The sequence below is a fragment of the Oncorhynchus mykiss genome, chromosome 8 (genome assembly GCF_057628025.1).
Source record: "Oncorhynchus mykiss isolate SJ-2025 chromosome 8, ASM5762802v1, whole genome shotgun sequence".
In the NCBI taxonomy this organism is placed as follows: Eukaryota; Metazoa; Chordata; class Actinopteri; order Salmoniformes; family Salmonidae; genus Oncorhynchus; species Oncorhynchus mykiss.
Window position 1 is genome coordinate 26702515 of NC_143029.1, and position 143867 is coordinate 26846381.

The 143867-nt window shown below is 44.2% G+C and overlaps 6 protein-coding genes and 1 pseudogene across 11 annotated transcripts in view; 3 read left to right on the forward strand and 4 right to left on the reverse strand.

The window, feature by feature from the left end:
- LOC110529699 (POU domain, class 3, transcription factor 2-like) overlaps window positions 1-2999 on the forward strand; it is a 4845-nt gene extending 1846 nt beyond the window's left edge. Inside the window, exon 1 of the mRNA XM_021612145.3 lies at window positions 1-2999. This exon is cut by the window's left edge and continues 1846 nt beyond it. Coding sequence (XP_021467820.1) covers window positions 1-889 — 889 coding nt within the window. The 3' untranslated portion in view covers window positions 890-2999.
- A 2814-nt stretch (window positions 3000-5813) lies between these two features.
- LOC110529220 (failed axon connections homolog) lies at window positions 5814-17027 on the reverse strand. Its single transcript, XM_036985177.2, has 6 exons — window positions 15990-17027; window positions 13800-13935; window positions 13401-13597; window positions 12918-13135; window positions 12432-12548; window positions 5814-10054 (listed from the first exon to the last, which is right to left on the reverse strand). The coding sequence occupies exons 1-6, from the start codon at window positions 16247-16249 to the stop codon at window positions 9768-9770; spliced, it is 1215 nt and encodes a 404-aa protein (XP_036841072.1). The 5' UTR covers window positions 16250-17027; the 3' UTR covers window positions 5814-9767.
- Window positions 17028-17048: 21 nt separating this feature from the next.
- LOC110529700 (cyclin-C) lies at window positions 17049-28883 on the reverse strand. The gene is made up of 12 exons (XM_021612146.3): window positions 28698-28883; window positions 28169-28275; window positions 21618-21702; window positions 21107-21176; window positions 20880-20931; window positions 20673-20728; window positions 19682-19717; window positions 19487-19578; window positions 19336-19403; window positions 19156-19235; window positions 18948-19066; window positions 17049-18838 (listed from the first exon to the last, which is right to left on the reverse strand). Exons 1-12 carry the CDS (start codon window positions 28727-28729, stop codon window positions 18784-18786), a joined length of 852 nt encoding a protein of 283 aa, XP_021467821.1. The 5' UTR covers window positions 28730-28883; the 3' UTR covers window positions 17049-18783.
- A 5803-nt stretch (window positions 28884-34686) lies between these two features.
- ngs (notochord granular surface) lies at window positions 34687-41428 on the forward strand. 3 transcript variants are annotated; one of them, XM_090243055.1, is made up of 11 exons: window positions 34687-37752; window positions 38029-38194; window positions 38339-38488; window positions 38610-38729; window positions 38905-39000; window positions 39450-39584; window positions 39677-39787; window positions 39893-40003; window positions 40176-40300; window positions 40570-40836; window positions 41046-41428. In XM_090243055.1, exons 1-11 carry the CDS (start codon window positions 37547-37549, stop codon window positions 41047-41049), a joined length of 1491 nt encoding a protein of 496 aa, XP_090099181.1. In that variant the 5' UTR covers window positions 34687-37546; the 3' UTR covers window positions 41050-41428. The 3 variants fall into 3 exon arrangements, with proteins under 3 accessions (XP_090099181.1, XP_021467823.2, XP_090099182.1); XM_021612148.3 differs by having other exon boundaries at window positions 34688-37752; window positions 41041-41428; XM_090243056.1 differs by lacking the exons at window positions 40570-40836; window positions 41046-41428 and having other exon boundaries at window positions 34688-37752; window positions 40176-40304.
- Window positions 41429-41502: 74 nt separating this feature from the next.
- LOC110531082 (phosphoacetylglucosamine mutase-like) lies at window positions 41503-50573 on the reverse strand (annotated as a pseudogene). The gene is made up of 12 exons (XR_016482754.1): window positions 50522-50573; window positions 50218-50292; window positions 49355-49793; window positions 48991-49104; window positions 47272-47327; window positions 44871-45029; window positions 44656-44739; window positions 44480-44578; window positions 44249-44368; window positions 43999-44121; window positions 43696-43869; window positions 41503-43532 (listed from the first exon to the last, which is right to left on the reverse strand). The product of XR_016482754.1 is annotated as a phosphoacetylglucosamine mutase-like (transcript).
- Window positions 49056-93160, forward strand: LOC110529702 (clathrin coat assembly protein AP180). Of its 2 annotated transcripts, XM_090243058.1 has the most exons (27): window positions 55463-56293; window positions 56390-56664; window positions 62309-62451; window positions 62904-62979; window positions 72867-72969; window positions 73135-73228; window positions 73548-73659; window positions 73883-73989; window positions 74157-74198; window positions 74756-74817; window positions 76437-76449; window positions 76545-76639; window positions 76809-76885; window positions 77023-77037; window positions 77417-77587; window positions 78598-78690; window positions 79435-79608; window positions 79928-80002; window positions 80214-80291; window positions 80856-80921; window positions 87908-88027; window positions 89782-89796; window positions 90018-90064; window positions 90928-90981; window positions 91110-91190; window positions 91274-91387; window positions 91504-93160. In XM_090243058.1, exons 2-26 carry the CDS (start codon window positions 56535-56537, stop codon window positions 91361-91363), a joined length of 2133 nt encoding a protein of 710 aa, XP_090099184.1. In that variant the 5' UTR covers window positions 55463-56293; window positions 56390-56534; the 3' UTR covers window positions 91364-91387; window positions 91504-93160. The 2 variants fall into 2 exon arrangements, with proteins under 2 accessions (XP_090099183.1, XP_090099184.1); XM_090243057.1 differs by lacking the exons at window positions 55463-56293; window positions 76437-76449; window positions 76545-76639; ... (13 more) ...; window positions 91274-91387; window positions 91504-93160 and adding an exon at window positions 49056-49140 and having other exon boundaries at window positions 56512-56664; window positions 74756-74843.
- Window positions 93161-93235: 75 nt separating this feature from the next.
- On the reverse strand, window positions 93236-114557 carry LOC110529703 (inactive serine protease 35). 2 transcript variants are annotated; one of them, XM_090243054.1, is made up of 2 exons: window positions 114406-114557; window positions 93236-95393 (listed from the first exon to the last, which is right to left on the reverse strand). In XM_090243054.1, the coding sequence occupies exons 1-2, from the start codon at window positions 114450-114452 to the stop codon at window positions 93803-93805; spliced, it is 1638 nt and encodes a 545-aa protein (XP_090099180.1). In that variant the 5' UTR covers window positions 114453-114557; the 3' UTR covers window positions 93236-93802. The 2 variants fall into 2 exon arrangements, with proteins under 2 accessions (XP_090099180.1, XP_021467830.2); XM_021612155.3 differs by lacking the exon at window positions 114406-114557 and adding an exon at window positions 96063-96542.
- Between the last annotated feature and the right edge of the window lie 29310 nt (window positions 114558-143867).

A 143867-nucleotide genomic window follows, 5' to 3' on the forward strand; every position in this document is an offset into this window, starting at 1 on the left:
CGTGAAGCCAATTCTACAGAGCGACCGGGAGGAGCAGCAGAATTCCGCTAGTCTACAGCAACAGCAGCAGCAGCGACATCCTCACCTAGCGCACCAGGCGCATCACGACGCCAGGGCATGGCGAACGAGCACGGCCACCACGCACATCCCCGGTATGGCGACGTCTGACGGCCAGAGCCTGGTGTATTCCCAGTCTGGGTTCGGCCTGGGGGGAGCAGAGCAGATGCACCACCACTCCTTGCGGGACGAAGACCACCACAGCCACAGCCCGCACCTGAGCGAGCATGGAGGTGGGGGCCAGTCGTCTCTCTCGCACCACCAGCACGGGGGACACCCCGACCACTCGGACGAGGACACGCCAACTTCAGACGACCTGGAGCAGTTTGCCAAGCAGTTCAAGCAGCGGCGCATCAAACTGGGCTTTACCCAAGCTGACGTGGGGCTAGCGCTCGGGACCCTGTATGGAAATGTATTTTCCCAGACCACTATCTGCAGGTTCGAGGCGCTTCAACTAAGCTTCAAAAACATGTGTAAACTCAAACCACTGCTTAACAAGTGGCTGGAGGAGGCGGATTCCACCTCCGGGAGCCCCACCAGCCTAGATAAAATCGCGGCGCAGGGGAGGAAGAGGAAAAAGAGAACCTCCATCGAGGTGGGCGTCAAGGGGGCTTTGGAGAGCCATTTTCTCAAAAGTCCCAAACCCGGCGGCGCAGAGATCACCTCCATAGCGGACAGCCTGCAGCTGGAGAAAGAAGTTGTGAGGGTTTGGTTTTGTAACAGACGGCAGAAAGAGAAGAGGATGACGCCCATTGGAGGACAGTTACCTGGAACTGAGGACATGTATGGGGACACACCACCTCACCACGGCGCTCAAACCCCTGTACAATGATCTGAAACCCGTTATAGTAAACACACGGATCCCTAAAGGATATGAATGACCTTTATGTTTCTCTGCCGGGCCAGTTAGCATTGGACTGTCGCCAGTGCTAATTTTGGACCTATGGAACACAGTGGGAATACCGAGTGTTGGAACTAAAGCACTACACCCCAGACACAGCGAGAGCTATGTGGAGTTTTCATGCAGTGGAGATGCTACGCGCAATAACGGCTACATGGACCGTGTTTGGTGTGTGTGCTAACCAAAAAAAAGGTTCAATATCATTGACATCAAATCGATGTTATGGCCAAGACGTGTAAAAAAGAAAGACAGTATAGGCTGTGTGCACGAGCCTACCCGCGGGAAACAGGCATACAAGTTGCAACCGACAGCCGGTAAATAAACGCCATCTTTCAGTCATAACAAAAGCAACAGGGGTTTAACACGGTCGAAGCTCAATACACCTGCTGAACCATTTAATACTAGCCAGTGTCATCACCAGCGTAATATTATTTAACCTATTTGTATTGTTATTATCAATGTATTATTATTATTATTATGTTTCTACCACAAAGGCAAAGCATATACCATGGTTATACGGTGTATTTCCAGAGTCATAAGGCATGCATACATGGGAGAAGGGACATGGGATATATTGAGATGTATTTTGAGATGTATTTAATCAATAAATCAATATGATCAATATTTAATCAAGTTAATTTTAATCAAACATTTGTCATAATTAGTTTCAGTTTGACTAACTAGCCTATATTTGAATTGCAGTTGGTTAATGACCATCAAAATAGTAAACACAGTAGATAATACACTGTCAACAACATATTTACCAAGGGACAATATCTCAGTTATATATGTGGTCAGATTGTATCCAAATAATCTAAACCTATTTTCTTCATAAAAATTCAACTGTCATATAATAGGCCTAAATAATAATCATAATAACAATAACAATAATAATACAGTAATAATAATTGTGGCTTGTGTATGCCTTGGCAAGGCACACACCACGGGGTCAAAATAACCATGAAAATGAATTCATTGTATTTTCCCTTGACACTTCGTGACGTGTCCATCATCGTGTACATTTGACCGTTCTGCGCGACTTTTTACAGTAGGCTATGTGTTGTATTAGTACATTTATTTATGTGTTTCCAAAATGCTGTGACCAGAAAGACCGAGACTGTAAAGACCCATACCATATCACTGAAGCCTGCCATTTGCCTTCGTTTCGTAAGAAGAAAATAACGGAATATATATGTACCAGCTCTGTCTTCAGTGGCTCTAATTAATCTATACAATGATTAATTCACTAAGAAGAATTATTCGTGGGATGTAACTTTATTTGTTTTTGTATGGCTTTGTATGTTTGTTTGTTTGTTGAATTTCCTCTTGTAGACCAGTGCCAAAGCACAAACACGTGCACTTGCTCTTGTGCCACTCAACTTGTGATATGTAGGCTATCTGACAGCATGCAGGGTCGGGGTCAACTTTGGCAATTCCTGGACTAAATTCAAAAACCAATGACAATAGTCCAAACGTGTAAGCTATTTCTAGAACTTGGATTTGAATTTGAATGGTGTCAGGAGGAGGCTGACTCGGGATTTGAAATTGAAAGACAGAAAATGGAATTAAATTCATGGGAAATTCTCCACATAGGCTACTGACAAAAAATGATTTACATTGGTATAGCAAATCTATACCCCCCCCCCCCCCCCCCCCCCCCACACCAGTCAAACTAGTCTAATATTTCACTGATAATTACATAATAAAATGTAACATAGGCTTATTTTATGACACAAGTAGGCCTTGAATTAGTGAAAAGGCTCCCTAGGAAAATACAAATTGAGTAGGCCCACACATTCAATACAAAGAATTGGTGGAATTCAATTTAATTAAATTGTATTTCCTGTCATTCACATTCAAATGTAAATATATTTTCTTGACAATTCAAATTCAACTCAAAAGGTTGGATTGGATGTGAGTTCATACGTATTCTGAATTGACTCCGATCCTGTGACTGATCAAAAGAAGGGGAAAATAAAATAAAAATTGCACAATTTCTATATTATGCTTTTTGTCATTAAAATGTATTTGTTTTTTATAATCCTTTTGTATTCTGTTCATATTATTTGAGCCTGACGAATGGATCACGGCTGTCACGCACAACGCTGTCGCAACAGGCTTGAGCGCACGAACCTGCGTTATAATTATGGATTTTATCAATCTGTCTTGGTTGCTTGCACAAAATGTCCTTCAGCGGTTTCCGATAACTGTATATTACCGCTGATTTGCACAGATATTGTCTTGGGAAAAGAAATCGTGTCGTTACAGAAGTAGCCTGTTAATAACATTTATACAAAAAATTATATTGTTCTTACTTCGACGTTATTTCTGTTTCCACTATTGGAGTCACCGTTTTCTACATGTTGCAAAGGTGTAGGCCTACAAAATAAAACAATTGCGACAGTTATAAAAACAATTTGCTTTTAGACGTCTTTATGGAGAATATACGATTACAGTGTTTCTAAAAAGACCCACATTTCTTACCTGAAATGCAATAAAATCGCAGAAAAACGATATGCTATTACAGGTTATTATGTGTAGACAAACGCACCAAACTTTGGGCCCAGGACTCAACACACGGTCAGATAGCGTACTCTAAACTAGCAGTCATGTTTGAACATATAGGCCCAGTACTAATAATTTCTCAAATTCAGTCAATAAAACAAAAAATCTACATTCTCGACTACCAATACATGAATGCGCTATTGAATAAATATTTAAACTGGTAAATTATCATTTTTGGTAACTTTCACTTTCAAAATGCCAATGACATCTTTTTTGGAAAAGGAGAAAGACATAAGTGGCTATAGACAGGCTTACCGGGAACATCGGTGGGATTGTATTATTTGGGCCTATAAATTAAAGCTAATTCCACATTTTGAGAATGTATGAACAGCAAATTATTATGTTGTGATGTAGGATAGTTGTTGGTTGTATAGGAGTGTTTATCGTCGAAAACATTCCTGATTTCTGTATAATAGCTTACCATTTCTGCTTCAGGGTGTCCTGTCCTTTTGCAGTCTATGTGGTCCTGCTGCCTCGGAGGAAAACACGGTGGGGTGCTGCTCCGTCAACCTCTGTAACAGCCTCAGAGTGCCATCTAGTGGACTGTACTGTGTATCGCTTCAGGTTTGGCTTGTGATTCAAACAGCCTATTGGTGCTGTTTTTATCACTGAGCACTTACATCTCTGTAAGAGATGATCTCATCTTCTGGCTCACTCTCCTTTTTATATCCTTGTAATAATCTAATACAAAGTCATCTGCAGTCGAAGAAACCCTGTGTCGAACAGAGAGAGAGAGAGAGAGAGAAAGAGAGACTGCCCTCAGCGAGGATAAACAGATCCTTGATATTGGCAATAGGACATATATGTCAGTTTGCAGGGATCTCTACACTAAAGTTACAGTAAGGGAAATGCAGCCTCATGTCTTCACACACAGCATAGTTCATTATGAAATGTAAGAAATATACAGTATTTCAGTTGTGCAGAATATGGCCATACTGTTTGTATGCATGCGTTCACAAGAAAGAGAGTGAAAAGAGAAGTGTGCGTGTGTGTTTAAAGGAAATAGACAGAAAGGGAAAAAACATTTTAAAAAAGAGAGAAAACACCATTTATGTGTGTGGGAGAGAGAGGGGGAATGAGAGAGCGAGAGTGTGTGTGTAAACCCAGCTCTCTGGAGGACCCTGCTGCCTCGATTCTGTCCTATCAGCAGGCGACCATCTGCCCTGCTCCCGGCCCTCAAGCTCCTACAGGCACTCTCTGCATTATTCATGTCATTACACACACACACACACACACACACACACACACACACACACACACACACACACACACACACACACACACACACTCTGAGTCCTCTGCCGCCGGCTCCAGCACTGTAGTCTGCCATCTCTGACTCACCAGAGCTTTATAATAATAGGATGCTGCTCCAGTGCCATTGTCTGAACTGGATTTCCCATTTCAAAACAGAGTGAGGCAAGACATGAGAGAGGAGAGCTACCCACTGTCTGTGTGGAGAGACCCTTAACGGATTTCAATCACAATACAGCCACAGACTGAAAATGAGCCAAAGTCCTCCAAATTGTATTCTTTAGCTCTTATTCTCTGTCTTTAACTTTCTGTATGTCTGTCTCTCTGTCTTTACCTTTCTCCCTGTCTATCTCGGTCTTTCCCATCATCCCCCAGTCTTTCCCCACTCCGTTTTAGACCCTTCTCTCATGCACCCCCCTCTCCTCACACATACATACACAAAGAAATGGGCAACCAGGCTAATCCTCTCATATTGTTGGCTTGGCTTAGTATTGTCTTAGCACACTAAGAGGGACACTGAGACAGATGTGCGGGTGATAACACAAATTGATATACTCACAGTATATCACAGTAAGTGATGATAAGATATGTCTAGGGGACCTATGGAGTTGTATGACGTTGAGCCCTAGATGCTGAACTAAGAGAGAGAGAGAGAGGGAGAGAGAGAGAGAGAGAGAGAGAGAGAGAAAAGGAAAGAGAGAGAGGGGGGCAAAGAGAGATAGAGAGAGACCAACAGAGAGGGAGGGACAGAGAGAGAGAGAAAGAGAGAGAGGGAGAGATACCAACAGAGAGAAAGAAAGTCAGACAGTATAGTACTGATAGACAGAGTTAGCAATCCTAGATCTGCTATCATGCAAAGGTAAAACACAATAGAAACAAAAACACAATACAAACTAAAACACAGGTAACCACAGTAAAAAAAAAAACACAGGTAGAACACAATAGAAAACAAAACACAGGTTACCCCCCCAAAAAACAATAATAACAAACTAAAAACAGGTCAAATCCAATGCCATTTTCTTTTCAAAATCACGCATGGTAAAATGAACACAGCTATATTTAATGAAATATTAGGAGTAATTATTTTTCATACAGCCACTCATCTCTAGTGGTGATACATTCATAGGAAGTTCTTATCTATTATGTTACAGAGTTTTTCTTTTAGCTCATATACACATTTTCTTTTTCTGCTCACCTATATCCAGTATACACTATGAGAGTCCACACATGTTTCAGCACACACAACACAGACTGACTATGTAATATGGCTCTAGTAGTCTAATAGCACAGATCTCAACAAGGAAGTGAAACAATAGGACTGAACTCTGACCCCTGACCTTTGCTATCTGTAACGGAGTGGAACAAAGTTGGCCATAGACACTGATCTAAGGTTAGTTTTGCATGGCCCTCATGGTTAAGGTATAGATTAGAGGAGGGACAGCTGATCCAAGATATGTGACCATGGGCAACTTCTATCTAGTATCCTAAAGAGGACCCTGGAAAGCCTATGTCAATGGTAACGTTCCACTTGGCACAAAGCTAAGCGATGAGGTATGGTAGGATGAGGATGACACAATCGTTTTTTGGTTTGTTCTGAGAATAGATGTGTACTAGATAAGGGACATCATTAAGCATGCCCATTGGTAGTAGGGGTTTGACACGTCTACTGGAACAAATCATAATCATCAAACATTATTTTAACATGTCACGATTCCACGGTTGAAATTGAGATTACGTCATAGTTTTGACAAACCAATGGCAACCCAGTTCCAGTAGAATAAGACAACTGCACACAACATAGACGTACAACGAAAACACAACTCGTTACCGTGTTCAAATAGGAGAGAATCTGAACAAAAAACTAAAAACCGAATTGGCAGTATTAGAACAAACGTACAAAAATATATAAGAAAATAAATAGCTACATTACATTAGTGCAAAAATAATGCCTCATAACATCCCCTCCATAAATACACAAAACAAATAGAAAACAAATAAATAGAAAATAAATCATGTAGACTACATATAAATACATAAATAATATGCTGGCACTGGCTTAAGCGGCCAACACCAAGGCTGTGTCTCTCCCCTGGCTCTTATAAGTGAAGGCAAGAAACATGCAGACAGGGTATAGGGAGTGACACAGACAGTGACAGACTGGTATACATCATCTATACACAAAGGCTTATGTATCACTGTGTAAATTCACACCATGGTACCCCCATATGGAGGCGGACTCTGTTTTGTACTCAGACGTGGCGACATGTGGTTTGAGCACTTTCATTGTGCAGGAGAATTAACGTTGCAATAAGGTTTGTAGAGGATCTTAATCATCATCAGCATCACCATCGTTACCATTACAATCAGTATTATCATCTTTGCATTACTAACCACTCCTCCCTCCTTAGAGAACCCAATCTAGCCACACTACTTCACAACTATTCTCTGCTGCCATTAGACAAGTTGAGAGCCCTGCCAAGTTGAGATCCCTGTAACGTCTAATGTGGCCATGTGTATCTATCAGTATTTGTTTATGTACATGTATCTGTGTTTGTTACTGTATCTATCTGTAACTGTGGCTGTATATGTATCTATCAGTATCTGTATATGTACATTTATCTGTGTTTGTTACTGTATCTATCTGTAACTGTGGCTGTATATGTATCTATCAGTATCTGTATATGTACATTTATCTGTGTTTGTTACTGTATGTATCTGTATATGTACATGTATCTGTGTTTGTTACTGTATCTGTATCTATCTGTAACTGTGTCTGTATATGTATATATCAGTATCTGTATATGTATCTGTGTCTATATTTGTATTTGTATCAGTATCTGTGTCTGTCTCTATGTTTGTGGCTGTATCTGTATCTATCAGTATCTGTATCTGTGTCTATATCTTTAATCTGTGTCCGTATCTGTATCTGTGTCTTTGTCTATATATGTATCTGTGTCTATCAGTATCTGTATCTGTGTCTATATTTTTAATCTGTGGCTTTTTGTCTATATATGTATCTGTGTCTATCAGTATCTGTGCCTATATTTGTATCTATCTGTATATGTGTCCTTATCTGTGTCTGTGTCTTTGTCTATATATGTATCTGTGTCCGTAACTATCTGTATCTTTATCTGTAACTGTGTCTATATCTGTAACTGTGTCTATATCTGTAACTGTGTCTATATCTGTATCTGTGTCCGTATCTGTAACTGTGTCTATATCTGTATCTGTGTCCGTATCTGTAACTGTGTCTATATCTGTATCTGTGTCTTTGTCTATATATGTATCTGTAACTATGTGTATCTTTATCTGTATCTATATATGTATCTGTATCTATATATGTACACTTCTGTGCACGCTCAGCTGTGAACACCCAGCCTGAATGCCTGTAAGTTGTACGCCTCGAAATCAACACATGACGTACGATGACTCTACACCCCACACACACACCAGAAATAGGCTAATTAGAATAGACTGTTTCACTGTTCCACACAGCCTACTATTAAGTAAGACTAGCAACCAAAACTGCGGATTATAGTAGTGGGTTCATACTTAGCACAGAGTGAATTGATGCTTAAAGCAACAATGACCATTCTCTTCCTTCTATTTCTAGATAAGATTCATTCTTAAAGGGGGGTGGACAGACCAGCTATATGTGATGAAAACTGAGATGCTGAGCAAAAGCCTAAGTGTTCTTTTCATCTATTGCATCTTCGTGCTCTTTCTCAGGCCTGAGGTACATACATATGCACAGACACACTGCATCACAGTAAACATTAAGACAGGCCAGCGTAGAAACGTAGATAACAGATAACCAGCAGGGTAAAGTGTGATTTTCATTGGCACCTATCAGCCATGCAACTCCATGTCTATCTAGTCTATTTCTACATGATTGTTTCATCCGCCCTCAATGGCTAAAAGTACACACAACTAAGGATCTCCAGTAGTTTCCTCTCCTCCTCTTCTTTTCTTCATCTACTATGAAATAATTGGACAAGTGGAAGAAGAATTGGACAAGTAGGCATCCACCATATTGCTTTCACCTATCCAATGTTTTCAGATCTGTGCAGATTATAGAGAGGAGATGAGGAAAGGAAGCCACTTTAGACTTTTGAGATGTCCCCAATCTACAGTATCTGCAACTCCTCCATAACATCAGACTATTCTAAAAAGGATTGAGGAAATATTCAATGGCCTGACTGCAGATGAAAAGTGTCAGTTGGGGGTCACCAGGTAGTTTGGTCATATTTAACAAGCACTGAGATGTTGTATGGGAGAACCACATATTTGCATTATATGACATTGGGATCATATATGTAATTAGCAGGCTATCTATACTATATATACTCATATTAAATCAGATTTGGGATCTGATTACATATTTATATGGAACTGCACTCATCTGCATCTTGTCTGAACAGTGTCTGACATATCAATATAATATCAATAGAATGATTCATATTTTGCAAGGACGCAAGTCACAGGGGTCAGTACGTCAAACACACAATGCATCTCAAATTGGGGGACACAGGTAACACACACCACGTTGTTGCCGTGGTAACAACAACTCGACAATGCAAAACTGGGCAACAGGCGTTGATGTCACCCAGGTAGAGGAGTTTCTCAGCGAAGCCGTCATTAACTCCTGATCTTTCTTTTTCTCAACTCTTTTCTCCATCGGGTTATCTTTACCTCTTTCTATCACTCTTTGGCTGTTTTTCTCTCTATTCCTATTTTACTCTGTTTTTTTTCTCTACTTCTCTATCTCTATTCAGTCTTTCAATTCCTGCAGTCCATTGTGTGTGTAGAATCTCTGAATCCATCACTCATTAACACAAACAACAGCCTCTGGCAACAGAAATGCACCCCAGTAGTTATTCCCTGCTCAACAGGTACAGGGCATTGTGTTTGGGGGGAGGGGGAGGGGGGGGGGGGAGGGGGCACGAGACCCATCCAGGCGGTGTGTGTGTGTCTTGTGTGTGTCATAGGGCAGTCAACACTTGAGCTGCTCCATCTCAGAGCACTCTGTGTCCATGTCCGAGTCGCAGAGCGAGTGGCCCGTGAGGTCACTGTCTGGTGAGATTGTGTGTGTGTGAGGAGGGCTGGCCTCGTCCTGGAAGGTGTCTGTACGGGAGTAGAGCCCCAGGTCCTGGAGTTTGGACGGGGAGTCGTCGTCCTCTGTGGTGTCATCGTAACAGAAATCCTCCAGATCAACGAACCACTCGGGCCAGAAGCGCCGGCGGATCCTCTCACAGTAAATGGCCAGGTTAATCAGCTCGCCTGGAGCGGATAGGGTGGGTCAAAGGTCAACACAAAGGCAAAGGTCAACAAGCTCAGCTGAGAATGGGTCAAAATGTGGTGTGTTATATTCAATAAAGATGGAGTCTATTCCAGTCTGATTGCTGTCAAGGTTTCTTCCTCATCACAGTTTGTTCCCGTTTTTTTTTTTTACATTTGACAATGTTATTTTGTGTTTCCACATCACCACACAAACAACACAAAAACAAAACATCCACTATACAACACATTCCCCAAGGTGATCAACATATGATTTCCAAATTTCCTTAAACACTTCTGTTTTTTTTTTTAAATGTTATAATATACAAAATCCAACGTTATGTAGCTAGATTGTTCAGTCCTCCACTTTGTTATTGAAGGTAAATATGAGGCCTTCCAATTGAGGGTTCCACTTTTTTTTGCAGCAATTGGACAGATCACAAAACTTTCTCTGATATTGATCATCAATATTTACATTTCCTAACAGACATAATCGTAGAGATAGATGGATATACATTCATAGACACAATGAAATGATAGAACATGCATTATCCCAAAATGGTATTACTTTATCAGAAGACCACAGCATAGGCAATAGGGTTCCTTTGTGCTTTTTCCATATCCAACAGAGATGTGACATTTCTGGGTGCATTATATTCATTACGGCAGGAGTGTAGTAAGTCCTATGAATTATCTTAAATTGCAGTAGTTTATGTCTTAGGTTGTAGGAGCAGGTTTTAGCATGTGCACATATCTGTGACCAAGGGTTCTCCTCAATTTCATCCTTTAGATATAGAGTTTCAAATCAACCCTTCACATAACTTGGCAAATCAACTTCTTTGGCATATTTCTTCTATGCTAGATGCCTTAGGTACATCCAGATTCTGTTGACGCAATTGAATACGATTTCAGAATACGATTTATTCTGTAAGAAGTTAAAGAAATCGGCCTTGGATAATCCAAATCTGTCTTGCAGTTGATTGAAAGACAGTAGAGATCCATCATAGTACACAGGTTCAAAATGCATGATGCCACTTTGGAACCAGGACTTAAAGGTGTTGTCATTAAACACGTTGTTCCAAATAAAGGCGCCTGGCAATATTGGGTCTTTGAATGGAGAATCATTGGATTGTCCGTTTTTTTCTTGGACCCGAAATAGTGAATATATTTTAGATCCTAAGGTATTACATTTATGGCTTTGATACTCCTCCATGCACAGGATAGTCTGCTGTCCATTGTTAAGTGAACGGCAGGTGTGCAGCCCAGTAATGCATTTTCATATGAGGTAGTCCAAGACCTCCAGCTGCATAGGGTAAGTGTAAAACAGTCAATTTGACTCTTGAGGTCTTTCCATTTTAAATAAAGTTGGAGAGCAGGCCATGTATTTCATTTAAAAAGTTGGATGGAATTGAAAATGGCAGGACCTGAAATACATCAACCTTGGTAATATATTCATTTTGGATTATGTTGACCCTACCTAACATAGAAGTGGAGAGAGATCTCAGTCTCTGAACATTGGACTCAATCTTATCTAGTAAAATAAAATATTAGATTTGACATGCCTCCTCCTGATTGCATGGTATCAGTACACCTAGGTATGTCATATGCATCTTTGTTCATTTTAATAATGTACTTTCTAAGCTTGAGAAATCATAATTTGAAATGGGCATTATTTCAATTTTCTCCCAAATTCGCTTTGAATCCTGATACAGCAACACATGTGTCTAACAGAAGTCAAATAAATGACAGAGAATGTTGTGGTTTAGATAAATAAAGTCAAATGTAATCTGCATACAATGATATCACCTGTTGATCTCCACCAATCTCTATTCCCCGGATTGAGCCATGAGTTCAAATTCATGCTAGGGGTTCTGTGGCTAAAGAAAATAAATAACTAGACAAAGGTCATCCCTTTCACGCTGCTTTGGAGGATTTGTACAATAGCTCAATCCAGGAGATAAATGCCGGACCAAAACAAAACACTTTAAAGACAGCCACCAAATATGCCCATCCCACCCTATCTAATGCTTTTTCAGCATCTAATGATACTGACACTTTTGGAGCATTCAAGTTTTTAGTTTGACTTATTATATTGAAAAAAATGGCAGAGATTGTTTGATCTGAGTGAATAAACTTTTGTATTACTGTTTGTATGCCAAAAGCCAATACTTTAGCAATGATTTTGTAATCCACATTCAAAAGGAATATTGGGCGGTAAGATCTGCATATGACAATGGTTCCTTATCTTTCTTTTTAAGTAGGGTGATTTCCCTCACTGTTGCCCTAACTTGCCCTAACTTATTTTTTGGAACCCATGTAGGACCTTTCTGGGGAGTAATGTTAACCATGACACGCAATGTGGCTTGTTGGTGAAACTCACCTTTGATGAGTTGCTCTGGCCTTGTGCCCGGCAGGGTCCACATGGCAGGGGCTAGATGGCTGAACACAGTGGCATCCACCATAGACAGCTTAGGACCCATCAGGTACTTCTTATCACCTACCCAGAAAAACACCAAGAATCAGGGGGCGAGAAGAATGTTGTATGGAAACAAGGGACATGGGGGTAAAATTTTGACTGGAAATTAGTCCTCATGGTGTAGTATCCTACTTTCTCCAGAAGAGGACAGAATTGGACAATGTATCTTGTTATAAAAAGGATGCTCCTTTAAGCACTTGAAACTGGCCATAGTACTGTAAACCCAAGTAAGTTAATTAAATCACAATGGAACCTACAGCTGGCCTTAGCCCTAGTTATGAGATTTACAAGGCTTGTAAGGCTGCAGACTGTACCTTGTGAAATGAGATGGGGATGATGATCTGTAGGATTGTGATTTTAATGATTATCTACAGTATACCCTCACCCTACCGAGTAGGGTGGCCAGCGTCCGCATGTCCTTCTCCATTAGAGCGTAGACCTCCTCCCTGGTGAATCGTCCAATCCCGTGGCCGTACATCTCCCTCTTCACGATGCTGCCAGTCAGGCGACTCAGGATCCACTTGAGTAGGTCACTCAGTGGCCCACTCACTGCCAGCATCTTCTGGGTCTCCTCCAGGTTGTCCACCCACTGACAGTACGCTATGGTCCTGTCATCACACACAGACGTGATGTTCGTTAGGTCAACAGTATCTCAAATCCATACGCTGATAAAGTGTGGTCCCGATGGCACAGTTGGTTGGAGCATGGAGTTTGCAACACCAGGGTTGTGAGTTTCAAGGGACAGATGTAATGGTTTGCGACCCAATCACATTCACTAGTTTATCATCCTATCCCTCAGTATCAAATAAATTAGGTCTCCCAACAGAGCAGCATCTAGTGGATGTCTTGCTGTAGTGTCAGGAAGTGTCTCACCAGTAGAAGTGTTCCTCCACCATCTTGGTGACAGCCTGGGACACAGCCTTCTCCGGGGGACTGAGGTTCTTGTTGAGGCTCACGCCCAGCTTCTCCTCCAGGAAGTCGATGATAAACTCTGTACCAGACACCTGCTCCTGGTTGTACTCTATCCATGGCATCTTCCCCTGGGGAGACAGCTTCCCATCAAAGTAGTTCTGTATGACAGAGGGAGAGAGAGAAAGGAAAGAGGAAGAAGGAATTTCAATGGTCAGTTACTCTTCAATAGAAAATGACACCATGTTAGTTACATCAAATAATTCAACTAAGCACCAACCCAAACATCACTCTCTCTTTCTCTGTCTCTCTCCCCCTCCCCATCTCTCTCTCACACACAAACACACACACACACACACACACCTGGTAGGGCAGGTCCACCATGCGCAGGTAGGTCTCTAACTTGAGGCAGAAGGGGGAGAGAGATGGGACACCACTCTTTGGCCTGGAGAACTGGTGGAGGATGATGGTATCTTTAGAGTTCAGCTCCTGTTCTTTCCTATGAACCAGCCAGAGCAAGGCAGTTTGAGCTCCACATTCTAATCACTCATTCTTATACATTTTATTGAAAGCAACTTACGGTTAGTGCATATATTCATTAAATATGTGTGCAGGCCTCCCGAGTGGCTCAGCGGTCAAAGGCACTACATCACAGGGCTAGAGGCGACACTACAGACCCGGGTTCGATCCCGGGATGTGTCGCTACTGCGACACCCATGAGGCAACTGGCCCAGCGTCGTCTGGGTTAGGGGAGGGTTTGGCCAGCTGGGATGTCCTTGACCCATCGCGCAACTCCTTGCTGGCGACACACTTTGGTCGCCAGCTGTATGGTATTTCCTACGACACATTGGTGCGGCTGGCTTCCGGGTTAAGCAAGCAGTGCGGCTTGGCAGGTCGTGTTTTGGAGGACACATGGCTCTCGAACTTCACCTCTCCCGAGTCCATACGGGAGATGGTAGTTGCAGTCTTGAACTAATTGGAAATCAAAAAATAAATGTGTGGGAATCAAACCCTCAACTCCGAAGTAGAAGTGCAATTGATGTCCCAATTCAAACACACTGTACATTATTTTAAAATCTCTGGATATCTGGATCCCCTAGTAGGCTATAGTGCACACATGACACTTCCACGCTTTTACATACATCTGGAGTTGATTATAGGCTAATGATCAAATTGTACTTTGAAGATAATCAAGGAAATGTTCTTAGATCTTACATAACAATCTCAGGTGCTACAGTAGATCCCGTTTTACAGCTATCTATCATAGAGAGCTTTGCACAATACCCATGCTGAAACTTTCCTCGGGCAAGGGCGCCATTGCCACCGGGACACTACAATGTCAAAACGAGTAGGACACAGCCAAGTGAAATATTGCAATACATTATCATGGTCACTGTAGCTGATCCTATTACACGTTCGTACTGACCAACATAGTCACAAATAGGGGGCTTATTAAATGAAAAAAGTTGAAAGGGAGTTGTTTACAGGTAGCCTACTACTTTGAAGGCGCTGAAACACTAGGACCGCATGTTCTGAAATACTGAGGAGCTGTCCATTTAGCAGTGGTGCTGAAATGCCCACATACATCAAAAAACAAACGTATTGATCCAGTTATCTATAGAATGTAAAGCACTTCGGTGTAATGACATATAGGGAAAGTAAATGAGACAGTAACTACTTAGAGATCGATTTAAAATGGGTCTCTAAGATAGAGTACAGGCGGAGCAAAAAGAAGAGCTATGAGAAAACACACAGTGCTAGCCACATGTAAAATAATAATAATAATAAAAAAATAAAAAACAAGACAGTCAATCAAAATGCCCTTCTGTGTATACAACAACAAGCTTTAGGCCACAATGATTTCTATTGGTGTGGTGTGAAGTCAATTCAACTCGAATCCCGCATCCATCTATGAAAGAGTGTGTTTATCTAGCTGAGTTGGCCTTGGGGTTATCGTTGCAGGTAACCCGAGATGTTTTTTTAAGGACCGCAGCGACCAAACTCAATTCCCCGAGACGTTATTTCAGCTAAAATCTAGGGATTCTACTGCGAAGCTGCAGTTTTCGGTCACAGATGGTCAATTCCTGTTAGCTAATACATATCCGGGCCTGGATTTTAGCTGTATACTTCTCTCAAGTGCGAGGTTAGTAAAGGTCATTCTATCACAACCGCAATGTTTTTCTATACTGCAAGACTCGACTCGACAGAAAACGAGAAGACATGTTTGGCTTGGGTACAGCCATCTAGCCAATATCACATGCCCTGTCATCCCATGCCCTTGAGAAATCGTAAATAAATAAAAGAGTCAACCTTTGCAGCAATGAAAATGATCTTATTGTATTTACACACACATATCTCAAATACCAGGCTTCACGCTACATATGAACAAATCAATGGATGGTTTTAATTTGACATCTAGTCCTAATAGCCACAATCACTGGAATACGAAGAGGCATAAATAACATTTGCGTGATTCATTGGTTAATTTATTTTCTTTCCATAACGCGACAAACATGGAATCTCCGTTAGGCTGCATTCATTTTGGAAGCCTACCTGATGGCGAGCAGCTCGTGCAGTAGATAGGCAGCGGCGGCAAGCAGAGCGCCCCCGGTCAGATAGAGCGTTTTCCGCCACCACGAGTCCGACCCAAGGAGCGGCATGATCCCGCCGTAGTCCTGCAGAGGGTAGGCGATGATGTACCCATACAACGAGAGCTGCTCATTGGAGCCGCACAAGCCGAAGGAGAAGTTCTGGTTCCGTCCAAGATCAACCACAAACGAGCGCGTCCAGGCGAACCCGACGCGCCAGTACATTCTCTCTCTCAGTGGCCTTTTTCTGCCTTGCTTTGGCCGGTTTTGGCTTCATCAACGGGGGCTTCATGCGTGCAAAGGGGTCGTTGCGATGCGGGATGCAAGGAAGAAAGGGATAGGGGCCATCTCGCCTGGCGGTTGTCCCGTCCCCGCTGCGGGGTCGGTATCCTCCGCAGCCGATCGTCGCCGCTCTCTCACTCTGCCGCGGATAAGTGACGTCACGATAGCTGTACCTTTGAAACTCTGTTTTTGCGATCAGTTGGGCAATAGCATAGGCTACTCAATGGCAATAGCATAGGCTACTCTACTAAAGTCATATAGGCCTAACTATTGTATGGTGGTGTAGCCTATGACTTTTATTTGTTGCAAGATGATCAGTAGTTCTAGAAACTTTTAGACCATTACAAAATTAAATCCAGGCAACACTAGAATGTAGGGTAGCCTATACAACTGAGTTAGCCTCGTAGCGTAGGCCTAAAACCATCCTGAAGTCTCGCGAGTTTATAGTCGGTTTCGCTTTACCGATTAATTAATGTATTTATTTTTGGATTATGTCTGTATTGTTTGGCATTACTTCACTTTGGAGCTAGAAACACAAGCATTACGCTGCACCCACGATAATATTTGCAAATATGGGTACCGACCAATAAACATTGATTTGAATATTTTGAGTGAAGTGAAGCGAAACGAGAACGGGTCGGTCAGGATGGTCATGCGTCAGGCAACAGCTGAATGCCCCTGAAACACAAATAATATAACACATTCAGTCGTGCAAAGAAGGAGCTATAGCTGCATCAACCCATTTGGTTACTGCAATATTCATTTTATTACCACAATAGATTTTCAAAAAGAAATACAGTTCAAGTAATAGCCAATACTTTATAAACCACACATTCATGTTGTGTTTCTATAGAGACAGGGGGAAAACCTTAGTAGGCTAATCCCAGTCAGTCAAGTAAACACATATGATACATGATGGAGCCTGTAAAGGGGAAGGGAACTCTGAGGTAAAAGGCTGTATCTCAATAGTCTAAAAGCTGGATCCTCGCTCTCCTTTATCTTTCATGACTTGCAAACAGCCGGTATGTGAAAGTAATATGGAGCACAACCACCAACAGCCTGATTTCATCTAGATTTACTTCGCATCAGTGTATATGAAGCAACCGATAACAAGGAGAGGAATTCACTTCGGACTATTGGGATGCACCCAAAGGGACCACTAATATATACACCCCCCCAAAAACAAACAAAAAACATAACTTCCCTGCAATAGGACAGTGTGCTCGTAAGTCTTATTACCTTGATAAACAGCTTATTTTGTAAGGCATTCAAGCACCCAGTTCTGGACACAGATGAACACGTACATATCAGAGAAACCAAGAGAAACAACCTCTCACACACACAACTCCCACTGTATTACTGTACAGAAAATATATCAATATCTACAAGTAAATATGCACACAAACGTATTGTGACACTTCAATTTGATTAAATACGTGGTACATGCAGACAGAAAACATTGGACCCTGGCTTGTGTAGGACTGATTCAATATGCAATCAAGAACACACAGCTAAATATCCACCTGCCTTCCCCACCAAAAATGTGGTCCTAACAATTCTCCACATAAAAAAAGCAGAATAAAAAATAAAACGTTTTTGTTGCAGGCTAATAACATCATGATAGTAAACACATTTGAGCAGTTTTACTTAAAGCAGACAGCAAATACATTTCATGATTTCTACCCAAGCAAATTTGCCCAATCAAGTAAAACACAAACAATGAAATGAAAGACATGAGTAAAGCTATTTACAAAGGCTGGAGATGTAACAGGTAATGAAGACACTTGAATCTAGCGGGTATACCCCCAGAAATTCCATTCTCCCCCATGAATTCACCTGCTAAGCTCTGTAACCAATCAACGTAGATCTTAGATAACAGGACATCCAATCGGGTCACACAATCGAACAGACTTACATCCTTTCAGAACGCATCTCAAACAGTACAGGGTCCAGTCATCTTAGCGATACCAGTAAAAAGGACTACTATTCTCCCTGAGGAATGAAGACACTGCCAAATGGGCAACTCACACATCACAATCACTAATGATCAAGTTCTCTGGCCCCACGGAGCTCCATATTATATGATTGTTCCCCGAGAGTGTTTCAAGGAAGTCAGGATCATCACAACTCATAGTCCCCCCCTCCCTCACTACATCCTCCTGTTTCTCACAGTTGGGTCCATAAGGTTTTGGTCGCGTTCCCCTGCTCAGACGTTGAATGCATCAACCAATGGTTGCAGTCATCGACTGTGCCGATTGGGCACTATATTGCTATAACATGTGGTTAGCTGATACATAAAATACCTATCCAGGTGTTTTAAGATCTGCCATGCGTTAGCAACACCTGGGCACAGGAACGCGCCCTTTAACTGTTGAGGGATGGAAACACAGGACTGCTGCCGCCAATTGGCTAATGCCAGCATTCCTGTGGCCATCTGATGAGTTATCATACATGAGCCGAGGTGGACGTCCCATTGCCTATGACTGGATGTAAGAGTTATTCTGGTTTCCACTGGAGCTCTGGTCATTCTCACTGGTACACAAACAAAACAGAAAACAGTTAGTTGAGACAGGAAGTGAATGGGTCATGTTAACAGTATATAGGTGGAACACTAAGGTGAGATTAGGATAGATCTCTGTACCTGTTGGGAGGCGGCTTGGGTTTAGGCATCTTGTTGAGCACTGCAGCCATTTCCTTCCTGTCGTCAAAATTCTTCCACTGGTCGTACAGCTTCAGGATGACTCGGATGATCTCCAGGATCTGAGCAGAGCATATACGTTACCGCACAGACAATCAGCTTTCCCCTCCGATTGATGTATTAATATGCCATTTGTTTTGTGTGGCCGTACCTTCTCCATGTCGACAGAGAGCTCAGCAAACCACTGCCTGGCGTCTTTCTGCTGCACCACACAGGCAACATGCAGACATGCTGTGGATGCAGGGGGAAGAATGTGTGTAACACCTCACCTATATTTTATTGAGCTGAATCTACTAGTAGGAAATGTGAGAGGCCTGACGGGGTGTCTTACCTAGTGCGATCATGAAGGGAGGGTAGAGCAAACAGAGGTCTGTCCTATACGTGTCATTCACTACTCTCCTGTAGAGAAATAAGACAGTGTTTCAATATTCTCATATCAAATCAATACATGCTCCCGCAAACAAAGAAAAAAACAAACATACCAGGCCAATGGCAGTAGCATGTCCTCCTGCCCCATGTCCTGCACATACTGCAGCAGGGGTCTGTAGGGGTGATATACTATCAAACAGCAGTCCTGGAAAACGCATGAAATCAGTTAATGAATCCATCCATCCAACAAATGGATGACATCTAGCATTGAATGTATTGTGACAGAGACAAAAACCTTCTATACTTACCATGAGCTCTAGTAGGTAGAACTCACATTCTAATACCTGTAATGAGGAAAGCAAATGAAGTGCAAACTCAGTTTATAAATATATCAGTGTCATAGTCTCAACTTGTATCCCTTTTCTCTCTATTATCTGGGAAGTATCTGGGAATATTTCCAGTATCTGGGAATAACAACATTCTGCTAACTGAACCCCTACCGTGTGAATAATCACCTCCTTCATTGCGCCACACCATCAGAGAATCAATAATTGTCTACAAGGTGTTAGGACAGCCCCAACGTGGTCCTGGTAACTCCGTGGAATCGGTAGATAAATAACCGGCGCTGCAATCGTATTCCACTTAGCGCCACAGCGATAGATACGCCCCGGTGAGGAGACGCAACCGACCACGGTCAAAATCACCTCCCATGGCGATGGGAGTTTTGCCATAGGCTTGCGAACACTAGTTGTGGAATGTGGCGTCTCCGTAGATGCCAACATACTGATACCTAACTACAACACACAACGTAAAGGACTCTTACTGGTGTATAAACTGTGTGGTTCGAGCACTCAATGCTGTTTGGCTGAAAGACATATGTGAAAGAGGTATATCAGACCGTATAACACGGGTATAACTAAACATTACTTTTTACTGTTCTAATTACATTGGTAACCAGTTTATAATAGCAGTAAGGCACCTCCAGGGTTTGTGGTATATGGCCAATAAACCACGGCTAAGGGCTGTATCCAGGCACTCCGCGTTGTGTCGTGCTTAAGAACAGCCTTTTTGGCCATATACCACACCACCTTATTGCTTAAGTATAAATATTTCACAATATAGTGAGTGTGTTGTCAGAGATAGGTCCCACCACAATGCAACATGATCATAACATCTAGCTACAATAATGAATTATATTCAATCATTTAACTTCATAATAAATACTACATGGTTTAGCCTAAGAACTGTTCATACATCACACCCTAAATGATTTCAACAGCAAGGTTAGGTCAGACGTACATGGTTCATTCTGTAAGGGAACTCCTTTGGGAAGGCATAGGAAAATCTTGTTTTTACTGTACAAAACAAAAACACTTGTTAGATTTGACATCAAATGAACGCAACCCATCAGAATGAATGTAGCTTTTGTACCACAGCAAGATTGTATTTGTCATCTTAAATATAAGATCATATCTAAATGGAAACGCTTCGGGTCTCCTTACTTACACACAGACGTAGCTGCAGAGATCAGACGAGTGTTTGAAACAACACCGAATTCCTGGAAGAGACAGTAACAGAAGGGCTTTGAGGATGCTGTCATGGAGTAGGATGGGGGTGAATTGCACTATCAAAGACTATGTTACAGAGCAGTTAACCCTACCAGTTAACCCTATCCCTACTCCCACACAGACTATGAAAACTGGAAAGGCAGTGGGATATCAGGCCATATATACCTCCACTTTGGAGGCAAGGAACACACATGTAGGAGCCATGAGCACTGGGTCTATACTCTTCAGGGAGTACCTGCAGAGGAAGAAATAAGAAAGAGAGAGAGAAAGAGGGGGAGAGATAGAAAGTGATTTGGAAGAGGCCCAAAGCTCAGGGCTCCAGAGACCGTTAAAAAAAAAAAAAAATGTATGCGCCTAAGTTGAAAAATGTAGGAGCATAATTAAAAATATTTGAAGTAACAAGTCGTTTTCTTTGTAGTAATGGGGAAAGCATGACGGTGAAAAACTGAGCTCAGTGTATTCTCCATGGTACTCAGGGGCTGCGGTACAGTGAAATAATAATTCCAACAATTATCATCTGGGTATTTTTTTTCTAAATTACAATTCCAGGTCATACAGCAAAATATTTAGGCGCATGTGGTGGCACTGTAGATATTATACAATGCTCCCCTAGTGCCATTTATAATTAGCTGATGAATAGAACACAGTGTTGTTGTTATGAAAATGGCATAAGCACCTGGCATAGAAACGTTTGAAGTAGACGGTTGCTGTAGCAATGACCTGCTGGCGGAGCTTCAGGTGTTCCCCCAGTGCCTGGATCACTGGAACAGAACAATACATTGAACACAAAGCACATCTAACCTCAATTGCGTCAAACAGCAACCTTACAAGACAATTGACACTGTACAGTGCACTCGGAAAGTATTCAGACCCCTCGACTTTATCCACATTGTTACATTACAGCCTTATTATAAATAGATTAAATAAAACATTTTCCTCATCAATCTACACACAATACCCCACAATGACGAAGCAAAAACAGGTTTAGATTTATTTAGCAAATGTATTAAAAATAAAAAAACAGAAATACCTTATTTATATAAGTATTCAGACCCTTTGCTATGAGCTCAGGTGCATCCTGTTTCCATTGATAATCCTTGAGCCATTTCTACAACTTGATTGGAGTCCATCTGTGGTAAATTCAATTGCTTGGACATGATTTGGAAAGGCACACACCTGTCTATATAGGCTCCCACAATTGACAGTGCATGTTAGAGCAAAAACCAAGCCATTAGGTCAAAAGATTTGTCCATAGAACTCCAAGACAGGATTGTGTCAAGGCACAGATTTGGTGAATGGTACCAAAAAATATCTGCTGCACTGAAGGTCCCCAAGAACACAGTGGCCTCCATCATTCTTAAATGAAATAAGTTTGGAACCACCAAGATTTCCTAGAGCTGGCCAAACTGAGCAATTGGGGGAGAAGGGCCTTGGTCAGGGAGGTGACCAAGATCTCGATGGTCACTCTGACAGTGCTCCAGAGTTCCTCCATGGAGATGGTTGAACCTTCCAGAAGGACAACCATCTTGCAGCACTCAGGCTTTTATGGTAGAGTCGCAAGACTGAAGCCACTCCTCAGTAAAAGGCACATGACAGACCGCTTGGAGTTTGCCAAAAGACACCTCAGACCAGGAGAAACAAGATTCTCTGGTCTGATGAAGCCAAGATTTAACTAATTGTCCTGAATGCAAAGCATCACGTCTGGAAGAAAACTGGCACCATCCCTACGGTGAAACATGGTGGTGGCAGCATCATGCTGTGGGGATGTTTTTCAGCGGCAGGGACTGGGAGACTAGTCAGGATCGAGGGAAAGATGAATGGAGCAAAGTACAGAAAGATCCTTGATGAAAACCTACTCCAGAGCGCTCAGGACCTCAGACTGGGGTGAAGGTTCACCTTCCAACAGGACAATGACCCTAAACACACAGTCAAGACAATGCAGGACTGGCCTCAGGACAATTCACTGAATGTCTTGAGTGGCCCAGCCAGAGCCCGGACTTGAACCTGATCAAACATCTCTGGAGAGACCTGAAAATAGCTGGGCAACGACACTCCCCATCCAACTGGACAGAGCTTGAGAGGATCTGCAAAGAAGAATGGGAGAAAACTCCCAAGCTTGTAGCATCATACCCAAGAAGACTTGAGGCTGTAATCGCTACCAATGTGACATCAGTTTTTTTTTTTTTGGATGAAAACTTGCAAACATTTCCGAAAACATGTTTTTGCTTAGTCGTTATGTGGTATTGTATGTAGAACAATTTAATACATTTTAGAATAAGGCTGTAACGTAACAAAATGTGTAAAAAGTGAAGGGGTCTTTATACTTTCTGAATGCACTGTATATACAAAAGTATGTGGACATCCCTTCAAATGAGTGAATTCGGCTATTTCAGCCACACACATTTCTGACAGATGTATAAAATCGAGCACACAGCCATGCAATCTCCATAGACAAACATTGACAGTAGGATGGCCATACTGAAGAGCTCATTGACTTTCAACGCGGCATCGTCATAAGATGACACCTTTCCAACAAGTCAGTTTGTCAAATTTCTGCCCTGCTAGAGCTGCCCACAACTTTAAGTGCTGTTATTGTGAAGTGGAAACCTTCAGGAGCAACAAAGTGGTAGGCCACAAAACCTCACAGAACGCGACCGCTGAGTGCTGAAGCGCGTAAAAATTGTCTGTCTTCAATTGCAACACTCACTAAATCAAATCAAATTTTATTTGTCACATACACATGGTTAGCAGATGTTAATGCGAGTGTAGCGAAATGCTTGTGCTTCTAGTTCCGACAATGCAGTAATAACCAACAAGTAATCTAGCTAACAATTCCAAAACTACTACCTTATAGACACAAGTGTAAGGGGATAAAGAATATGTACATAAAGATATATGAATGAGTGATGGTACAGAGCGGCATAGGCAAGATACAGTAGATGGTATTGAGTGCAGTATATACATATGAGATGAGTATGTAAACAAAGTGGCATAGTTAAAGTGGCTAGTGATACATGTATTACATAAAGATGCAGTAGATGATATAGAGTACAGTATATGCATATGAGATGAATAATGTAGGGTATGTAAACATTAAATTAGGTAGCATTGTTTAAAGTGGCTAGTGATATATTTTACATCATTTCCATCAATTCCCATTATTAAAGTGGCTGGAGTTGAGTCAGTGTGTTGGCAGCAGCCACTCAATGTTAGTGGTGGCTGTTTAACAGTCTGATGGCCTTGAGATAGAAGCTGTTTTTCAGTCTCTCGGTCCCAGCTTTGATGCACCTGTACTGACCTCGCCTTCTGGATGATAGCGGGGTGAACAGGCAGTGGCTCGGGTGGTTGTTGTCCTTGATGATCTTTATGGCCTTCCTGTGACATCGGGTGATGTAGGTGTCCTGGAGGGCAGGTAGTTTGCCCCCGGTGATGCGTTGTGCAGACTTCACTACCCTCTGGAGAGCCTTACGATTGTGGGCGGAGCAGTTGCCGTACCAGGCGGTGATACAGCCCGACAGGATGCTCTCGATTGTGCATCTGTAGAAGTTTGTGAGTGCTTTTGGTGACAAGCTGAATTTCTTCAGCCTCCTGAGGTTGAAGAGGCGCTGCTGCGCCTTCTTCACGACGCTGTCTGTGTGGGTGGACCAATTCAGTTTGTCTGTGATGTGTACGCCGAGGAACTTAAAACTTACTACCCTCTCCACTACTGTTCCATCGATGTGGATAGGGGGGGTGTTCCCTCTGCTGTTTCCTGAAGTCCACAATAATTTCCTTAGTTTTGTTGACGTTGAGCGTGAGGTTATTTTCCTGACACCACACTCCGAGGGCCCTCACCTCCTCCCTGTAGGCCGTCTCGTCGTTGTTGGTAATCAAGCCTACCACTGTTGTGTCGTCCGCAAACTTGATGATTGAGTTGGAGGCGTGCGTGGCCACGCAGTCGTGGGTGAACAGGGAGTACAGGAGAGGGCTCAGAACGCACCCTTGTGGGGCCCCAGTGTTGAGGATCAGCGGGGTGGAGATGTTGTTGCCTACCCTCACCACCTGGGGGCGGCCCGTCAGGAAGTCCAGTACCCAGTTGCACAGGGCGGGGTCGAGACCCAGGGTCTCGAGCTTGATGACGAGCTTGGAGGGCACTATGGTGTTAAATGCCGAGCTGTAGTCGATTAACAGCATTCTCACATAGGTATTCCTCTTGTCCAGATGGGTTAGGGCAGTGTGCAGTGTGGTTGAGATTGCATCGTCTGTGGACCTATTTGGGCGGTAAGCAAATTGGAGTGGGTCTAGGGTGTCAGGTAGGGTGGAGGTGATATGGTCCTTGACTAGTCTCTCAAAGCACTTCATGATGACGGAAGTGAGTGCTACGGGGCGGTAGTCGTTTAGCTCAGTTACCTTAGCTTTCTTGGGAACAGGAACAATGGTGGCCCTCTTGAAGCATGTGGGAACTACCGAGTTCCAAACTGCCTCTGGAAGCAACATCTGTACTGTTTGTCAGAAGCTTCATGAAATGAGTTTCCATGGCCGAGCAGCCGCACACAAGCCTAAAGATCACCATGCGCAATGCCACGCGCTGGCTGGAGTGGTGCAAAGGTTACCACCATTACACTCTGGAGCAGAGGAAACTTGTTCTCTGGAGTGATGAATCACACTTCACCATTTGGCAGTCCAACGAATGCACAGTGCAAACTGTAAAGTTTGGTGGAAGAGGAATAATGGTCTGGGGCTGTTTTTCATGGTTCGGGCTAGGAACCTTAGTTCCAGTGAAGGGAAATCTTAATGTTACAGCATACAATGACATTCTAGATGATTCTGTGCTTCAAACTTTGTTTCAGCATGACAATGCCCCCGTGCACAAAGCGAGATCCATACATAAATGGTTTGTCGAGATCGGTGTGGAAGAACTTGACTGGCCTGCACAGAGCCCTGACCTCAACCCCATCGAACACCTTTGGGATGAATAGGAACGCCGACTGCTAGCCAGGCCTAATCAGTACCCAACATCAGTACCCAACCTCACTAATGCTGTTGTGGAAGCATGTAAGCGAGTCCCCGCAGCAATGTTCCAACTAGAGGTTGACCGATTATGATTCTTCAACGCCTATACCGATACCGGTTATTGGAGGACCAAAAAAAGCCTATACAGATTAATCGCCCAAATTTTTTATTTATTTGTAATAATGACACTTACAACAATACTGAATGAACACTTATTTTAACTTAATATAATACATCAATAAAATCAATTTAGCCTCAAATAAATAATGAAACATGTTCAATTTTGTTTAAATAATGCAAAAACCAAGTGTTGGAGAAGTAAAAGTGCAATATGTTCCATGTAAGAAAGCTAACATTTAAGTTCCTTGCTCAGAACATGAGAACATGTGAAAGCTGGTGGTTCCTTTTAACATGAGTCTTCAATATTCCCAGGTAAGAAGTTTTAGGTTGTAGTTATTATAGAAATTATAGGACTATTTCTCTCTATACCATTTGTATTTCATTAACCTTTGACTATTAGATGTTCTTATAGGCACTTTAGTATTGCCAGTGTAACAGTATAGCTTCCGTCACTCTCCTCGCTCTTTCCCTGGGCTCGAACCAGGAACACAACGACAACAGCCACCCTCGAAGCAGCGGTACCCATGCAGAGCAAGGGGAACAACCACTCCAAGTCTCAGAGCGAGTGAAGTTTGAAACGCTATTAACGCGCACCCCGCTAACTAGCTAGCCATTTCACAATGGTTACACGAGCCTAATCTCGGGAGTTGATAGGCTTGAAGTCATAAACAGAGCAATGCTTGACGCACAACAAAGACCTGCTGGCAAAACGCACAAAAGTGCTGTTTGAATGAATGCTTACGAGCCTGCTGCTGCCTACCACCGCTCAGTCAGACTGCTCTATCAAATCATAGACTGAGTTATAACATAACACACAGAAATATGAGCCGTAGGTCATTAATATGGTTGAATCCGAAAACTATCATCTCAAAAACAAGACGTTTATTCTTTCAGCGAAATACGGAACCGTTCCATATTTTATCTAAGGGGTGGAATCCATTAATCTAAATATTCCTGTTACATTGCACAACCTTCAATGTTATGTCATAATTATGTAAAACTCTGGCAAATTAGGCGGCCCAAACTGTTGCATATACCCTGACTCTGCGTGCAATGACCGCAAGAGAAGGGACACAATTTCACCTGGTTAATATTGCCTGCTAACCTGGATTTCTTTTAGCTAAATATGCAGGTTTAAAAATATATACTTCTGTGTATTGATTTTAAGAAGGGCATTGGTGTTTATGGTTAGGCACACATTGGAGCACCGATACGCACCGCATCGATTATATGCAACGCAGGACACACTAGATAAACTAGTAATATCATCAACCATGTGCCGTTAACTAGTGATTATGATTGATTGATTGTTTTTTTATAAGATAAGTTTAATGCTAGCTAGCAACTTACCTTGGCTTACTGCATTCGAGTAACAGGCAGGCTCCTCGTGGAGTGCAATGTAATCAGGTGGTTAGAGCATTGGACTAGTTAACTGTAAGGTTGCAAGATTGAATCCCCCGAGCTGACAAGGTGAAAATCTGTCGTTCTGCCCCTGAACGAGGCAGTTAACCCACCGTTCCTAGGCCGTCGTTGAAAATAAGAATGTGTTCTTAACTGACTTGCCTAGTTAAATAAAGATTAAATAAAGGTGTAAAAAATAATAATAATTTTAAAAAAATTCAATCGGTGTCCAAAAATGCCGATTTCCAATTGTTATAAAAACTTGAAAACGGCCCTAATTAAATCGGCCATTCCGATTAATCAGTTGACCTCTAATTCCAACATCTAGTGGAAAGCCTTCCCAGAAGAGTGGAAACTGTTATAGCAGCAAAGGGGGGGACCAATGCCATATTAATGTCCATAATTTTGGAATGAGATATTCAACAAGCTTTTGATCATGTAGTGTATGAAGAGGTAGCCTAGCGGTTAAGAGCGTTGGGCCCATAATCGAAAGGTGAATCTGTCCATGTGCCCTTGAGTAAGGCACTTAACCCTAATTGCTCCTGCTAAATGACTCAAATGTAAATATAGACAATTGTTGCCGGTTATTGCTAGGAGTAGTGTCAAATGAGATTTGAGGGTAATTAATGTTGCGACATTGTACCATTTCCCTAACAGTAAAACCATTCTCCCACAAAAACAGATTTATCATAGCATATGAGTCTGATGAAATACCATTGGCAAAGAAGATCTGCAGTTTCCAGTAGTCTTCCTCAGACATGAACTTGATGTCCTTCTGACGCTCCTTCATCAGGTCCTGCTTGTCCAGGACCCACTGCAGACTAGTGAAAGAGAGACAATCAACCACAACGAGCCCTCTCATACACACAGTATCATAACAACAAAACTGCTGATAGGAAATCTGAGAGCGGTGCGTCAGAAATAAACAATAACACAAAAATGCCTTGATGACCTGCGCACAAAGTTAATGTCAGTGTGGCTACGCTGTCAAGCCAGCTCGCTAGAGGCACAAAAAATAGTTAGCTGGCTCTACAAATAAATCTCAGCATTCATATCTAGCTAATTAACACTAAGAAAAATTACCACTAAATGTTCGTCCGGGACACTAATACTGACATAATATAAGACTAGAGTGTGCGGACAAGCTGAAGTTAGGTAGCTTGCTAACTCTAGCTAGGCCCCAAATCAATGGTTTCTTTCCCATTCATAGTCCTAATACATCACGTTCGGACAGAATACTTACTAATGCGAGCTCTGCCAGAAGTTCCCAGCCATGGCTTATGAGTTGAGGTAGAAAATGTTATTTTAAATGTTCTTTATTTTGAAAGATGATGCGGGACATAGAGAAGAAAGTGGTCAGCTAATAAATTTGCAGTGTAACACTCAATGCTGTTCTGACGGCGACTGGGGCGTGATGTGCTTGGGTTCCACTTAGCTGGGTCTGGGTTGCTAAATGGGTGGGAAACGCACATCTCTTGTTGTCTAATTTTGCGTGTAAATATACAATTGTTACAGTATCGATGTTGCCTAACCATCAGGGTTGGGGTCGATTATGAATTGAGTTGCAAATTGCTCTTTGATTCCAATTCAATTCTTACATTTGAATTACATTTGAATTCACACTCCACAGAAATAAGAATTTTAATTGAATTTTAGTTCAAGGAAAAATAATTTAATTAAATGAAATTCAATATACAGGTCATTCAAATTGCTTATTTATTGTACATTTCACCATAGCAATGTTTAATCTGAAATCATGTATGGCTACCAATACAATGAAGCATGAGGTTGAAAGATTTCATTTTAAAACTCATTCTCCTAAAACAATTACAAATAATTACAGTGGTCTGGAAATAATGTAAGATCATGTTGTGGGTTGTCTATAATAATTCATATTCCCCTTCATTTAAATAACAGAAGAAGAAAGAAAATTCCGGAATGAATTAGATCAAACACTGCAGTATGGAAGGGAACAATCCAGCATCTCATGACAAAAATCCTATTAAAATCAAATCTAATTTTATTGGTCACAAACACGTGATGAGCAGATGTTATTGAGGGTGTAAGGAAATGCTGGTGCTTCTAGCTCTGACAGTGCAGTAATATCTAACAAGTAACATCAAACAAATTACACAACATATACAGCTGAAGTCGGAAGTTTACATACACTTAGGTTGGAGTCATTAAAACTCGTCTTTCAACCACTTCACAAATGTTTTGTTAACAAACTATAGATAAGTCGGTTAGGACATCTACTTTGTGCATGACAAGTAATTTTTCCAACAATTGTTTACAGACAGATTATATCACTTATAATTCACAGTATTAAAATTCCAGTGGGTCAGAAGTTTACATACACTAAGTTGAATGTGCCTTTTAACAGCTTGGAAAATTCCAGAAAATAATATCATGGCTTTAGAAGCTTCTGATACGCTAATTAACATAATTTTAGTAAATTGGAGGTGTACCTGTGGATGTATTTCAAGGCCTACCTTCAAACTCTGTGCCTCTTTGCTTGATATGATGGGAAAACCAAAAGAAATCAGCTAAGACCTCAGGAAAAAAAATGCAGACCTCCACAAGTCTGGTTCATCCTTGAGAGCAATTTCCAAACGCCTGAAGGTACCACGTTCATCTGTACAAACATTAGTACGCAAGTATGAACACCATGGGATCACGCAGCCGTCATACCGCTCAGGAAGGAGATGCGTTCTGTCTCCTAGAGATGAACATATTTGGTGCGAAAAGTGCAAATCAATCCCAGAATAACAGCAAAGGACCTTGTGAAGATGCTGAAGGAAACAGGTACAAAAGTAAAACAGTAAAACAAGTCCTATATCAACATAACCTGAAACGCCGCTCAGCAAGGAAGAAGTCACTGCTCCAAAACCGCCATAAAAAAGCCAGACTACGGTTTGCAACTGCACATGTGGACAAAGATCATACTTTTTGGAGAAATGTCCTCTGATCTGATGAAACAAAAGTAGAACTGTTTGGCCATAATGACCATCGTTATGTTTGGAGGAAAAAGGGGGATGCTTGCAAGCCGAAGAACACCATCCCAACCATAAAGCACGGGGGTGGCAGCATCATGTTGTGGGGGTGGCAGCATAATGTTGTGGGGGTGCATTGCTGCAGGAGGGACTGGTGCACTTCACAAAATAGATGGCGTCATGAGGAGGACAATTATGTGGATATATTGAAGCAACATCTCAAGACATCAGTCAGGAAGTCAAAGCTTGGTCTCAAATGGGTCTTCCAAATGGACAATGACCCCAAGTATACTTCCAAAGTTGTGGCAAAATGGCTTAAGGACAACAAAGTCAAGGTATTGGAGTGGCCATCACAAAGCCCTGACCTCAATCCTATAGAAAATGTGTGGGCAGAACTGAAAAAGCGTGTGTGAGAGAAGAGGCCTACAAACCTGACTCAGGTACACCAGCTCTGTCAGGAGGAATGGGCCAGAATTCCTCCAACTTATTGTGGGAAGCTTGTGGGAAGCTACCTGAAACGTTTGACCCAAGATAAACAATTTAAAGGCAATGCTACCAAATACTAATTGAGTGTATGTAAACTTCTGACCCACTGGGAATGTGATGAAAGAAATAAAAGCTGTAAAGTAAATAATTCTCTCTACTATTATTCTGACATTTCACATTCTTAAAATAAAGTTGTGATCCTAACTGACCTAAGACGGGGAATTATTATTAGGGTTAAATGTCAGGAATTGTGAAAACTGAGTTTATATGTATTTGGCTAAGGTGTATGTAAACTTCCGACTTCAACTGTACATATGAGATGAGTAATGCCAGACAAGTGACTAGTGTTCCATTCCTTAAAGTGGCCAGTGAATCACAGTGAGTCTGTGCTTATAGGCAGCAGCCTCTAATGTGCTAGTGATGGCTGTTTAACAGTTTGATGGCCTTGAGATAGAAGCTGTTTTTCAGTCTCTCGGTCCCAGCTTTGACGCACCTGTACTGACCTCGCCTTCTGGATGATAGCGGGGTGAACAGGCAGTGGCTCAGGTGGTTGATGTCCTTGATGATCTTTTTGGCCTTCCTGTGACATTGCGTGCTGTAGGTGTCGTGGAGGGCGGGTAGTTTGCTCCCGGTAATGCGTTGAGCAGACGCACCACTCTCTGGAGAGCCTTGCGGTGATGGGTGCTGCAGTTTCCGTACCAGGCAGAACCAACAGGATGCTTTCAATTTTGCCAAATTTCTTTAGCCTCCTGAGGTTGAGGATGCTCTGTTGGGCCTTCTTCACCACACTGTGTGTGTGGGTGGTACATTTCAGTTTGTCAGTGATGTGTACAGCAAGGAACTTGTTCGTGGACAACCCTCTATCTACATCTACGGGACTGTGGTCCCGTCGATGTAAATAGAGGGTTGTCCACGAACATCTCCTTTGTTTTGTTGATGTTGAGTGACAGGTTGTTTTCCAGGCACCATACTCCCAGATTCCTCACCTCCTCCCTGTAGGTGGTCTCGTCATCATTGGTATTCAAATCTACTACTGTTGCGTCGTCTGCAAACTTGATGATTGAGTTGGGGGCATGATTGGCCACGCAGTCATGGATGAACAGGGAGTACAGGACGGGGCTGAGCATGCACCCTTGTGGGGCCCAGTGTTGAGGATTAGCGGAGTGGAGGTGATATTTCCTACCTTCACCACCTGGGGGTGGCCCGTCAGGAAGTCCAGGACCCAGTTGCACAGGGCGGTGTTCAGATCCAGAGCCTCGAGCTTAATGATGAACTTGTAGGGTACTTTGGTGGTGAATGCTGAGCTATAGTCAATAAACAGCATTCTTACATAGGTATTCCTCTTGTCCAGATGGGAAAGGGCAGTGATGGCAATTGCATCATCTGTGGATCTATTGGTGAGGTAAGCAAATTGAAGTGTGTCTAGGGTGACAGGTAAGGTAAATGTGATGTGATCCTTGACTAGTCTCTCAAAGTACTTTATGATGACAGAATTGAGTGCTACGCGGCAATAGTCATCAAGTTCAGTTACCTTTGGCTTCTTGGATACAGGAAAAATGGTGGACATCTTGAAGCATGCGGGAAAGGTAGACTGGGATAGGGAGAGATTGAATATGCCCATAAACACACCAGACAGCTGGTCTGCGCATGTTCTGAGAACGCGGCTAGGGATGATGTCTGGGCCGACAGCCTTGCGAGGGTTAAAATGTTTAAATGTTTTACTCTCATCGGCCACGGAGAACCCACAGTCCTTCAAAGGTTGCGAAAAATATGTTTAGCCTGTCTGGAAGCAAGTCAGTCTCGGCGTTGTGACTGGTTTTCCTTTTGTATTCCCGTGATTGTCTGTAGTCCCTGCCACATAGGTCTCGTGCCGTTGAATTGCGACTCTCTATACTGACATTTAGTTTGTTTGATTGCCTTGTGGAGTGAAAATGTGGTGGTTCGTGCTTTCAGTTTTGCGCGAATGCTACCATCTATCCACGGTTCCTGGTTAGGGTAGATTTTAGTAGATTTTAATGGTCACAGTGGGTACTACACCTCCTATACACTTCCTTATAAACTCAGTCGCCGTATCCGTGCATGCGTCTAGATTATTTTCGCAAGATAGCCGGAACATATCCCAGTCCACGTGATCAAAACAATCCTGAAGCTTGGATTCCGATTAGTCAGACCAGCGTTGTATAGTTCTTAGCATGGGTACTTCCTGTTTGAGTTTCTGACTATAGCAGTGGTTCTCAATCCTGGTCCTGGGGACCCAAAGGGGTGCACATTTTTGTTTTTGCCCAAGCATTACACTGCTAATTCAAAACATCAAAGCCTGATGAAGAGTTGAAAGAGGAGGAAGGGAAGCGCTACTAAGGTACACAATAGTACATTTTCGTAGATAGAAGGTTCTCTTTGGTAAAAGGGGTAAATTGGTCATCAAAAAGAAAGGAGGACCAAGGCACTCTTCATATAATTAATTGAAATGCCTTTATTAGTATGGCATGTTCAATAGAAACAAAGTTATTTTCTAAACCGATGAGTTTCGGCAGCATGGCCTTCATCAGGGAGTTGTTTATTTGAATCAGGTGTGTAGTGCTATGGCAAAAACAAAAATGTGCACCCCTTTGGTCCCCAGGACCAGGCTTGAGAACCACTGGCCTATATGAAGGGGGGAGCAAGCCGAAAGGAGTGCGGGGGAGGGCCTTTGCCTTCTTGGGTGACCAATTCAGATTCATTGTTTAAATAGCATTAAATTCCCAAATGACCCCACCCAACATTTGCTATGTTGTGTAACAGTTTGTACTGAATGGCACGTTTCCCGAAAATGTTCTTCAACATTCTTGAACAAACTTTGATATATGTTTGCTCCGTTTGGTGGGGTCTGGTAAATTACTCAAATGTACAGGTATTTAAAGAGCAGCGGACATGCTGAAAGGTTTCTCCAACCCCCTCCCCGTTTTTGACAATATTACCGTTTATCCCTCTTGAGCGTAGCAACAAGACGTGTTGGTAGTTTAGCAACAAAACCGAGATGTGCGCAAATACGGGGCAAAACAGACCGGGTTGGCTTAGATTCTTGACAACATGTAAACTACATTTAGTCTCCAAATGTTTACACTTGTTGTGCTTACTGTGCAAATATTACAATTTTTGTACATCATTACAATTTTTAGTTAGCTAGCTATTAAATCTTCTGCCATATTAGCATTGCCATGAAATAAGTCGAAACACCTCAAAACAAGACATGGTATCAAGAGGAAGATACAACTAACTAAAATGAGCCACCTACGATTCCACACATGGCATATTCTTGTCATTGTTGCTAGCTATCTGAGCATTCAGAATTAACAAAGCATGGCTTATGGCCACCCTCTACTGTTTTGAGGAAGTGTATATATGAGTTTGCCTACATCATTTTCGTGACGTTATCTGCAAACCCGTCTATACACTTCCTCAAAATAGTCTGAATTAATCTAAGATAAATCAAGAAATATGTTATAAATGTTGTCATTTTTACCGAAGAGGTCTTAAACTCGCAATTTTACATCTAATTAAGAGGTTTTGTGCAGTATTTCTCAAGTGGAAAAATGTGCTTGAAAAGTAGCGGTCGCTCGATGAATGACAAACGCTTCATTGAAGAATCAGGTTCATAGTTCCCACTGCTACTAGGAGTAGTGCTGTTGACCAATCACAGCCCCAAGAAAACATGTTGCGCTCACAAACAGCCAAAACGAACAAACATTTTGTAATTATTCATTATGCGCAAACTGTTTCGACTGGGCTTTAACCGGGTGGTGGTGTCTCTATAGAGAGCAATAGTAATGGCAATAGTCGTTTTTGGATGAAGGCCAAAAATGAGGTCTGTGGTAAACACAGACTTAAGAGAGCTCATACGTTTTGTTATATGAGGTAAGATCACTTTTTGTGAATTTTGATGCATTTATGTAATCAAAAAAGGCATGTAAAGCACAATTACAGCTGTGAGTCTCTAAGATCATTCCACACCTGGATTGTACAACATTTGCCCATTATTCCAATTCAAAATTCTTCAAGTTCTGTCAAATTGGTTGTTGATCATTGCTAGACAACCATTTTCAGGTCTTGCCATAGATTTTCAAGTAGATTTAAGTCAAACTGTAACTTGGCCACTCAGGAACATTCACTGTCTTCTTGGTAAACAACTCCAGCGTAGATTTGGCCTTGTGTTTTAGGTTATTGTCCTGCTGAAAGGTGAATTAAGCTCCAAGTGTCTGGTGGAAAGCAGACTGAACCAGTTTTTCCTCTAGGATTTTGCCTGTGCTTAGCTCCATTCTATTTCTATTTTATCCTGAAAAACTCCCTAGTCCTTAACGATTACAAGAATACCTAATAACATGATGCAGCCACCACTATGTTTGAAAATATGGAGAGTGGTACTCAGAAATGTTTTGTATTGAATTTGCCCCTAACAAAAACGTTGTATTCAGGACAAGAAGTTAATTGCTTTACCACATTTGTTTGCACCATCATTTTAGTTCCTTGTTGCAAACAGGATGCATGGTATGCATTGTATAGGCTTCCTTATTTTCCCTTTGTCAATTAGGTTAGTACTGTGTAGTAACTATAATGTTATTGATCCATCCTCAGTTTTCTCCTATCACACCATTAAACTCTGTAACTGTTTTAAAGTCACCATTGGCCTCACTGCGAAATCCCTGAGCCGTTTCCTTCCTCTCCGGCAACTGAGTTAGGAAGGACGCCTATATCTTTGTAGTGACTGGGTATATTGATACATCATCCAAAATGTAATTAATAACTTCACCATGCTCAAAGGGATATTCAATGTCTGTATTTTATTTTATTTTTTACCCATCCACCAGTAGGTGCCCTTCTTTGCGATGCATTGGAAAACCTCCCTGGTCTTTGTGGTTGAATCTGTCTTTGAAATTCACTGCTCAACTGAGGGACCTTACATATAATTGTATGTGTGGGGTACAGAGATGAGGTAGTCATAAAAAATAATGTTAAACACTATTATTGCATTATGGCAGGTTGAAGTGGCCAGAGTCAAAATAGTGCAGAAGGTGTCATATGCTGAGGCAGTGAAGAAAGTAGAGGAGGATGGGTCAAGGGGTAGGGATCATGAGAGGATCCCAATGAGTAGTAGATCTGTGCCAGCACAGAGGGATAGGCCAACGAGTGATTTACGCTTCAGTAAGGTTGGCTTCTTAGTGTTCATAGCAATGGTTATCAACTGTAACACAGAAACGGAATGTAAATCACAGAAAATAGATGTGGTGGTAGCTGCAGAGAAGTATTTGGGTATACAAGATTTGACTTAAGAAGAGTTACAGGGTGTGTTGAAGGGTTGGTGTCCTGTTCTCCCAGGCTGTTGGCATGGTGCAGGAACAGATAGGGTCAAAATAGTGGAATGGGGTAGTCGGTTTTTAATGATTGTAGGTGGCAGCTGCAGAGCAGTACCTGTGTGTACGAGATTTTACTGCAGTAAAGTTATAAGATGTTTAGAGATATTCATATTTTTAAATAGTGGTAAATAAGTGTAGGGTTAGTTGGTGGTGCAATTAGTTTAAAACATGTTTTTATCTAAAAACATGTTTTCACTTTGTCATTATGGGGTATTGTGTGTAGATTGATGAGGACACATTTTTTTTTCATCCATTCTAGAATAAGGCTGTAACGTAACAAAATGTGGAAAAGTCAAGGGGTCTGAATACTTTCCAAATGCACTGTATATAAACTATTACTAAGGAATTATAATTCCATGTCTACCCTAAGACACACACGGTAAGGCAAGGACAATGGGCAGGGAAGCCCAGGGTTCAAGCACAATTACTTTGTTTCTGTTCACACCTCCAATAGACTATGACTTTGTGCACCTGCCACATGCATGCAAGCCCGAAAGAATGGCGCTATGCAGCCTCACAGTGATCCTATGATTCCAGTCTTGGAGAGATGACAGTATCAGGAAGCCGTCCACACCCCATCTTTTTACGACCTTATCCATGAATAGGTTGGTAATGAGTAATGCAAATGAGGTTAAATATTTGTCACGTCTATGTTTTTAATACAATAATTGACTATAATTGTTATTCATCCTCACTAACCCATATGAACTTTAGATGGGATACTTACATGGATAAATAACCAAGCTGTGGATAGGCCACACTAAAAAAAGACAGAAACAACATTTTTATTTAACCTTTATTTAACTAGGCAAGTCAGTTAAGAACAAATTCTTACTTATAATGACGGCCTACACCGGCCAAATCCGGACGACGCTGGGCCAATTGTGCGCCGACACTATGGGACTCCCAAACATTCCAGTGTAATTTGTTCCAGTGTAAACATTCCAGTGTAATAACAGTCATTGCATTAAGACTCATTCAACCCTCTATTTTTACCACTGTAGTCTCTTCACGGAACCATGATAGATTTTTGCAGGGACAGTCAGCCTTCGGAATGGGGAGGTTCTAAATTCCTCGCCGCTGGTGCGTCTTGCCCTGGTGGTGGAAACTGGGAAGGGCTGAAGAAGAGAGCCCAGGTATAAAATCACCACTGTCCCATTCCAACGAAGTGTGAACAGTTTCCAGTATCGAGTGAAGGTAAAGACAAGTTACAGGCCGTCATCATGAGTCGCAGCCCAGAAAGGATGTCTTCTTACCGCCGTCACTTCGAGGGCGCCCTTGCCTCCTCCTCTGCTTCCTACCAGGTGCGGGTTTCGAGCCCTTCACCGACCCGAAAGGATGTACGTCACCGTTCTGCCAGCTACAGTCACAACGGTGGAACCATGGGGAGGAGGAACCCCTCCAGCAGCCGCAAATCACATATGACCAGGTAAAACAACTCTCTTGAAGTTGTATTCTCTATGGATAGGACCATTATAGGCTACAGTTTAGGTTTTAATGCAATACCAGCATTAACTATCCATTTGTTCTTTCACAGCAATACTGACTCATTTATAATTGTAGGCTTAGCCTAATACTCACTGAATTTATTCCTAATGGGACACTTATTTCTATTGATAAAATATATTTCACTTTGAGTATCAGACCAAGTCAAATATAGTGGATGGTTGATGACTGGCCTTGTCCACTCCTGTCCTTACCACAGCAGTGTGAGTATGGGGGCCCTGTGCTTCGGAATAAACATGGGCCTGGGGCCCAGCCTGGACCTGGATGCAGCTGCAGCGGAGAACCAAGAATTCATGAGCACCCGCACCGGTGAGAGGCAGGAGATGGTGGCCCTCAACGACCGCCTGGCTATCTACATCGAGAAGGCAAGACCACGCCTCACCTCACACATTCTGTCACTCATACTCTCCTCTCTCTCACTCAAACTCTATGCCACACCCAGTCACACTTTCATGCAAACCTATCTTTTCTGCGCTCTTTCTCACTCACAAACCCATGTTCTGTCCCAGGTGCGTACTCTGGAGGGGCAGAACAAGCTGCTGGAGGCTGAGATTGATGCTCTGAAGAACCGCTATATGAAGCCGTCTGGGCTGAGACAGCTCTACGAGGGACAGCTGAGAGAGCTCCACCGGATCGCGGAGCAGATGAGAGTACAGAGGGTGAGCTTTATGACCACCAATATGGCCCACCTATAGCCTATGCATGATATTTACTTTTACAATGGTGGACTGGGATGAGACAGACAGGTATTGGGTTTGACTGTGTTTCCTCCACCCTAAGGACCTGGCTGTAGCGGCCAAGGGGGCCATGGCAGGACAGGTGGAGGTGCTCAAGGTCAAATATGAGGAGGCTCTGGAGGCCAGGAAGAATGCAGAGTTGGAGATCGAAGCCTTCCGCCCCGTGAGTCAAACACAGATGCAGACATAACCATTAAACAATGTCAACATGAACTCAAATTGTGTACACACAGAATCACCTACCTCATTTACCAGGCTGTCATGAAACAATTGACTGTCTTCTCAGTTATTCCTGTGTATAAACTCAATAATAATTCATCCTCTAACCTTTCTGGCAGGATGTGGATAGAGCCACCTCGGCCCGTATCGGCCTGGAGAAACAGCTGGAGAACCTGGAGGTGGAGCTGGCCTTCCTGACCAGAGTTCACAAAGAGGTAACACGTCTGGGTCTATATCTGTGTCTACGTCTGTTTTCTCAACGAGGAAGGTAGCTGTATTCACAGGTATAAGTGTCTTTCACTATCTTGATTCACAGAGGGGCAACATACCTTTGTATCTATTTTCAGATTGAGGTAGTCCTTTTCTATCTGTGTAACATACTGTATCTTACATACTGTGTCTGTAGCAGCATCTGTTTAGTATGATTTGTGGCCATCACAGGCATGCAGCTGGATTCACACATTACATATGACAGTATATGAGTTAAAGTGGGAGAGTTTGTATCATGGGCCTAGTGATTAAAGTTTGCATCACAAAACTGTCATCGACTAACTGTGAAAACTGCATGGCGGGCTGAGTTAGGAAGTTAGGGTTTCCACAGATAAGAATGAAAGCGAAATTCACAGAAGGAATGAGTAGTCTCCATTGTATTTGCCCCGGTCAGGAAATTGAGGAACTGATGCAGCAGATCTATGTGGCGGTGGCGAAGGTGGACATGACCTTTGCCCTTCCTGACCTCTCCCCCGCCCTCAAACAAATCCAGTCCCAGTACGACAGCATCGCTGCCAGAAACCTACAGGTACCAATTGCAGATATTATTACACATCACTTCATACTTGATTACATAATTACACAGAAAACTGAATCCATTTTGTTTCTGGTCTTCCTCAGGAGATGGACGCTTGGTACAAGTCAAAGTTCCAGGACCTGAACAATGTGACAACCAAACACGTTCAAAGCGTTCGAAGTGTGAGGGAGGAAATCGCAAGTTACAAGAAAGATGTAAGTGGGACCCTCTTTTCTTATAATCGATAATACTGTTATTGACAACAGTAGGCAACAGATTGAAAACACACGTGTGTGTGTGTGTTTGTCTCTTGTGTGTAGAGCTTAAACCTGGAGCGTGAGTTGGAGTCTATGAAAACGAGAAATGAGTCTCTGGAGGTTCAGATTCGTGATGCTGTGGCGAGACACAAGAAAGAAGAGGAGACACTGCGTGTGAGTTGTACTACTCTCACGACACACCTTTACTGTAGAAAGAAGCATGGGAGATCATAATGGATATTTGCTCTACAAAGTGGGCAATAAGTGAGAGTACTTTCAAATGGACTCTAACAGCCGGTCACAATTGGCTCCCTATGACCTAAAAGCTTGTGTGTGTTTCCCACAGGAGCGTATTGAGGGGCTGAAGATGGAGCTGATGGTGATGAAGGAGAAGATAGCTCTGCTGCTGAGAGAGTACCAGGAGCTGCTCAACGTCAAGATGGCCCTGGAGATTGAGATCACCACCTACAGGTGACAATCATAACTCTCCTATAGTCTAAACAGGCCTTTTCTGCTCCTCATTTCCCATTGAAGAGAAAATAACTGGACAGGTAAATGCAGATTGCACCAAGTAGGTGTCCTCCATATTGCTTTCAGCTATCCTGGGTCTGTCAAATCTGTAGAGATGAAAAAGAGGAGGCATGCAGCAACACAACTCTTTTGATATGCAGCCTACTTTATGGTTGCTAAGTGTAAATCTGTGATTTTGCGTGTCTTCTCTGTGGTTGTGAATTTGGCAGGGCGCTGATTGAAGGCGAGGACACCCGTCTCAGCACCATGGTACAGAGCATGTCCCTGGGTGGAGGAAGAGGAGGTGTGGCCATCAGCGCTAGCTCCACCTCTGCCTCGGTTAGTGCCGCCTCTGTCAGCGGATACAGAGCCTCTGGTATTGGATACGAAGGCACCAAAGAGGCCCCTGGCGGGGCGGTGATATTACCAGAGAGCCAGACGGAGAGCTTCGAGGAACAGTCAGTGGAGATGACTGAGCGGAAGACTCTTCTCATCAGGTAAAGCAAGCCTGGGTCATAATTTAAACCGTACTGGGAGATAATCTTACCAATAATCTGTGGATAAAATATGGCATACCGGTAGTCTGTTTTGCCACCTGAATAAGTGATTGAGGACATTTTTATATATTTGTATAAAATATATTTGTCACCCAGTGTTGTTTTCAAACCCTTTTTTCCCTGCCCTTTCCCATTTTCTCTCAGAACAGTTAAGACAGATGACATGTATGAGAGCGACACACAGTAATGGTAATGCACCATTACCATCTCTGGAGCTGCTGACGACACAGACGAGGACTAGAGATGGAAGTCCATGCTCCTAACTCCTACACCACCGAATGAATGTTAGACCCCTTGAGACCTAAGCCCCAGCCCTTCCACCCTTGCCCCCAAAAATGTAACCCACACCAACCCCCTAGGATAGTGGTCTTCAGAATCCCTATGGTCCTCTTCTCTGTGTCTCTGCCTACACTAAACTCCCTCTTAGCCTCACATTGCCTTTCTGTTAGCCTTTAACTCCCTGTGTGTGTGTGTGTGTCTGAGAACCATATCGCTCTACAAGCAACAAATAAAATAAAAAACAGCAAAGCAATTATAGTATTTTTCGCTCTATGTGGTAATTTCCAAACATATTTAGGTCAAAAAAAAATACAAAAATTTGACAAATTTGATTTCCTATTTTTACTCCTGGTGTTCAACAATTACATCAAATCAAATGTATTTGTATAGCCCTTCGAGATATCAGCTGATGTACAAAGTGCTGTACAGAAACCCAGCCTAAAACCCCAAACAGCAAGCAATGCAGGTGTAGAAGCATGGTGGCTAGGAAAAACTCCCTAGAAAGGCCAAAACCTAGGTAGAAACCTAGAGAGGAATCAGGCTATGTGGGGTGGCCAGTCCTCTTCTGGCTGTGCCGGGTGGAGATTATAACCATGGCCAAGATGTTCAAATGTTCATAAATGACCAGCATGGTCAAATTATAATAATCACAGCCAGAACAGTTGAAACTGGAGCAGCAGCACGGCCAGGTGGACTGGGGACAGCAAGGAGTCATCATGTCAGGTAGTCCTGAGACATGGTCCTAGGGCTCAGGTCCTCCGAGAGAGAGAAATAAATAATTAGAGAGAGCATACTTAAATTCGCACAGGACACCGGATAGGACAGGAGAAGTACTCCAGATATAACAAACTGACCCTAGCCCCCCGACACAAACTACTGCAGCATAAATACTAGAGGCTGAGACAGGAGCGGTCAGGAGACACTGTGGCCCCATCCGATGACACCCCCGGACAGGGCCAAACAGGAAGGATATAACCCCACCCACTTTGCCAAAGCACAGCCTCCACACCACTAGAGGGATGTCTTCAACCACAAACTTACCATCCTGAGACAAGGCCGAGTATAGCCCACAAAGATCTCTGCCACGGCACAACCCAAGGGGGGGGGGGGGGTTTAACCCAGACAGGAAAATCACATCAGTGACTCAACCCACTCAAGTGACGCACCCCTCCCAGGGACGGTATGAAAGAGCCCTAGTAAGCCAGTGACTCAGCCCCTGTAATAGTGTTCGATTCAGAGAATCCCTGTGGAAAGATGAGAACCCTTCCGTTCACCTTCACACTCCTGGGCCAGACTACACTCAATCATATGACCCACTGAAGAGATGAGTCTTCAGTAAAGACTTGAGGTTGAGACTGAGTTTGCGTCTCTCACATGGGTAGGCAGACCATTCCATAAAAATGGAGCTCTATAGGAGAAAGCCCTGTCTCCAGCTGTTTGCTTAGAAATTCTAGGGACAGTTAGGAGGCCTGTGTCTTGTGACCGTAGCGTACGTGTAGGTATGTACGGCAGGACCAAATCAGAGAGATAGGTAGGAGAAAGCCCATGTAATGCTTTGTAGGTTAGCAGTAAAACCTTGAAAACAGCCCTTGAGGCTAGCACTGTAGTAATATGATCAGATTTCTTGGTTCTAGTCAGGATTCTAGCAGCCGTATTTAGCACTAACTGAAGTAGTGCTTTATCCGGGTAGCCGGAAAGTAGAGCATTGCAGTAGTCTAACCTAGAAGTGACAAAAGCATGGATTAATTTTCCTGCATCATGTTTGGACAGAAAGTTTCTGATTTTTGCAATGTTACGTAGATGGAAAAAGCTCTTGATATGTTCTTCAAAAGAGAGATCAGGGTCCAGAGTAACGCCGACAGTCATAGCAGCAGTCTTTGTAGTTGAGGTCCGTTCAAAGCAGTGCAATTACTCCACTATAAAACAGTAATACAAAATTGATCTACAATAACTGCTAATGTAAACATGTACCACTACATTGACAGAGGATTAAGGTTGGGTAAAAAAAAGAAGAGGATTACAAGTCTAACCTTATTTAGCATATTTTCCCTTCATTGTCCAATACAGTGATTCCCTTTCATTCACATTGACAAATCAAATTGTTCAGACTCGTAGAAAAGTGATAACACAGTATTAAATGCAGTGCACATTATAAAATGATTTGGCACCTGATAAAGACTACAAATTTGACGTAGAATCATGGGTTGAGGAAGTTGTCATTAGATGCACGATTAAAAAAATGTGTTCGACAGACATTGCATAATGCCTGTTTATAAAGGTTTGGGCTCCTCTCCCACTCCTCCTACGATGCGGTACACTGCCAGGCTAACTTCATGTGCCAGGGCATCAGCACTCTCCTGAAACACACATCACCCTCAGACAGTGAGAGAACAGAAAAATAAAGAGTAAAGAAAGGTAAAGGCATAGTGAGTGAACAAAGAAATGTGAATTGAGTGAATCCCTATCGCTCAGTGTTTTTTTCTGTTCAAGTAGGTTTGAGTGTCAGCGTCTAAGTCCCACCTGTGTGTCTGCCTCGGCGTACACTCGGACCACATCCTCAGTACCTGAGGGGCGGACAAAGGAGCGTGCCTGTCTGTGCTTATGCACCAGGCTGTCTATGGCCTCCTGCAGACCTGCTGGACTCACTGTTCTCCTCTCTGCATCTGTAGTGTCAATCACACGCCGGTCTGCCACCTACAGGCCACACAACAACACTGCAACTGAGGCACTGGGATAAACAGTGTTAAAACATATATACAAGATTTCCTTATTATGCAGGCATTTAAAGTAACATACGATGCAACCACCCACACAAACACACACCTTGACTTTGAGCTGTCTGTTGGGCAGGTCTGTGTAGATGGCGTCCCATTGTTGTACGGTCATCCCTCTGATGGTTAACACCGCCTCAATCAGTAGCATGTCAGAGATAGCATCTCCTACGGTCTACAGTGAGAGCGAGAGAAAATTTCAGTTATGCATACAGGATTGGACCCTTAAATTGCAACGAACGTGTGTAGTCACTATTGCTAAAAACGATTGATTGTGTTGCCATGGCCGTGTGTGGTCATACCTGGTTGAGGAGGTTGACCGTGTTCTGCAGTAGCAGTGCAGCGTTTTCCCTCTCGTCGTTGGTGTTGGAGTCCCGGGCTAGCTGCTGGATATTCTCTTCTGCTTCTTTACTGAATAAGACCTGAGACAGGACCGCAATCATACAGACAGGCCGTCACTGAGCGGGCACGTTCAAGCAATCTACCCATCACAGATCAGTGTGTAAGCATGTGCAAGTCGGTTTCCTACTCACAGTCCCGTGGGCGTTGGCCTCGAAGTAAACACCAATGTCAAACTCCTGGGCTGCATGGTGAAGGTGTTTCACTCCGGTCTTGGTACACCGCACTATCACCTGGAGGGAGGAGAGGTCAGCACTGATCGCATGTGTGTTGGAGCGACTAAGGTGTGTGCGTGTTTGTGTGTCCTCACCTTCATGGTGTCTTCCAGGTAGCGTGTAGAGATGCCGTTAGCGTATGCCGTCTGTACCACGGCTATTTGTAGGTCAAGACCAGCCTGCGCAAATCAAAACACACACAGGGGAACATGTCAGTGTGTGCACACTTCTGAATGAGGAGGAGTTGGTGTGTTATGTAGGGGCATGTTTAAGCATCACAGGTGAGTATAGCGAGTGCGTGGGTGTATACCTGTGTAAGCAGTTCTTTGAGGTATGTGCTGATGAGGGTGGCAATCTTGTCTCCCGTCTAGCAGGTGAAATCTCCCTGCTGAGTCACAGTAGTAATAAACAATACGATCAGCATCACCATCATACGAACAGCAACGCTCCCCTGCACTCATCTCCACACCTAGAGAGAGAGATGTGAGACAAAAGAGGAGAAAGATTGGGATGGGAAAACGAGGGAGAGAGCAATACAGACAGACAGAGAGTGGATGGCTCTGACCCTTCTCTAAAGGAGTTTGGCTGAAGCCAGCAGTATACGTAATGTGATTCATTGAGATGTCTTCCTCTCTGGTGGACAAACATGGGAACAGCATAATAATATAACAAACCCGAGTGTCCTGTATTTCATTACGAGATAAAAAAAAGTTTCAGTCACCTGTAGCCTGAGAGAGACACCCATGGGTCGAAGTTCTGTTACGATCTCACCATAGATTTGGACACACCCAGAGTTGAGACCTGCCTCTGCCAAGGATGTGTCTCAATCATAAATAGCTTCCTTTCCTAGTTTGTTTCACTTTCCCTACACACAGCTTGTGTAATATATAACATATACACCTCAATACAGATGTAGTGCAGATTAAAAAAATTTAAAAGAGGAAACTGGGAGAGGATGCTATTTGGGGTCTATTGAGATGCAGACATGGATAGAAAAGAGACAAGTTGAGGTCAACTCGTCTCTTTTCGCACCTATGGAAGCTTTCTGATTTGACATTCTGAACTCTGCCTGAGAAGTAGTTGGTGAACCAGTCGAGGCAGTCATTTGAGAAACCAAGTACTGCCTGTGATAGGCTCTCACTACTGGGCATGATGTAACACAACCAATCACATTGAGTCTGCCGATAAGAATGTGGTGATTGACAGAGTCGAAAGCCTTGGCCAGGTCGATGAATATGGCTGCACAGTATTGTCTTTTATAGATGGTGGTTATGATATAATTTAGGACCTTGAGCGTGGCTGAGGTGCACCCATGACCAGCTCGGAAACCAGATTGCATAGTGGAGAAGGTAGGGTGGGATTCGAAATGGCCGGTGATCTGTTTGTTAACTTGGCTTTCGAAGACCTTAGAAAGGCAGGTTAGGATAGATCTGTAAGAGTTTGGGTCCAGAGTGTCTCCCCCTTTGAAGAGGGGGATGACCGCGGCAGCTTTCCAATCTTTGGGGATCTCAGGCGATACAAAAGAGAGGTTGAACAAGCTAGTAATATGGGTTGCAACAATTGCGGTGGATAATTTTAGAAAGAGAGGGTCCAGATTGTCTATCCCAGCTGATTTGTAAGGGGTCCAGATTTTGCAACTCTTTCAGAACATCAGCTATCAGGATTTGGGTGAAGGGGAAATGGGGGAGGCTTGGGCAAGTTGCTGTGGGGAGGTGCAGGGCTGTTGACTGGGGTAGGGGTAGCCAGGTGGAAAGCATGGCCAGCTGTAGAAAAATGCTTATTGAAATTCTCAATTATCGTGGATTTATTGGTGGTGACAGTGTTTCCTAGCCTCAGTGCAGTGGGCAGCTAGGAGAAGGTGCTCTTATTCTCCATGGACTTTACAGTGTCCCAGAACATTTTGGAGTTTGTGCTACAGGATGCAAATCTCTGTTTGGAAAAAGCTAGCCTTTGCTATCCTAACTGCCGGTGTATAACTTCCCTGAAAAGTTACATATTGCGGGGGCTATTTGATGCTAATGCAGTACACCACAGGTTGTTTTTGTGCTGGTCAAGGGCAGTCAGGTCTGGAGTGTACCAAGGGCTATATCTGTTCCAGGTTCTACATTTTTTGAATGGGGCATGCTTATTTGAGATGGTGAGGAAAGCGCTTTTAAAAAACTACCAGGCATCCTCTACTGACAGAATGAGGTCAATATCCTTGGGGTTGTACCTGGTAGATTCATTGATAATTTGTGTGAGATTGAGGGCATCTAGCTTAGATTGTAGGATGGCCGGGGTGTTAAGCATGTCCCAGTTTAGGTCATCTAACAGTACGAGCTCTGAAGATAGATGGGGGGCAATCAATTCACATATGGTGTCCAGGGCACAGCTGGGGGCAGAAGGTGGTCTATAACAAGCGGCAACGGTGAGAGATTTGTTTCTGGAAAGGGGGATTTTTAGAAGTAGAAACTCAAATTGTTTGGGCACAGACCTGGATAGTATGACATAACTCTGCAGGCTAACTCTGCCCCCTTTGGCAGTTCTATCTTGTTGGAAAATGTTATAGTTAGGGATGGAAATTTCAGGATTTTTGGTGGCCTTCCTAAACTAGGATTCAGACACGGCTAGGACATCCGGGTTGGCAGAGTGTGCTAAAGCAGTGAATAAAACAAACTTAGGGCGGAGGATTCTAATGTTAAAATATATATATATATATTTTTAAAGGTTACCTTTATTTATACAGGTTTTTTCCTCATTGAGATAACATCTCTTTTCCAAGAGTGACCTGGTCCAGTAGCAGCAGAGGGAACAACGTTTCAGACAAAACAACTTACATACTCTAACACAACATTAAACAAAACTATAAACACGCATAGAGTACAACAAAAACATTGTACATTAAAAACACAAACATGCATGAAACCAGAAGTCAACAAATGAGAGCGTCTGGGGACTGGGAGTGGAGCTAGGCACTGAAGGGCCTGGATTAACCTTTACATCACCAGAGGAACAAAGGAGTAGGATAAGGGTACGACTAAAGGCTATAAGAACTGATCGTCTAGTGCATTCGGAACAGAGTAAAAGGAGCAGGTTTCTGGGCGCAGAAGAATAGATTCAAGGCATAATGCACAGACAAGGGTATGGTAGGATGTGAATACAGTGGAGGTAAACCTAGGCATTGAGTGACGACGAGAGAGGTTTTGTCTCTAGAGACATCATTTAGACCAGTTGAGGTCACCGCATGTGTGGGAGGTGAAACAAAAGGGCTAGCTAAGGAATATTGAGCAGGTCTGGAGGCTCTACAGTGAAATAAGACAATCACTAACCAAAACAGCAATATGGACAAGGCAGATTGATATTAGGGAGAGGCATGCGTAGCTGAGTGATCATAGGGACCAGTGGGTAGCTAGGCGAGCTGGAGACACGGGGATTCAGACAGCTAGTGGGCCAGGGCTAGCAGAAGGGCCTTAGGGGGACGTCGTGACGGAAGAGTCTGTTGTAGCCCCCTCAGACGTTACATTGGTAGTCCAGTCGTGTTGGATCGGCAGGGCTCCGTGTTGGCAGTAAAAGGGTCCAGGCCAATTGGCAAAATAGGTATTGTATCTCAAGAAATTGGCTGATGAACCTCTTCAGCTAACAGTCCGATATGCTCTAGACAGCTAGCGGGCTGAGGCTAGCAGGCTAGCGGATGGGCCTTCAGGGGACGTCACGATGGACGAGCCTGTTGAAACCCCTCGGGTGGATTACGTCGCTAGACCAGTCGTGATGGAACGGCGGGGCTCGTGTCAGCAGTAAAATGGGTACAAGCCAATTGGCAAAAAAGGTATTGTCGCCCAAGGAGTGGCTAATGGACCTCTTCAGCTAGCTGGGAGATAGGCCTAGCACGAGGCTAGTTCCAGGCTCACTGGTGCTTGCTTCGGGACAGAGACTTTAGCCAGGGGGTAGCCACTCGGATAGCAGCTAGCTAGCTGCGATGATCCAGGTGAAAAGGTTCAGAGCTTGCGGTAGGAATCCGGAGATGTGGAGAAAAAGCAGTCCGGTATGCTCTGGGTTGAATTGCGCTGTGCAGACTGACAGGAGTTGAGGGCTAAGGTTAGCTAATGGCCGCTAGCAGTGGCTAACTGGCTACTAGCTAGTTAGCTGGCTAGCTTCTGTTGGGGGTTCCGGTTCTTAAGTATAGAAAATAGGAGATCCATACCACATTGGGTGAGGCGGGTTGCAGGAGAGTATGTTGAAACTGAGGTTAAAAATATAAAAAAATATATACAAAGGAAAAAATATATATACATGGGACACGACAAGACAAAGACATCTGAACTGCTACTAGCAGTGAACTGCTACTTGGTTTAACCTTATAATAACAAGCAAGCAATTATAACAAGCAAGTATAAGTTATTGCAAATGAATAAACTTGCTTATAACTGCTGACCAATTTTTGTCATTCAAACCAACAATCAAATATTAAGGTGTAGTTAAACCCAAGAGTTAATGCACCTTTACTGTGGCTTTCCAGGGCGTGGACTCCATCCAGTACTGCCTGTGATAGGCTCTCACTACTGGGCCTGATGGAACACAACCAATCACATTAAATATCTGAGGTAACCTTGGTTAAGTTCTTATTGCATCACCTGGTGCCCCGGATGGGGTGAGTTTACGTATTTTAGATCATTCCATTGGTCCTAAAGTGACATTTTTACCCACCTGGGACACCGGGTGATGCAAAATGAACTTGCCCCCTGTTATATTGCTAACCCTTGACATTCAAGATTATAGTTTAGTTTCTAGACTAGATTAATGTTAATACCCCAGTACCTTGTGTCTTTACTCACAAACATGCTGGCCTCCTGGGCCATGCTGATGGCCTCTCTCTCGATTACGTCCTTCATGGCGGTGAGGAGCCCCTCCTGCTCTGCGTTGGCCAGCTGGGTGGCATAGCCCTCCCACGCAGGGGTCACCATCTCCCCCATGGTGTCCACCAGCTTAACCCCGTTATCCTCCTGGAGAGGGAGGGTGGAGGGATATAGTGGATGGGAAGGGAGTGGAGGAGAGAAGGAAGGAAGGGGTAAGAAAGGAACAGGAAGGGGTGATTGTAGTATAGTGTGGATATTAGGGGTGAGGTAGATGGAGAGAAGGAGGAGGGGAGAGATAAAGATTGGGATATTGTGTAAGTCAGAAAAGCAATAGTTTCCATGAAAGCAAATCAATTCCAGACAACCTTTTTCTAATAATATCAGCAGCTTTATTTGTGGCCCTCAGAGCAGACCAGAATAGAACCAGGGACGATCGGTCTAAGACCGATCGTTCCACCTTAAAACGCACAAGTAAGAGGATTGACACCCACCATCTCAGATTGTTCTGAAATGGTTTCTGTTGTTAGAAATATAATTTGATTTGAGCAATTAAGCACCCAAATTGGCCATCTTAATTTATAAGATTCATATAATATTATATAAATAACAATCTGAGATGTCATGGTTTGCTTGAAATATATAGGTACAGCGAAGGGTATTAAAAGGAAGCAAGTGTTAGGTTTGGCTCAGCTCAGGGTTGTGTGACGCAGTGACCATGACTCCAATGGTGGCCTTAGTCTTCTTGGAGCGGAGTGTGGCCAGTAAACCCATTCGGGAACATGACATGGTCTAACTGCTTAGAGTTGGTGCGGAACCCAGCAGTACCATACTGTAGGACCAACCCTACAGGTTTAGGGTGGACAGCAGACTGCTGGGATACTTCCTCAAACTGGGCCATTCCTGAAACACCAAAACAGAAAAACAAAGGGGATGTCTCAATCATTTGAAGTGGGTTCCTCTCTTCAGCTCAGCTCTTCCTCTCTCAGCACATGCGTGCAAGGTAATTTACTTGTTACAATACAAATAGAATACCGGCTATTAATTTCGAAATGTTTACTAAACGTATAAATAGTTTCACTTACTTGCAGTTGTTGAAGGAGTGAATTGAAAGCCTCTCGATTCTACTTGCGACGTGGCTGCAGTTCCTTGTACGTCCCTTGACCACGCCCTTGAACTGTCATGCTCCGCTACACCGCACAAAACCAATCATCTGAGCACATAGTAGGCTGGGCAGATTAGACATGTTTTGATGCATTTATTCAGTGGGCACAGCTTTAGAGGACGATTTCTCCAAGGATAATTAGTGGGCTAAAAGCTTTACCCAATGTTTTTACCGACTCAAGACAATTCAATATACATATCGATTTAATCATAAGACTGTGCCCAGAATAAATGCGCCTATATAAAATGCAGTTCTTGCCTATTGTACACTACATGGCCAAAGGTATGTGGACACCTGCTCGTCGAACATCTCATTCCAAAATCATGGGCATTAATACGGAGATGGTCCACTCTTTGCTGGTATAACAGCCTCCACTCTTCTGGGAAGGCTTTCCACTAGATGTTGGAACATTGCTGCGGGGACTTGCTTCCATTCAGCCACAAGAGCATTAGTGAGATCGGGCACTGATGTTGGGCGTTTAGGCCTGGCTCGCAGTCGGCATTCCAATTCATCCCAAAGGTGATCGATGGGGTTGAGTGCAAGACTCTGTGCAGGGCTCTGTGCAGGCCAGTCAAGTTCTTCCACACTGATCTTGACTAACCCTTTCTGTATGGACCTCACTTTGTACACAAGGGCATTATCACGCTGAAACAGAAAAGGTCCTGCCCCAACTGTTGCCACAAAGTTGGAAGCACAGAATCATCTATAATGTCATTGTATGCTGGATAGTTAATATTCCCTTCACTGGAAGTAAGGAGCCTGAGCCATGAAAAACAGCCCCAGACCATTATTCCTCCTCCATCAAACTTTACAGTTGGCACTATGCATTGGGACAGGTAGAGTTCTCCTGGCATCCGCCAAACACAGACTCCTCCATCGGACTGCCAGATGTTGAAACGTGATTCATCACTCCAGAGACTGTGTTTCCACTGCTCCAGAGTCCAATGGTGGCGAGCTTTACATCACTCCAGCCAACACTTGGCATTGTTCATGGTGATCTTAAGGTTGTGTGCAGATGCTCGGCCATGGAAACCCATTTCATGAAGCTCCTGATGAACAGTTATTGTGATGACTTTGCTTCCAGAGGCAGTTTGGAACTTGGTAGTGAGTGTTGCACCCGAGGACAGACGATTTTTACATGCTACGCACTTCAGCACTCGATGGAACGGAGTAAATTGAATGACATCAAACACAGAAACCATGTGTTTGATGCTTTTGATACCATTCAATGATTCCGCTCCAACCATTACCACAAACCCGTCCTCCCCAATTAAGGTTACACCATCCTATTGGTGGCCTACCACTTCGTGGCTGAGCCATTGTTGCTCCTAGAGGTTTCCACTTCACAATAACAGCACTTACAGTGTTATACATCTGTCAGCAACGGGTGTTGTAAACTAAAATGAATCATGAAAGAACAATATAGTAAACTGAAATAAAATAATTAACAAACCCATTCGAAAAACTAAAACTACACTGAAACAGTTATCTTTGACTCCAAAAATGTACAAAAATAAAAAACAAAACTAGGATGAATGTGTGTTTATTCAATCTGGTGGGTAAATGCAACCAGGAGACAGAATTGTTTCAAATACGCCTAGCTGTGAACGTATGCGTGAAGGGCTGTAGGAAGTCAGGCGCAGGAAAGCAGATATTTGGTAGCAAAACGGAGCCTTTTATTTGGCGAACCAAAAGCACACAGCACAAACGAACACGAAATACAAATACAGGTTGAACATAACCCAGCACAACCAGCCTAACGTGCACATACATGAAAACAGATAAACAATACCACACAAAGACTTGGGGGAAACAGAGGGTTAAATACACAACACATAATGAGAGAAATGAGAACCAGGTGTGTGGGAAAACGAGACAAAACAAATGGAAAATGAAAAATGGATCAGCGATGGCTAGAAGACAAGGAGAGGCATTGACTTCGGAAGAAGTCGTGACACTAGCTTGCACATCACTATCACTAGCTATCACCTGGCTATCACTGGCTAAGAGGGAAATAAAAATTGGCTAAGTAGCTAACTTTATTCTTCTTACATGTACTACAAAAGTTGAAACGCCTTCGATTGGTGTAAACATGGGCGAGAGTGAGTTTCTTCCACCATATTTTTTGTCTTGGAGCTATTCCTTTCAAATCAAGTCACATTGAGATTGACTATATCATTTAAACCTAACCTAACCTATGACCTGACCCATGACCTTCCTGTGCATTCGGAAAGTATCAGACCCCTTGACTTTTTCAACATTTTGTTAAGTTACAGCCTTTTTCTAAAATAGATTCAATAGTTTTTTTCCCCCTCATGAATCTACAAGCAATACCCCATAATGACAAAGCAAAAACGTTTTTATTTTTGCAAATGTATTAAAAGTAACAAACTGAAAAATCACTATTACGTAAGTATTCAGACTCTTTACTCAGGACTTTGTTGAAGCACCTTCCAAACTTCTTCCTTTTAAGAATGATGGAACCCACTGTGTTCTTGGGGAACTTCAATGCTGCAGTCATTTTTTGGTACCTTTCCCCAGATCTGTGCCTCTATACTTTCTCAGAGATCTACGAACAATTCCTCCTCCTTCCTTGGTTTTTGCTCTGACACGCACTGTCAACTGTGGGACCTTATACAGTGGCTTGTGAAAATCCCCACACACACTTACGACGCTGCGCATTGGTCCTCCGATCCTTCTCGCTACTCCTCCTCAGAAGAGGAGGACGGGATCTATTACATTAACAGTCTGATGGCCTTGAGATAGAAGCTGTTTTTCAGTCTCTCGGTTCCAGCTTTGATGCACCTGTACTGACCTCGCCTTCTGGATGATAACGGGGTGAACAGGCAGTGGCTCGGTGGTTGTAGTCCTTGATGATCTTTTTGGCCTTCCTGTGACATCGGGTGGTGTAGGTGTCCTGGAGGGCAGGTAGTTTGCTCCCCTCCGCCTTACGGTTGTAGGCGGAGCAGTTGCCGTACCAGGCGGTGATACAGCCCGACAGGATGCTCTCGATTGTGAACCTGTAAAAGTTTGTGTGTTTTTGGTGACAAGCCACATTTCTTCAGCCTCCTGAGGTTGAAGAGGCGCTGCTGCGCCTTCTTCACCACGCTGTCTGTGTGGGTGGACCATTTCAGTTTGTCCGTGATGTGTACGCCGAGGAACTTAAAACTTTCCACCTTCTCCACCACTGTCTCGTCGATGTGGATAGGGGGTTGCTCCCTCTGCTGTTTCCTGAAGTCCACGATCATGTCCATTGTTTTGTTGACATTGAGTGTGAGGTTATTTCCCTGACACCACACTCCGAGGGCTCTCACCTCCTCCCTGTAGGCCGTCTCGTCGTTGTTGGTAATCAAACCTACCACTATAGTATTGTCTGCAAACTTGATGATTGAGTTGGAGGCATACATGGCCACGCAGTCATGGGTGAACAGGGAGTACAGGAGAGGGCTGAGAACGCACCCTTGTGGGGCCCCAGTGTTGAGGATCAGCGGGGTGGAGCAGGGTTTTGTTTCCTACCCTCACCACCTGCGGACGGCCCGTCAGGAAGTCCGGGACCCAGTTGCAGAGGTCGGGGTCGAGACCCAGGGTCTCGAGCTTGATGACGAGTTTGGAGGGTGCTATGGTGTTAAATGCTGAGCTGTAGAACAGAGTGAGTAAAATAACGCACTTTACTCGAAAAACAAACAACCAGAAATTCCACGCAGGGAAAACACACCATAACACAGAAGACTAACACTAAACAAGAAACAATCACGCACAAAACATCATGGGAACCAGAGGGTTAAATAGGGAAAATAATTATTACGTAATGGGGACCAGGTGTGTAAAATCAAGACAAAACAAATGGAAAAAGAAACGTAGATCGGTGGCGGCTAGAAAGCCGGTGACGATGACCGCCGAATGTCGCCCGAACAAGGAGAGGCACTTTTACAGCTGCACCATCGAGAGCATCCTGATGGGTTGCATCACTACCTGATATGGCAACTGCTCAGCCTCCGACCGCAAGGCACTACAGAGGGTAGTGCTTACATCCCAACACATCACTGGGGCCAAGCTTCCTGCCATCCAGGATCTCTATACCAGGCGGTGTCAGAGGAAAGCCCTAAAAATGGTCAAAGACTCCAGCCACCCTAGTCACAGACTGTTCTCTCTGCTACCACACGGCAAGCAGTACCGGAGCGCCAAGCCTAGGTCCAAGAGGCTTCTAAACAGCTTCTACCCCCAGGCCATAAGACTCCTGAACATCTAATCAAATGGCTACCCAGACTATTTGCATTGCCTCCCTCCCCCCTTCTACGCTGCTTCTACTCTCTGTTATTATCTATGTCACTTTAATAACTCTACCTACATGTACATATTACCTCAATTACCTCGACACATTGACTCTGTACCTGGTATACCCCTATTGTTATTTTACTGCTGCTCTTTAATTATTTGTTATTCTTATCTCCTACTTGTTTTAGGTATTTTATTATTAGTGCATTGTTGGTTCAGGCCTTGTAAGTAAGCATTTCACTGTAAGTTCTACACCTGTTGTATTCGGTGCATGTGACAAATGCAATTTGATTTGATTTGAAAATATAAATATTTGTATATAACTAAACTAAATAAAAACTATCAAATCAGGTCTGAAAACGAACTGAAAATAAACTTACTTCCAAATAATAATACAAAAACGAATAGAAATAAAAACGAATATAAAAACACAAAACTATAATAACTTTGCTCTAGGCAATACATGCTAATTATAGGGCATAATAAAGCCTATACGTGTGTGGCAACGTGTCAATGACCAGGGTAAACAACCGCAGGGAAGGATACTAACAGTAGTAATGGGAGAGAGAGTAGCATCACGAGGGCACGGGCCATTTGGAAAATATACTTCCTGTGCGCAGTGGGTTCAAATCTGTCTCTTTAATATTTTGCACCATTGCAGTAGTGCTCACTCGTAAACCCTTTGACATATTAATGATATGATTGCTAGGCTATACAGTAGGCCTAGGAATATTCCCCTTTAAGAACGCGCCACGGTGAGCGTGGGATGGACGTGTGTCGGTTTGTTAATGAAGTGTCACCTGACCCTGTCCTAACATTGCACGGGGGTAGAGGATATATAGTCCAAATAAACATACATTCGAGTGAGTGGAAGACACAATTATTTCCAACATCTCCATACAGTATAGCCTAGTAGCCTATTCAGCCTCCTTGGATTGGTGCGCCGGTCAGTGTTGGCTCTTGGCACAGGGGTTAGAGGCACATCTGCTGTCGACAGAGGCTCGTTGTCCTTCTCTATCAGACATTCTTGATCAGAAGAAAACGTCCGGAGCGAAGATTTTAATCAACGAGCCGACTGTGCGTCACTACAAAATCGTTATTTTGAAAGCGCCCCCGTGCATTTTACTCCTTCGGTTTGCCTTTTTTCCGTGCGTCGTGGAGAAGGAAACACGGACGGTGTATCCGATGCTCCTGCAAAACGGATAACGGAATATTCTATGTATGTTTGACGAAGGTTGTACATTTGGCCAAACCCATTCATTGTAAGGATAAGAAACGCTGCGCGGTCGCAACGTTTTCAATCTCCTGATTGCTTCTTTATTATTGCTTTATTGCTGTGGGCTGAGGAAATACATTGTATTTCTAGCGTAGTGTTACGTAAGAGTGACTTTATCCAAGGTGCTGAATTGAACGGTATAGCGGGGACACAGAAGGAAGAAGGCAATCTTGTTTCAGTCTACCCAGGTCAGAGCACACATCAACGTGACCCAATTATTTAATGTCAAATGAAATATTGATTGATTTATTTGAGCTAATATTGCAAATTGTTCGCCCATCCAGAAGGTCACAGGCCTATACGTGGGAGATTTGGAGAGGACCGCACAGCACTGGCATCGTTGATACCCGTATTCCTGTAGCAAGACCGGCTTTTATTTCTCTCTTTGGTTAAATAAATTCTTAAGGTGGTCGACTACACGAGGAGAAAATGTCGGGGCAGACGCTCACGGATCGTATTGCCGCTGCGCAGTACCAGTTGACGGGATCAGAGGTATCTCGCGCCGTCTGCAAAGCCACCACTCACGAGGTGATGGCGCCCAAGAAAAAGCACCTGGAATGTAAGTGCATTCTCATCCCCACCCTTTCTCTCTCTCTCTCACACACACACACACACTATCAGGTGAAGAACACTGCATCACGAATTGATTAGATATCTATGGGGAAAAAATGGTTGACATCCATTGTAAACATATGCCTCTGGTGCCAAACGTTGCATGTTCGAATCCAGCCATAGAATGTTGTTTTTGAGATTTATGTTTTAAGACTATCCCAAATCTCATGCCTTACCTTAACCATTCAGAGTTAATACATAACCTTAAGATTTCGTAGTTAATGCCTAAACTTAACCCTAAACCCTTAGAAATGTGATGTTTGGAACCACTTAGAAATGTTGTCTAATTCTGATGTGAGACTGAGAGCTTGTTGAATCATCAACCAATGCATTACATTTCTATGCTCCTGTCCTGCATGACCAGAGGCCTACCATGTATTGATGTTACCATGGAGATGACCCCAATGGTGACCCCTAGTCATCCTACATGTGTAGCTCACAGTGATTGGAGAGAAAGGTGGTCATGACTCAAAAGAGACTGACTCACACAGAGGCCTAGTCACAATACATGACATTTTCCCTTGTTCACTTGTCCTTGCACACTACACCTCCCAAGCTTCCCTTAAGTGATACTAATGGCAGGAGGGAGTGCATGTATTCAAGTCTTCAACGGCTGCAGTGTCTGCTACTGTAGTTGTGTTTGTTATTGATAAGCAAAAGAGCTTCCTCACTTGGTTTCAAAGGTGTAGCCTATACACTATACACTATATCAAGTGTGAATTAAATGGGCAACGACTAGATAACATATAGATGTAGGCCTACTGTAGATAGATAGACCTTAACGTCCAATTCTGCTTATTCACCAGTATCCAATTTTCCCTGCATCAGCGCTACTTCCATAAAGAATCAGGGTCCGCCTCATGACAAGACAATATGAATCGCTGGCATAGGGCCTAGCAGCCCGAGTCAAACTAAAGCAGTCGTGGATGAATGGTGTTCCACCTGCCTGTGTGTGTGGTCAGGTGGCCGGCCCAGTCTCAGGCTAGGTCTAGCAAGACTCAGAACTTATGTTGTGTGATACGCTCCCCACTGAATAATGCATTAATCAGCCAAAGACTGGCCTCTATTATTTACACAGCCAAAGGTGACCATGCTAATGCTAAAGTAGGCAGGAGACTGCTGGGGATTAGCATAGCATTGCACAGAGAGAGAGGCAGAGAACTCAGAGTATGGCTGTCCAGAGAAGGGAGATTCTTACCCAACAAAATACACATATGTCCTGCTCTTTCCATTGCACAAACTGACCAGGTGAATGCTATGATCCCTTATTGATGCCACTTGTTAGGGGTTAAAGAAGGATCTTTAAGACTGGGGACAATTGAGACACGGATGGTGTATGTGTGCCATTCAAAGGGTGAATGGGCAAGACAACATATTTAAGTGCCTTTGAACAGGGTATGGTAGTAGATGCCAGGCATACTGGTTTGTGTCAAGAACTGCAACGCTGTTGGGTTTTTCCCACTCAACAGTTTGCAGTGTGTATCAAGAATGGTCCACCACCCAAAGGACATCCAGCCAACTTGACACAACTGTGGGAAGCATTGGAGTCAGAATTGACCAGCATCTCTGTGGAACGCTTTCAAACCTTGTAGAGTCCATGCCCTGACGAATTGCGTCTCTTCTGAGGGCAAAATGGGGAAGGGGGTTCAACTCAATATTAGGAAGGTGTTCCTAATGTTTGGTATACTCAGTGTATGTTTACTGTAGTAGTTCATTTTTTACACATGTTAACCAAATACGATAAGCGTGAATAAACAAAGCACAATGCAAATGGATCCGGTCTTTATCGAGATGGAAGGATATTGTCTGTGTCTTGTCTGTGTTGTGACATTGATTGTTGAGTACCTGTAGCGATGTCTCTTGCCTTGCAGTTAATCCTAGTGCATGTACAATGTATATCGATTTCATGGCCCTTCAAAACTAAATAAAAATAGGGCACAATGTCTCCCTTATCTTATTTGCTTGCCACATAGTTAATGCCCTCAAGGCAACATTCAAGGCTTCAAACACCAAAACATTTAATTAGGCCAACATTTTTAGGCAAGGGCTCTGTCTAACCTAAATATATTATTGGAAACTCTAGTAGGGCATATTATTTGTCATCTCCTCAGGGATAATCCAATTCCAAACTTGCCTTGAGGCCTCAGGTATGTGATGCCGTAGTCATACGCGCTTCCAAAGCAACCACAGAACAGAGCGTTCAAAGTTCTCCAAACAAAAGGTCATTTCATAAGCTATATTCCATAGATAATCAAAGCGGTCAGATTTCAACTGTAAACAGAGGTATAGACTAGTAGCAGCTTAGTGGCGTAGCGTTCAAAAAACTGTAAGGTGCCGCCATACGTGTGGCTTAGTAGACCCGTTCTGACAACAACCTAAATAGGTAAAGGGAAGGGGAACACATAATGCTTTTAAATACCCATGATAATTCTAATAGAAAACCAAAAACGACGAGTTCATCAACCGTGCTCTATAATGGATCATTCCATATTTATACTGATATTCAATAATAATAGTTTTATAAATGGAGCAAAAACAATACATACAGCACAAATAAAGAAGGTATGTCTTTTACCAAATAGGGCCATATTCTGTAGACCACCCCTACCTTGTCACAACACAACTGATTGGCTCAAACACATTAGGAAGGAAAGAAATTCCACAAATGAACTTTTAACAAGGCACACCTGTTAATTGAAATGCATTCCATGTGACTACCCCATGAACCTGGTTGAGAGAATGCCAAGAGTGTGCAAAGCTGTCATCAAGGAAAAGGATGTCTACTTTGAAGAATCTAAAATATATTTGGTTTTGTTTAACTTTTTTGATTACTACATGATTCCATATGTGTCGTTTCATAGTTTTGATGTCTTCACTATTATTCTACAATGTAGAAAATAGTACAAATAAATAAAAACACTGGAATGAGTAGGTGTGTCAACTTTTGACTGGTACTGTATATTACATATCTCTTGGCCTTAAGTTTGATGGCATAACGCATAGATTCCACAGATAATGCCCTAGGCCTAGACATGGAATAAGAGTATAGTACATCTCAATGACCCTTATACAAATTGCCACAGACATTGATGTTGCTATATGATGATACATCAAACATTACCCCTCTAGTCTTTGTGTGAAGCCATTGTAACAGAGAAGATAGTTGTTGTCCATCATCATTGTGTCATGATTGCTGACCCTTGAGAGGCAGTCCGGTTGCCATGGAAACAGATTGTAGAGCGGGTCAAAGACTCGGGCTGACACAAAGGGGGGTTCTGGAGAGGCACAGTGGCGGGCAAACGACTCCAGAGTGCTTCAACAGATAGTCATTTTGGGCAGTAGCATATCCTTAGAATGATATTTTCTGTCTTGTTTTGGTGTTTCAGAGTGAGAAATGGGTTTCAATGTGTTTTTTTTATTGGGTCTTACTCTGAAGGAGCGGGATGTCTGAAATGTATTTAATTTTGATAGGACTCTTATTGTTCCCTCTTGTGGTGAAACACAGTTCGTTAAATTTGACAAACCTGTTCCTTCTGAGCAATATGATAAAAATACATTGAAGATCAGTGATGCGACAGGAATCACTGGTTTAGTGGTCAGTGCAGCCTATACCCACATGCATGTTTTTATGCATGGGCACAGCTTGTGTGTGTGTGTGTGTGTGTGTGTGGGCGTTTTCAGTCATCTGCTAAGTGAATCATTGAGCTGATACCTCTGGACAAGCTTAACAAGTGTGTGTGTGTGTGTGGTCTCATAGGAGTGTTGTTAGGGTAATGGGTTGGCGTCTATACGCTGGCTTCTAGTTGATTTTAATCTGGCCTATTCCTGTCACTCTAACCTCGGAGAAGTCTGGTGTGTGAGTACAACAATACACACACCCAGAAAGGCCACAAACATATGCACGCCCACACACACACGCACACGCACACACACACACACTCCTGTGTGCCTTGTTATAGACTCCCCTACCAGTTAATTTTTACAGCTCTCCTGTCTGCTGTGGATTACTGAGTCTTTATTTAGATCAGTCAATCATCATTAGACTTACACAAACGTGTGTGTGTGTGTGTGTGTGTGTGTGTGTGTGTGTGTGTGAGAACACGTTTGTGTGGGAAACAAAATAGTGGGCCACCAATATTCCACACATAAAATCCACACCACAGGGTTGCCTGTTGAGATGGAACATATGGTTGAGCTGTGTAGGAAGCCGAGCAAAGCAGGGACAGACAGGAATATTATGGCTGTCATCACCAACTGTTTTACTGAGAGAGGCAGACACATTTAGGAGAGAGAGAACATAAAAGGGTTCTTCGGTTGTCCCTCTGTGGAAAGGGTTCTTCATGGAACCCAGAGGGGTTCTACCTGAAACCAAAAAGTGTTCTTCAATGGTTTCTCCGGTGGGGACTGCCGAAAAACCCTTTCAGGCTCTAGATAGCACCTGTTTTTTATAAGAATGTACAGGCAGTACTTCAGTCAACATTTACCAAAAACTGGACACAAAAGCTTATAACTGGAGACGTGTGTGTTTGTTCTCGTGTGTGTGTGTGTGTGTGTGGCTGTTGGGAGAGGGGTCACCACACCAGACTCCTTACTGATTTATATTAATCTGTGGACAAAGCCCCTGCCCGTTGACCATGAAATGACTAACAAGCCTTCATCATGCATCCCCTCTCTCTTTTTAGTCTGGTCAGTGTTGTTTGATAATATTGCAGCCTTCCATCCCTTGGCAGGACAAGCTTCCGCCTTTTGGAAGTACAGAAACACAGTTTGGCTATGATTTATAGCCACCCTCCCGATCTCATATCCCATATCTCATATCCCATATCTCATATCTCATATCCCATATGTCATATCCCATATCCCCCTCTCTCTTCCGAGCAGCTAATCTGTCATCTACTGTATCCCAAAGAGCTGAGTTGAGGTGATTGCTCTCTGAGTCAGACCTGTCGGTCAGTCTGTCTAAATGGCAGTCTGTTTGTCTCTGTGTGTGTGTGTGTGTGTGTGTGTGTGTGTGTGTGTGTGCACTACTTCTATCTCTGTGTTGGATCCTTTCCAGCAGTGTTGGTGGCTCTTTGAGGCTTGGTATGTGTGTCCTGACTCCCAAATGGATGTCTGACTCGGCAATGCCTAGCTCCACTAGGTACACAGTGAAGTGAACAACCCCCAGAGGCTGTTTTATGGCTTTCACACATTCCAGTAGCAGAATCACCACACACACACACACACACACACACACACACACACACACACACAGCCCAGCACTCCTACTCCAAAAATCACAGAGCACATGAATGGAGCAAGGGAGACTGAATCTCATTTGACCTGGGGTGAGGCTTCACTATCAGCTACGGCAGCACATTACATATTTTCTAGGCAGTCAGCATGTCTTAACACTTTGAAATTGTACTTACTCATCATGATTTTACAACTCTTTAAATACCTTGAGATATCCTAACAAATCCTTCTATATTTTACTGTCTCAAAATGTCTGACCGTTTCACGGATCGACAATCAATAAGAGAACCGTTTCACTGAGCTGAACGAACAGCCTCTCCCCACAGTACTAACAAACCTATCTGTATGTGTTTCAGATCTGATATCGGCCACCAATGCGACCAACGTGAACATCCCTCAGATGGCTGACACTCTGTTTGAGAGGGCCACCAACGCCAGCTGGATTGTCGTCTTCAAGGCCCTAGTCACCACACACCACATGTGTGTCCATGGAAACGAGGTCAGAGGGCAGCAATGTAGTGCACAACCACAATAAAACCAATTAGGACTGTTTGAGCACCATGGACAGCTACACGGCTGTCTTGATTCATCCCAGGGGAGCTGTGAGTGTGGCTGTCCATGGTGCTGGAAACAGTGCTATTAGTATGGCTGCAGACTAGAGCTCGTTCTGAAACATGGTTTCATGTTTCATCAATCACCATTGTGTTTGTCTGGAGCTATATTTACTTATTGAGTTGCTGTATTGCAAAAGACGTGCTTTCACACACTGTAAATGATAAAGTCTCAATTTTGGACAAACATACTAGCACTCAATTTGTAGTTGACAATTTCAGTAAATATGCCTTATTTGTCTTGATTTTTTTTTCTTGGATTCTGGTTTTGTTTAATCAGCCTATTTCATTGTAAGGTGTTTCAGAGTGGCAGTGCCTTATTGTCATTCTGCTTCCTCAGAGGTTCATCCAATACCTGGCCTCCAGGACCGCTCTGTTCAACCTCAGCAACTTTATCGACAAAACAGGCTCCCACGGTAAGTGCACTTCCTGTATGTTTGTGGAGGGATGCAGGTGGATTCCCTCCCAGTTGAGACCATAAACTGATACAGTAGATGAGATGTGAGACTACCTGGAGGTGCAGAAGGAGACAAGGAGGAGAGAGGAGGAGGAGAAGAGGAGAGAGGCGGAGACAGGAGGAGAGGCAGTGACAGGAGGAGAGAGAGAGAAAGAAACGGGAGGTGAGGTCAGAAATGGGAGGGGAGGTCAGACACGGGAGAAGACGGGAGGAGAGCCAGAGACGGGAGGAGAGGCAGCGAGAGGCGGAGACAGGAGGAGAGGCGGGAAGCGAGGCGGAGACGGGTGGAGAGGCGGAGACGGGTGGAGAGGCAGAGAGAGGTGGAGAGGCAGAGAGAGGTGGAGACTGGAGGAGAGGCGGAGACAGGCGGAGAGGCGGAGACTGAAGGAGACAGGAGTAGAGGCGGAGAGAAGAAGAGACAGGAGGAGAGGCGGAGAGAAGAAGAGACAGGAGGAGAGGTCGGAGAGAAGAAGAGACAGGAGGAGAGAAGAAGAAACAGGCGGAGAGAAGAGACAGGAGGAGAGGTGGAGACGGGGGGAGAGGCAGAGAGAAGCGGCGACGGGAGGAGACGGGGGGAGAGGCAGAGAGAGGTGGAGACGGGGGGAGAGGCAGAGAGAGGCGGAGACGGGGGGGAGGCAGAGACGGGGGGAGGCAGAGAGAGGCGGAGACGGGGGGAGAGGCAGAGAGAGTTTGAGACGGGAGGAGAGGCAGAGAGAGGTGAAAACTGGAGGAGAGGTGGAGACTGGAGGAGACAGGAGGAGAGGCGGAGAGAAGAAGAGACAGGAGGAGAGGCGGAGAGAAGAAGAGACAGGCGGAGAGAAGAAGAGACAGGCGGAGAGAAGAAGAGACAGAAGGAGAGAGGAAGAGACAGGCGGAGACGGGGGGAGAGGCGATGACGGGGTAGAGGCAGAGAGAGGCGGAGACTCGGGGAGAGGCGGAGACGGGGCGAGAGGCAGAGAGAGGCGGAGACAGGGGGAGAGGCAGGGAGAGGGGAGGAGAGGCAGAGAGAGGTGGAGACGGGAGGAGAGGCAGAGAGAGGCAGAGAGAGTTGGAGACGGGAGGTGAGGCAGAGAGAGGTGGAGACTGGAGGAGACAGGAGGAGAGGCGGAGACTGGAGGAGAGGTGGAGAAGAAGAGACAGGAGGAAAGGCAGAGAGAAGAAGAGACACGAGGAGAGGCGGAGAGAAGTGGAGAGGCAGGGAGACGGGAGGAGAGGCAGAGAGAGGTGGAGAGGCAGAGAGAGGTGAAGACGGGAGGAGAGGCAGAGAGAGGTGGAGAATGGAGGAGAGGCAGAGAGAGGTGAAGATGGGAGGAGAGGCAGAGAGAGGTGGAGACTGGAGGAGAGGCGGAGACAGGAGGAGAGGTGGAGACTGGAGGAGAGGCGGAGAGAAGAGACAGGAGGAGAGGCGGAGAGAAGATGAGAGGCAGAGGGGGCGGAGACGGGAGGAGAGGCAGAGAGGAAGGAGACGGGAGGAGAGGCAGAGGGGGCGGAGACGGGAGGAGAGGCAGAGAGGGAGGAAAGGCAGAGAGGGGCGGAGACGAGAGGAGAGGCAGAGCGGGAGGAGAGGCAGAGGGGGCGGAGACGGGAGGAGAGGCAGAGAGGGAGGAGAGGCAGAGAGGGGCGGAGAGGAGAGGCAGAGCGGGGCGGAGACGGGAGGAGAGGCAGAGAGGGGCGGAGATGGGAGGAGAGGTAGAGGGGGCGGAGACGGGAGGAGAGGCAGAGAGGGAGGAGAGGCAGAGAGGGGAGGAGACGGGAGGAGAGGCAGAGAGGGGAGGAGACGGGAGGAGAGGCAGAGGGGGCGGAGACGGGAGGAGAGGCAGAGGGGGCGGAGATGGGAGGAGAGGTAGAGGGGGCGGAGACTGGAGGAGAGGTAGAGGGGGCGGAGAGGCAGAGGGGGCAGAGACGGGAGGAGAGGCAGAGAGGGCGGAGAGGCAGAGAGGGGCAGAGACGGGAGGAGAGGCAGAGAAGGAGGAGAGGCAGAGAGGGGCAGAGACGAGAGGAGAGGCAGAGCGGGGCGGAGACGGGAGGAGAGGCAGAGAGGGCGTAGACGGGAGGAGGATCAGAGAGGGAGGAGATGCATAGAGGGGCGGAGACAGGAGGAGAGGCAGAGGGGGCGGAGACGGGAGGAGAGGCAGAGAGGGAGGAGAGGCAGAGAGGGGCGGAGACGATAGGAGAGGCAGAGCGGGGCGGAGACGGGAGGAGAGGCAGAGAGGGGCGGAGACGGGAGGAGAGGCAGAGAAGGGAGGAGAGGCAGAGACAGGCGGAGACGGGAGGAGAGGCACAGAGGGGCGGAGACGGGAGGAGCGAAGAAGAGACAGGCGGAGAGAAGAAGAGACAGGAGGAGAGGCGGAGAGAGACGGAGAGGCGGAGAGAGGCGGAGACCGGGGAGAGGCAGAGGGGGAGGAGACGGGAGGAGAGGCAGAGGGGGCGGAGACGGGAGGAGAGGCAGAGAGGGAGGAGAGGCAGAGAGGGGCGGAGAGGCAGAGCGGGCGGAGACGGGAGGAGAGGCAGAGGGGGCGGAGACGGGAGGAGAGGCAGAGAGGGAGGAGAGGCAGAGAGGGGCGGAGACGAGAGGCAGAGCGGGGCGGAGACGGGAGGAGAGGCAGAGAGGGGCGGAGACGGGAGGAGAGGCAGAGAGGGGCGGAGACGGGAAGAGAGGGGAAGAGAGGCGGAGACGGGAGGAGAGGCAGAGAGGGGCGGAGACGGGAGGAGAGGCAGAGGGGGCGGAGACGGGAAGAGAGGCGGAGAGGGGAAGAGAGGCAGAGAGTGGCGGAGACGGGCGGAGAGGGGAAGAGAGGCAGAGAGGGGCGGAGACGGGAGGAGAGGCACAGAGAGGCGGAGACGGGAGGAGAGAAGAAGAGACAGGCGGAGAGAAGAAGAGACAGGAGGAGAGGCGGAGAGAAGAAGAGACAGGAGGAGAGAAGAAGAGACAGGCGGAGAAAAGAAGACGCAGAGAGAAGAAGAGACAGGAGTAGAGGAGAAGAGGCAGGAGAAGAGACGGAGAGGAGAAGAGACAGGAGGAGAGGCAGAGAGGAGAAGAGACAGGAGGAGAGGCGGAGAGGAGGAGAGGCAGAGAGAGACGGGAGGAGAGGCGGAGACGGGGGAAGAGGCAGAGAGGGGCGGAGACGGGAGGAGAGGCAGAGCGGGCGGAGACGGGAGGAGAGGCAGAGAGGGAGGAGAGGCAGAGAGGGGCGGAGACGAGAGGAGAGGCAGAGCGGGCGGATACGGGAGGAGAGGCAGAGGGGGCGGAGACGGGAGGAGAGGCAGAGAGGGGCGGAGAGGAGAGGCAGAATGGGGCGGAGACGGGAGGAGAGGCAGAGAGAGGCTGCGACGGGAGGAGAGGCAGAGAGGGGCTGCGACGAGAGGAGAGGCAGAGAGGGGCGGAGACGAGAGGCAGAGGGGGCGGAGACGGGAGGAGAGGCAGAGGGGGCGGAGACGGGAGGAGAGGCAGAGAGGCAGAGAGGAGAGGCGGGGCGGAGACTGGAGGAGAGGCAGAGAGGGCGGAGACGAGAGGCAGAGAGGGAGGAGAGGCAGAGAGGGGCGGAGACAAGAGGAGAGGCAGAGGGTGCGGAGACGGGAGGAGAGGCAGAGAGGGAGGAGAGGCAGAGAGGGGCTGAGTTGGGAGGAGAGGCAGAGGGGCCGGAGACGGGAGGAGAGGCAGATGGGGTGGAGACGGGAGGAGAGGCAGAGGGGGCGGAGACGGGAGGAGAGGCAGAGGGGGCGGAGATTGGAGGGGAGGCAGAGAGGGGGGAGAGGCAGAGAGGGGCAGAGAGGAGAGGCAGAGCGGGGCGGAGACGGGAGGAGAGGCAGAGAGGGCGGAGACGGGAGGAGAGGCAGATAGGGAGGAGAGGCAGAGAGGGGCGGAGACGGGAGGAGAGGCAGAGGGGGCGGAGATGGGAGGAGAGGCAGAGTGGGAGGAGAGGCAGAGAGGGGCGGAGTTGGGAGGAGAGGCAGAGACGGGAGGAGAGGCAGAGAGAGGCGGAGACGGGAGGAGAGGCAGATAGGGAGGAGAGGCAGAGAGGGGCGGAGACGGGAGGAGAGGCAGAGTGGGAGGAGAGGCAGAGAGGGGTGGAGTTGGGAGGAGAGGCAGAGGGGGCGGAGACGGGAGGAGAGGCAGAGAGAGGCGGAGACCAGGGAGAGGCAGAGAGAGGCGGAGACGGGGGAGAGGCAGAGAGAGGCGGAGACGGGAGGAGAGGCAGAGAGAGACGGGAGGAGAGGCGGAGACGGGGGAAGAGGCAGAGAGAGGCGGAGATGGGAGGAGAGGAGAATAGAGGCAGAGAGAGGCGGAGACGGGAGGAGAGGCAGAGAGAGGCGGAGACGGGTGGAGAGGGTAAGAGAGGCGGAGACAGGCGGAGAGGGGAAGAGGGGCGGAGACGGGAGGAGAGGCACAGAGAGGCGGAGACGGGAGGAGAGAAGAAGAGACAGGCGGAGAGAAGAAGAGACAGGAGGAGAGGCGGAGAGAAGAAGAGTCAGGCGGAGAGAAGAAGAGACAGGAGGAGAGAAGAAGAGACAGGCGGAGAAAAGAAGACACAGGAGGAGAGGCAGAGAGAAGAAGAGACAGGAGGAGAGGAGAAGAGACAGGAGAAGAGGCGGAGAGGAGAAGAGACAGGAGGAGAGGCGGAGAAGAGACAGGAGGAGAGGCGGAGAGGAGGAGAGGCAGAGAGAGACGGGAGGAGAGGCGGAGACGGGGGAAGAGGCAGAGAGGCAGAGACGGGATTATAGGCAGAGAGAGGCGGAGACGGGCGGAGAGGGGAAGAGAGGCACAGAGAGGCGGAGACGGGAGGAGAGAAGAAGAGACAGGCGGAGAGAAGAAGAGACAGGAGGAGAGGCGGAGAGAAGAAGAGACAGGCGGAGAGAAGAAGAGACAGGAGGAGCGAAGAAGAGACAGGCGGAGAAAAGAAGACACAGGAGGAGCGGCAGAGAGAAGAAGAGACAGGAGGAGAGGAGAAGAGGCGGAGAGGAGAAGAAACAGGAGGAGAGGCGGAGAGGAGAAGAGACAGGAGGAGAGGCGGAGAGGAGAAGAGACGGCAGGAGAGGCGGAGAGGAGAAGAGACGGGAGGAGAGGCGGAGAGGAGAAGAGACGGGAGGAGAGGCGGAGAGAAGAGGAGACGGGAGGAGAGGCGGAGAGAAGAAGAGACGGGAGGAGAGGCGGAGAGAAGAAGAGACGGGAGGAGAGGTGGAGAGAAGAAGAGACAGGAGGAGAGGCGGAGAGGAGGAGAGGAGAAGAGAGGGAGGAGAGGCGGAGAGAAGAAGAGACTGGAGGAGAGGCGGAGAGAAGAAGAGACAGGAGGAGAGGCGGAGAGAAGAAGAGACAGGAGGAGAGGCAGGGACAGGAGGAGAGGCATAGAGAGGCGGAGACAGGAGGAGAGGCGGGGCCAGGAGGAGAGGCATATAGAGTTGAAGACGGGAGAAGAGGCAGAGAGAGGTGGAGACAGGAGGAGAGGCAGAGAGAGGTGGAGACAGGAGGAGAGGCAGAGAGAGGTGGAGACGGGAGGAGAGGCAGAGAGGTGGAGGCGGGAGGAGAGGCAGAGAGAAGAAGAGACAGGCGGAGAGATGAAGAGACAGGAGTAGAAGCGGAGAGAAGAAGAGACAGGAGAAGAGGCGGAGAGAAGAAGAGACAGGAGTAGAGGCGGAGAGAAGAAGAGACAGGAGGGAGGCGGAGTAGACAGGAGGAGAGGCGGAGTAGACAGGAGGATAGGAGGAGACGGGCCATCTGGAAAGAGAGGAAATTACTGGCCTTATAATTACATAACGAACAGGAGCACATAATACTGTACGTGTACAGATTTGGTATCTTAATCAATCAATCAATCACATGTATTTATAAAGCAGAGACAGGAGGAGAGGCAGAGACAGGAGGAGAGGCAGAGACAGGAGGAGAGGCAGTAACAGGAGGAGAGGCAGAGACAGGAGGAGAGGCAGAGACAGGAGGGATTTGAAGGAGACAGGAGGAGACCGGAGGAGACTGGCCATCTGGAAAGAGAATAAATTGCTGGCCTTTTAATTGCATAATGAAGAGTAGCAAGCATGCAATGTGCACACGCGAAACATAGTACTGTACGTGTACAGATGTGGTATCTTAATCAATCATTCAATCAATCAAATGTATTTATAAATCCCTTCTTACATCAGCTGATGTCACCAAGTGCTGTACAGAAACCCAGCCTAAAACCCCAAACAGCAAGCAATGCAATAGAAAGGCCAGAACCTAGGAAGAAACCGGAGACGGTTAAACCGGAACCAGGCTATGAGGGGTGGCCAGTCCTCTTCTGGCTGTGCCGGGTGGAGACAGAACATGGCCAAGATGTTCAAATGTTCATAGATGACCAGCTGGGTCAAATAATAATAATAATCACTGTGGTTGTAGAGGGTGCAACAGGTCAGCACTTCAGGAGTAAATGTCAGTTGGCTCAGGTCAGTATCTCTATCGCTCCTGCTGTCTCTTGAGAGCTGAAAACAGCAGGTCTGGGACAGGTAGCACGTCCGGTGAACAGGTCAGGGTTCCATAGCCGCAGGCAGAACAGTTGAAACTGGAGCAGCAGCATGACCAGGTGGACTGGGGACAGGAGAAATACTTCAGATATAACAGACTGACCCTAGCCCCCCGACACATAATCTATTGCAGCATAAATACTGGAGGCTGAGACAGGAGGGGTCGGGAGACACTGTGGCCCTGTCCGATGATATCCCCAGACAGGGCCAAACAGGCAGGATATAACCCCACCCACTTTGCCAAAGCACAGCCCCCACACCAATAGAGGGATATCTTCAACCACCAAATTACTATCCCCACGGCACGAACCCGGACAGGAAAATAACTTCAGACTCAACCCACTCAAGTGATGCACCCCTCCTAGGGACGGCATGGAAGAGCACCAGTAAGCCAGTGACTCAGCCCCTGTAATAGGGTTTGAGGCAGAGAATCCCAGTGGAGAGAGAGGAACCGGCCAGGCAAAGACAGCAAGGGCGGTTCGTATCTCCAGTGCCTTTCCGTTCACCTTCACACTCCTGGGCCAGACTACACTCAAGCATAGGACCTACTGAAGAGATGAGTCTCCAAAAAAGACTTAAAGGTTGAGACCGAGTCTGCGTCGCTCACATGGGTAGGCAGACCATTCCATGAACATTGAGCTCTATAGGAGAAAACCCTGCCTCCAGCTGTTTGCTTAGAAATTCTAAGGACAATAAGGAGGCTTGTGACCGTAGCGTACGTGTAGGTATGTACGGCAGGACCAAATCAGAGAGATAGGTAGGAGCAAGCCCATGTAATGCTTTGTAGGTTAGCAGTAAAACCTTGATATCAGCCCTTGCCTTAACAGGAAGTCAGTGTAGAGAGGCTAGCACTGGAGTAATATGATAAAAACGTTTGGTTCTAGTCAAGATTCTATCAGCCGTGTTAAGCACTGACTGAAGTTTATTTAGTGTTTTATCCAGGTAGCCGGAAAGTAGAGCATTGCAGTAGTCTAACCTAGAAGTGACAAAATCATGGATACATTTGTTTGCATAATTTTTTGACAGAAAGTTTCAGATTTTTGCAATGTTACGTAGATGGAAAAAAGCTGTCCTTGAAACAGTCTTGATATGTTCATCAAAAGAGAGATCAGGGTCCAGAGTAACGCCGAGGTCCTTCAGTTTTATTTGAGACGACTGCACAACCATTAAGATTAATTGTCAGATTCAACAGAAGATCTTTGTTTCTTGGGACCTAGAACTAGCATCTCAGTTTTGTCCGAGTTTAAAAGTAGAACATTTTCCTCCATCCACTTCCTTATGTCTGAAACACAGGCTTCCAGGGAGTGCAATTTTGGGGCTTCACCATGTTTCATCAAAATGTACAGCTGTGTGTCGTTCACATAGCAGTGAAAGTTAACATTACGCTTCCGAATGACATTACCAAGAGGTAAAATATATAGTGAAAACAATAGTGGTCCTAAAACAGAGCCTTGAGGAACACTGAAATTTACAGTTGATTTGTTAGAGGACAAACCATCTACAGAGACAAACTGATATCTTTCTGACAGATAAGATCTAAGCCAGGCCAGAACTTGTCTGTGTAGACCAATTTGGGTTTCCAATCTCTCTAAATGAATGTGGTGGTCGATGGTATCAAAAGCATCACTAAGGTCTAGGAGCACGAGGACAGATGCAGAGCTTCAGTCTGACGCCATTAAAAGGTCATTTACCACCTTCACACGTGCAGTTTCAGTGCTATGATGGGGTCTAAAACCAGACTGAAGCATTTTGTATGCATTGTTTGTCTTCAGGAAGGCAGTGAGTTGCTGTGCAACAGCTTTTTCTAAAATTTTTGAGAGGAATGGGAGTTTTGTTAAAGGCCGATTTAAAAAATATATATATATATATATATATATATTTTAAATTCTGGGTCAAGGTTTGGCTTTTTCAAGAGGCTTTATTACTGCCACATTTAGTGAGTTTGGTACACATCCGGTGGATAAAGAGCCATTTATTATTTTCAACATAGGAGGGCCAAGCACAGGAAGCAGCTCTTTCAGTAGTTTAGTTGGAATAGGGTCCAGTATGCAGCTTGAAGGTTTAGAAGCCATGATTATTTTCATGAATGTGTCAAGAGATATAGTATTAAAAAACTTGAGTGTCTCCTTTGATCCTAGGTCCAGGAAGTGTTGTGCAGATTCAGGACAACTGAGCTTTGGAGGAATACGCAGATTTAAAGAGTCCGTAATTTGCTTTCTAATGATCATGATCTTTTCCTCAAAGAAGTTCATAAATTTATCACTGCTGAAGTGAAAGCCGTTGTCTCTTGGGGAATGCTGCTTGTTAGTTAGCTTTGTGACAGTATCAAAAATACATTTTGGATTGTTATTATTTTCCTCAATTAAGTTGGAAAAATAGGATGATCGAGCAGCAGTGAGGGCTCTTCGATACTACACAGTTCCAGTTTGGTGTAGCGCCATTTCCATTCCATTTCTGAAAGCTTGCTTCAGAGCTCGGGTATTTTCTGTATACCAGGGAGCTAGTTTTTTATGACAAATGTTTTTTTGTTTTTAGGGGTGCGACTGTATCTAGGGTATTGCGCAAGGTTAATGGTCATGTGGTTAACCGATTTTTGTACCCTGACGTTCTTGGGTATGTGGAGGGAGTCTGGAAGGGCATCTAGGAATCTTTGGGTTGTCCGATAATTTATAGCATGGCTTTTGATGATCCTTGGTTGGGGTCTGAACAGATTATTTGTTGCGATTGCAAACGTAATAAAATGGTGGTCTGATAGTCCATGATTATTTGGGAAAACGTTAAGAGCCACAATAAGATCACCCTGTTGCAGGAGAACTTTCCTGCAATGCTGGACATTTCAAACTTGTAGTGTATTTGAGGTTTAAAAAGGCTTCTGAAGTTTTTAATTTCCACTTTGAAACTTCATACATTTTCGTAGGGGAAAATCAAGTATCAACCCCTACCAAAATGTCCATTAATTATATTCCACATAATAATTCACATTTCCTGTTGCTGCAGGATTATTTTCCTGCTGTAGCAAACTGGCTCAAATTGAGTTCCTACATCTGTACACACATCCATGCACTCTTGCACGCACATTCACACGCAAACTAAACTGCTTCCTGCCTCTGATTGCGATTTCCTGCGCTTGTCACCAGTGTCTTGCCCTGGTCTCATTATAGAGCCCCTGTCTCATCGTACTGTCTCTCATCCTAACGTAAACAAAAAAAAGAGCTACTGCAACCCTCCCCTTCAATCCCCTTCAAAACTCCCCTACAATCAGATACACGACTTGCAAAACGGAAGTGCCTTTACATTTCATCAGGAGCTTTACCTTTGGTGTGACATGAATGTGGTGCTCTCTCCTTTCTCTAGGCTATGACATGTCTACGTTCATCAGACGTTACGGCCGCTACCTCAATGAGAGGGCCTTTGCCTATCGCCAGATGGCTTTCGACTTCACCAAAGTCAAGAAGGGGTCAGTCACTTCCCTGTCTCTCCTCGTCACTGAGGCCCACCTGTTGTTCACCTCGTCACTGAGGCCCACCTCATACTGTCATTCACCTCGTCACTGAGGACATTTTGTAATTTACCTCATCCATGAGGCCCTCGTTATGCTTTCCCCTGTGTGTTTCCTCCACAGTGCTGAAGGGGTGATGAGGACAATGGCTCCAGACAAGCTGTTAAAAGGCATGCCCGTCCTGCAGACCCAGATCGACACACTGCTGGAGTTTGATGTGAGTTGGACATGCTGTTTATCATTGATCTGTTTACAACTGTCTGCCTGCCTGTCTGTCTGTGGGCCTTTGGTCATTTGTGAATAAGCTGACCACTGTACTATGTCAGCTCACAAAGAATACTGTTTACCTGTTGTTTATTTTCCTGTGTTACATTTTCTCTTTCTCTCTCTCTCGCTCAATAACAATGTTTTATTGACCCTGATATTTCTGTGGGGGTGTACAATGTTTTAGGACAGCAGAATATTGCTGGAGTTTAATTAATCTTCTGTTGAACTACATGAATAAAACGCTTTTAAAAGGTCTCTCTCTCTCCCAGGTCCACCCCAAGGAGCTGAATAACCCTATCATCAACGCAGCGTTCCTGCTGCTCTTCAAGGATCTGGTCAAGCTGTTTGCCTCCTACAACGATGGGGTCATCAATCTATTAGGTGAGCTAGACATGTCATTGGGTGCATCCCAAATGGCACCGTATTTCCTTTATAGTGCACCACTTTTGACCAGAGACCTATGGGCCCTGGTCAAAAGTAATGTACTATTAAGGGAATAGGGTGCCGTTTGGGAAGCAGACCAATTAAAAGATAAGTTACTTCCTTTCACCGTGTGGCGATTTAGAAGATGCTCTTATTCTTAACAACTGTTAAATGTCTGTAGAGAAATACTTTAAGATGAAGAAGAGCGACTGCAAGGAGGCCTTGGAGATCTATAAGAGGTTCCTGACCAGGGTCACCAAGATCGGAGAGTTCATGAAGCTCGCTGAGGTAAAGGAAACTTCCTAACCGATTAGACTGTATTCTAACTAACTTATATCCAAGTGAAACTCACACCGGGATTGCTCACACACAGTGTCTGTCTCTATTTGGAACGTAAGGTTATGATGCACGGATATGATTGTGAAGTTGTCTCTTGTGTGTGTTCTGTTCCACAGACAGTCGGTGTCGAAAAAAATGACATTCCAGACATCAACTATGTAAGTCACTGGTCTTTGTGCTTTCTCTCTGGAAGGATGATGGCATAGTTGTAACACACACACACATCCATCCTAATCTTCCTCCTGCGATCCCAGTGTCTGCACCCTCGAGTGGTGACGAACCTCATAGACTCAGACGATGAGGACTGTCCCTTTAAGCCTATCGAGGACCCGGTAACCATAGAGACATGGAGTGGCTTGGCAGAGTGCCTGTTTGGGAGGATGGGGTTTTGGCATGGGATAATTCTGCAGACTGACACTTCTGACTGCAGTGTATGTCTGTGTGTGTATTTGCATGTGTGTGTGCTTCCGTGCACAAACGACTGAAGAGTTTAAGTAAAATATTCCTGAACACTTCATTCTACAGGCCGTTGAGTTCATAGAAAAGTGGGGTAGTGGGATGAATTCAAAATGAAGGGTCTGGAGTGGTGCTGCCATAGAAATAGAATTGGGTGCTGTGTTATTTGAAGTGTTGGCATGCAGATGAGTAAGGAAGTCAGTCACATAAACCTGTTGTTTCTGTGTCTCTGATTGGTTCTCTCTTCTCTGACCCTCAGGCTCCCAGTAGCATCCTGGAGTCTCTGGAGACACACATGAACAGCTTGGAGGGGAAGAAGGGGTAAGAGGACCCTCTCTAACCACACCATTTTAAAAAGAGCTAAAATGCGGAAATGGCTCTCTTGGTGTCTATACACAGAGAAAATCTGAATTGAGAAATGAGAGGGTGAGAAACTAGATAGACTCATAACTTGGGCTCTATTCACCTTACTTAGCCCTGCCCACTTGAGCCAGTTCCTGATCGAATGCAGCCTGGTCTCATAGACTAGATGTAACATAGTAAATGTAAATCCGGGACAGTATGATTTATTACGTTTGGTATGTTTACATAAGACAAATGGTTACTTAAGGAAAAAATGAAAGTAGGGTGGATGGGTAGGCGTATAATGCAAACAGCAGCCCAAAGTCTACAAGTTTAGCAGCCCAAAGTCTACAAGTTTGAATCTCATGATGGACAACATTAGCATTTGAGCAAATTAGCAACTTTTCAACTACTTACAACTTTTAAGCTGCTTTGCAACTACATAGCATGTTAACTAACCCTTCCCCAACCCTAACCTTAACCCTTTTAGCTAACCCTTCCTCTAACCTTAACCCTTTAACCTAACTCCTAAACTTAACCTTAACCCCTAGCCTAGCTAACATTAGCCACCTAGCTAGAATTCGCAACATATCATACATTTTGCAAATTCAGAACATATATAAAACTAATTGTAATTGGTAACATATCTTACGAAATTAGTGATGGACAGCCACAAATTAATACATACAATATGAAACTTAACTTATCATACTAAATGGAGTGTCTCGGATTTACTTACAGAAACATACGAAATGCTCTGAGGCCAGGCTGGTTTTCCTCCTTCCAGCCCATTCATAAATAAGCAAAACTATCGTTAAATATGAATTACATTTGTTAAAATTATGAAATAACGCGCACAAAATTTGAAATATATGTTAATTATATGCTGAGGAATATTATTGAAAAAAATTATACTTGTTTTCATGTAGTAAGAACACTTCATAATATTAGACTGTGTATAATGCTCATTATCCATACAGGCTATCCCTTTTCAATCAAAGATCAATTGAACTGACAGTGTTAGGCACAGAATATCAATGACAAAATACAGAAACTGTGCCTTAATGTTTATGTAGATAACAGTAGGATATTTGCCATCTGAGAATACTAATTTGGTCATTTCAGCGTCCGAGTGCTATTACTAGTCTACGTGATAACAACATTTACATTTTTCAATCATTTCAGTCAACGTAGAATTAACATATCTTTCAAATGTGCACATTATTTATGTGTTTTGAGAAATGTAATTCCTATTTAACGATGGTTCGCTTGTTTGTGAATGGGTGGATAACAATCACCACAAATTGGATGAGCACTTGTTGCCAGGCTGAATCCTATCTCAACACCACAGTTCTGAAGACAGTTTTGTGTTAACTTTTCCTTTAATCCTTCTTCTCTCTTTGTTCCTTTCTGCTCATCATTGGGGATCAAAGTGAAGGGTGAGCATGAACGATTCTTTGGGGGTTTGACAGATGAGGGTATTGTAAAGTCATGAAAATAAGTTTAAAAGGTCATTTAAATGTAGATGACTTCAGCTCTGAAAGGTGATATCTTGCACCGATGAAATTTAAATATGAACTATTCCGTCTCTCTTTCAGGTCTCCAACAAAGGTGAGTTGAAGATTACAAATTATTTTCCCTGCCTTTCTATTTCTGGTTATATGTCGACACATAGGTAGTAAAAAGGCTCTCCCTCTCTATTCCAGGGGTCCCCCACCAATAACGTGTCCCCGACCTCCACCCCCGCCAAATCTGCAGCCGCCGTGCCCACCCTAGTGCCGCCCCCCGAAGAAGCCACTGAGTGAGTGACTACTTCCTCTGCCTACCACAGTTTACCTCGTCACCTCAGGGATTTCCTCAGTTCTGGCATTCAAGCATTCTATGTGTTCAATTTATTTGGTAAAACTGTGAATAAGAGTCCATTCTTCCTTCCCCTTCCATTCTCTCTCTATCCCTTTATCTCGCTCTAGTTCTCTGTTGGATCTGGACCCTCTGTCCTCCTCTGGTCCGTCAGCAGGAGCCTCAGCAGCCCCTATGTCCTGGGGAGGTAATGTCCCACATCAAAACTTGATCGTTTCATTCTTAATGGAACTACCAGTAAGTTTGAATTATCTAATGAACATTAATATAATTGCGTTTTCCTCCATCACCTTCTCTCATGCTGTTCCGGGGATGCTGCCACAGACCTCCTTGGATCAGGTGAGTGTTATCCCACAGTGCCCCTGGCTTTAACCTCTCTAGTGTATTAACATTAACAGAGCGTGTCATCTCTAGATCTCCCAATGTGTTTCATAGTGTTGCTCTAGTCTCAATAGTCTATTTCTCTCTCTTTGTTTCTCTCTGCTCTCTATCCCTCCCCCACATCCCCTGGTTTGGTTCCTTCGGGGCTTTAATTCTGGGGTTGATTTTGTTTTTTGGTTGTTTCTTTGAAATTGGGTTGATTTGATACCTTGATTTGGTTCTAACGGGGCCTTTCTGGTTGCTTTGGTTCCTATGGGGTATTTTGGGGGATGATTTCTGGGGGTTGTTTTGGTACCTTGTTTTGGGTTTGGTTGGTACACCACGTGGGTACCTGCAGAAATGGGCGAGTCCATGCTTCCTGACCCCACCCTCGCTGTAGACACCGCTCCCTCTCCCGCGGGGGTAACGCCCACCCCTGTAGCCGCAGAGCCAGGAGTCACTCTGGCTCCTCCCCCTAGTGCGGCCGCCACCAACCCCCCCGGTGCGACGAATATGGATCTGCTGGGAGGTCAGTGGGCTTCTGGAGGATTCCCAACCACAGAATCTCTGCTGGACAGCTCAACCCCAACCAACCCTCCACATGCACACACAGGAGATGTAGTGTTCTCTACCTGCATGTACACACACTAACGCACATGTTTAGTCTCTGCATGTACGTACACACAGTGACCCAGATACCCCAAAACAAACACATCCATTTGGGAAGAACATGTCAAGCAACACACATACTGGTATGCATTTATTTTTTAACATCTTATGCTGTATTCTAACTGACTTATATGACACAGATCTACACACAGAGACAAGCATGCTCACACTTGTAGACCCACTCAGACATGCTACCCATACATTTTCACATGCTTCATTTTGTTTGATAGTCCGACAGCTTTTTCTTAACTTCAGAGAAAAGCCAAACTATCAAACAGAGTCATGTTCTTTATTGCCGCCTAAAAGACACATTGCTTTGCTTCTGGTTCCATTCTGTGGCCTGCTTGTCCGGTTATGTAGTGCAACAGACCTAGTTACCGCTTTCTAGTTTAGTTGTAGCTAAAGCCCGCCTTCCATAGCCTTCCATAGCCTTCCATAGGCCTTGCTGTGCCTCCGGTCTGTATTCTCATTTGTCCTTCACCGGTCAATCATTCATGCCACAAAGTAAATGTTTTGTAACTAATCTAAACTGAATTTATTACAGTAATCAAAAGATGGCTCAGTTGAATAGTATCTCTCTGCAATATATCTCTCTGCAATAAAATACGTATATTACATATCTTATGCCTGACATTACATTACAAGTATTTAATATAGTTACAGTATATTAAGTCAATTAAATACCTAACAAAGTGAAAGTAGTATTTCTAAACTCTGCTTAGAGGCACAGACCATATTTTAGGTGGCTTCTTCCTTTTCTGACTAACTCTCTTTATTGTCTGGCTTGTTTATTTTCTCCGTCCTTTTCTCTCCGTGCCTCTCGCTGTACCTCTCTCTCTGTCGTCTGTGTGTGTGTGTGTTGGGTATCAGATGCGTTTTCGACCCCTGCTCCCGCCTCTGATGCCGCTGCCGAGGGCGGGGCTCCGGCCCCCACGCCAACCCCAGCTGCCGACGCTGCAGCCGGTGGGTTGCAGGACGTGTGTCTCTGTCGGTGTAAATGGCTGTGTGTATAGTTTTGTGGCTGTGTGTGTGTTTGGCTGTATTCGAGTGCTCGGTGCATCCTTGCTTATGTGTTTTTGTGTATGGAGAGTGTGTTTCAACAGTTGATCCCATTGCTGTGAGCGGGTGTAGCTAGTTTCCCTAGAAAGGTGGTGCTGCTGTTTGTTTCTGGGCATTGTTGTTGCAGTTACTATGGAGATTGTTGCTGAGGTTGATTTTAGGACAGTGGTTGACCACCATGCTTAGATACCCCCTGGGGTTTCCTTTCACGCTGTAAATCTCAAAATACATCTGCAAGCTCTGTGGTTACACTCTGTAAATCTGGTCTAGTATGGGTATTTCAGAGAGTATTATGAGAGAGTGTGAATACTACTAATACTGCTTTCTCCAATATGTTTCCCTCTTTTCACAAATCGTGTTCTTTTCTTATCATTTTTCATCAGACATGCTTATTTTCCAGATTCTCTTGATCATACGGTACTTCATAGTGTTTTACATGTACTGTATGTTTATGAAGAATATGGAGCTGTGAATTCCCTAACTAAGCCTGTATCTTCAGAATTTCAGCCGAATGCACCTATTCCTCCTCCCTATTTCACAGAATACAGCTCTTGCCATACCTCTAGGTTTATTTCACACTGTGTTATGGTGGTTGTGTAATATCTCCATCCCCCTTGTCATCCCCTCCCTGGTTCTTTCCTCCCAAAGACCCCTTTGCCCCCACTGGTAGCAGCTCAAATGCAGTAGGCCCAGGGCTGGACCTGTTTGCCATGATGCCAATGGAGAACAACTGCTTTAACTCAGTGGCGCCCCCTCCTGCCCCCTCATCCACCATCGCAGCACCCATCCCCCCCACCACCCCATCGATAGACCTCTTCAGTGGTAAATGTTTACACGTGTGTGTGTGGTACTTTTTATTTAACCTTTTCTTCTCTTTTGTCCTTGTCCTCTACTCTGCATCTGTGTCCTATCCTCTCCTGCATTTTACCCGTCAACTGCATTGTCCCTTTCTCTTTGTGAGGCTAACTTGCACACATCACGCTTCCTCTGCTTCCTTTCAGCTTGGATGCATTCTCCCCAGCTGCCTCTCTGCTCCTGCATTGGCTTTCAATCACAGTTGTTCATCTAATGAGTCATTGTTTGTAGTCTGCTGTTCTCATTTAAATTGTGTGTGTGTGTGTGTTGTGTACTTGTCCTGTAGCTATGTTTGATTCAATGCCAGATCCAAGCTTCACCAAAGCAGACCCTGCCCCCAGTGTTGACATGTTTGGAGCAGGTACCCAAACTCACGCCATCTGCCTTCTTTCTCAGCATGTGTTTGGAGTGCTGTTTTTTATATGTACATTTGTGAATTATTGTAATTCAAGGATACTTATTGTATTTTGTTGTTTGTGTGAGTTTGTTTAGTTGGTATGGGTTTGTTTGGTTGTGTGAGTGTGACATTTGCACATAATTCTAACCCTCCTCTACCCCTCCCCTTACAACAGATGCATTCTCCTCCCCTGCCCCCTTCCTCTCCTCAGACCCCCCAACTGACAAGGGGGCGATCATGGACATGTTTGGGGGTGGGTAAATGTACACCCCCCCCCCCCCCGCCACCTCTAACTGTCCCCCTTGCTATTGATCGACGATCTTCAAATGAGTGGCCTTTTGTAAAAATGTTTCGAAGCAGGAAAGCCCTAACTTTAACTGATTATTTGATTGATTCTTTTCATCATGTCATTCACCTTCATCAGCATTTCTCATTCCGTTTCTCTGTATGTTTTTGGTGACCAATAAAGTTGCTACTGAAGTTAAGTTGTTAGCTGCGGTATTCAGGATGGACTTTGGATCTGACTTTTCAACGTCCTCTACATAATTTTGAGATTGTATTGCTTAGTAGATGTAGACTTGTCACAGCATATTGGGATCAAAGGAGTTTCTATTGGTGTGTTTGAGACTATTGGCTGTGTACGTGTGTTTACCTGTGTATGTCTACTGTCCTATCTGACAATGATAACGCTGTTCTATCTGTTTGGCGTTCCTAGTGTGGAGCCGATGGCTGACTTCTTAATTCTTCTCTGTCCTCATGCTGCACTGTTAATGGCTTGGCCCACCTTGGCCTGGTATGGTTTGGTTTGACCCATTAGACTCCACCGGTGGAGAAACCCAGCCTGCTGCACCTGCAGCTGCCTCTGGTGCTGAGCTGATGGCAGGTAATGTACCTACTGATGCACGACACACCCACGAGGCATGACACAAACAACAGGCATGACACATTCCCATTGTATTAAAGACATACAGTATAACAGTAAATACACCACATATAGGGTTACAAAGGTAGGGTGTATTACTGAAAACTTTCTAAATTTACCAGTAAACGACTTGATCTTTGGTTATTTGGATTTCTATCAGATGACATCAAGTGGCCTTTTTGGGTACTTTGGATATATAATATAATCTTAATTAAATGTATATTAGATTTACAGTAGATTAGGTTATTTGATTATTCATAATTGTGAATAATAATTATAATAAATATAGTAATTATATATAATTATATATATATATATATATATATATATATATATATATATATATATATATATATATATATATATATATATATACACACACACACACACACACACACACACACACACACACACACACACACACACACACACATGGAATCGTGTAGTAACCAAAAATAGTGTAAAACAAAACAAAATGTATTTTAGATTCTTTAAGTAGCCACCCTTTGCCTTGATGACAGCTTTGCACACTCTTTGCATTCTCTCAACCAGCTTCATAAGGTAGTCACCTGGAATGCATTTCAATTGACAGGTGTGCCTTGTTAAAAGTTAATTTGTGGAATTTCTTTCTTTCTTAATGCATTTGAGCCAATCAGTTATGTTGTAACTAGGTAGGGGTGGTATACAGAAGATAGCCCTATTTGGTAAAAGACCAAGTCCATATTATGGCATGAACAGCTGAAATAAGCAAAGAGAAATGACAGTCCTTCATTACTTTAAGACCTGAAGGTCAGTCAATACAGAAAATGTCAAGAACTTTGAAAGTTTCTTCAAGTGCAGCCGCAAAACCATCAAGCGCTATGATGAAACTGGCTCTCATGAGGACCGCCACAGGAAAGGAAGACCCAGAGTTACCTCTGCTGTGGAGAATAAGTTCATTAGCGTTACCAGCCTCATAAATTGCAGCCCAAATAAATGTTTCAGAGTTCAAGTAACACAGATATCAACATCAACTGTTCGGAGGAGACTGCATGAATCAGGCCTTCACGGTCGAGTTGCTGCAAAGAAACCACTACTAAAGGACACCAATGAGAAGAAAAGACTTGCTTGGGTCACGAGCAACAGACATTAGACCGGTGGAAATCTGTCATTTGGTCTGGTGAGGCCAAATTTGAGATTTTTGGTTCTAACCGCCGTGTCTTTGTGAGGCGCAGAGTAGGTGAAAGGATGATCTCCTCATGTGTGGTTAAAACCGTGAAGCACAGAGGAGGTGGTGTGGGGGTGCTTTGCTGGTGACACTGTCAGTAATTTATTTAAAATTCAAGGCACACTTAACTAGGATGGCTACCACAGCATTCTGCAGCGATACGCCATCCCATGTGGTTTGCGCATAGTGGGACTATCATTTGTTTTTCAACAGAACAATAACCCAAAACACACCTCCAGGCTGTGTTGTTTGTACAGATGAACGTGGTACCTTCAGGCATTTGGAAATTGCTCCCAAGGATGAACCAGGCTTGTGGAGGTCTACAATTTATTTTCTGAGGTCTTGGCTGATTTCTTTTGATTTTCCCATGATGTCAAGCAAAAGAAGCACTGAGTTTAAAGGTAGGCCTTGAAATACATCCACAGGTACACCTCCAATTGACTTAAAGGATGTCAATTTGTCACGTTCTGACCATCGTTCGTGTGTGTTTTCCTTGTTTTAGTGTTGGTCAGGACGTGAACTGGGTGGGCATTCTATGTTGGATGTCTTGTTTGTCTATTTCTATGTCCGGCCTGATATGGTTCTCAATCAGAGGCAGGTGTTAGTCATTGTCTCTGATTGGGAACCATATTTAGGTAGCCTGGGTTTCACTGTGTGTTTGTGGGTGATTGTCCTTAGTGTTAGTTTGCACCAGTTTAGGCTGTTTCGGTTTTCATTACGTTTATTATTTTGCACTGTTTGTATTTGGATTCATGTTGTTATAGTCACAATAAACATGGATCGCAATCTACACGCCGCATTTTGGTCCGACTCTCCTTCACACCTAGAAGACCGTTACAGAATCACCCACCACCAACGGACCAAGCGGCGTGTCAACAGGCAGCAGCAGCAGCAAAAAGAGGAGTTACGTTGTAAGGATTTCTGGACATGGGAGGAAATCCTCGACGGGAGAGGACCCTGGGCTAAACCAGGGGAGTATAGCCGCACCAAGGTGCAGCCGAAGAAGGAACAGAGGCAGCAGGAGCAGCAGCAGCCGCAGTGGGAGAGAGCGTCATGGGAGGACGAATTAGACGGTAAAGGACCTTGGGCTCAGCCAGGAGAATATCGCCGTCCCAAGGAAGAACGGGAGGCGGCGAAAGCGGAGAGGCGCTGGTACGAGGAGGCAGCGCGGCGTCGTGGATGGAAGCCCGGGAGTCAGCCCCAAAAATTTCTTGGGGGGGGGCTAACAGGGAGTATGGCTACGCCAGGTAGGAGACCTGAGCCAACTTCCTGTGGTTACCGGGGGGCTAGAGAGACCGGGCAGGCACCGTGTTATGCTGTGGAGCGCACGGTGTCCCCAGTGCGGGTGCACAGCCCGGTGCGGTACATTCCAGCTCCGCGTATCGGCCGGGCTAGAGTGGGCATCGAGCCAAGTGCCATGAAGCCGGCTCTACGCATCTGGTCTCCAGTGCGTCTCCTTGGGCCGGCTTACATGGCACCAGCCTTGCGCACGGTGTCCCCGGTTCGCCTGCATAGCCCAGTGCGGGCTATTCCACCTCGCCGCACTGGCAGGGCGACCGGGACCATTCAACCGGGTAAGGTTGGGCAGGCTCGGTGCTCAAGAGCTCCAGTGCGCCTGCACGGCCCGGTCTATCCGTCACCACCTCCACACCCCAGCCCTCCGGTGGCAGCTCCCCGTACCAGGCTGTCTCTCCGGCCCATCCGTCCAGAGCCTTCCTCCTCTCCAGCGCTGCCGGAGCCTCCCGCCTGTCCGGCGCCTCTGCCGGAGCCTCCCGCCTGTCCGGCGCCGCTGCCGGAGCCTCCCGCCTGTCCGGCGCCTCTGCCGGAGCCTCCCGCCTGTCCGGCGCCTCTGCCAGTGCCGCCCGTCTGCCCAGCGCCGACAGTGCCGCCCGTCTGCCCAGCGCCGCCAGTGCCGCCCGTCTGCCCAGCGCCGCCAGTGCCGCCCGTCTGCCCAGCGCCGCCAGTGCCGCCCGTCTGCCCAGCGCCGCCAGCGCCGCCCGTCTGCCCAGCGCCGCCCGTCTGCCCAGCGCCGCCAGCGCCGCCCGTCTGCCAGGAGCCGCCAGCGCCGCCCGTCTGCCAGGGGCCGCCAGTGCCGCCAGTCAGCCAGGGGCCTCCAGTGCCGCCAGTCAGCCAGGGGCCGCCAGTGCCGCCAGTCAGCCCAGCGCCAGCGCCGCCAGTCAACCAGGGGCCGCCAGAGCTGCCAGTCTGCAAGGAGCTACCAGTCTGCAAGGAGCCGCCAGAGCTGCCAGTTAGCATGGAGCAGCCAGGGTCGCCAGTCAGCATGGAGCAGCCAGGGCCGCCAGTCAGCATGGAGCAGCCAGGGCCGCCAGTCAGCATGGAGCAGCCAGGGCCGCCAGTCAGCATGGAGCAGCCAGGGCCGCCAGTCAGCATGGAGCAGCCAGTGCTGCCAGTCAGCATGGAGCAGCCAGATCTGCCAGTCGACCAGACTCTTCCAGATCTGCCAGTCGACCAGACTCTTCCAGATCTGCCAGTCGACCAGACTCTTCCAGATCTGCCAGTCGACCAGACTCTTCCAGATCTGCCAGTCGACCAGACTCTTCCAGATCTGCCAGTCGACCAGACTCTTCCAGATCTGCCAGTCGACCAGACTCTTCCAGATCTGCCAGTCGACCAGACTCTTCCAGATCTGCCAGTCAGCCAGACTCTTCCAGATCTGCCAGTCAGCCAGGATCTGCCAGAACCGCCAGCCAGCCAGGATCTGCCGGATCTAACTACCTGCCTGAGCTTCCTCTCAGTGCTGTGCTACCCATCAGTCCCGAGCTACTTCTGTCCCGAGCTGCCCCTCTGTCTCGAGCTGACCCTCTGTCCCGAGCTGTCATTAAGAAGGGTCACCTATCTAGGGACGCTAAGGAGGTGGACTAAAACTGTTATGGAGTGGGGTCCACGTCCAGCGCCAGAGCCGCCACCGCGGACAGATGCCCACCCACACCCTCCCCCATAGGTTTAAGTTGTGCGTCCGGAGTCCGCACCTTGGAGGGGGGGTACTGTCACGTTCTGACCATCGTTCGTGTGTGTTTTCCTTGTTTTAGTGTTGGTCAGGACGTGAACTGGGTGGGCATTCTATGTTGGATGTCTTGTTTGTCTATTTCTATGTCCGGCCTGATATGGTTCTCAATCAGAGGCAGGTGTTAGTCATTGTCTCTGATTGGGAACCATATTTAGGTAGCCTGGGTTTCACTGTGTGTTTGTGGGTGATTGTCCTTAGTGTTAGTTTGCACCAGTTTAGGCTGTTTCGGTTTTCATTACGTTTATTATTTTGCACTGTTTGTATTTGGATTCATGTTGTTATAGTCACAATAAACATGGATCGCAATCTACACGCCGCATTTTGGTCCGACTCTCCTTCACACCTAGAAGACCGTTACACAATTAGCCTATCAGAAGCTTCTAAAGCCATGACATCATTCCTGGAATTTTCCAAGCTGTTTAAAGTCACAGTCAACTTAGTGAATGTAAACTTCTCACCCACTGGAATTGTGATACAGTGAATTATAAGTGAAATAATCTGTCTGTAAACAATTGTTGGAAAAATTACTTGTGTCATGCACAAAGTAGATGTCCTAACCGACTTGCCAAACCTATAGTTTGTAAACAAGAAACAAGTTTTAATGACTCCAACCTAAGTGTATGTAAACTTCCGACTTCAACTGTACATATGAGATAAGTAATGCAAGATACGTAAACATTCTTAAAGTGCCATTATTAAAGTGACTTGTGTTCCATTTATTAAAGTGGCCAATGATATCAAGTCTGTAGGTAAGCATCCGCCTCTCTGTGCTAGTGATGGCTGTTAAACAATCTGATGGCCTTGAGATTGAAAAACAGCTTCTATCTCTCTGTCCCAGCTTTGATTCACCTGTACTGACCTCGCCTTCTGGATGGAAGCAGGGTGAACAGGCAGTGGCTTCGGTGGTTAATGACCTTAATTATATTTTGACATCGGGTGTTGTAGGTGTCCTGGAGGGCAGGTAAGGGCTGTTTGACCAAGATGGGAGGGTGATGGAGTGCTGCATCAGATGACCTGGCCTCCACAATCACCTAACCTCAACCCAATTGAGTTGGACCACAGAGTGAAGGAAAAGCAGCCAAGAAGTGCTCAGCATATGTGGGAAGTCCTTCAAGATCGTTGAAAATATATTCCTCATGAAGCTGGTTGAGAGAATTCCAAGAGTGTGCAAAGCTGCCATCAAGAGTGTGCAAAGCTGCCATCAAGAGTGTGCAAAGCTGCCATCAAGAGTGTGCAAAGCTGTCATCAAGAGTGTGCAAAGCTGTCATCAAGAGTGTGCAAAGCTGTCATCAAGGCAAAGTGTGGCTACTGTGAAGAATTTCAAGTATAAAATATATTTTGATTTGTTTTAACACTTTTTTTGGTTACTACCTGATTCCATGTGTTATTTCATAGTTTTGATGTCTTCACTATTATTCTACAATGTATAAAATAGTAAAAATAAAGAAACTCTTGAATGAGTAGGTGTGTCCAAACTTTTGACTGGTACTGTATATGAACATGTCTGTCTGAATGAATACATCCTGAGTGTATGTATCTTGTGAACATACCTTGGTTTTATGGCCAATGCACATGCAGTTGTGTATGGTCATTTTCATTCTAGATTCTTTCCATAGTTGTCTCTGTTGATGCGTGCATTGGTTGACTTTTTCACATTTTATCGTGGCAACGTTCCCTGTGCTTACCAGGTTTATGATCAAGGCTGTCACTGCCCTGCATGTTATGTAAATGACGACCTGCAAGTACTACTGCTTAAGCCTTAACTCTCTCTCTCTCTCTCCTCCATCTCTCTTTCTCTCGCAACATTTATCATCTCTTAACTCACTCCATTATTTTTCCCTCCACTACTGTCCTTCTGTCCCTTTCTTCTTACCCTTACATCCTCTCCCTCTTTCCCTCCCTCCCTCTGTTCTCTCTCTTTCCCTCTGCACTTTATCTCACTCACTTACGCGCTCTCTCTCACACTCTTTGTCCTCTCTCACGTTCCATTTCTCTCTTTCTCTCTCGTCCCTCTATTGCTCCTCTCTCTCTCCATCTGGCTCTGGGGCTGGCTCATTGCTTGCTTCCTGCTCTCTGATTGGGTGAGTGTTCTGGCTCATTGATGCGCTGTTTCCCACAGTGCATTGCTGCATTGCAGTAAGAGAGCGACTGCTGCTGTTATTTTCCCTCTGCTCTGACAGATGCCTGATAAATAGGGTGTGTGAGATGCTCACATCACAATGCCCATTTAGCTTGGCACTGTTTCCTCCCTCTAGAGTGGTGGCTGCATCCTTACTGTCACCAAGATACAAAGGATGATGCCCCATCTCAAACAAGCTAGCTAATAGGATAGTAATACTATTTAGTAGAGTTGAGTAGACAGCATATTTTTGCTGTTGATTTATATTACATGGAGAGTATCACTTAAACTGTGTGTGTGTGTGTGTGTGTGTGTGTTGAGGCACAGTATAAGCCCTCAGTCATACTGAGTATCAGTATGAGAACTTGCCTCTTGTTAACATTCCAATGTTGTGCTCCTCTCTGATCACTGTTGTCATGGAGACCATCTCGATGGGTTGTCATGGTAATCCCACTCGTAAGGAGGACCCCTCTGTTATGATCAGAGAGGATTATTGTGGCTGTTTCTCACCTCTCTCTCTCTCTCTCTCTCTCTCTCTCTCTCTCTCTCTCTCTCTCTCTCTCTCTCTCCCCCCCCCCATGTGTCTCCTGTAGCGTTTGATGGTCTAGGGGATGTGATGATGCCTGCCATGACGCCCCAGACTGGGGCCGCCTCATCTCCAGTTAAACATATGGGAGGGGACCTAGACGCCACCATGGCTAACATGGCTAGCAGTAAGTCTCTGAACAAAGTCTCTGAGCAGACACAGAACAGGGATTCTCAATTTGGCCTGAATAATTTCAGCATCATGGTGCTGTCCATCTATGCATAGACATGTACCTATAACCAATCTCACCTTATTGTAACATTACTTACACTCAGTGGACCGTTTATTAGGTACACCCATCTAGTACTGGGTCAGACCCTCCCCCCCCCCCCCCCCCTTGCCTCTAGAACAGCCTGAATTATTTGGGGCACCGTTGACACCAGGCAGGATGGGGCCATGGACTCGTGCTGCTTATGCCAAATCCTGACTCTGCCATCAGCATGGCACAACACGAACCGGGATTCCTCGAACCAGGCAGTGGTCCACTCCTCAATTGTCCAGTGTTGGTGATCGTGTGCTCACTGGAGCCGCTTTGTTTTTATCTGATCGGAGTGGAACCCTGTGGCCGTCTACAGCAATAGTCCATCCGTGACAAGGACCGACGGGTTGTGCGTTCTAAGATGCCGTTCTGCACACCTCAGTTGTACTGCACTATTATTTGCCTGTTTGTAACAGGCACACCTGTTAGCTTGCACCGACAATCATAGCAAGCTCAAAGACGCTTAGGTCACTTGTTTTGCCCAATCTAACGTTCAATCGAACAGGAACCGAATGCTTCGATACCTGTCTGCCTACTTTATATGGCAAGCCATGGGCACGTGACTCACTGTCTGTAGGAGCAAACCTTTTACATGAACGGCTACTGAGTGTACATGGTAGTTACATAGCCAGATACAGTAGAGGTACAATAATGTTACATAGCCAGATACAGTAGAGGTACAATAATGTTACATAGCCAGATACAGTAGAGGTACAATAATGTTACATAGTCAGATACAGTAGAGGTACAATAATGTTACATAGCCAGATACAGTAGAGGTACAATAATGTTACATAGTCAGATACAGTAGAGGTACAATAATGTTACATAGCCAGATACAGTAGAGGTACAATAATGTTACATAGCCAGATACAGTAGAGGTACAATAATGTTACATAGCCAGATACAGTAGAGGTACAATAATGTTACATAGTCAGATACAGTAGAGGTACAATAATGTTACATAGCCAGATACAGTAGAGGTACAATAATGTTACATAGTCAGATACAGTAGAGGTACAATAATGTTACATAGCCAGATACAGTAGAGGTACAATAATGTTACATAGCCAGATACAGTAGAGGTACAATAATGTTACATAGCCAGATACAGTAGAGGTACAATAATGTTACATAGCCAGATACAGTAGAGGTACAATAATGTTACATAGCCAGATACAGTAGAGGTACAATAATGTTACATAGCCAGATACAGTAGAGGTACAATAATGTTACATAGCCAGATACAGTAGAGGTACAATAATGTTACATAGTCAGATACAGTAGAGGTACAATAATGTTACATAGCCAGATACAGTAGAGGTACAATAATGTTACATAGCCAGATACAGTAGAGGTACAATAATGTTACATAGCCAGATACAGTAGAGGTACAATAATGTTACATAGCCAGATACAGTAGAGGTACAATAATGTTACATAGCCAGATACAGTAGAGGTACAATAATGTTACATAGCCAGATACAGTAGAGGTACAATAATGTTACATAGCCAGATACAGTAGAGGTACAATAATGTTACATAGCACTCGCAACTGTTATAAGATATTAAATGTACATTATTCTGTCTGACTGGGAAATGTCTTATTTTCTCTCTTTCAGATCTGGGAATGGGGAGCCAAAAAACGTACGTTTTTCCTGTTTTGAGGATGTGTCACTTTGTGTTTCGACATGTAACTTAATGTCATGGATTACATTCACATAGCATTTTCCAAGCGCTCAATGAGCTTTACATTTTAAGAGGTTGGGGGCCTCTGTCTTTTCTTCCTCTCTTTCTATTTGCTTACTGACTGATTGACATCTCTTCCGCAGGGGGGAGAACACGATGGGAAGTGGAGGCTGGTCAACTCCTCAGGTAGCTCCTCCAAGTTGGGGCGCTCCCATGGTAAATCTGGTCTTTGTCATATAGCATGGAGTGCAGCCACATGGCAGTGACAGGCATGGCATGGAGCCAATCACACGCACCTCTCCTCTCTGACTCTCCAGGGTGGTCCAATCACATTTGGAATATGGACATTTGGAATTTGGTGTTTGGTTTAAAGGGGTGAACATTTTGTGGGAAAACTAAGGGGTTGGACTGGGAATACTGGAGAGCTCTGAGCGGGCTGAGGTTTGTCCCAAACCAAGGAGCTGCTTGTGAAACCACTTCCCTCCTTTTCTTCCCTTAAAGTTCTGACCTCAAACAAGCCACCTGACCCCAAAATGCCCCGTTCATCTGCATATTTCCTTATTTCAATCCCCATTTTTTGAGCAACAGCTCCTCTTCCCAGTGTCCAAACGAAACACAATACAAATTTAGATCGCTTTATCTTCATAATTTAATTGCTGCACTAACCATTAGCCAAGAAAGCTTTTGCTATAGGGTCTGTAGTTACTGTATTAACCTATGGCTTCAGCTGTTCATTTTAGCCAAAGCCTCACCACTGACATGAACATCAGATAACCAGTCGCTGATTAAACTGGCTTGCCTGATCCATGTATTCTTATGATTGACCCTGTGGTCTTCAAATGCTTCTGAGCAAATCACCTGAACCTGATTTAAGAGGTTAGAGTGTTTTTATGTGCTTTGCTGTTCTCTCTCTGCGTGTGTCTTAAAATGTTTTTTTTTTATGTCTTTGTCTATGTTTACTATGTGTGCGTGTCAGTGATATGTCTGTGTGTTTGTTGTTGCAGTGTTGTCTTTACTGTGCCTGTGTTGTAAGTAGTGTGGTAATTTCCCACCTCCTCTCCCCCACTCCACACCCCTAGAACGTTCCAATGGGATCCCCTTCTTTTATGGGGTCTTACCAAGGATTCAGCATGGTAAGACCACCCCACCCTCAACCTAGGACCATTAGGAGCACCTAAGATGGCCAATGACCCCTTTAGGTGGCCCATGTACGCATCACTAAAATTTCTGCCATAGTGTCTGACTGTTTCCTCTCTCTCAGGGCGGGGCGGCCGGCGCTGGAGCTCCCATGATGCCCATGGTTAGGCCAGGCTTTGGAGCCCCTGCAGCCCCAGGAGCACCGGTAAGACACACACAGAGTACACACAGACACACACACACACACAAAGACACACCTATTTCATGAAACACTGTTCCCTGTGACAGATGGGATCTCCAGGGATGGCCGGGAGCCCGAGGAGGCCTCCGCCCCCCAAGAATGCCCTGGATGACCTCAACATCAAGGACTTCATGTAAACCCCTCTAACCCATCCCTCTGAGGTAGGGTTCTCTCACAGTGGCACCAAACGACATGCACACAATGCATTGAAAAGAGCCAGTTACATAATAATATTGTGGTAATCATCCATCCCTCTGCCTCTGTCTCTTCTCTCCAGAGGTTGTTGTTATGTCTGGAGCTGTGGATGTGGATGTGTGCACCCCCGTCTCCCTCCTGTCACGCCCCAGCCCCTTCAGCCAATCAACCATCAGCACTACGACCCCTGTCCTCTGACTTCCCCGTAACCTCTGTCTGCTGTTGTAACAAAAGCTGTGGATGTGAATCATAGACACAGAAAACTAAACTGTGTATGAGTGTGTGTGTACTTCAATGTTATCCTTTACCTAAACTAAGAAAAAAATGTACCATAAAAAATGATAGTGTATTTAGATTTGTTCTGGAACTCCCACGTGTCAGCTGACTTGGAATGGTGGATCTGTGTTGATTTTCTTGCGCGTTTCCCAGACGAGGATTGTGTTGTTAACCGTGGACTGTGTTCGGTGTGTGTAAACCTCACTGGCCAATCCCTGCCCTATCCTGTCCCTCGCTATCCAATCAAATTCTGTATATTGCTGTCTTTGTAACATCATTCAACACTTAGTTGTACTCCTCTCCATTAATTGAGCCACCCAGCCTCTTTGAGAACAGATGCAGTAATATTGAAATATGTACAACTGTCACCACAAATCTGGGTTTACGAGATGACAAATCATACGACAAAATGTTTTGTTTTTATTTTGTCTATTTTTTTGATTGTGTGTTACATGCAACATTTGTGGACTATGTTCAAATTGACATATGCATTTTAGAATATTTTTAAGTATAGATTATACATATATTTCTTTAATCTTTATTTTGAGAGAAAATGTATCATATATTTTAGTTATGTCTATGAATTCTAGGTTTTTAAAAAATTCAAGCAGTTTCGAAAAATATCTCTCATCTGTATTTGGAGGCAGCACTGAATGCAAACTCAGTCCCCAGTGTTTACTGTGGCTCTCCCTGCTGGTGTGGAGTGTTACTGCATTTGACCATGTCAAGTGAAGTTGATCTAGGCTGCATCCACATACTTTAAAAAATCCTCATTTACTTGTCTCCTTTACTTAACGGCCAATTATCTGAATTGAATTGATAGGTGAAAGGCAATTGGTGAAAACCAACCAGTGGTCATGAAATGAAGGAGACAAGGAAAGGAGGTTTGTAAATATTGTTGGGACACAGCCCATGTCAACCTAAGGCTTAGGGGGCAAACTCATTCCACGGAGGACCGAGTGTCTGCAGGCTTTCGCTCCTACTTTATACTTAATTGATGAATTTAAGGTCACTAATGAGTAAGGAACTCCCCACACGTGGTTGTCTAGGGCTTACTTGAAAGGACAAACCAAAAAAAACAGCAGACACTAGGCACTTCATGGAATAATTTTGACAACCCTGACCTAAGGTCATTGTGGAGCAGTGATCAGTAGAGTTGTATTGTCTCCCGTAGCAACACTCCAGAGGTGTTGGGAACTCGTTAGCTGTAAACCGCTCAGATATACACTGGATGTTCCATGTGTTGTTTTTCTTCCAAAGTGACTATCGTAATCTGTTGTGGGAAAAAAAGTATTGAGAAAGAAAAAGAGGAATAAAACGTATAAAATAAAAAATGTGGATAACAATATTTGCTATATGTTTGGTTGAAGGCAGTGTTTGGTTCTTGGATGGCATCACTCCTCTCCTCTCCCCCACTTGCATGTGAGTCCCTTGAGATGCAATAAAATACAAAATACACTGGTGGAAAGACTTCAGGCCTCATCACTTATGTCTCCACTGTTGTCATTCATGCTTGAACATGTTCAGTCCATCACAAGTTTTTGAGGTATTCAATGGTAGGTTTTAATATAAAGATGTTTTATTTTTGCTTTTTTTTTTTACATCACTGTTGATCCAATTTTTTTCCAAGCAAAATATATGTTCTGGAAATACTCAACAAAATACACATTTACACTCAAAATATAGACCCTGGAAAAAAACTATTCCGATAACAAAAAGAGCATTGGCTAGATAACTGAATCATGTAGACACTAAAAACAAAGATTTACCCAAGAAAAATCATCACCAACGGAACTCATCTTAGCACCCATATTATGTGCACGATGGGTATATCTTGGAAACAAAAAGCACGTGTGACAAAGAAACCTGTTTTTATCGCACCATAGAATTTTGAGACCTCAGTCTGGATAGGGATCTGTTTGATTGACCAAAGCAAGAAAATCATCCCATATTCCAAAGTTCTATTCCATCTGATCATTCTGTGCTGGGCATTGGTTAGTTTGTCCACCACCACCTCAGCGCTTTGAGGTCTCAGTGAAAGGAGATACATGAATGCATATCTTCTTTTTTTCTTACTCTGATCAGTCGGTCATATCCCTGGTGTCTCAAGCCTCCCTACACATGCTGGGATCCCCATGGATCCAGTGGCAGATCTGAGCGTATTTAGGCGGAGTGATCCTCACCGCCACATTATAGTCCCTCTGTTCACCCCCGTCCCCGTCCACCCGGCGGTGCCCTGAGAACACCCCGATAACCTTCCGCTGCCACTTCCCCTTATTGGACCCCACCACTTCCTGTCTGAGGCGGATGTATACACCAGCGCCTGACGCCCCCTGCTGGGCATCACAATGCTGATACAACAGGTCGTCTGACTCCTCCGTCACTGAACAGAAGCGATAGACCACCTTTTCCCCCCCTCCATCCTTTTGTCCTCCCTCTGGCTCGTTGTCGAACCCTGAGAAGTGGATGCGACCCAAGGGGAGGGGCTTTGTAGCGGCCACTACACCCAGTTTCATGTGCTTCTGTTTAATTGCCTGTTTGAGCTCCAGGAGGGCGTAATCGTAGTTGTGGGATATGGCGTTGGTTCTATCTCCTGTGTGTATCCAACCTTTGGGGATGTGGGTTTGTTTTACGCGTGTCCAGTGGAAGGAGGGCTGAGTTTTGGGTTCGGTGCTGCGTTGTACACGGCTGCTTCTGCTACCTTTCTTTCTCTGCCTACCCCCTCCTTGTCCCCTCTCCTTCTTCATGTTCCCTCCTTCACCTCCCTCTGCTCCAGTCTCATCAACCCTGTTCTGTTTCTCCCTTTCTCCCTTCCTCCTTCTCCCTCCTCTCCGTCTCTGCTCCTGTCTCGGTTCTTCTCTATCTATCACATTCCCTTTCTCCTCTTCTCCTACCACTTCCTCTCCTTGCCCCTCTCCTCCTCCTCTCCTCCCTCCTCTCCGTCTCTGCTCCTGTCTCGGTTCTTCTCCATCTATCCCATTCCCTTTCTCCTCTTCTCCTACCACTTCCTCTCCTTGCCCCTCTCCTCCTCCTCTCCTCCCCCCTCTCCTCCTCCCACCCCTCCTACCTCGTTTAGATTTGACCTGTAGGACCCCCACTTTCAGCCTGCGGACCCCCTGCAGGTAGTCCTTCCCATCGTGGACGCAGTGGGCTGCCGTCAGTATGTGTTTTTCAGACACTTGGACCCCGGAGCAGCCCGTGGATAGGCGGACCGCCGTGGAGAACGGGTAGCTGGTGGTGAAGTGGCTGTCCGATATGACAAAGCGTCCGTCCTCGCCATACACCTGACGTTTCCTGCGAGTGTGTGAGGGGGTGTGTAAGGGCGTGTGTGAGGTTGTGTCATTCAGGCCCTGCAGCGTGACGTTGCTGTGTGTGCGCGTGCCGTTCTCGTACACCGTCTCGTATCCCAGCATGCTCTCCAGTGTGGCCCAGTCGGGAGGGGGGAGGGCACTCTGACACTTTATCCCACACCCCCCCTCCTCATCCTCACCTGCCCCCTCAACCTTCCCACCAAACGTGGGGCTCCGCAGATGCACTGTGTGCCTGTCTAGAATTAACGGGACCCTCTGCATGGACCAGCCATACTCTTCATCAACACCATCACCGTGGCCCCCCCAGGCAAGAAGACACAGGGGCAGGGCACAGAGCAGCAGCAGACACAGGGGAATGGGAGTCATCGCACTGCTCCACCAGGGCCTAAAAGACAGAGAGAGGAAGGAAGATTGCGCAAAAAGAAACAGGTGACTGGTGTATAAAATAAGGCCAGCAGAGGGCGCTCAATCCCCTACAGTCATCACCATCTGCTTGAGTGTTATCGAAGTATTCTCTGCAAAAGCGTTGTCACCGGCAGATAGCGTTGGTGGTGAAGTCCATTTCGTTGGTGGCACAGGGTGGGAAATTGTTACATTTAATTGGCTCCAACAATAGCCTAAATTCCTCTGATGTTTTACAACTATTCTCTACACAAGGAATATATGATCATACCAAGCTTAAATTCAAATAAATAATTTGTTTGAATGCAGCACAAATTCAAATGCTTGATAAAAAATCTCCATCTGGGTTATGAAAGTGACCAGGAATATGATTTGTTTAATACGTCAACGAATTATGATTAGAGGAATTACTGGATATATCAGACTCACTTAGCCTATTAGTGTAATGGTGATGGTGATAAAACCCTGAGACTTTCTCACATTGGTCATAGTAGCCTAATCACACAAAGCAAAGTAAATGATGCAACTGTAAGAGTGGAAATTGGATTTGATAATCATTGATTAGTAATGCTTGATGCGTCTATACATTCCCGTCTGTCACGTGAATGTATTGAAATGGTAGTTGCTTCTAGAGTTAACAAAACAATCATACCTGCAAGCATTAGAAAATAAAAGTTGGAGAAGTCAGCAAAATTCCTCTTTAAAAAAAAGGTGTTTTATCCAGTCGGGTATCAGTCAGTGCGTGAAAGACCGCGTCCCATCATCGCCCGCGCATCAAACAACCGGAACGCAATGAAAAGCCGTGAGCGAGATCTTCACTGCACTGAGATTTGCCCATGACGAAGAAAACATTTGATGGAAAAAGGTGCCGCTCGTTCATGTTACAAGATGAGAGCGGGGGAGGTACTCCCTGGTGATGAGGAAAGCGATGAGAAGGAGGACTGAAGTTTAATTCAGTTATTGAGCCCGTGAACTGTGGAATTTGTGTTCAAAAGTAGGAAAATCATATAAAACGTGTTGTTTTCAGCTCCCATAAACGTATTTTCATTCCCCACCTCACACATCTAGTCGAGTTGCTTTGAATTAAGCTAAATATCCTGCCTTGTTGCCTTGTTGCTGACTGAATAACTTTGAGGATACATTATAATTAACCATATCAGACATCAACCTGACCAGCAGCTTTGATTTGTTTTATGACAAAATAACTACACACACACACACACACACACACACACGCACACGCACACACACAGAGAGAGAGAGAGAGAGAAACGATATCCACTTCTCATTTTAGTCATTTAGCAGACACTCTTATCCAGAACGACTTACAGTTAGTGCGTTCATCTTAAGAACACTAGGTGGGAAAACCATATATTACAAGCATGGTAAGTGAACTTTTTCTAAATAAAGTGTGTGTGTGTGGGGGGGGGGGGGATATTTAAGATGCTCTTTGAAGAGGTAGGGTTTCAGGACTCTGCTGTCCTTGCTTCAGGGGGAAGCTGATTCCACCATTGGGGTGCCAGCACAGAGAAGAGCTTGGACCTGGCTGAGCAGGAGCTGCCCTACCGTAAGGGTGGAGGGCCAAGAGACCAGAGGTGGCAGAACAGAGTACTCAGGTTGGGGTGTAGGGTTTGAGCATAGCCTGAGGGTAGGGAGGGGCAGTTTCTCTTGCTGCTCTGTAGGCAAGCAACATGGTCTTGCAATGGATGCGAGCTTAGACTGGAAGCCAGTGGAGTGTGCAGAGGAGCAGGGTGACATTTCTCTAGGGGTCCCATAGAGCCAGTGCAACAAACCTGAACAAAGCATGGCATTATAAGGCTTTTCAGGGTTTGCCTTGTCCCTTCTGTGTAGCACTTACCCCATGTCTTGGCCTAAACACACAGACAACAATGGATGCTAGTTGTAGGAGTTAAAGGAGGGTGGGCTCATTGTAATGGCTGGAACGGAATGAATGGAACGGAATCATAGACATGGAAAACATATCTTTGATTCCGTTCCATTAATTCCATTCCAGCCATTAAAATGAGCCCACCCTCCTTTAACTCCTCCCCCTGGCCTCCACACGCACACACACATACACACACACACATATCCCCTTTATGGGTGGAGCTATTAGAGGTTATAGTTCAGCTATGGGCTGCCTGGTAGATTTCTGCCATTGGTTGATGAGAACAGAGGTCAATGAAAGGGCCAAAGGTGATCGCTGTTATTCATCATCATGACAGGATGGAAATGGTTTGTTACCCAGGGGTGAAAGGTGATTTAATTTTTTACCAGTACGGGACCTCCTATGTGTGCAAGCGCTTGCACACATGATCTCCGTGGGGCTCGTTGTAAAGATTTGTCATTTAACTTTTAAAATGGATGATCTTTTATTGTGGCGTAATCACAACCAGTCATATTTTTATCTGAATGTCAAACAATAATTTCAAAGGGCTCCTTTACTAGGCTACCCGCACATGTTCATCTACTCACAACTTACTGCGTTTCCAGCCCTCAAACAGTGGTGAATGGAAAGAGACATCTTTTACACAAAACACCAAAAAGTGTCACGACATTAAGGCTAATGTGAGGCCCGAATTTATGCGTCCACTGCTGTCCGCATGAGTCTCAGTGACGGCCTCGCATCTCTGCCTTGGCAAAATATCAGTGTATCAAGTCCTTTCGCAAATGTTTCATGCCTCTGACATGCAGTAATGACATATAATGGTGAAATAGCCTACAGTTTTCTTCACCTTTTGTTTGAACTATTGTGATGTTTAACCGGTACGGATCACCCCCACTATTTATTTTCCCGGGATGCCGTACTGGACCATACCTCCTTAACGATAAATGCTATACTGATAGTGAGAGCAAAAAATGATGTACAGCAGAGTAGAGAGAACACATTGTGTGTACATGCGTGTCCGTTCCATTTCCCTTCTATTTCATCCCTCCCCAGTGAGATGTGCCAGATTGTCTCTGATTACAGAGATGATAATCACTCCAGTGTGGGTTTGAAACAATAATGTGCAAATATATATGTTCAAGACTTTTCCCTTGACTGAACTTCACAGAAGGGAAAGGGAAGCACAAAGGGGATACCTAGTCAGTTGTAGACCATTCTAGAGGTGGAGCACCGAGTGTGTGGGCTCCACATGCACCAAGCACGCACACATGAACGCCCACCTACACACAGTCACACTCCCATATTATTTCCATAGGACCCGATCAAATGTTTTAGAGGTGAACTGTATACTGTTAATCTAAATGTCCAATGCTGTAACCAATGCCATAATGAACATTGTTATGTTTGGAGGAAAAAGGGAATGCTTGCAAACCGAAGAACACCATCCCAACCGTGAAGCATGGGGGTGGCAGCAACATGTTGTGGGGGTGCTTTGCTGCACTTTACAAAATAGATGGTGTCATGAGGAAGGAAAATTATGTGGATATATTGAAGCAACATTTCAAGACATCAGTCAGGAAGTTAAAGCTTGTTCGCAAATGGGTCTTCCAATTGGACAATGACACCAAGCATACTTCCAAAGTTGTGCCAAAATGGCTTAAGGACAACAAATTCAAGGTATTGGAGTGGCCATCACAAAGCCCTGACCTCAATCCTATAGAAAATATGTGGGCAGAACTGAAAAAGCGTGTGCGAGCAAGGAGGCCTACAAACCCGACTGAGTTACACCAGCTCTGTCAGGAGGAATGGGCCAAAATTCACCCAACTTATTATGGGAAGCTTGTAGAAGGCTACCTGAAAGGTTTGACCCAAGTTAAACCGTTTAAAGGCAATGCTACCAAATACTAATTGAGTGTATGTAAACTTCTGACCCACTGGGAATGTGATGAAAGAAATAAAAGCTGAAGTAAATAATTCGCTCTACTATTATTCTGAAATGTCACATTCTTAAAATAAAGTGCCGATCCTAACTGACCTAAGGCAGGGGATTTTAACTTGGATTAAATGTCAGGAATTGTGAAAAACTGAGTTTAAATGTATTTGGCTAAGGTGTATGTAAATGTCCGACTTCAACTGTAACTGAGCCTATCTCTGAGATGGTCCCAAACATCTGTAAGTCATTCCTGCTGTACAGAAGTTGATGTTGATTGCATCCTGGCCCATGGATGTGAGTAAATGTTATTGGTTAGTTTGTTTAAGGGAAATGAAACATTCTAATTGGGGCAATTAAGCAAAGTGCCTCCACTTTGACAGTGAAGATAACAAATGGTGTAAGGAGAATAACATACAGAAGAATTCTTCAGGGAATAAGAAAATGGGGGATTTCTTAGTGAGAGTTTTGTGTAGAGGTTTGAATGAACGTAAGTAACCTAACGTATGTCCCTCTAACTCCCCTGAAAGCCTCTTTTGATCCTACAGCTATTTTATACAGTAATCATGTGCCTGTGAACCAGAGTTCTACTGTTAGCACTAAGGCGGTGTGCCTTAGAAGTTCACCCTGCACTATCAGCTCAAACAGAAATAACATTGTCATGTCTACTTCTGATATGCTTCCCAGTAAAAGCAATAAAAACAATCAATCATCCAAGAAAAGTGCTAGAAATGGCCCACGTGAACATATGTAGCCTATATCGCAACAAAGCGTACTTTACTCATGCTGCCAAACATACCCTTGTAAAACTGACCATCCTACCGATCCTCAACTTCGGTGATGTCATCTATAAAAAAGCCTCCAACGCTCTACTCAACAAACTGGATGCAGTCTATCACAGTGCCATCCGTTTTGTCACCAAAGCCCCATACACTACCCACCATTGCGACCTGTACGCTCTCGTTGGTTGGCCCTCGCTTCATACTCGTTGCCAAACCCACTGGCTATAGGTTATCTACAAGTCTCTGCTAGGTAAAGCCCCGCCTTATCTCAGCTCACTGGTCACCATAGCAGCACCCACTCGTAGCACGCACTCCAGCAGGTACAGTGCCTTGCGAAAGTATTCGGCCCCCTTGAACTTTGCGACCTTTTGCCACATTTCAGGCTTCAAACATAAAGATATAAAACTGTATTTTTTTGTGAAGAATCAACAACAAGTGGGACACAATCATGAAGTGGAACGACATTTATTGGATATTTCAAACTTTTTTAACAAATCAAAAACTGAAAAATTGGGCGTGCAAAATTATTCAGCCCCCTTAAGTTAATACTTTGTAGCGCCACCTTTTGCTGCGATTACAGCTGTAAGTCGCTTGGGGTATGTCTCTCAGTTTTGCACATCGAGAGACTGACATTTTTTCCCATTCCTCCTTGCAAAACAGCTCGAGCTCAGTGAGGTTGGATGGAGAGCATTTGTGAACAGCAGTTTTCAGTTCTTTCCACAGATTCTCGATTGGATTCAGGTCTGGACTTTGACTTGGCCATTCTAACACCTGGATATGTTTATTTTTGAACCATTCCATTGTAGATTTTGCTTTATGTTTTGGATCATTGTCTTGTTGGAAGACAAATCTCCGTCCCAGTCTCAGGTCTTTTGCAGACTCCATCAGGTTTTCTTCCAGAATGGTCCTGTATTTGGCTCCATCCATCTTCCCATCAATTTTAACCATCTTCCCTGTCCCTGCTGAAGAAAAGCAGGCCCAAACCATGATGCTGCCACCACCATGTTTGACAGTGGGGATGGTGTGTTCAGCTGTGTTGCTTTTACGCCAAACATAACGTTTTGCATTGTTGCCAAAAAGTTCAATTTTGGTTTCATCTGACCAGAGCACCTTCTTCCACATGTTTGGTGTGTCTCCCAGGTGGCTTGTGGCAAACTTTAAACAACACTTTTTATGGATATCTTTAAGAAATGGCTTTCTTCTTGCCACTCTTCCATAAAGGCCAGATTTGTGCAATATACGACTGATTGTTGTCCTATGGACAGAGTCTCCCACCTCAGCTGTAGATCTCTGCAGTTCATCCAGAGTGATCATGGGCCTCTTGGCTGCATCTCTGATCAGTCTTCTCCTTGTATGAGCTGAAAGTTTAGAGGGACGGCCAGGTCTTGGTAGATTTGCAGTGGTCTGATACTCCTTCCATTTCAATATTATCGCTTGCACAGTGCTCCTTGGGATGTTTAAAGCTTGGGAAATCTTTTTGTATCCAAATCCGGCTTTAAACTTCTTCACAACAGTATCTCGGACCTGCCTGGTGTGTTCCTTGTTCTTCATGATGCTCTCTGCGCTTTTAACGGACCTCTGAGACTATCACAGTGCAGGTGCATTTATACGGAGACTTGATTACACACAGGTGGATTGTATTTATCATCATTAGTCATTTAGGTCAACATTGGATCATTCAGAGATCCTCACTGAACTTCTTGAGAGAGTTTGCTGCACTGAAAGTAAAGGGGCTGAATAATTTTGCACGCCCAATTTTTCAGTTTTTGATTTGTTAAAAAATAAGTTTGAAATATCCAATAAATGTCGTTCCACTTCATGATTGTGTCCCACTTGTTGTTGATTCTTCACAAAAAAAGAAAGTTTTATATCTTTGGATTGGCTTTGGGGGTGACCAGTGAGATATACAGTATGCAGATGACTCAACACTATACATGTCAGCTACTACAGCAAATTAAATGAATGCAACACTTAATAATGAGCTGAAGTCAGTTTCAGAATGGTTGGAAATAAATAAGTTAGTACTTAATATTTAAAAAACTGAAAGCATCGACTTTGGGACAAATCATTCACTAAACCCTAAACCTCAACTAAATCTTGTAATGAATAATGTGTAAATTGAGCAAGTTGCAATGACTAAACTTAGAGTAACCCTGGATTGTTAACTGTCATTGTCAAAACCTGATGCAACAGTTGCTAAGATGGGGAGAAGTCTGTCCATAATAAAGCGCTTCTCTGCCTTTTTAACAGCACTGTTAACAAGGCAGCTCATACAAGCCTTAGTTTTGTCGCACTGTCCAGTCATGTGATCAGGTGCCACAAACAGGGACTTAGGAAAATTACAATTGGCTCAGAACAGGGCAGCATGTCAATCTCTCATGGCTCAAAGTAGAGGGGAGATTGACTTCATCGCTACTTGTTTTATTAAGTAGTATTGACATGCTGAATGCACCAAGCTGTCTGTTTAAAAACAAAAATGATAAAAGTACACCTTATGGAACAGCGAGGACTGTGAAGAGACACAGACACAGACACCCGCAAACACATGCATTGTAAAACTCAGCAGAAAAGGAAATGTCCTCTCAATGTCAACTGCGTTTATTTTCAACAAACTTAACATGTGTAAATATTTGTATGAACATAACAAGATTCAACAACTGAGACAGAAACTGAACAAGTTCCACAGACATGTGACTAACAGAAATTGAATAATGTGTCTCTGAACAAAGGGGGATCAAAATCAAAAGTTAGTCAGTATCTGCTGTGGCCACCAGCTGCCTTAAGTTCTGCAGTGCATCTCCTCCTCATGGACTGCACCAGATTTGCCAGTTCTTGCTGTGAGAAATGTGGCAAAGCAATTCACTTTCTGTCCTGAATGCAAACATCGTACACCAAGGCACCTGCAAGTTCCCGGACATTTCTGGGGGGAATGGCCCTAGCCCTCACCCTCCGATCCAACAGGTCCCAGACATGCTCAATGGGATTGAGATCCGGGCTCTTCTCTGGCCATGGCAGAACACTGACATTCCTGTCTTGCAGGAAATCACACACAGAACGAGCAGTATGGATGTTGGTATTGCCATGTTGGAGGATCATGTCAGGATGAGCCTGCAGGAAGGGTACCACATGAGGGAGGAGGATGTCTTCCCTGTAACGCACAGCGTTGAGATTGCCTGCAATGACAACAAGCTCAGTCCGATGATGCTGTGACACACCGCCCCAGACCATGACGGACGCTCCACCTCCAAATCGATCCAACTCCAGACTACAGACCTCGGTGTAACGCTCATTCTTTCGACGATAAACGCGGATCCGACCATCACCCTTGGTGAGACAAAACCGCGACTCGTCAGTGAAGAGCACTTTTTACCAGTCCTGTCTGGTCCAGCGACAGTGGGTTTGTGCTCATAGGAGACGTTGTTGCCTGTGATGTCTAGTGAGGACCTGCCTTACAACAGGCATACAAGCCCTCAGTTCAGCCTCTCTCAGCCTATTGCGGACAGTCTGAGCACTGATGGAGGGATTGTGCGTTCCTTGTGTAACTCCTGGTCTGTCACTGCGAGGACGATCAGCTGTCCGCCCTGTCTCCCTGTTGCGCTGTCTTAGGCGTCTCACACATTACGGACATTGCAATTTATTTCTCTGGCCACATCTGCAGTGCTCATGCCTCCTTGCAGCATGCCTAAGACACGTTCACACAGATGAGGAGGGACCTTGGGCATCTTTCCTTTGGTGTTTTTCAGTCAGTAGAAAGGCCTCTTTAGTGTCCTAAGTTTAGTGTCCTGAGTTTAGATTGTGGTAGTACAGTAGTGGCCTGAGGGCACACACTTAATGTTTTGTGAAAAGTAGTATGAAATGTAATGTCATGTAAAACTACCTTAATGTTGCTGGACCCCAGGAGGTTTAGGGAGATGTATGAGAGATACAGTGCCTTCAGAAAGTATTCATACCCCTTGACTTATTCCACATTTTATTTTGTTCACCCATTTACACACAATACCCCATAATGACAAAGTGAAAATATTTACATGGGTATTCACACCCCTGAGTCAATACTTTGTAGAAGCACCTTTGGTAATGATTACAGCACTGAGTCTTTCTGGGTAAGTCTGTAAGATCATTCCACACCAGGATTGTGCAACATTATTCTTTTCCAAGTTCTTCAAGCTCTGTCAAGTTGGTTGTTGATCATTGGTAGACAACCATGTTTAGGTCTTGCCATATATTTTTAATTAGATTTAAGTCCAAATTGTAACTTCGCTACTCAATCTTCTTGGTAAGAGCTCCAGTGTAGGTTTTGTAGATTTGGCCTAGTGTTTTAGGTTATTGTCCTGCTAAAAGATGAATTAATCTCCCAGTGTCTGGTGGAAAGCAGACTAAACCAGGTTGTCCTCTAGTATTTTGCCTGTGTTAATTAAGCTCCATTATGTTTATTTTTTAGTCCTGAAAAAACTCCCCAGTCCTTTACGATTACAAGCATACCCATTACATGATGCAGCAACCACTATGCTTGAAAATATGGAGTGGTACTCAGTAATGTGTTGTATTGTATTTGCCCCAAACATAACACTTAGTAATGTAAAATGTAAATGTATGATGTTTGTATTCAGGACAAAAAGTGAATTGCTTTGCCACATTTTTTGCAGTACAACATTAATGCTTTGTTGCAAACAGGATCCATGTTTTGTAATATATTTTCCTTCTGTCAATTAGATTAGTATTGTGGAGTAACTGCAATGTTGATGATTCATCCTCAGTTTTCTCCTATCACAGCCAACTCTGTAACTGTTTTAATGTCCCCATTGGCCTCGTGGTGAAATCCCTGTGCAGTTCCGTTCCTCTCCGGCAACAGAGTTAGGAAGGTCACCTGTAATTGTACTTATTGAATCAAGACATTTCAGCTTTAATTTTTTTTATTAATTTGTAAAAAATATCTAAAAACATAATTCCACTTTGACATTATGGGGTATTTATTGTGTGTAGGTCAGTGCCATTTCTTTTTGACCCTTTAATGCAAGTGTGCACCAGCAACGTACTGTTGATTAGCAGCGTTGTTTTTAGCGCTCATGTGATTGCAGAGTTTGCAAAACAAATGGCCACTGGAATGATGCAAATAATAATGATATCGTTCTCCCAGGCAGGCAGAGGCTACTTTGTAGTAAACATTTAACTGAGAAGGTTTTTGGGAAATTCTTTAGATCTCTACCAGAAGAAGGTCATGATTAGCATCATCGCTAACGGCTACACAAAGTGAAGACACACACGCACCACACACACAGACATGGGCATTCCAGTGCAGTTTCAGAAAGTTGCAGTAAAATAAGAATCACTGATGCATTTTGTTCATGTCTTATGATTAACTTGAGCAAATGAATACATGTTCTAATAAGTTCAATACATTTAGTTGATTTCCTATTAAGTTCATTGCATTTATTTTATATTGTTGAATTACATGTTAATATCTGGTTCCCGTGATTCTGTCTGCGTTCTCCTCAATGTGGATTTTATAGGGCCTTATCATCACGACTTCCGCCGAGGTCCATCCCCAGCACCACAGCTCCTACGCCCATGGAGCTGGGAGGTGCTGCACGTAGGGCGACCTGAGGAGGGGCCGGTCCATGCACCATCTGTGGCCGCAGAGGGCGCACTGCCGGTCGGTCCGTGCTGGAGAGGTTCCTCTGGGAGTCGAGGCAGCAGGCAGGGCACTCTTGTGTCACCCAAGGTGAGTCGGCACCAGGCTCACCCAGAGGCCTCTGTTGCACACATGTTTGTGTATATTAATATTCCTGAGTTTTCCCCGCATTCCCAGCATAAGGCGCTCGTAAATTCAGGCAACAGAGGGCTTTCACGGGGTGGTCAAGAGAGTGCTCGGGGAGTTGTTTAGGGGTTTCCGTCGGTGTGACTACGGTGGAAAGTCCAGACCAGGTCTCCACCGTGCGCATCCCCTCTGAATATGCCGATTTGGCTCTCGCCTTCTGTAAGAAGAAGGCGACTCAATTACCACCCCATCGATGGGTGATTGTGTGATAAATCTCCTGGTAGAAGCAGCACTTCCCAGGAGTCACGTGTATCCCCTGTCACAAGAGGAGATGACGGCTATGGAAACATATGTCTCAGAATCCCTGGAGCAGGGGTACATTCGGCCCTCCATTTCACCTGCCTCCTCGAGTTTCTTTTATGTGAAGAAGAAGGATGGAGGTCTGCGCCCGTGTATTGACTATCGAGGCATCAACCAGATCACAGTGAGGTACAGTTACCCCCTACCTCTCATAACCAGTGTGATTGAGTCAATGCACGGCGCACGCTTCTTCACAAAATTGGATCTCAGGAGCGCTAACAACCTGGTGCGTATCCGGGAGGGGGACGAGTGATGGCATTTAGTACCACCTCAGGGCACTATGAGTACCTCGTCATGCCGTATGGGTTGATGAATGCTCCATCAGTCTTCCAGGCCTTTGTAGAGGAGATTTTCCGGGACCTGCACGGGCAGGGTGTAGTGGTGTATGTCGACTACATTCTTATATACTCCGCTACACGCTTGGTCGACTGTTGGAGCATGTCCTGTATGTCAAGGCTGAGAAATGCCTGTTTTTCCTACCTCATTTCCACTTCAGGGGTGGAGATGGAGAGTGCCCACATTACAGCAGTGCCTAATTGTGCAGCGGTTTCTAGGGTTAGCCAACTACTACCGGAGGTTTATCCTGGGCTTTGGTCAGGTAGAGACTCCCATTACCTCACTGCTGAAGGGGGGACCGGTGCGTTTGCAGTGGTCAGCTGAGGCAGACAGGGCTTTTGGTCAGCTGGGGGCTCGTGCTGGCTCACCCGGATCCCTCTTTGGCGTTCATAGTGGAGGTGGACGCTAGTGGAGGTGGACGTGTCCGAGGCTGGGATAGGAGCCTGCTCTCTCAGCGCTTGGGTATGCCACCAAAGCTCCGCCCCTGTGCCTTCTTTTCGAAGAAGCCCAGCCCAGCGGAGTGAAACTATGACGTGGGTGACCGGGAGTTGTTGGCTGTCGTCAAGGCTTTGAAGGCGTGGGGACATTGGCTTGAGGGGGCTAAGCACCCTTTTCTCATCTGGACTGACCACCGCAATCTGGAGTACATCCGGGTGGCGAGGAGACTGAATCCTCGCCAGGCAAGGTGGGCCATGTTTTTTACCTGTTTTGTTTTTACCCTATACTACAGACCAGGTTCCCAGAACGCGAAGGTAGACTCACTGTCCCGGATGTATGACACATACTCCCGGCCTCTTGCCTGGTGGCACCGGTAGTGTGGGAGCTGGACACGGACATCGAGCAGGTGTTACGTACAGAGCCCACTCCCCTCCCATGTCCAGCTGGGTGTCTGTACGGTCCGTCTGCTGTCCACGACCGTTTGATCTATTGGGCCCATACGTCAACCTCCTCTGGTCATCCGGGCATCGGTCGGACAGTGCGCTGTCTTAGTAGGAAGTACTGTTGGTCCACTTTAGCTAAGGACGTAAAGGTTTATGTCTCCTCCTGCCCAGTGTGCGCCCAGTGCAAGGCCCCTAGGCACTTGCCCAGAGAGAAGTTACAACCCTTACCCCTTCCACAACGGCCGTGGTCGCACCTGTCGGTGGATTTCCTAACGGATCTTCCTCCATCACAGGGTAACACCACGATCCTGGTCATTGTGGATCGGTTTTCTAAGTCCTGTCGTCTCCTCCCTTTGCCCGGTCTCCCTACGGCCCTACAGACTGCAGAGGCCCTGTTTACACACGTCTTCCAGCACTACGGGGTGCCTGAGGACATAGTATCTGATCGAGGTCCCCAGTTCACGTCAAGGGTCTGATAGGGCATTCATGGAACGTCTGGGGGTCTCGGTCAGCATTATCTCGGGTTTTCACCCCGAGAGTAACAGGAAGGTGGAGAGAGTAAACCAGGATGTGGGTAGATTTATGCGGTCGTATTGCCAGGACCGGCCAGGGGAGTGGTCGGCGTTCGTGCCCTGGGCAGAGATGGCCCAGAACTCGCTCCGCCACTCCTCCACTAACCTCTCCCCCTTCCAGTGCGTACTGGGGTACCAGCCGGTTCTGGCGCCTTGGCATCAGAGCCAGATCGAGGCTCCTGCGGTGGACGTCTGGTTTAGGCGCGCTGAGGAGACATGAGACGCCGCTCATGTGCACCTTCAGCAGGCCGTGAGGCGCCAGAAAACCTGCGCAGATCGCCACCGCAGTGAGGCACCGGGTCTGGCTCTCTACCCGAAACCTGCCCCTCCGCCTGCCCTGCAGGAAGCTGGGCCCGCGGTTTGTGGGACCATTCAAAGTCCTGAGGAGACTGAACGAGGTATGTTACAAGTTACAGCTTCCCCCAGATTATCAAATTAACCCCTCGTTCCATGTGTCTCTCCTCAGGTCGGTGGTGTTTGTCCACTCCAGGAGTCTGAGGTGCTGGAGGTTCCTCCGCCCCCTCTGGACATCGAGGGGGCCCCGGCATATTCAGTTCAATCCATGCTGTATTTGAGGCGTTGGGCGAGGGGCCTTCAGTACCTCGTGGTGTGGGAGGGGTACGGTCCGGAGGAGAGATGCTGGGTGCCGGTGGAGGACGTGTTAGTTCCACCGTCTCCATCCAGATCGCCCTGCGCCTCGCCCTCAGGGTCATCCCCAAGGCCAGTGTCGGCGCGCTGCTGGAGCCGCGCCTCAAGGGGAGGGTACTGTCACATTTCACCATGTTATTGGATTTAGGTTAAAAGTTAGGTGAAAAAAATATGAAATTCCCTTATTTTGATGACTTTTTTTGCAATCCAATCAGTTTTTTTTTAACGTTGATTGAATGTCATTACATTGAATTTGTTGGATGAAATGATGTGGAAACAACGTTGATTCAACCAGTTTTCACCCAGTGCAACTGCGTGACCACTGATAGACTTGTTTACTGTGATTGCTAAGCAACCGGAAAGCAATGTGCTACCACAAATAGAACAAGGAGATAGCAAGGGTTTGTAAAAAAAAAGGAAGATTTGGTGCTACTGCAGCTGCTGGAAGTAGTGCAGCAGACAGCGATGAGGAGAAAGTAGCATGCCTTAATTTTGCAATTGGATCGGTTATAAGGTGAAAATGGGCATTTGCCTGACAAAATAACTTAACCCAAAATTCCATAACCTTCACAGCCCTACTTCATACTCTAGTTCTCCCACTACACCAATAACTAATCATTTATTTGGGTGGCTATTACTAACAGCTGGTTGTAGGCTTGAGGTGAGGCAGCTGTGGTAATGCACACCAGTGATAACTTCTCTATATGAAGCCTCAACACTCTTAAGTCAGATTTGGGTTGTGACCATAACTAACACATTGAGAGAGGGAATGTTCTGAATGGGGGTTTGATTGATTTGTGGTGTAATGTTCTTCATGCTGGAGGTTTAGGAATTTGGAATTGATCTTTCTGATTGCGATTGGCTTTCTGCCTCTCAAGCAAAACAGGGAAAATGCAGTAAATTCAAAACACACCCATATCACACAATTCCACTTTTATAATTTCTGTGTTTTGGTGATAGAGTGTGATAAATATATTTTTAAAAAGCCTTCTGACTACATAATCATGTTTCTGCATTTATTGTAAACATACTGTATGTCCGGAGGTGAGAAAAGTTAACATGTTGAAAGGGTCAATGGGACTGTATGAGGACATGGAGATGAGATGGAGACAGAGCTAGACCGAATAACTAATTTGTTAGCGATGTTAAGAATGTTTGTTTTGGAGTCATTCCAGTGGGAGGAATGACCCTATTTATGAGATAAGATTGAAGGCGTCTGTTGAATGTGCGCATGCTTGAGTTTTAGTGTGAGCATTATGCATTCTGAATGTACCACTAATGAATAGCACAAACCTTTACAGCTCTCGTTACAATCTACAGTAAAACCAGTGGAAATGATTATTGTTCCACTAATTCATTGTCTCATAAATACATCACAGTCTTTGAAGCCTTCTTTTGAACTCTCTTCAACGCCACCTACAAGTCAATCTGTTTTAAAGCTATGAGGTAGTAAGTGACTTACTGTGTATTAAAAACATAAAATATGTTCCTCTTTTAAAATTATTATTCTGTGTGGACTACTTCTTTGTACTCTGGGGTATTATTCCTTTTCTATAGAATTACTGCTGTTTTCCAGCATATTTCCTCTAAGGAATCCCTGATTTTCACAGGAAAGTCCCTCTCTCCTCTCATATTGCTCCAAAGACAACTCTCTCTCTATTTTTTAGAAAAATAGGGAGTGCTGCTTTGCCTGACCTAAATATACTGGACAAAAATATAAATGCAACATGCAACATTTTCCAAGATTTTACTGAGTTACAGTTCATATAAGGAAATCAGTCAACTGAAATGAATTCATTAGGTCCTAATCTATGGATTTCTCATGACTGGGAATACAGATATGCATCTGTTGACCTCCATTTGGCTCATGCAGCGTTTCACATCTCCTTCTCATAGAGTTGATGAGGCTGTTGATTGTGGCACGTGGAATGTTGTCCCACTCCTCTTAAATGGCTGTGCAAAGTTACTGGATATTGTTGGGAACTGGAACACGCTGTCGTACACATCGATCCAGAGAATGCCTAATCGGTGACATGTCTGGTGAGTTTGAAGGCCAGGGAGGAACTGGAACATTTTCAGCTTCCAGGAATTGTGTACAGATCCTTACGACATGGGCCTGTGCGTTATCGAGCTGAAACATGAGGTGATGGTGGCGGATGAACGGCACGACAATGGGCCTCAGGATCTCATCACAGTATCTCTGCGCATTGCCATTTAATAACATGACATCGATAAAATGGAATTGTGTTTCTTGTCGGTAGCCCATGCCTGCCCGTACAGCGGTGCTTGAGGCGTCACTACAGACACCCTGGTCCGATTCCAGGCTGTATCACAACCGGCCGTGATTGGGACTCCCATAGAGCGGCGCACAATTGGCCCAGCGTCATCTGGGTTTGACAAGTGTAGGCTGTCTGTCACACCCTGATCACCCTCCAGGTGTCACTTATTTTCACTAGTGTATTTATCCCTGTTTCCTGTCTCTCTGTGCCAGTTTGTCTTGTATGTTCAAGTCAACCAGCGTTTTTCCCGTGTTCCTGCTTTTCTATTCTCTTTTACTAGTCCTCCTGGTTTTGACCTTTTCCTGTTTTTCTGGACTCCATTCCCACCTGCCTGCCCTGACCTCGAGCCTGCCTGCCATTCTGTACCTCTGGAACTGGTTTTGACCTTTTGCCTGTCCACAACCATTCTCTTGCCTACCCCTTTTGGATTGTTAATAAACATCTTGGACTCTAACCATCTGCCTTCTGTGTCTGCATCTGGGTCTCGCCTTGTGCCCTTATACCGTCATTGTAAATAAGAATTTGTTCTTAACTGACTTGACTAGTTAAATAAAAGTTTAAAAATGTAATAAAAATAAGAAACATCTCAATTGGGTTGAGGTCGGATGATTGTGGAGGCCAAGTCATCTGATGCAGCACTCAATCACTCTCCTTGGTCAAATAGCCCTTACACAGCTTGGAGATGTGTTGGGTCATTGTCCTATTGAAAAACAAATGACAGTCCCATTAAGAGCAAACCAGATGGGATGTTGTATCACTGCTGATCCTGTGGTAGCCATGCTGGTTAAGTGCTCCTTGAATTCCAAATTCAGTGTCACCAGGAAAGCACTCCCATCACACCATCACACCTCCTCCATGCTTCATGGTGGGAACCACACACGTGGAGATCATCCGTTCACATACTCTGCGTCTCACAAATACGCGGTGGGTAGAACCAAACATCTCAAATTTGGACTAATCAGACCAAAGGACAGATTTCCACCGGTCTAATGTCCATTGCTTATGTTTCTTGGCCCAAGCAAGTCTCTTCTTCTTATTGGTTTCCCTTAGTAGTGGTTTATTTGCAGCAGCTTGACCATGAAGGCCTGATTTACACAGTCTCCTCTGAACGGTTGATGTTGAGATGTGTCTGTTACTTGAACTCTGTGAAGCATTTATTTGGGCTTCAATTTCTGAGGATGGTAACTCTAATGAACTTATCCTCTGCAGCAGAGGTAACTCTGGGTCTTCCATTCCTATTTTGGTCCTCATGAGAGCCAGTTTCATCATAGCCCTTGATGGTTTATGCGACTGCACTTGAAGAAACTTTCAAAGTTCTTAAAGTAATGATGGACTGTCACTTCTCTTTGCTTATTTGAGCTGTTCTTGCCATAATATGGACTTGGTCTTTCACCAAATAGGGCCATATTCTGTAGACCACCCTTACCTTGTCACAACACAACTGATTGGCTCAAATGCATTAAGAAGGAAAGAAATTCCACAAATGAACTTTTAACAAGGCACACCTGTTAATTGAAATGCATGAAGCTGGTTGAGGGAATGCCAAGGGTGTGCAAAGCTGTCATCAAGGCAAAGGGTGGCTACTTTTGAAGAATATATTTTGATTTGTTTAACACTTTTATTTTTGGTTACTGCATGATTCCATACAGTATGTGTTATTTTATAGTTTTGATGTCTCCACTAATATTCTACAATGTAGAACTTTTTTTTTTAAAATAAGAAAAACCCTGGAATGAGTAGGTGTGCCCAAACTTTTGACTGGTACTGTAAGTTGCATTGTGATATGTGGCAAAACTGCACATTTTTGAGTGGTCTTTTATTGCACCTGTGTAATGATCATGCTGTTTAATCAGTTTATTAACATGCCACACCTTTCATGGATTACATTGGCAAAGGAGAAATACTCACTGACATGGATGTAAACTCATTTGTGCCCAAGAATGTAGAGAAATAAGCTTTTTGTGCGTATGGAAGGAACATTCCTGGGATCTTTTATTTCAGCTCATGAAACACGCTTTACATGTTGCGTTTATATTTCTGTTCAGTGTTCACAACATTTGTGCTCATTAGATTCAAGTTAATAAATCAATCATGAGACGGTCACAGAATGGCTATGGTTGGATCTTGAATTAAAAATAAATGTTTCTCTCATGGCTAACTACCAGGAAGTTTGAAAAGACATGCTGAGTGGGTGGGGTTCTTATATTCATGAGCTCGCCTTGACTGACTGCTCTATGAAACACCTATGTCAAGCAACGTGGATGCAGTGAGCGGTGTTGCAGTAAAATAATCTCAAGCTAATTTGGTGAAACACAAAGCAACTCATACAACATTGAAAATGTATCAATGTTATATATATTTTTTATGCATCTCCCATTTGGCATGTCACAGCATCACTGATGGATGTGTTGACTTGACAACTGCGTCTGAGTTTTGAACAATCTTTCCCCCCCTTTTGTTCCATAATGGCTGAAGACCTAGCTAGCCAGTAACTAGCGAACACCAAACACAGATGAAGACCTAGCTAGCCAGTAACTAGCTAACACCAGACACAGATGAAGACCTAGCTAGCCAGTAACTAGCTAACACCAGACACAGATGAAGACCTAGCTAGCCAGTAACTAGCTAACACCAGACACAGATGAAGACCTAGCTAGCCAGTAACTAGCGAACACCAGACACAGATAAAGACCTAGCTAGCCAGTAACTAGCTAACACCAGACACAGATGAAGACCTAGCTAGCCAGTAACTAGCGAACACCAGACACCGATGAAGACCTAGCTAGCCAGTAACTAGCTAACACCAGACACAGATGAAGACCTAGCTAGCCAGTAACTAGCTAACACCAGACACCGATGAAGACCTAGCTAGCCAGTAACTAGCTAACACCAGACACAGATGAAGACCTAGCTAGCCAGTAACTAGCGAACACCAGACACAGATGAAGACCTAGCTAGCCGGTAACTAGCGAACACCAGACACAGATGAAGACCTAGCTAGCCGGTAACTAGCGAACACCAGACACTGATGAAGACCTAGCTAGCCAGTAACTAGCTAACACCAGACACAGATGAAGACCTAGCTAGCCAGTAACTAGCTAACACCAGACACAGAAGAAGACCTAGCTAGCCATTAACTAGCTAACACCAGACACAGATGAAGACCTAGCTAGCCATTAACTAGCTAACACCAGACACAGATGAAGACCTAGCTAGCCAGTAACTAGCGAACACCAGACACTGATGAAAGGGGAAACATATACAGTGCATTCGGAAAGTATTCAGACCCCTTGACCTTTTCTCCATTTAGTTACATTACAGCCTTATTCTAAAATGGATTAAATCGTTTTTTACCTTATCAATCTCCACACAATAACCCAGAATGACAAAGTAAAAACAGGTTTAAAGAAATGTTTGCAAATTGATGATGAATATTTTTAATTTAATACATTTTAGAATAAGGCTGTAAAAGTAACAAAATGTGGAAAAAGGGAAGGGGTCTGAATACTTTCCGAATGCACTGTAAGTGTCTTTGCCATAGATGAATAGCGCTGTACTCACGGACGCTTAGTAAAGCTCAAACCAAGTTTATTCACCCACTGGGTCATTCAGGTGTGTAAGACAAAGACATGGTTCCACCAGTGGTAGTATACATTATATATCCTCAATTTGAGTGGCGCATCCTCCTTCCCGCTAAACATTACATCTTTATTGTCAGGCACGAAGTGGGCAATAAAGTGTTCCTTCTCCTTTAATGTGACTTCCTCACTAAACCACATATCTCCACCCTTATCAGTGCCTGCAACCATGTGATTGCCTTTGCTTTACTCAGTACATTCCAAGCTTAATTGCCACCACCATATTCATTCCTCCGAAAGATAACCATTAACTTCTGGTCTAGAAACCAGGCTATGGAACTCCTCATTTCAAGTTTAAGAGTCAGAACCCATCAGTGTAAACTTTTAATTGTATTTGCTGACAACCTACAGTCAAAATGTGCCTTCAGTAGATTAGCTATCTATCTATATAAACCACACCCCTCTACAAACATGCATTCTCGAATGTTGGTTACAAGGCATTACTTATTAAATTAGGTAAGAGAATATCATGTTACCATTGGTGTATTAAAATGAGAGTTAAGGTGATCTCACCTTAATAATTAATCCATGTCTTTGACATAGGGGAGGGGACCAGTAACTTTATGAACAAACTTTATCAGTGTAGAAGCAATAGATATTTTTCATACTTTGGTCACCATACTTTGACTTGGTTTCCTTCAAATATAATTCAATTGAATTAAAAACATGATCTTGACTGTTCATGACCTTTAAGTACAACATGCAACATTAACTATTTTTCTACTGGAATTACAAAGCCTATATCGGGTATGTTACAACAGACGCATACCCGCAAATATGCCTTTATTAGTATGTACTTCATCATACATTATGAAGGCATGTACAGTGCATTCGGAAAGTATTCAGACCCCTTGACTTTTTCCACATTTTGTTACATTACAGCCTTATTCTAAAATTCATTAAGTATTTTTTTCCCCCTCATCAATCTACACACAATATCCCATAATGACAATGTACAAATGTAATACAAATACAAATGTATTACAAATAAAAATTGATGTCACATTTACATAAGTATTCAGACCCTTTACTCAGTACTTTGTTGAAGCACCTTTGGCAGTGATTACAGCCTCGAGTCTTCTTGGGTATGACGCTAAAAGCTTGGCACACCTGTATTTGAGAAGTTTCTCCTGTTTTTCTCTGCAGATCCTCTCAAGTTCTGTCAGGTTGGATGGGGAGTGTTGCTGCATAGCTATTCTACGGTCTCTCTAGAGATGTTCGATGGGGTTCAAGTCTGGGCTCTGGCTGAGCCACTCAAGGACATTGAGAGACTTGTCCGGAAGCCACTCCTGTGTTGTCTTGGCTGTGTGCTTTGGGTCATTGTCTAGTTGGAAGGTGAACCTTTGTCCCACTCTGAGGTCCTGAGCACTGTGGAGCAGGTTTTCATCAAGGATCTCTCTGTACTTTGCTCCATTCCTCTTTCCCTTGATCCTGACTAGTCTCCCAGTCCCTGCCGCTGAAAAACATCCCCACAGCATGATGCCACCACCATGCTTCACCATAGGGATGGTGCCAGGTTTCCTGCAGATGTGAGGCTTGGCATTCAGGCCAAAGAGTTCAATCTTGGTTTCATCAAATCAGAGAATCTTGTTTCTCATGGTCTGAGAGTCTTTAGGTACCTTCTGGTAAACTCCAAGCGGGCTGTCATGTGCCTTTTACTGAGGAGTGGCTTATGTCTGGCCACTCTACCATAAAGGCCTGATTGGTGGAGTGCTGCAGAGATGGTTGTACTTCTGCAAGGTTCTCCCATCCCCACAGAGGAACACTGGAGCTCTGTGTGACCATTGGGTTCTTGGTGACCTCCCTGATCAAGGCCCTTCTCCCCCGATTGCTCAGTTTGGCCGGGCGGCCAGCTCGAGTCTCGTAGCAAAGGGTCTATATACTAAAAAAATATATATTTAATCAATTTTAGAATAAGGCTGTAATGTATCAAAATGTGAAACAAGTCAAAGGGTCTGAATACTTTCCGAATGCACTGCATGTAAGCTCACATGGTAAGAACTACACATGGTAAGAACTATGTCTATCTCAGAGTGTCCATGCTTCATTGGTCTCACATGAACTCCTATCCTGGACCTTCTACCAAGGCAAAATCTTACATGACCTTCAATCCTGGTATTTCTCTCCAGAGGCCACATCTCACAGGACCCTCTGTCCTGGACCTTCTCCCAAGGCAATATCTCACAGGACCCTCCGTCCTGGACCTTCTCCCAAGGCAACATCTTCACAGGCCAAATATCCTTCCACCACTCTATCATTTCAAACCCTGAGAATAAATAATGTTTTAATTTCCCCTGGGGTGAGTTGAGGTTACAAATGACGTGACACATCATAAAACATAAATATTCCTATAAAAGAAACACAATAAAATAGACGTGTAAAATGAATGTGTGAGCATGGTTTACATGTGTCCATGCCAATTGCCTAGAGCCCATAGGATTCCAGTTGGCATTTAATATGATGGTATAATTGTACCCTCCAACCTGTCTTGTTAAGTATCTTACACACCCTATGACTTGAGCAACATCATTTGGAAAGTAAACACCTTCCCCCCTCCCCCCACACACCTCACCTCTATAATGTATGTCAGTTAATCCCAGATGTGTGTATAGTCTCAAAGTGTGAATTGTACTCCCTATTTAAAGAGGTGAGTGATGTTAACATGTTTATGTATGCTTGTGTTGAGCTGTGGAAAGTTAATCAAGACCAGATATAGACTATTAAATCTAAAAATGTCCATGTTAGCATTTGCCAGCCGGTCATCAACAGCTCAAGGCTACATCAGAAATCGGACTACTTAAACACTGAGCACATTGATTAGATTATCACTCCAAGGGAACGTTCCATTTAGCTCCGCATAACAATAAAGGGGGGATTAAAAGTGGACAGGAAACTGTAAAGCTCTCTGTTACACGGCACAGGGAGATGTATAGAGCCAAGACAAACCCATCCTCTCCTCCGCCTCTCGTCGGCACTTGGCCTCGGCAAGATCTCTCTCCTAAAGCTACTCCACTTTACGTTCCTCTGCCCCTCTGCCAGCTGGCCTGCGAGAGACCTGGTGAAGTGGTGGGGGAAAAACAATGAGAGGGACAAAGGGATGAAGACAGATGTAGACAGAGTAAGATGGAGGAGAGAAGAATGAATGAATGATTGAATGAAAAAAGAAAAAGTCCCAATGTAGATCCATGATAGTACAATCGAAAGGGAGGAAAGTAGAGCAGTAGAGTGAGAACAGAGAGAGGTAGATGAAAAGAGAAAGAAGGAACCAGAGAGATGAGAAGAGGGTCAGCAGCACAACAAATAAGTGTGAGAGAGTGAGAAGAGGAGCATGACATGTCCTGTTGATGACACATCTCATAGACACAGGCAATATAGTGCTGTTATCACTAGCCTCCTAGGGACCAGACCTATCCACCAAAATGAATAAAAACGAATTCAATCTAATTATCAGCCTGGATCCCACCACACACACCCTGTCCAACTCCACTAACCCCACCATACAAGGGTCTAACATCATAAAAATCGTCTTGATGAGTTCAATACAACCCTTCATGTACAACCCTACAGTAAGAAGTAAGAAGACATCTACCATGTGTACCCTTGTTTAAGGGGAAACCTACAGTATATGTTTATTCATAAAACCTTGCTACTTCATTGTCTGAACCCATTCATACTAATTCCATCTTTGTCATGTTTAACCCAAAGTAGTACATCCTTCTCACTGTGCTTGCATAATCAACTAGGTCTTACCTCCATCATTAAAGTAATAATGATTGCTAAAACCATGATTGACTCAACATTCATGTCAATAAACATGACCACTTTGGACATACAGTAAGTGGTGGAATCAAAACATGTGGTGCTATTTCAGAATAACAAAATATTATTATTATTAAGAATGTATGCAAATAACAATGAAATTGTTCTTAAAATATACTGACTACCTTGCCAATGTTGGTTCTGTGTTAAATATCTTTGAAAGTTCTGTGTTAGTGTGTATTGGTACAGTATATGAAACAGCTGGGTTAGTGTGCATTGGTACAGTATATGAAACAGCTGGGTTAGTGTGTATTGGTACAGTATATGAAACAGCTGGGTTGGTGTGTATTGGTACAGTATATGAAACAGCTGGGTTGGTGTGTATTGGTACAGTATATGAAACAGCTGGGTTGGTGTGTATTGGTACAGTATATGAAACAGCTGGGTTGGTGTGTATTGGTACAGTATATGAAACAGCTGGGTTGGTGTGTATTGGTACAGTATATGAAACAGCTGGGTTGGTGTGTATTGGTACAGTATATGAAACAGCTGTGTTGGTACAGTAATGATCAGAAAGGAAAATAAACTGAATGATTAGTAAATTGTTAAACGGATCAGTGAGTAAATCCATGTGGTTGCTACAATAGACAAGTGCTTACTGATATTATGTAGGATCCTAGTTTTCCCCTTACTGTCCAGGGAAAACACAACTCACTCCAAACTCAAATCTATTTATTTATCAGAATAAAGGAGAAGGGAGAGAAATCTCCATATTTGTTCACAGGCTTACACTTCCTGACTTACAAAAACAAATGTTAGCAGAAACAGACTTGCTCACACACACACACACACACACACACACACACACACACACACACACACACACACAGAGAGACAAAGTATATGGGTTTAGACATGCTTAACTTCCGTCAGCATTGGGTCAAATTAACCTTTGCTGAAGGACAAAATATAAAAGTAAATAAATAAAATACATAAAATTGATTCCAAGCATATTGGCTGTATTACAGACTGCAAATAGAGGGGAAGTCATCCATGTAGGAATGAGATTTAGCCATTGAAAACCCAGACACATTGACTGAGATTGAGCCATAGAAAACACAGGCATAGCCTAGGAACATCTGGGGAGAAAACGCACAACCTCCCATGCACACACAGTATTTTTCATTGTGGCCCTTATTGTATCAGTTGTCTTAATAGTGGCATGTGTGTCTACAGAGAGAGCACAGGGTTATGAGAGAGAGAGACTTTGTTTTGGTAGATTAGATTTGATGTGTATGTGTTGTAGAGATGAAAGAGAACAATAGCACAGAGCATGGGTCTGTTGAGTACATACACACATGTCATTATCCTCTGAAATACTACTCTGGAGCTGCAGTGAATTTCTTGTGAATTCCTATTTCCAATAATAAGTGTTGTGCATAATCACCTCTTAAACTATTGGAAACGAGTCAAGGGCCAGACAGAAATTGGACTTCATCCAACAGCCATTTTCTTGATTGTGTACACATTGAGTATAGAAAATAGAATGTTTGTTTGAAGTGTTACTCCATAAGCTAATATAGTAAAAGCAGGAGTCTGGTGGTTCTGACTGTTTAAATAGACATCTCAGGTCAACATCGTACATTATTATGTACAACCAGTTGTTACTGCTCTCGAGTCTAGTTGAAAAGCTCAAACGTAGCTAGTTGTGGAATCCTAACCGGAGCCTGCCCTCTAAAACTTGGAATAACAACTATGCAGCATCTTGCAAGGAGCTGATACTCTGTGTGTTAGCATTGATTATATGTTGTTTTTTAATTAATCAGAACCACACTGACAACCCACACCTCTTTTTCAGAATTAAACACCCTCAGAGGAGATATACAAAGATAAGTGATATACACAGAGAGAAAGGGAGGGAGGAGACAGCATATACCTTTACCAAAACCAATGAGACGGATCTTGTTCAAGCATTGCCACAAAACCCCACTGAACAGTCAAAATGTATAATGACCACCCATTTGGTGTGTCCAACTACACCTGCTGTGTTGTTTTCTGCAGATTATAGTACTATTCAACAGTTCTGGCAGCATTTGTATAAACACAGCTTCTTGTGTGTTAATGTCATGTGTCATCACATATCGTAATAGTTTTATTCTATATCAACTCCAGATGTTTTTGGGATTCCATCTCTACATTCTGTGTGTGTGTAAGTGTGTGTGTGGACCATATTGCCTGTTTACGCATTTGTTATTATGACAATGCTCACTCGTTTGGAGTGTTGTTGTATTTACTGTCCTCAATCTCTCTGGCCTGTAAAACATGAGATACACACAGACCACCATGTCATCTTGATCTCACGCTGAAAGATGCAGTCTGGGATAACACATTTGTAACATACTGTACAAATTATATTACCCCCTTTTTCTCCCCAATTTCGATCTTGTCTCATCGCTGTAACTCCCCAACACGCTCGGGAGACGACGGTCGAGTCATGAGTCCTCCGAAACATGACCCGCGCTGCTTAACCCGGAAGCACTGTTCAACTGACGACCGAGCCTGCAGGCGCCCGGCCCGCCACAAGGAGTCTCTAGGGCATGATAAGCCAAGTTAAGCGCCCCCCAGCCAAACCCTCCCCTAATTCAGACAACGCTGGGCCAATTGTGCACGGCCCTATGAGACTCCCGATCACGGATATTTGTGATACAGCCTGGGATCGAACCCAAATATGTAGTGATGCCTTTAGCACTGTGCTGCAGTGCCTTAGACCACTGCACCACTTGGGAGGCCCCACAAATTGGATTATTAGTATATCATACGAATTGCAACACACAAACAGGACATAACATACGAAATATATGATGTAGTACACAAAAAAACTGGGACCCATTTATAGCTTGTGAGCACCACTTTCAAAACTACTGTCTGAAATTATACAAAAGTTCTGGAACATCACTTTAAGATATGCATCTTTTGAATCAGAGATGGGTTAAATCCGGTTTTCTACCATAATGATTTCACCTATCCAAATCAGATGAGTTATCACATCAAGTAATTAGTGGTAGATCACAGAAAAGAAGGCAAACTCCTAGATAATACCGACTGTGTGTGCTGCTTAATTACCAGTGTTTACTAGTTCTTTCTCTTCTGACTTTCCTATGCACAAGGTGTAGTAAAGAGGGGTTCTCTGTAAGGCCAACACAATCATCAAGTATACCACAGAGAGACAACGGGGGAGGAAAACAGTGCAGTGGAAAACAGTGTAATCTCAGACAGTGGGAGAGAGTTGGCACTGTTGACCCCACATAGTGAAATATCAGGACCTGGGTAAATCATTCAACTCTCTACTGTTTTCCTCCTTTTCTGCCTCTCCTCCCCGTACTCCTCCTTTCGCTCTCTGTTTATGTGTTCACCAAACTGCAGCATCTCTGCCAATTTGGTAAACACATAAACAACTGGAGATGCAGGATCTCTTTTACATTCTCTCTCTCTGTCCAAACCTGAAGGGAAATCCATCATTTCTTTCTGTAAAAACATTTATGCCAAAATGGAACCTGTAATTTATCCCCCAAATCTGCTTGGAGTTCCTTTAACATGAAGTTATCAAATTCCCCTCCACTCTATCGATCATTTAATCCCGGTTTACATTTCCGTTCTCATTATTACATCCCTTTTTATCAAATGCAGGATAACTGTAAATGTCCAACGTCATTGTCATATTCAGTCTTTAAGGATGTGAAGTCATGGTTACTCTTTTAGATTACAGTATGTCAATTCATCAGAGAGAGAGAGAGAGAAAAGTATTCTTTGTGGCCTCACATAGTACAGTGGTCAGCTAATTCACAAATGACCAACAGATTATTCTTGTGACACTACAGTACCAATCCAGCTCTAACCCATGTCACTGGCCTAAGATCTTTAGAAAATACATCCATGAAGTCCAGTCGCACTGTTGATCACAATCTACAAGTCCAAATAACATGCATTTACCAGGACCAGCTTTGTGACTATTATGCAATTCTGTCATCATTGGGCTGGCATAGAACATATTATATCCATATTTCCCCTCTGTATGAATCTAATTAATATTGAAATAAACTACTCTTCTCTCTATGAACCAGAGGGCTGAAATATTCTCTCTGATGTTCACCAGCTGTTCATTGCACTGATTGGTTTTTCATAGTGCATTGTTATGTGAGAAAGGGGGAACCTGAATCAGGGTTTGTATTACTGGCTGGTGCTTGGTGATATTTAGGGCCTATGTCAGCTGGGTTGGAAATAAGGAGTCTCCCCTCTACTGTAGGACTGGAGCAGTGAGCGCAAACAGTTTCTTAAGCTCTGGTCTCAGTTTCTGAATTACCGGTGTACCCATGAGTGCTGGGTACACCCATAAAAAACCACGGCACCCTGTTCTACCCCATATTAGTTCACATACAATGAGTAATCCAAACCCTGAATGGTTCCATGCACCCATGGCTCAACACCCCACAAACACATAGTCAATCTGTCTGACTTAATGTTGATAATGCTCTCATTCAATCCTTTGTGTTAGACCACTAACATCCTTTGTGTTGTGTCTGTGAGGTAAGAGGGAACCAAGCCTATCTTCTCTGAACAGGAAACCATATGATTATAAACATACAACATATTTGTAAGACAGCAACTAACACAAAGGCCATGAAATCTCTAAATATTTGTTAGTGTCTTGGAGAAGAAGAATATGAAGTCCTCAGTGAAAACAATTCCGTAAACACTAATATTGTGCTCGTAAACTAAAGTCCAAATAATGAATAAAAACTGTTGACGACGTCTTGGCTGTTTCAAACTGTGGAGTTGGCTTCAGAGATGAGCTTCCAAGATTCTCTCTTGCGCTCGCTTTCTCTCAGTCTCATCGCTCACACACACACGTACGGGTGTTCATGAGAAATGCTTTAAGACAACATGTGTGTCAGGAATGGGTTCTTAACTTCCCACACCCATTTGAGGTACACTACATGATCAAAAGTATGTGGAGACCTGATTGTCGAACATCTCATTCCAAAGTCCTGGGCATTAATATGGAGTTGGTCCCTCCATTTGCTGCTACAACAACCGCCACTCTTCTGGGAAGACTTTCCACTAGATATTGGAAGATTGCTGCGAGGAATTGCTCCCATTCAGCCACTAGTGCATTAGGTCAGGCACTGATGTTTGGCGATTAGGCCTAGCTCGTGGTCGGCATTCCAATTCATCCCAAAGATGTTTGATGGGTTGAGGTCAGGGCTCTGTGCAGGCCTGTCAAGTTCTTCCACACCAATCTCGATAAACCATTTCTGTTTGGACTTCGCTTTGTGCATGTGGGTCTTGTCATGCTGAAACAAGAAAGGGCCTTCCCTAAACTGTTGCCATAAAGTTGGAAGGACAGAATCGTCTAGAATATCATTGAATGCTGTAGCTTTAAGATTTCCCTTCCTTAGAACTAAGGGGCCTAGTCTGATCCATGAAAAGCAGCCCCAGTCCATTATTCCTCCTCCACTAAGTTCCCTGCAGCTAGCGGCTGGAACAAGCTGCAACAAACACTCAAACTGGACAGTTTTATCTCAATCTCTTCATTCAAAGACTCAATCATGGACACTCTTACTGACAGTTGTGGCTGCTTTGTGTGATATATTGTTGTCTCTACCTTCTTGACCTTTGTGCTGTTGACTGTGTCCAATAATGTTTGTACCATGTTTTGTGCTGCTACCATGTTGTGTTGCTACCATGTTGATGCTATGTTGTGTTGCTACCATGCCGTGTTGTCATGTATTGCTGCCTTGCTATGTAGTTGTCTTTAGGTCTCTCTTTATGTAGTGTTGTGTTGTCTCTCGTTGTGATGTGTGTTTTGTCCTAAATGTATATTGTTTTTATTATTATTTTTTCATCCCAGGCTCCCGTCCACACAGGTGGCCTTTTGCCTTTTGGTAGGCCTTCATTGTAAATAAAAATGTGTTCTTAACTGACTTGCCTTGTTAAATAAAGCTTAAATAAAAAATATAAATAAATGTACTCAGCCATGGAAACCCATTTCATGAATGTCCCAACAAACAGTTCTTGTGCTGACGTTGCTTTCAGAGGCAGTTTGGAACTCAGTAGTGAGTGTTGCAACTGAGGACAAAAGCTATGCGCTTCAGCACTTGGCGGTCCCATTCTGTGAGCTAGTGTAGCCTACCACTTTGCGGTTGAGCCGTTGTTGCTCCTAGAAGTTTCCACTTAACAGCACTTACAGTTGACTAGAGCAGCTCTAGCAGGGCAGACATTTGACGAACTGATTTGTTGGAAAGGTGGAATTTTAGGATGGTGCCACGTTGAAAGTCACTGAGCTCTTCAGTAAGGCCATTCTACTGCCAATGTTTGTCTATGTAGATTGCATGGCTGTGTGCTCAATTTTATACATCTGTCAGCATCGGGTGTGGCTGAAATAGCCAAATCCACTCATTTGAAGGGGTGTCCATATACTTAAAAAAAATATATATAGTGTATTTGCTTTCATTTGTTATTTTGTTATTTCACACTGTAGCTTTCAATAAAATAGAGAAATCAAAGTAAAAGAATAAGAGCAAAGTTAGCAAAGGGGAGAGAGAGAGGAGAGGAGAGAGAGAGACAGGGAAGAGAGAAAAATATAAGTTTTGGATGATCTTGGACTGTTGGATCTGATCGATGGGATAATGACTCAGAGCGCTGATCATTTGATTGCATTGTCTTCTATTTTACCAAGCACCTTTTTCCCTCTAGTTGTTCACCTTATTCTCCTCCGAATCTCCTCTTCCACCTACTTTAGGCTCTCCTCTCCACCTCGTCATACTCCCCCATCCTGTTACTTTTCCTTCTCCTTCTTCTCCCATCCTATCCTTCTCTTCTTCTCCCCCTCCTCCACAAGCCTAGACCTGGCTTAAGGCAGATGTGGATAACCCTAGCCAAGCGAAGAAAGGCGAAATGACCACAACCCAGAGAGCGCTCTCTCTCTCTCTTTTCCCCCTCTCCTTTGTCTTCTACACACTCATCAGTAGACAAGCATCTCCCTAAATCACACTGTACACATAAACCGAGCAAGCAGAAAGCAGAGGAAGAAAGGGACCTAGTCTAGACCTTCCACACTAATATAACATTTTAAATAAGGGAGTTTACATACATTAGAACAGTGTTTCCCAACTCCAGTCCTCGAGGTGACAAAACAAATGTGTCCTGTTGGGGGTACTTGTGACCTGGAGTTGGGAAACACTGCATTAGAATAGCCATACTGCCACTGACTGAACATCCATACCGGGGGTGGCAGTGGACTTATCTCTGGAGAGCAGGGAGGGGAGAGAGACATAGCTGAGACTCAGCTGTGTGGGTTTGTGTACTTTTGTGTCAACTGAACATGCCTGCAGAGAGGGAGTGTATTCCTCCTCCTCCTATCTGGCAGTCTACTCTCCTGAACATGGGAGACCTGTTAACAGGTTACAGATGTGTGCTGCTTGGAGCAGGTCTGACTGCAGCCAACACAGAGCACTGTCAGTGAGCACTGTGGAAAATATCAGCTTTCACTCAGTTTAAGGAACACATGGAAATGTCAAGATACACCCACACACTTGTATACACATAGGGATATAGACTACTATTCATATTACATGCTCTGTCAAGGACAATCACATTCATACATACATTCACATGCCTACAGACATGAAACCCACATGCACACACGCATGCATGCACACTCTCTCTCTCTCTCTGTCTCTCTCTCTCTCACACACACACACACACACACACACACACACACACACACACACACACAATCCGAGATATACATACACACAATCACCTCAAACACACACAGTCACACACAAACTTAGGCACTGGATTCAAAGTAAACACTTTCACCTTTGCATCACTGTGGTTATAAATCAATGTATGAAAATAAAGCCTTCCATAACTCTCCCCCGACATATTCAACCAGTAACACCCTAAGGCAATAGGGTACGATGGTTACTCAGGGAATGTCACAGGATATGCAGGCCCTGCTGCATGTGTAGAAGTTAATGGGGATCTTAAAAAACGAAACGAAACCATGCTGTCACTCATTTCCAGCCTTGACCTTGTACATACTAGAGCACTTCAAGTCAAGTCTCCATATTCTCCATAATTTCAATAATTGAAAAACTGTGGTACTCTCTCTCTGTGGATGGAGGACTGTGGCTGACTATATGCATATCTTACTGGCTGTGTTAATTTTGTGGGAGTTTAAGTGGATCCTTTGGAGTTTGGTCATTAATTGGAGTTTAGTCATTTGTGTTTGGTCCAGAACATCCCGCTGACCACACCACTCTCCCTTGAGGCAAATAAAACAGTAAATTGTTCAGCCAAGTTTCCTACATTTACCATGTTGCGCTCTATACAGCAACAATGCATGCTAGAAATCGTTAAAGGGAAATGTCACCGCTGCTCTATTACACTGTGTATGTCCATTAATATGTTATTAACATATTCTGTGTCAAAGAAATTGAGAATTTCCTCACTACACGCAAATATGAGCGTTTCTGCATCTCATTGGTAGAAACGGGGCAACTACATTTCCTGGTTGTAAGCAAACCACAATATCCAGAATTCCTAGCGATTTCAGCGGAGGTGGGTCCAGTGGAGGTGGATATCTAAATGTCTGTGTTTGGAGCCAGCACTTTCAGCCGGAGGATTTCGATATGGACCTGAAGTCTCAGCTGATGAGGTTGCCAGTGCATCGAACGTTTTAAAGTGATGGTATTCCATTGAATTTCCCCTTCACCTCAAAGAGGAAAGGTATCCGATCAGCACAGCAGAAAATAAGTCGAACTGAGATAACGTTTGTTTATCTAAACCAAAATCTAACTAGCTAGCTCTTATAATACCCTGGCTAGACATTCCAAAGCAAGTCAATGTAATTAGCTAGCAGCTATCTGGCAAAGTGATTTGTAACTTTGCAAGCTAACATTGGCTACATTAGATTACGTAGCTACAGCCCACCGGATCGTAGCTAGCTAACTAACTAACTGACTTACTAACAGTACCGTAGATGCTAACGTGACTATGTGTTCGATCCCATCAATATCTGCAGCGGCATCAACATCAAGCTCACCACCAGGAACTAGTGTAAGTTACCTTTGCTAAACCTTTCAATGATAACATGATGAGTAAATAAAAATACTGGAGCTAGGCTTATACATGGCCCGTGTCTTGTTGTCATCGCTGGCGTTTACAAGTAGGCTACAACTTCTACTGTCGTTTTGTCTGTGTAGTGGAGGCTTAGTTGATTGTTCATACAAGGCTTGAAGTCTACATTGGAGAAAATAAGGTATTAGTAAGGAGGGGTGTGTGTGTGTGTGTGTGTGTGTGTGTAGGTTAATCTATTGACGTGAGGGGGGTGGGTGGATATAGTACCTTGTTTTCGTGTGTACTGATGGGGGACACATTTGTAAAATGTTGGCTAATCACTAATACAGTGTGTCCTACATATTCTTTGGCATGGGGGAGAGAGGCTGTTAGTGTACTCTTCCAACATATTTACTGTATTGTTGGCAGTGCTTGTCTACCCAACAACACAACTGTAGGCACTCATATACTCATATACAACCATACACAACTGGACTGTCTACAAGTCAAGCCCCCATCAAACATCTATGCTAACAGTCCATCTCAATGCCCCATTATTGACTGAGTGTAACAGAACACATACTGTACCAGTCTACTGTATCCTTTTTTGGTTCAAGTGTTATTGGTCGTATGTACGGGATATGCATGGTATACATCATCCCCAAAAACTTTTACTTGTAGGTTCCTTCACGATAATGCAACAACAATGAGAAATTATAAAAGATAAGAATACAAACATAAAGTAAATGGCAGTAAAATATAAACATTTAACCATAAGTATTATACAGGAAGGCACAATGTATAGTACAATATTTACATGTGTATTGGAGACGGTAAGGGAGAGAACAGCTTGTGTGTGGGGTCCTTGATAATGCTGCGAGACTTCCTCAAGCACCGTTTCGAGTAGATGTCCTGGATGGGTGGAAGCATTGTCCCAGTGATGTATTGGGCCGTCTTCACCACCCGCTGGAGGGTTTTGTGGTCGTGGACAGAGCAATTCCCGTACCAGGCCGTGATGTAACCGGCGCTCTCGATGGTGCAGCGGTAGTATTTAGAGAGGACCCGGGGCGGCATGCCAAATTTCTTCTGCCGTTTACAGATTAAAATGGTTTCTTGTATGGTTACACATCCTCATGATCAGTCTTTGTTTTACACATCCTCATCAGTATTCATGTCTTTCCAGGAGACTTGCAGTACAAACACATCTTCTGTAAGAGGTCGACGCAGTGGGTGGTGAAGAAAGTGTATGAGCCCAGAACCCACCACTTCAGGGAGAGGCTTGTCCACCTGTCTGTGGAGTGCAAAACAACTTAGAATGTTGTCTACAAGGAGCCAGAGACACAGCTCCCCAAACCCAACATCCCTGCCAACATCGCTACAGCGTCAAAGTCTGCAACACCAGCTTCCATTACCCAACAAAATGAGGTTCACCAGCTGAAGAACAGTCTGGAACCTGCCTGGAGCATTCAGCCAACACAACATCCATATTCCGTTAGACTCATGTTGTAGTATAATATAGAATGCCTAGTATGCTCACAACTGCATTGTGGTAAAGATAGTGCTAGCTCTGGTACATAAACAAAAAAAAAAGAAACTTCCCTTTTTCAGGACCCTGTCTTTAAAAGATCATTCGTAAAAATCCAAAGAACTTCACAAATCTTCATTGTAAAGGGTTTCCCATGCTTGTTCAATGAACCATAAACAATTAATGAACATGCACCTGTGGAATGGTCGTTAAGACACTAACAGCTTACAGACAATTAAGGTCACAGTTATGAAAACGTAGGACACTAAAGAGGCATTTCTACAGACTCTAAAAAAAACACCAAAAGAAAGATGCCCAGGGTACCTGCTCATCTGCGTGAACGTGCCTTAGGCATGCTGCAAGGAGGCATGAGGACTGCAGATGTGGCCAAGGCAATAAATTGCAATGTCCGTACTGTGAGACGCCTAAGACAGCGCAACAGGGAGACAGGACGGACAGCTGATCGTCCTCGCAGTGGCAGACCACGTGTAACAACACCTGCACAGGATCAGTACATCCGAACATCACACCTGCAGGACAGGTACATGATGGCAACAACAACTGCCAGAGTTATACCAGGAATGCACAATCCCTCCATCAGTGCTCAGACTGTCCGCAATAGGCTGAGAGAGGCTGGACTGAGTGCTTGTAGGCCTGTTGTTAGGCAGGTCCTCACCAGACATCACCGGCAACAACGTCGCCTATGGGCACAAACCCACCGTCGCTGGACAACACAGGACTGGCAAAAAGTTCTCTTCACTGATGAGTCACGGTTTTGTCTCACCAGGGGTGATGGTCAGATTCCCGTTTATCGTCGAAGGAATGAGCGTTACACCGAGGCCTGTAGTCTGGAGCGGGATCGAGTTGAAGGATCCGTCATGGTTTGGGGCGGTGTGTCACAGCATCATCGGACTGAGCTTGTTGTCATTGCCGGTAATCGCAACGCTGTGCGTTACAGGGAAGACATCCTCCTCCCTCATGTGGTACCCTTCCTGCAGGCTCATCCTGAAATGACCCTCCAGCATGACAATGCCACCAGCCATACTGCTCGTTCTGTGTGTGATTTCCTGCAAGACAGGAATGTCAGTGTTCTGCCATGGCCAGAGAAGAGCCCGGATCTCAATCCCATTGAGCACGTCTGGGACCTGTTGGATCGGAGGGTGAGGGCTAGGGCCATTCCCCCCAGAAATGTCCGGGAACTTGCAGGTGCCTTGGTGGAAGAGTGGGGTAACATCTCACAGCAAGAACTGGAAAATCTGGTGCAGTCCATGAGGAGGAGATGCACTGCAGTACTTAATGCAGCTGGTGGCCACACCAGATACTGACTTACTTTTGATTTTTACCCCCCCTTTGTTCACGGACACATTATTCCGTTTCTGTTAGTCACATATTGGTGGAACTAGTTTATGTCTCAGTTGTTGAATCTTATGTTCATACAAATATTTACACATATATTTGTTTACATTAAGTTTGCTGAAAATAAATGCAGTTGACAGTGAGAGGACATTTATTTTTTTGCTTAGTTTATGTATATAATGGTGTTTGATCAAAAGTTTTATATAATACTTTTTAAAACCTCTTAAGGATCCGCCCCTTTAAAAAAAAAAATCTAACTGTCTGTAGCTCAGGCCCTGAGGCAAGGATATGCATATTCTTTGTACAATTTAAAAGGAAACACTGAAGTTTGTGGAAATGTGAAAGGAATGTAGGAGAATATAACACTTTATCTGGATAGAGATTACTACAAAGAAAAAACAACTTTGTGTGTATCATCATCTGTGAAATGCAAGTGAAATGCCGTAATGTATTATTCCTGTCCAGCTGCAATTTAGATTTTGGCCACTAGATGGCAGCAGTGTATGTGCAAAGTTTTGGACTGATCCAATGAACCATTGCATTTCTGTCAAACATTTTGCGCCAATTTAGCCCAAATGTGCCTAATTTGTTTATTAATAACTTCATTTTCAAAGCGGTGCACTCTCCTCAAACAATAGCATGGTATTATTTCACTGTAATAGCTACTGTTAATTGGACAGTGCAGTGGGACATTTTCTTGTTCTTTACAACCTCAAGCCTACGTTAGCTCAACCGTCGCGCAGGGGACCCACCAAGCCTGAAGAAGTTTTAAAGTGTAGTGACTAGATGATTACAGCTGCACCAGAAAGCAATAAATTGTTGTCTTCAACTTCTGGATCTATTAATTGTGATATTCATTAAATGTACCTGTATTTGGATAAACTAGCTACAAACTTAATTCTAAAACAAGTGATGCAGGGAGTTGGTGTATCATTTCAACTTTCATTTGTTGGCAAGTAAACATGTTTCAATAAAACAGTAGATTAGTCTATCAATATAGTCAAACAAGTAGACATGGCTTCTATTTAAGAAAAACTTTATTTTCTCTGGAGACCGAGGTGAATTAGCACAGCAGTATGCAGGAATAGTTATGGCAATGTATGACATACTGTATATACAGTAGAAGAAAAATATACTACTAACGCCTATAATAAATACTATAGTTCTACAGTGGGAATACTTGCAAATGGTGTTTTTGGGTGGCTCAGAGTCACTTTGATACATGGGCAGATTGTTTTCTGGGACCTTTCACATCTCCTCTTGAAAGTCATTAACTTCTTGGTATTCAAGCGGTATTGTCTGAGAGAGAAAGACAAAAACGCTATAAGACATTCATGGGCAATCGCTGTGTACTGTCTGTTCCTACTGTAGTAGCATGGTGTAGAAAATGAGACATCTCACAGACACATGTTAGCTAGCTAGCTATAACACACAGGTATAGTTACTCCAAGACTAAAAGGTATAGCAAACAACGCTAGCTAGCTAAACTTGGCTAGCTTGGCTTGTAGTCGTACTAGCAAGCCCCGTTATAGCTGAATCAATCACGGAATTGTACTGTACTAAACAACACTGCATTGTGTAAAAAGAGAGCTTATATTGATAGCTAGCTGCCGACACCAAAACAATTTAATGGTTTGTCATTTGCCCTGCTTGCTGGTCTCATTGTTCTTTTTCTCACTGTCTCAACTCCTCTTCTGTGTATTCCTGTTCATGTATGTATGTATGTATGTATGTATGTTCCTTTTGTAAAATCAAATTTAAAAAAAGGATCTATCAGAAGCAGCCCTTGTAATTATTGAGCAATTTTGGATAAACACTCCATATAGTGTTTAGAGGTGAAGTTTCCGTTTAATGTAAAGATTATTGTAATCATCAATCATGAAGAAAACTCTAGGTTTCTCACGTGACCTGGGTTCTATAAGCATATGAGTGCGATGTCTTACTATAGGATATACCTGGGCGTGTCCATGAGCTTGAAGTATCCAATCACACAGCGTCTGTTGGAGACTGACAGACCGGTCAAGTGGTGAATGAGGTGAACCCCTCTCCTCTGTAAAGGGAGACACTCGCCCGCCAAGCTGGTATTTCTCAAGCATGCCTCTCTTCCTTGCGCTTTTGCGAGCAGTGGAAAGCTGTGAAACTAATTGCAAAATTAAGTGAACTTTCAATAAATTCCCTGGTTTTCCAGAAATCCTGGTTGGAGGATTCTGGATTTCCTGCTTATTCCCTCCTGATTACAGGAATCCTGGGAATACCCAATAATTTATTGAAAGTTCCCAGAATTTTGTAACTCTAGGTTAACATCTCACTCATATACTCTTAGAACCAGGATTACGTGAGTTTCAAATACTGGTTTTGGTGTCTCAATATTGGATATGGCCAGCTCCCGTAACACGGACATGCTCTCCTGAAGACAGTGTAGTTCCAACAGCATCACCTCTGAGGTTGCGAACGTGAGGGAGTATGCCCCAAAAAAGGTGCAGTCACATCCAGTCAGTAAAGACCTTGGTCATAGAGGGGCTCGAAGATGAGGGATAAGACTGTTACCTCGCTCAGTTAGAGTGGAGGGTGTCAGGTCTAGGAGAGGGGAAAGCTTAAGGCATTACTCTTGAGAGGGTGTGCCGGTGCTTCCACCCTATATGGTGTGTAACCACCATATAGGGACGGGGTTCTCCAAAACCCTCAGGGTTGTCGCTTTCTAACAGTGTCTTTTGAGTCAGTTTGGATAGATGCAGAGGGCGAGCTCTCAGGAACAGGTTTGAAGTGCTAGTACGTGCGTGTCACGCACACCCCAGGGCGTGATAACGTCACAGGGTGGCACAGGGCAGAGTGTCCCATTGCTGAGATATCCTCATAATGCATATGGGCATAATATTTATTTCAAAACATGCCTGATCCCCTTGGACTGTGTTCCTAGCATATTGCAATGGGTATGGCTATACCGTGTCACTGAGCAGGCATTTTGCATGAGAGTGGCCAACGGAATTAAACAAGGCACCAATAGGTGTAGCTTAAAGGAAGAAGGAAACAGGCTGGTAACCCAGATGTCCTAATCCCATGTGTCTGGTCTGTCTTAGTCCTACCCTGGAGGAAAGGGCTGACGAGCAAAAATGTCCTCAGCAGCTTACAAGTGCCCGACTGTGTGAACCAAGTGCAGGTAAGAATGGGACAAGGGAAAAATGCCAGAGTGTGGTAGACCTGAGATGGCTGTTTGTGGCTTCCCAGCAAAGTATGAATCATGGAATTCTGTATTGACTGTTTTCTATTTTTCAATTAACAGAGCTAAGTTGCCATAAGATTTCCCAAAAAAGTGAACCCCGGAAACCTGTTTTCCAGTTTTATCATATGAAAACGGAATTGTCAGCGCTCTTCCCTGCCTTACCCACCTAGAGTGGGAGCCATGGTTATGACAAATGGCAATCAGTCATCCAGATCCATAAGTCACAAGACCAGAGGGAGAGTGGACATGTTGAGTTTCGTCCTGGCTCAAAACCTGAGGTGCCAAGGGGATAGCTGGAGAGGGGATAGCACTTGGGGTTAAGAGTGCACATCCCCATTTTGCCATATGAGCAAAGACCTGAAAAAGCACTGCTACACAGGAAATATTATCCCCCCCAATGCAGATGTGCCCCCCCATTGTTGTGCGAGGCAGAGAGGGGGAGGGACGGCTTCAGCCGCAGCAAAGGACTGTTGAACTACAGGTTTGCCTCTTAGCAGGTGCTACACTGCAAAAATGTAAGATTAAATATCTTGAATCAAGGCAATATATGCTTGTTTTTTGTCTGACAAGATATTTCTTCTTACCAGGCAGTTTTTATGTTGGAGCATTTCACTTGTTTCAAGCTTTTTTTGTCCTTAATGATCTTAATAAGATAATAGAACTTGTTACTGAGATTGTATTACTGGTTCTGAGTAACTTTATGCTCAACTAGAATTACCAGAATTCTAAAGCTGTTTGATCAACACTGACAAGTACGAAACTGCTTTGTCAAAGTCCAAATTTCTTATTTCAAGCATCTTATCCTTTTCATCTCTTCACATATTAACAACATATAATGAATGACCAAATGGAATTCACTGTTTTATTGTCAATCCCAGCACAGAAATCATGTGGACAAAATACAGTACAGAACAAAGACGGTACACTTTTCATATCTGGGGAACACACTATGAATCATTTGAACTGTTGTACATTTCTATTACATCCCCAAGATGGTATTTGACTTGTACATAAGTTTGTCTCTTGTTGCTAATTGTGTAATTAGAGGTCAAATCAACCAGCTTTTCAGCATCCACTAACTCAGTGGCCTGTGCAAGGTGTGGGACTTCAACTTGATAAGCAATGATGTTTCTATCAAAGCGTATAGTTTGAAATGGTTGATATACCAAACAATAAAGCATTGAATCAACAAGAAATATGTATTTGACCAGTCCAAATTCTGGCATATTACCATTCAGTACTTTGGCAAAGATCATGGACTTCTGAGTTATGTATTTATTACAATTTATTACTAGCCATTTGACTGATACAGCATGGTTTACTTCATTGAAACCTAGGAAGTCCCTACATTTTCCACATAAATATTGTAGATCTTTAACCTCTGATACAGGTCCCATCTCCCTTTCATTTGAAAAAATTGGGTGCATTGAACTGTCAACATTCTGGCACTTCTCATATATTTGGTTCTGACTGATCAAAGACTTGCAAATATTTTTTTAATTGAGCTTGGAAGCCCATTGTTTAAAGAAACAATGTTTAGACTTGAACCGCACACACATATGTCTAACCATTGGCCCCAATGACTTTATCTGTGAATGCAAATTGTAACGGTTTTGACTTGAGGTTATTATTTATAGGGGTGCCAGGTAGGTTGTGCCTACCAGAGAAAACATTGGTTTCTCCTTTTAGTTTGGGAGGGAATGAGTCCCATCTGGTCCGTCAAGTCTACACCAATACAAAGGACTTATGTAAACGTCAGGAGGGAAATCAACTTTTCATAAACCCTTAAAACATTGAAAAGAACTTCAAAAACAACTGTATTCTTTTGCGTGGGTTGTATTAGCAACATCAATGGATTACACACACATAATATAACACAATGAGTTCTGGTTCCTCCAGAAATGTCCTGTACCTCGGGCCTAAAAATAGTCCAGCCCGGTAAAGGAGTTCAGTGAACTCAAGTGACTTTTGTCACGCAATGTTTGTCCGTTCATTCCGTGTAGCGTAAACCCAGTATTAATCATACAATCAGTATAACAATAATTTTACCACAGAACTTTAAAGCGTATCAGCTCTTACTAAGTCCTCAACTACATCTAACTACATAAATCATCACCGTATACATCATATCAAAACAAATGAAATACCGTATACAAAAAGGTGGTAGTCAGTCGGTCAGTCAGACAATCCAATCCACCAATAGATCTCCAGCGGAGAAAGGCCACGAAGAATGGAGAGGTGTAGTCCACAGACGCAAAGAGTGGATCCGATCCTGGGTAAACTCTCTCAGGCTACAAAACACACGTTTAACAGCAACAAAACAACCGGAATAGAGAAGCTTCGGGAACACATCCTCAGTCACGTCTCCATCACAAACCCCTTTTTTGCGCAGCTGATGCTGGCTATTTAATTGAGAATTAAAGGGAAAGCACCCTATTGGAAGGAGAAGCACTGAGACGGTTCAGAATAATTCAGGGCCGTCACAAAATGTATCATATAATGCTGTTTGGGTGTAACATTGCGGTCTGGAAAAAGCTTCTTCCAATGCTTCAAATGATTTTCAATGAGTAACTTCAACCTAGACACAGTCACAATGGAAAGAACAGGTGCAAATACTATCTGTACAATCTCTATTAGCTAGAATATCAGTTGCATGTATGTATTGACATCCAAACTCTCCAAAACAAATGGCAATATCTGTAGCAGGACAAGCATTTGCCCAGATTACTGTTTTTAGTTTACCATCACTTTAATGTACTAACAGAAATATGGGATGACTGATCTCTAACATCTAGAGGGGAATAAGGGAAACCAAGAATAGCAGAATTCACTGAGTCCAGATCAATCTGTCCTGACACAACAAGATGATTCAAAACACATTTGATTTCCAATGGGGGTATGCCCTCCAGAATTACATGTATTATGTGACTGCATGAAGTGTGAAGTATGAAGTGTGACTGCATGTCCTCAAAAGAACCCTCACAGTGTCTGCACTTACTGTAGGCAAAGCCCACACCCTCTTTGAACCCTGCTAGTTCATGTTGTGCAAGGGTGTCTCCACAGAGAGAGACCATGGCACCATATATCGTTTTTTCTCCGTTAATAGTTAGCATTTTAACTCAACTGTACATTGCATCCATCTCTTCCTTGATTCTATTCAATATTACATCTACACCAGATTGACGGAGGTCTGCTGATCTAGACATGGCAGGTAGCCTGATAGCAGCCAGTTTAGACCTGAATTTTGGATTTATATTTCCTAGGGTGTAGTACACCATTAACAACTTGCTTTTTGATGCAAAGGATCCTAGTGGATTACAGATCTCTATTCCATCCGCGTACAGAACAATCTGTAATGCCTTTGGTTTCTCTGAAAATAAGGGATGTGATTTTAGAAGAGCACCATCAACAATGTCATGAAAAAAACTTTCCCTGCACATCTGGGGTCCCTTTTCAACCATAGACAAAATCATTGGGTGTGATAACAACTGTTCTAGAATTTTGACTAATGGTACATAGTAAAATAATTGATGAAAATGTCTTTGATCCTCCACATTTCATCCTGCATATGGTTTGATCAATGTGAATTTCCTCTGCATCCAAACAGCTAAACTGCTTCTTAATTACACTGTCCTGTCTAAATGTTGTTGCAACGCCAGCAGAAGGGTCAATGAAATTGTCAAATATATCCATTGCATCTTTTTCAAGTTGACCTGATGTGCTTCCTGAATGCTTCTTTAGCACTGCCTCCATCTGCTTCCTGAGGTTGTCCAATAGTGATGATTGATATTGCTGTACCCCAGCAACAATGTCATTCACGCCTTTCTGAAAATGTGAGAGAGATGTCATTAACCATGGAGGTTGGAACACACCATTATGTATACCTATGATATTCAGATTTTCTTATGACATATTCATTAACATAAGGACATAAGGGACCAATAGTAAGGTGGACAACCTAGCACTGACAATGAACTCAACCATCACTGAACCACTACAAAATGCTCTGCATAATGTAACAAACCAAATGCTGTGCTCTGTTCAGAAAAAGCATCTTACCTGTGAGAGACGATGCTTGGTTCTGGCATTTATCACAAAAGCATTGGCATGTGTTGTCAGATCCTAAAAGAATGTTGACATTGAATGTAGTATCCTGACATGTGCAGGCTGGACATTACTAGTTCATGACAAGTATAATGTTTGTGACCGGCGAAGTGGTTGTGAAGACAGATTATGAATGCTATTAGTAAATCTAAGTACTTAAAAAAATATGGTCAATTTCAGTAGATTGCCACCAACTGAGTAACTTACTTGTTGCACTGTGACAGCTCCATGTTGGTCAATGCCCCTTTGCCCTTCATCTGAGTGAGATGTATGGAGTTGCTGATCAGTGAAACTAGAAGCTGATCGGTTTGAATGTTGTCCTGTGTTCAACACATCAAAGAAACAGATTATTATTTGAAATTGTATTTAGTTTCATCAATAGATCTATTTAAGTGTTTTGTTCCTATTTATCATTGATTATTTTCACATTAACCCAGCTTTAGTCATTATTATCGAATAGCCTATGGACAGTATGACTTTCGTCCGTGTATTGTCCGTTCATTAAATTAGTATTTTTTAAATCCAGAGAACCCCCAAAAAAATGCTAACTAGCTACTTACTTGTTCCGGTGGTACTTGGCTTTCCTCCGATGGTTGTTCATCTGGTCGGGTGCAATCAAGTAGGTGTTGAAGGGGGTTTCTCTTTACATGATGATAGAAGGAATTGTACACTATATTCCTCACTGCATCCGTCAATACCACAGAGCAAACAGAAATCAGGGCTATGACTGTGCAATCTATTGATATGGATTTATAATACGACCAAGTAATTTGATTGGAGTAGAGTACAACAGCACCGGGACTTTTAACTATACATGTATCACTCCGCTTTACAGGTGTTCTAATAACCGTTAATTACATTAACTATTGTTATCTATCTTAGATTGTAACAAAGTTCGCACCGCAAAAATGAACATATTTCCACAAATAACATTTGAGTTAAATTATGAATGGTCGTCAGGAGAGGACGGTAACGTGTAGACCTACACAAAGTAGCAGTAGCAAGCTAGTGTGTAGGAAAATGTATATGTGGTGCTTGGCAACAGTCCAGTCCCAGTCCAGTTGTGGAACTATGTGTCCCAGTCCAGTTGTGGGACTATGTGTCCCAGACCAGTTGTGGGACTATGTGTCCCAGACCAGTTGTGGGACTATGTGTCCCAGACCAGTTGTGGGACTATGTGTCCCAGACCAGTTGTGGGACTATGTGTCCCAGACCAGTTGTGGGACTATGTGTCCCAGACCAGTTGTGGGACTATGTGTCCCAGACCAGTTGTGGGACTATGTGTCCCAGACCAGTTGTGGGACTATGTGTCCCAGACCAGTTGTGGAACTATGTGTCCCAGACCAGTTGTGGAACTATGTGTCCCAGACCAGTTGTGGAACTATGTGTCCCAGACCAGTTGTGGAACTATGTGTCCCAGACCAGTTGTGGAACTATGTGTCCCAGACCAGTTGTGGAACTATGTGTCCCAGACCAGTTGTGGAACTACAGAATGAGTGTTGGCGGAGCCAAATAAATGATTAAATAAATAAACAAATCATAATCTGTTGTCGCTTATTACTTTTAACTAATAAATTGCACTTGTAGAACTGTTCTATAAAAGCAATATCACACTCGAGGTCTTGCTGTTATACTGAATATTATTATCTGCGGCCTCGTACCCACGACCGAATCACAGCCGTGCTGATATTCAGCACTCCCTCTCATGTAATATTGCTTAACAGACGTAAGTTCATCACATTATCGAGCTACATAAGCTAGGCCTATAAATAAAAAGTCAAAGACGGTCCAAATCTTTGAGTCGTCTAACAACACCATGAATGAAGATGGAATGGATGACACATGGATCATATATCAACCGCGATATTAAAAGGTAATGTTCATTTGGTTATACCCGTCTACCTTTCTCCTTAGCAAGCTAACATTAGCTAATGTTCATTTGAATTGGAAAGTTGGCAAACCAAGTTAGCATGATATAATTTTAACTAGGTAATGTTGACTGTTAGCTGTTAATAACTGCACGAACGGCCATTCGTTGAAAAAACTCTAACTTTGGTTAGATTGATAGTGCTTTATTGCCAGAAATAGTGTAAATGTGCCCTAATGACTGACACCGTCGATTATTTAGCTTCACCATCTTTGGCACCCTTTCTATTGACAATAGAAAATAAATAAAAAAAGGGCGCCAAAGACGGCAAAGTTAAATTATCAATGGTGTCAGTCATTGTATACAATCTTAGCTAGGCAAGCAAAGATTAACTACCTAAGATTTTCAATATGGGAGACAATTTAGCGTTAACGTTAGTTTCATTAGCTTGCACTATCTTTTGGTTTAAAGTAATTCACGTCAACGTTAATGTTATTCTGGTAGTCTAATTTGGTTAGCTAACATTAGCTAGCTTGGTAAATCATTCCTGCGTTAACTGGAAAGGGAAGACAGTATGCTAATGTCTCATAACCTATATCAAATTGACACTTAGTTTATAAACACAATGCTTTAGTTGCTAACTACTTAACTATTTACCATGTGGTTAAATGTATTTTTCAGCTGCTAATATAAGCACAGACATGCTGCCCAGCTTCTCTAAGAAGGATTTACGTGATCTCTTTCCCGGGCCAGAGCACTTCAGAAGGAGAACCATTTGGAGATTTGCTCATGGTGAAAATGAGGTAATGTTAGATTTTGACATTTGGGAGACATTTAATCTAACCATGCAGACAGTGTTTCCTGTTATCAAAGTAGAATTTCCTGGCCATCATTACAGTACATGTATCTAAAGATGTAGTTGTTTTGGTGTTTGCTCTTAGGTTGTAGTGAGGGTTCTACCTGAAACTAAAAAAGGGGTTCTTAAAAGGGTTCTCCTATGGGACAGCCAAAGAACAATTTTTGGTTCTAGATACACTGCAAAAAGTCAGCTCTTAAAAACAAGAAAAAAAGCAATAAAATTGGGGAAATATTACTTGAAATAAGCAAACTTATCTGCCAACAGAACAGGAAAAATGTTGCACCTAAACAGCATTATATGATACATTTGCCGTCGCAGATAGTCATTGGGTCCAATGGTTAGCTACTGCTACTCTCTGTTCATCATATATGCACTGTCACTTTAACCATATCTACACGTACATACCTCAATCAGCCTGACTAACCGGTGTCTGTATGTAGCCTCGCTACTGTATATAGCCTGTCTTTTTACTGTTGTTTTATTTCTTTACTTACCTATTGTTCACCTAACACCTTTTTTGCACTATTGGTTAGAGCCTGTAAGTAAGCATTTCACTGTAAGGTCTACTACATCTGTTGTATTCGGCGCACGTGACAAATACACATTTTTAAACAATGGGCTTCCAAGCTTAATAAAAAAAATATTTGCAAGTCTTTGATCAGTCAGAACCAAATATATGAGAGCTGCCAGAATGTTGACAGTTCAATGCACCCAATTTTTTCAAATGAAAGGGAGATGGGACCTGTATCAGAGGTTAAAGATCTACAATATTTATGTGGAAAATGTAGGGACTTCCTAGGTTTCAATGAAGTAAACCATGCTGTATCAGTCAAATAGCTTGTGATAAATTGTAATAAATACATGATCTTTGCCAAAGTACTGAATGGTAATATGCCAGAATTTGGACTGGTCAAATACATATTTCTTGTTGATTCTAGGCTTCATTGTTTGGAATATTAACCATTTCAAACTATACGCTTTGATAGAAACATCATGGCTTATCAAATTGAGGTCCCACACCTTGCACAGGCCACTGAGTTAGTGGATGCTGAAAAGCTGGTTGATTTGACCTCTTATTACACAAACGTATGTACAAGTCAAATACCATCTTGGGGATGTAATAGAATTGTACAACAGTTCAAATGATTCATAGTGTGTTCCCCAGATATGAAAAGTGTACCGTCTTTGTTATGTACTGTATTTTGTCCACATGATTTCTGTGCTGGGATTGACAATAAAACAGTGAATTCCATTTGGTCATTAGCTGTTGTTAATATGTGAAGAGATGAAAAGGATAAGATGCTTGAAATAAGAAATTTGAACTTTGACAAAGCAGTTTCGTACTTGTCAGTGTTGATCAAACAGCTTTATAATTCTGGTAATTCTAGTTTTGAGCATAAAGTTATTCAGAACCAGTAATACAATCTCAGTAACAAGTTGTATTATCTTATTAAGATCATTAAGGACAAAAAAAGCTTGAAACAAGTGAAATGCTCCAACATAAAAACTGCCTGGTAAGAATAAATATCTTGTCAGACAAAAAACAAGCATATATTGCCTTGATTTACCATATTTAATCTTACTTAGATTTCAATTTTTGCAGTGCTTTTGGTTGATGGTAGACCCTTTTGGGTTCCATGTAGAATTCTTTCCACAGAGGGTTCCAAAAAGGGTTCTACCTGGAACCAAAAAGGGTTCTCCTATGGGGACAGCCGCAGAACCCTTTTTTCTAAGAGTGTAGTCTGCTGAGTCGCCGGGGGTTTTGGGCCCCCAAAGCCAGCTTGTTGCCCCCTCCCTGCTGTGAGGCTAGGGCGAGTTGCAGTGACCAACGGGCTCATGGTGCGACCACAGACGGATGGCATTATGGGAGGCCTGGAGATTTAGATCCGTAATCATACAGATCTCATCCCAACCATCCTGATTCAGGGTCCAGTTGATTCAGTTGCTTCCCCACATCCTCCAGTAACTATGCCTGGTAATCCAACACGTTTGGTGCTCTGATTGATAAAGCCAAGGCTTTGTACATCTTATGAAAAATGGAGGCAGAAAAGCGCTTTGTCTTTCCAGGGAGAGAAGTGCCAGTAGTGCTACCAGTAGTGCTAGCAGCACTGCATATAGGGTGGAGGTGGTCCGCCAGTGACGGCTCCACCATGAGAGGGTTGCAACACCCAGATTCTTCCATATTGTGCTTGTCCATGCTCGGGAAACTACTAGCCAGGATTTTGCTGGTAAGGGGGCTTATCCCATGAGCTCCTAGCCTCTTTGAGACAGGCTGGGACCACAGGAAGTAGTTGCTATGCGGGATGGGAGTCTTTTCCCATCATATAGGTCCCTTCCGGGGTTCTGGCTCCCCAAAAGAGCTTGCCACACAATATCAAGTCTGCCTGCGGTTGCTTGCAAATGTTTAGGAGCCCGTACTCCAAGGGGATATCATCTGCTCCTCTGTCTTGGGGGTAGGGGGACCTCGGGACTTAAGATGGGGGGAAAAACAGGTTTCACCCTCCATGTCAGTCACAAAGTCGACCAGACCCACGATATTAATCCCGTCGTTGTCTGCGTCATCCCCTAGCTCGACTTCCCCCGACACTATGTTATCAGAGAGCGAGAGTAGGGATTCAAGCTTGGCTTTCGTTTTGAATATAATTAATATTTTTCCAACTAGTTTCCAACTAAGTCTCCAACTAGCTAGCTCCACATGGCTAGCTATCGAGGTTCGGTTAGCCCTGGTGAATGGTGGTTCAGCTGAGTCTGTCTGGCAGGCAAGTCAGCCATCTTTTGGTCAACTAACCTCCCTCTAACCTTGCGGCAGGTAACACACTTGTGAATGATACCAGAAACCAGACGTTTGCTCCCAATAATCCAGAAGCCTGCTGTTCGAATAGCTCCATCTGAAAAATGACGGCCTTGGTGAGCCACTTGCTCGTGATAATGTCTTACCAGCAGAGTGGCAACATGATGTGTCCGTGGGATGATGAGAGGATGTTTTTCGTCTTGTGACATGTCGGCGGAGGATAAGCGGCCTCCCAGCCTCAGCAACCCATCCTCATCAATCACTGGGTTCAGCTTTTTCAGTGTACTTTGCTTTGGGAACTCTTTTCCTTTTTCAAGGCAATTGAATTCCTCTCTGAAGGCTTCATGTTGCACACAGTGAATGATTGCTGTTTTGGCTTGTGACAACTCACTTGTACCGCATGGTTTATTACAGTCATGCTAGCCTCTGCAGCTGGTGTTGTCCGCACCTTCATGGAAGGATCTGGCAACATGAATGAGTCGTGCTGTGGCTCGATTGACAGCTTTCCAGCTTGAGAACTTCTCAAAGTGATGAGAGCCGAGTTGAGCTCCAGAAACCTTAGAGGCAAAGACAGTGACGTCTGGTCGAATCTCTGCGTCTGCGTGAGGCTCTATAAGGTCAAAATTTACGTTCTCAGGCTTACTCGAGTTTGTTTGGGTCAGGAACGATGGACCTGAGAACCAACTGGTGTGCTTTAAGAGTGCAGCAAGTATGGGCCTGGTTGCATGGTCTGCTGGATTGCTGTCAGTGTTTACATAACACCACTGATCTGGATGGGTAG

Excerpts from the sequence above, each read along its gene's own strand:
- LOC110529220 (XM_036985177.2), bottom strand. The coding sequence starts at position 16,249 with ATGTACTGGCGCGTCGGGTTCGCCTGGACGCGCTCGTTTGTGGTTGAT. Across the intron at positions 13,936-15,989 it reads CACGAGCTGCTCGCCATCAG|GAAAGAACAGGAGCTGAACT; the intron begins GTAGGCTTCCAA and ends GCTGGTTCATAG. Across the intron at positions 13,598-13,799 it reads TGGTGGACCTGCCCTACCAG|AACTACTTTGATGGGAAGCT; the intron begins GTGTGTGTGTGT and ends TCTGTCATACAG.
- LOC110529700 (XM_021612146.3), bottom strand. The coding sequence starts at position 28,729 with ATGGCTGGGAACTTCTGGCAGAGCTCGCATTA. Across the intron at positions 21,703-28,168 it reads GCAGATCTTCTTTGCCAATG|TGATCCAGGCACTGGGGGAA; the intron begins GTATTTCATCAG and ends GTTCTGTTCCAG. Across the intron at positions 19,236-19,335 it reads TCCCTTCATGATCGCACTAG|CATGTCTGCATGTTGCCTGT; the intron begins GTAAGACACCCC and ends CTGCATCCACAG.
- LOC110529703 (XM_090243054.1), bottom strand. The coding sequence starts at position 114,452 with ATGACCCAGTGGGTGAATAAACTTGGTTTGAGCTTTACTAAGCGTCC. Across the intron at positions 95,394-114,405 it reads TTGAGCTTTACTAAGCGTCC|GCCCTGGTGGAGCAGTGCGA; the intron begins GTGAGTACAGCG and ends TCTGTCTTTTAG.
- LOC110529702 (XM_090243058.1), top strand. The coding sequence starts at position 56,535 with ATGTCGGGGCAGACGCTCACGGATCGTATTGCCGCTGCGCAGTACCAG. Across the intron at positions 62,980-72,866 it reads CGACAAAACAGGCTCCCACG|GCTATGACATGTCTACGTTC; the intron begins GTAAGTGCACTT and ends TCCTTTCTCTAG. Across the intron at positions 74,199-74,755 it reads ACATTCCAGACATCAACTAT|GCTCCCAGTAGCATCCTGGA; the intron begins GTAAGTCACTGG and ends TCTGACCCTCAG.
- ngs (XM_021612148.3), top strand. The coding sequence starts at position 37,547 with ATGAGTCGCAGCCCAGAAAGGATGTCTTCTTACCGCCGTCACTTCGAG. Across the intron at positions 37,753-38,028 it reads CGCAAATCACATATGACCAG|CAGTGTGAGTATGGGGGCCC; the intron begins GTAAAACAACTC and ends TCCTTACCACAG. Across the intron at positions 38,489-38,609 it reads AGCAGATGAGAGTACAGAGG|GACCTGGCTGTAGCGGCCAA; the intron begins GTGAGCTTTATG and ends CTCCACCCTAAG.